Raw genomic sequence first — 122,322 nt, 5'->3', positions numbered from 1 at the left:
GAATGATTGTGTTTCTGTACCAATAGACACCCTTCTCCTAATAAATGACCCTTCTACACTCCCTGATGTTGCCCATAGAAAAAACACTGGAACACTTTACATGCCATCACATTTTCATATTTAGTTTCATGTTATCATATGTTGCTTTACATGTTGTCACATGTTATCACATTAGCTTCACATAAGATCACATTTGGCATGTTTAAATGTGAAATTCATATGGTTTTTCTGTAAGGGTGACTCTCTCCTCTGTAGTATCTGTCATTGACAGAATCACAAATGTCTCCATCTCTTACGTTGTCAGGTTACTGTCAGACAAGGCTAACGACATGTAGTGGGTGTGCGTCCCTAATGGTACCATTTTCCCTTTATAGTGCACTACTTTTGACCAGGGCCTATACTGCACTATAGGGAATAGGGTGCGATTTGGGACTTAGGTAGTGTTGTCACATCACCTTACTCATCGATACAGGCTTGGCTGCTGTCCGTCGCGGTCGCAGATGTCTTTTGCAGTGTCACTGATCCAGCAAGTGTTGTTCTCTAATGTACTCTAGCTTGTCCCGTTGAAGACCGTTCATTACTGTACCTGTGACACAGAGAAGCAGACTTGGCAAAGGGACAGGAATCAATAGACAATGCTGTTTCTGAACAAGCAACGTTTTTATTTCAACAGCAGCAACAGGCAAATCAAATCGGTTTAGAGAAAAACATCAAGCCTGGTACAGATTCTGGTCCTATCTTCACTAGTTTTCTGGGATCAATTATTTCAAGGTCCTTCCAATGTATTTCCTTGCTTTCTAGAGCACCTGGAGATGGGGTATCTTTCCCCTTTCCACACACGATGGAAAAGAAGGGAAGCATGGAATGGGATTTCAGGCATTGATTTGATTACATTTTCATCCGTAATTTGGCAGTCTGGCTTTTGACCACACTTACCCCTGCAGATAGCCGGAGCAGGGCAGGCAGGGCCCTCTCTATCTGAATGCAATTCGGCCTGAGTGAAATTGCGTCTCACACTCTCCACAGATCCATGACGAGAAATTCCGTAGGTGGATTAGTCCCGCCTTGGCCTAGCGATATTTACATTAGGGCTGGATTTCACAGCGTTTTAAAGGTGACCACCTCATCGCAGCTCAAGGTTGTGGGATGCACAGGCCAATCAACAAGGAGAGCACAGACCCTGACTGCCAGTGTGGTCTCATATCTCAAAATGTGATGGAAGGAGTCGCAGGCTGTGTGTGTGTGTGTGTGTGTGTGTGTGTGTGTGTGTGTGTGTGTGTGTGTGTGTGTGTGTGTGTGTGTGTGTGTGTGTGTGTGTGTGTGTGTGTGTGTGTGTGTGTGTGTGCGTGCATTACTGGCATTACTGGTGCATTAGCTCAGTATTTCTCAACCTTTTCATACCATAGGCATTGTAGAATACAGGTGTAGGATCTTAATTCGACCAGTTTCTCACAGCAGGAAAGTAATCCTGCAGCAACAGGCAATGTGAATTATTGTATGGATTATCATGAATGGACATTTTTGTAAGGGTTGATAAATTGTTTGTTAGGGCATATCAAATCTGAATTTTAAAGTGAATATTACAAACTTTAGAAGCCTTTTTAAACTAAGAATACACTACAAGTATGCATTTCCTGCAACAAGAGGGTGATCAAATGAAGATTGTACATCTTTTTATATCATATATATACTCATCACAACTCTTTCTCTGTCTTTCCAGAGGACCAGATCCCTCATGGGTTCCCCACCATAGACATGGGTCCCCAGCTGAAGGTGGTGGAGAAGACCAGGACAGCCACCATGCTGTGTGCTGCCAGTGGCAACCCTGACCCAGAGATCTCCTGGTTCAAAGACTTCCTCCCTGTAGATATTAACAGCAGCAACGGGCGAATAAAACAGCTCCGCTCAGGTACTGAGTCTCTGCACGGTCAACACATACTGTGCTAAAAAATTGCAGTACAAATTCTGCTGTTCTGCCACGCGTGCAATGATGTCCGAGGGGAATAAACAGTGGTCGTTGTTTGTAGGAACGTATTTGTTGTTGTAATATCACAAACGGACGTGGCAGTTTCACCGCTAAGGATTCCAGCATTAAAGATGTCAATAAGTGTTTTCTATTACATTTGACTGAATGAAGCTCCGTAATTACCTCAGCGGCTCCTCAGAGGGATACTGCTGTGTTCTGTGCCTATGGTGCCTACAACAATAGGTGCAGGCAGTCATTTATCTTAACATTATAACCAACTAGCAGGCTCACAACAACTCAGAAAGGTGGCCTGGTTCCATGCACCAATGACAACTGCTCAGAGCAAACCATTTGTCCATCCTCTATCACCTTATTTAGTAAAAGGAGCCACAACAATGCTGTCCAGCTGTGCACAGCATACCTGCAGTGATTGGCCTATTCCCTTTTCTACAGTCACTTTTGAGGGAAAACATTTCAGGGCCAACAGTTATTCCAACAGTACCTTTAGCCAATAATGTGGCTGCCAAGCTGTGAACTTGCATATCAATGTGCCATAGGCCTCCCTACAGGCAGAACAGTTTATGAAAATGTTGGAGTCTAGGTCCCTGCTCCCTAAACCCTTAGCCCCAGTGCAACCTCCAAAAGCGTTCCAGCTAGGCTTCAACTCTTGAACCCCTGGCAGAATAGAATATAATGTAGAAACTAGAGGCTTCCCCTCTGAACAGAGACACAGAGAAAGGAAAGGCTGAGAGACAGGCTATAGGATATCTCTGGTGTGTGTTGCAAATGACACCCTATTCCTTATAGTGCATTATAGGGCTCTGGTCAAAAGTAGTACACTATAAAGGAAATAGGATGCAATTTGGGACCCAATCTATATGTAGCTTTGAAGCCTGTGGAAGCTGGAGGATTTCCCCAGGCAGGCCTCAGTTGCAGGGCCTCCGGTGAAGGACAGATCCTCCCACCATGCATTATTAATATGACAGCACTGCAATTTGGTTCAATTTGGTTCATAGCGCTGGCTTGCCTTTCTCCTCACACATAGCCTGACACCCAGATGGCACCCGATTCCTTTTATACTGCACTAATTTTGACCAGAGCCCTTTGCTCCACTATATAGGGATAGGGTGCTATTTGGGAAACATCCATAGTCCCACTGCAGTCAAACACAGATGGGCATATATATTTTGTCTGTTCGTTTTTTTAAGTGCTACCGTTGGTTAATTGTCTGTCAGAGGAACCCAGTAAAATACAGCTGCACTAGTGCCATGCCATCAACTTGACATTCAAGCAATTTATTTGTTCCAATACAATTCATTATGCGCTAGTGAGATTACATTTGCTCATAAATTAGTATCCCTATTACAGGACCTTTATCCATCAAGGAATGCTAATAGCTCCATATTTCAATTTGAGACCTTTGCACTGCTGGCAAATGAAAGACAGTCTGTGTCCTTTGTATGGAATGGAGCTCAATCCCCCCTCTACTGAGGCTGTGTCCTTAATGGAGCTCAGAGCTCTATCCCCTGTCTACCAACGCTGAGTCCTTAATGGAGCTCAGAGCTCTATCCCCCATCTACTAAGGCTGAGTCCTTAATGAAGCTCAGAGCTCTATCTCCCCTCTACTAAGGCTGAGTCCTAAATGGAGCTCAGAGCTCTATCCTCCCTCTACTAAGGCTGAGTCCTTAATGGAGCTCAGAACTCTATCCCCCCTCTACTAAGGCTGAGTCCTAAATGGAGCTCAGAGCTCTATCTCCCCTCTACTAAGGCTGAGTCCTAAATGGAGCTCAGAGCTCTATCTCCCCAACTACTAAGGCTGAGTCCTAAATGGAGCTCAGAGCTCTATCCCCCCTCTACTAAGGCTGAGTCCTAAATGTAGCTCAGAGCTCTATCCCCCCTCTACTAAGGCTGAGTCCTAAATGGAGCTCAGAGCTCTATCTCCCCTCTACTAAGGCTGAGTCCTAAATGGAGCTCAGAGCTCTATCCCCCCTCTACAAAGGCTGAGTCCTAAATGGAGCTCAGAGCTCTATCTCCCCTCTACTAAGGCTGAGCCCTAAATGGAGCTCAGAGCTCTATCTCCCCTCTACTAAGGCTGAGTCCTAAATGGAGCTCAGAGCTCTATCTCCCCTCTACTAAGGCTGATTCCTAAATGGAGCTCAGAGCTCTATCTCCCCTCTACTAAGGCTGAGTCCTAAATGGAGCTCAGAGCTCTATCCCCCCTCTACTAAGGCTGAGTCCTAAATGTAGCTCAGAGCTCTATCTCCCCTCTACTAAGGCTGAGTCCTAAATGTAGCTCAGAGCTCTATCTCCCCTCTACTAAGGCTGAGTCCTCAATGGAGCTCATAACTCTATCCCCATCTACTAAGGCTGAGTCCTTTATGGAGCTCAGAGCTCTATCTCCCCTCTACTAAGGCTGAGTCCTAAATGGAGCTCAGAGCTCTATCTCCCCTCTACTAAGGCTGAGTCCTAAATGGAGCTCAGAGCTCTATCTCCCCTCTACTAAGGCTGAGTCCTAAATGGAGCTCAGAGCTCTATCACCCCTCTACTAAGGCTGAGTCCTAAATGTAGCTCAGAGCTCTATCCCCCCAACTACTAAGGCTGAGTCCTAAATGTAGCTCAGAGCTCTATCCCCCCTCTACTAAGGCTGAGTCCTAAATGTAGCTCAGAGCTCTATCCCCCCTCTACTAAGGCTGAGTCCTAAATGGAGCTCAGAGCTCTATCTCCCCTCTACTAAGGCTGAGTCCTAAATGGAGCTCAGAGCTCTATCTCCCCTCTACTAAGGCTGAGTCCTAAATGGAGCTCTGAGCTCCATCTCCCCTCTACTAAGGCTGAGTCCTAAATGGAGCTCAGAGCTCCATCTCCCCTCTACTAAGGCTGAGTCCTAAATGGAGCTCAGAGTTCTATCTCCCCTCTATTAACCTCTCTGGGATATGGGGGACACTAACGTCCCACTTGGCCAAAAGCCAGTAAAAATGCAGAGCGCCAAATTCAAATAAATTACTATAAAAATCTAACTTTCATGAAATCAAACATGCAATACACCAAATTAAAGCTACACTCGTTGTGAATCCAGCCAACATGTCAGTTTTCAAATAGGCTTTTTGGCGAAAGCAAACAATGCTATTATCTGAGTATAGCACCATAGTAAACAAAGAGAGAGAAGCATATTTCAACCCTGCAGGCGCGACAGAAAACGCAGAAATAAAAATATAATTCATGACTTACCTTTGACGAGCTTCTGTTGTTGGCACTCCAATATGTCCCATAAACATCACAAATGGTCCTTTTGTTCGATTAATTCCGTTGATATATATCCAAAATGTCCATTTATTTGGCGCATTTTGATCCAGAAAAACACTGGTTCCAACTTGTGCAACGTGACTACAAAATATCTCAAAAGTTACCTGTAAACTTAGCCAAAACATTTCAAACTACTTTTGGAATACAACTTTAGGTATTTTTTAACGTAAATAATCGATAAAATTGAAGACGGGATGATCTGTGTTCAATACAGGAGGAAAACAAACTGTAGCTAGCTTTCTGGTCACGCACCTCTACCTAACAGTACACTTCAAGTTATCCTCGTTCTGGATGGCCGTACTTCTTCATTACACAAAGGAAAAAGCCTCAACCAATTTCTAAAGACTTTTGACATCCAGTGGAAGCGGTAGGAACTGCAAGAAGGTCCCTTAGAAATCTGGAAAACCCATTGAAAGGAGAGTGACCTAAAAAAAAAAATTATCTGAATGGTTTGTCCTCAGGGTTTCGCCTGCTAAATAAGTTATGTTATACTCACAGACATGGTTCAAACAATTTTAGAAACTTCAGAGTGTTTTCTATCCAAATCTACTAATAATATGCATATCTTATCTTCTGGGGATGAGTAAATGGCAGTTGAATTTGGGTATGCTTTTCATCCAAACGTGAAAATGCTGCCCTCTATCCTAGAGAAGTTAAACATTTATAAAATATAAAATATTTCAGTTGTGTAAATTTCATTTGTTTAATTTGATGACTTTATTATTTCATTCAAGTCATCATCTCATCTCTATACGGTCTGACAAAATCACTATTTTAGTAGTTCTTCAAAGTAAATAAGGCATACTTTTATGAATACTGAATACCAACTATCAATCACTTAGCTCATGCATTTTCAGGCAGCGATATATCAGGAAGCAACTGCTCTCTATCCCTCTTGATTGCACATTCTTCTCTCTCTGTGACTGCCCCACATTAATCTAACATAGCAGGCATAAAAAAGGAACACACAGACCGGACAAGTAGGCGCGCAAAGTTAATTACCACAATTTCTGCGCTAATCTTTGCCAAATAATGGCCTGTTGGAGACTCCAACTCCCTACTACACAATTCGGGCTTGATCTGATTTATCTCTAGAGAAACTACGCAATATGAGCATTGAGCTCAAAGAAAAAAAATTGAACGAAATGGAATTCGAAGTTGAACCAGACAATTAATTGTTTAGAAACAAAAAATATCAGACATTTTGCTTAATCACTCAGCACTACCCTATTCCCTATATAGTGCACTACTTTTTTCCCGGGCCCATATGCCTCTGGTCAAAAGTAGTCTCTAGAGACTATGTTGGGAATGGAGTGCTATTTGGGAACACATGTCATTGTCTCCCGGTAATTATCGATAGGCTTGTCCAACTAGTCAGTTTGGCACCAGACAACAATACAGGCCAAACAATAAGCAAACAGACCCTCCTGCTCTGCTGGCCTAAGGATCTGATAGGGAGGAAGGAGAGGGGTGGGAGAGGAGAAGTAGTGTCTCTAGACCTGGCTGAACCTCTTTCATTTTCTGGTAAATACTCCTGGAGTAGCAGGCCATGGCTCTGTATGTGGAGCAGTCACTCAAACTCTCCTGGGTCCTCCTGACTCACCAGTGGTTGTGTCCCAAATGGCACCCTGTTCCCATTATAGTGCACTACTTTTGACCGAAGCCCTATGGTCTCTGGTCAAAAGTAGCGCACTCTAGAGGGAACAGAGTGCCATCTGGGACACAACCCAGGTGATTGGTGATTCTCTCCACTGAAGCCTGTTATAGCAGTAACATAATTAGCTGAGTTTAATATGCCACCCTTTAATTATTATGAATATGTATATGGTTAATGACGACATGATAAAATGTGTTAAATATATACAGTAGTATTATGTCCTTGCGAAGGCAGAGCATGGACTGCTTAAATCCAAGGTAACATCCTATTGCTGTGCATTAATCCCAATGTATTTCTCCAACATATAGGAAAATGAATACCTGTCTACTTTATCCAGGACAATGCGAAAACATAATAAAGCTCTATTATTTTTCACAATTTGCCTAGAATATTCTGCTCTGAAATCGGCCATGGACAAAGCCTGTGATATCCATACGGAACTAAAACCAACCTTAGCTCAGTACATGGAGGCTGTATGTCTGTCCTGGCAGGTCTCAGCGTAGACCCAGTCATCTTTAAGCTGCTGATGACCTCATCAACATGGGACACACAGCTTTTAGGGGTCTTTCCGTCCTCTCAACCTCTCCTCCACCTGTATGCTCCTGTTTAATGTGTGGATAGTGGTTTTGAGTCATTATCCAGATCATGTGTATCTGTATAGTAACCAAACCGACCCCTCCAACATTTGTCGCATATGACTAGATATGCCCAAATGACCCCGTACTAACAACTACAGGAATATGAATCACTGAATGCAACCAATTATGTGTAAGGCAAGATATGCAGCTAGTTAGGTGGTGGTGCACAACATATAATAACTGATAAACATGTATTTTACATGGGCCATTCGATACACATAGTTAAACATGTATTGTAACTGAAATAACTAGTTCAGACATATTAGAATTAATTGGTATGCTAATAAGCAGCAATATCATAAGTTAGCCTACTGTATTCAGGGCACATGTTTCTTAGTATTGCATCAGATGCTGTATGTAACCTGTGTTTCTGTTAGCCTCATTACAACCGGAAGTTGAACACCCCAGATCAGTTAGATTGTCTAGACGTAGTCTCTAGAGATGATCAGAATGCTTAAGGTACCAGTCAGAAACAGACCCATTGAGGGCCAGACCATTCAGGACTGATGGTGATGACCAGGTGTTAACACAAACAAGCAGGTGGAGAGAATAAGTAGCTTTGTGATCATAGCAGACTGACAGCTCAGTAGCACAAATAGCCAGGTGTATAGCACAAACAACCATGGGAAGGAAACAAATAACCCGACAAACACAACATTAAGAGTCAGGATTATAGCACACCTACATCTAAAACACATAGCCTCCAGGTGTGTTGTATAAACAGGCAAGTTCAGAGAAAAAGTAGTCACATGTATTAAGATAATAGGCATTCGGAACAATAGCTCTGTATGAAATAGGTGTTGGTTACAGAAAACCTACTTAGTCAGTTGCCACTCTGGTACACTCACACCACATAACAGAACACATAACAGAACACATAACATAATACATAACATAATACATAACATAATACATAACAGAACACATAACATAATACATAACAGAACACATAACATAACACATAACATAACACATAACAAAACACATAACATAATACATAACAGAACACATAACAGAACACATAACATAATACATAACATAATACATAACAGAACACATAACATAATACATAACAGAACACATAACATAATACATAACAGAACACATAACAGAACACATAACACAACACATACCATAATACGTAACATAAAACATAACATAATACATAACAGAACACATAACATAATACATAACAGAACACATAACATAATACATAACATAATACATAAGAGAACACATAACATAATACATAACATAATACATAACAGAACACATACCATAATATATAACATAATAAATAACAGAACACATAACAGAACACATAACAGAACACATAACAGAACACATAACATAATACATAACAGAATACATAACAGAACATATACCATAATATATAACATAATACATAACACATAACAGAACACATAACAGAACACATACCAGAACACATAACATAATACATAACATAATACATAAGAGAACACATAACATAATACATAACATAATACATAACAGAACACATACCATAATATATAACATAATACATAACATAACACATAACAGAACACATAACAGAACACATAACAGAACACATAACATAATACATAACAGAATACATAACAGAACACATAACATAATACATAACGTAATACATAACAGAACACATAACATAATACATAACATAATACATAACAGAATACATAACAGAATACATAACATAATACATAACAGAATACATAACAGAATACATAACAGAATACATAACAGAATACATAACAGAATACATAACATAATACATAACAGAACACATAACAGAACACATAACAGAACACATAACATAATACATAACATAATACATAACAGAATACATAACATAATACATAACAGAACACATAACATAACACATAACATAATACATAACAGAATACATAACAGAACACATAACAGAACACATAACATAATACATAACAGAATACATAACAGAATACATAACAGAATACATAACAGAACACATAACATAATACATAACATAATACATAACATAATACATAACGTAATACATAACAGAACACATAACATAATACATAACATAATACATAACATAATACATAACAGAATACATAACAGAATACATAACATAATACATAACAGAATACATAACAGAATACATAACAGAATACATAACAGAATACATAACAGAATACATAACATAATACATAACAGAACACATAACAGAACACATAACAGAACACATAACAGAACACATAACATAATACATAACATAATACATAACAGAATACATAACATAATACATAACAGAACACATAACATAACACATAACATAATACATAACAGAATACATAACAGAACACATAACAGAACACATAACATAATACATAACAGAATACATAACAGAATACATAACAGAATACATAACAGAATACATAACAGAATACATAACATAATACATAACAGAACACATAACATAATACATAACAGAACACATAACATAATACATAACAGTGTGTTATATCCAGAAATTAAAAACGTGATTTTATTATTATTTTTTCTAACATGTTGAGGGAGAAATAACTACTGGAACGCAATAATCAGGCTCTTCTTCACTCTGCTGTTTCTTCTCTTCTTCCTCTCTTTCTTTCTATCTTTTTCTCTCTCTCTCTGTCTCTCACTGTCTGTCTCTCTCTCTCTGTCTCTCTCTGTCTCTCTCTGTCTCTCTCTCTCTCTCTCTCTCTCTCTCTCTCTTTCTTTCTGTCTCTCATCTTTGTACTAATGCTTCTCTCTAATCTTATTTGCATTCAAATGACCTCACCAGGTGGTACACCAATCAGAGGTAAGAATGCTGGGTACAGAAAAAATGTCCAATCATGTCATCCTTCCTGTCCTCCTCCTCGTTCTCCTCCTCCTTTTCCTCCTCCATTCACCTCACAATGTCCCCATCTCCAGTTCTCTGTCCTTCTCGCTCTCTCGGGCTGGACTCCTTCTCTGATTCAGCACATGACCCTTTCTAAGTCTGTCTGGTCTATAGCACCTCTAAAAAACACAAACATCAAAGAAAGAATATTCTAAATCCTTACTAGACATCACATTCAAATTAAGCCCGTCTTATTATTCACCTAAGAAAATTGTTAACGTTGTAGAAAGAAAATGAGGGACCTGCTTAAAGTGTAGATTTCCAAAACATATGATTCATATTTTGAATGGCAGCTCTATCCCATGTTTAGGTGGTGATCTCTTGGCCACTCTTTCAGGTGTTATATTCCTAGACTCCCCGCGATGAGGCTGAAATGACTGTATTTGCATACCCAGCGTATGGTGGGATTGACACCTAATGTGATTAGTAGTCAGTGAAGTGTTGTAGAGGTGATCAATGCTGACCCCTGTCTGAGCACTGTCCTGAGAGGCTGTAGTCAGAGACAGGGTGAACGAATAGGTAGTAGACTGCATCATTAAAGGTTCAACTTCCCTGTAAGCCCTCCAAGGGCAGAGTGAGAGTGGAGTTCAAACCTCTTTGTTGTGGGGCTCCTAGAATCTTCATGGCTGCATCTCAAATGGCACCATATTCCTACATAGTGCCCTATTCACAAGTCACAATAGTGCACTATATAAGAAATAGGGTTCCATCTCTTTGACTGAGAAGTCATCATATACCTCTCGCAGCTTGATTAGCTTATTTTATACAAGGTAGAATAAAATAAGCTGCTCGATAAGCTGCTCAGGCAACTTGATTAGCTTTTTTTATGGCGACAGGTAGCCTTGCGGTTAAGAGCATTGGCTACCTGCCAGAGCCCTATGGGCCCTTGTCAAAAGTAGTGCACTACATGTATATAGGGAATAGGGTGTTAGAAGTGTCTAGAAGTTAAGCCGCCGGAAGGGAGAATGATAAGACCTTGGAAAGAGAACTGTACATGGAACAGGTCTCTCATTATCATTCTAACACAATTGCATTGTGATAGGGAAAGGAAATATCTTGGCGGGAAGAAAGGCTTACCTGTGTTGGGCTCAGTGTGTGTGTGTGTGTGTGTGTGTGTGTGTGTGTGTGTGTGTGTGTGTGTGTGTGTGTGTGTGTGTGTGTGTGTGTGTGTGTGTGTGTGTGTGTGTGTGTGTGTGTGTGTGTGTGTGTGTGTGTGTGTGTGTGTGTGTGTGTGAGCGTGCATGTGTGCGTGCATGCGTGTGTGCGTGCGTACGTGTGTGTGTGTGTGTGTGTGTGCCTGCGTGTGTACAAGTGGGAGTGTAGATGAGTTTGTCTACGTGACATGTGTAGCATCAGTATACACATCTCAGCCAGAATCTCCTTGGTGACTGACATAAAACATGGCGGCTGCTGGATGAAGATATATCTGGGCGCCCCTCCATCTCACCTAACTCCAGATCCACATGGATGTCACCACACCACTCTTTTTATTTCTATTTCTGAACTTGTCTGACGAAACTCATCCCATATGATGCATTTCAGGATTAACTTCTGAAATATATTCTCCCATTTCTTTTCTATCAATGTTCTGTCAGCCCATCACTGATGGCAATCTGCATGATGTGTGTCACATCATGGTCAACAGCATCACTCTACCTAACCGCCAGACACAGAGTCATATTGTCTGTCTAAACCAATCAACAATCTACTGTATATGAATAACTGTTTGTTATGTAAATAAAAATACACTGGGATGTATGCTTTGGTAAATGGTGAGAGAAAATGATCAACCGTTGTGATCACTCTGAGTGAGCAGGAATCAGGTAAGTTGTGTTGCTGATCAAGGCTTCATTTGTCTTCCGTTCTGGACAGGGGCCAAAGAGGACTATAGTAGAAATAAAGGAGCCTTTCACCTTCTAGTCTGTTTTGACTCATTTGTTTCCTCACCGTTTTAGAAATGGTTCCCGTCCTCACTGTCACCAACAGTAGTTCAGGTGATAACACCTAATCAGTGGTGAACAAAGCAGAATTGATTAGTGATTTGTGACTAGTTCATCTGTGAGGCTGAAGGCTGAAGCTTTGACAGAGTGATGAGGAGAGAGTTAAAGAACAGCAGAACTCTTAGTGATTCCCATCTCTCTGTACTGACATTGTCGTCACTCACAGAATGGCGTAGGCCCGTATTTGACTTTAGTGTTAGAAAGTGAGAAGATAAATATGTTTTCTGTTTATGAGACACCAGGTGTACAATTCCTAACCTTTAAACTACTGTACACCTTTGAATTCTTTGCTTTGCTTTTATCCTCTGTCCAGACTTACTGTAACGTCAGGATGACCTGCAGTTCCTGTTCATAACCACATATGGGTATTTCATGGAAAATACTACTGCATCATTCCTGCAGAATATAGGTCCCTTATAGGAAGCCTCATGTCCTCTGTGCTTTGGTCTCAATGTTGACAAAATATCTGTCTGTTGGATGGGCTTGTGGTCAAAACGTTGGTTGTTTTGATATACAATATACTGTACATGTATGACAAGTCGGCTCGGTTATTTCTGTTTTTGTTCAGGCAAAACAGGTGTGTGTGCGGATGGGTGAGTTTGAATTCATGTATATGTCTGAACACACATATCATCAGTATGGGTGTTTGCGTCCCAAATGGCACCCTGTTCCCTACATAGTGCACTACTTTTGACCAAGGCCCATAAGGCTCTGGTCAAAAGTAGTGCACTGTGTAGGGAGTAGGGTGCCATTTGAGACGTATACGTTGTATCCCGTTCTATCCGTCTGAGTGGACTCTGAGCCTTGACAGTCTGTCCTCTCTCTTCAGGAGCTCTCCAGATAGAGAACAGTGAAGAGTCCGACCAGGGCAAGTACGAGTGTGTGGCGGTCAACAGCGCCGGGACCCGCTACTCGGCTCCGGCTAATCTCTACGTGAGAGGTAAGTACCCTGCCTGGGTGAGCAGGTCTCTGCTAACAGTGGGCATCATCCACCCACCTATGTCTGTTCTATTCTATCACTTCCCACAGTGCTCGCTGGTCAAGTGGTAAAGGCTAGTGTAAGCTAACCCACTCCACAGCTACACAACAGTTGAGTGGGGTTAGTTTACACTCAGGGCCGGATTACCAAACGGGCATGCAGGGCTAGGGTCGGGGGCCCCCCAGATAGCATATGACAGCACAATGTGAAGAGTATAAAATGGCCTGTTTCTCTTTCATGGCAAATTGTGTTGAAATGCAGGAGGTTAGCTGGGGGGGGGGGGGGGGGGGGCTAGTCCGGTCCTGCTTACTCTAGCTGGTCAACTTACCCATTCTTCTCCACAGCGAGTCCCGTTTAACTATACAAATTCTCCACATGGATCTATTCAAATCACTACCTGACTGGCTGGAAACTGACAAGTCAACCTACTACTTCTTCACTGGAATAATAGAGCATCTGACCAGTCAACTGGTCTGTTAACCAGTCAACTGGTCTGTTAACCAGTCAACTGGTCTGTTAACCAGTCAACTGGTCTGTTAAACAGTCAACTAGTCACTAAACCAGTCAACCAACCAGTGAACCAGCAAACCATTCAGTGAAAGTCTCAGCCTAACCTGTTGATGCCTGTTGTGTGTGTTCTTGCTCTATAAATGTGTTGTCTGTTCTCTGTGGGGGGGGGGGTTATTTTTTATTTGTTTTTCATTCTCTTTTCTCCTGGGAGATTGCATACTTTTAATAACTGTCTCCTGTTATTAGTGTATTTGACCCCATTCACCTCACAGGAGTTGAAGCAGGATGTTTTGATTCTTAAGAGGTGAATGGGAGGTCAGATGTGGTTTCACCACATTGTCTTGGGTTGCATCCCAAATGCCACCATATTCCCTATACAGTGGACTACTTTTGACTAGTGTTCATAGGGCTCTGGTCAAAAGCAGTGCTCTATATAGGTAATAGGGTGCCATTTGGGACGCAAGCTTGGTGAAGTGGAGGGAGTTATTATAGGCTGGTGGTACATGTGCAGTCTTGAAGGAATACAAACAGGGTCAATAGACACCTGGATGGTTACTGTTATCCTGAGAGGAGGAAATTTCCAGATCAACAAGATATTCATTCTATGGCTGCGTCTCAAATGGAACCCTATTCCCTAAATTGTGCACTGCCCTTCTGTGTTCTTCTAGTACAAAGTGAACAGGGCTGATCAAATCAAACTGAACCTCCATGGTATTTTAGAGAGGAAGTTTTGGCAGCAAATAATTCAATTAGCCACTATTCCACCATCCAATATCAGCTTCTCATGCTTCCATGCTTCAACTCTAGTTGATTCCATATGACCTCACTTTCACATGTTTTTGACACTCCTATAGGTTTTCAACAGTGCTCATTGCAAACACTTTGAAAAAACGTCCTTAAGGACAAATAATGAAGTTATTCACACCTTATGTTACTGAGACCATTCTGATATATCAATATTGGTTGTAGATTACCATTTATCCATTTCCATACCATAAATATTTCGTCATATGTCTTAATTAGTGTCTTAATCAAGTCTTAATTCATGGCATCACATAAATTACTTTGTTCTTCAAATTAAATGTTAACTAGCTTCCAGTAGGATAATATGTTTTCCTTGCAGAGTTATAATTCTTAAGTCAATGTTATAATGTTCCCTCCATCTAACTTCTTCAGATAACTTCACTACCAAAAACGTGTAATTACTCTGACACATCTATACCACAGCAGAAAAGCAGCAGTCCTACCCTGCATTGCAGCAGATGCCTTCTGGGTAAATTGTCCCCTGATTGACCTCCGACATACAGACAGGAAACATCCTATGGATGTGGAAACCTGACATGTGTCCCATTCGCTTGAATGTTTGCTGCATTGTGGAACAGTTTGTAATGAACAACACATTTCCCCAAAACGTCCTTGTAAGTTCTTGAACAGACTTTGAGGTACGTTTTCTCCCGTTTGGTCGGTGTGGTGAGGTGTGTCTTGTAGCAATGAGTTACGTGTTTAAAGGGCAGTGGCCAGGCTGACAACATTCCCCAACCCACAACCCAATCACTCCCCGTTTTTAAACTGGCCGTTCAGTACCTTTTCCGTACAATTGAGTGTTCCAGAACGTGAAATCGTACTGTACACAGCCCTGGAAACCTCCTCATTCAGCCCGGCTCGTGAATTCCTGCAGATTATACAGGTTGAAGTTTATTTTCACGACTCTTGTCCTGGAGGCAGAACTGATCGATTTCCCTTTAAATAGGCCAGCTGCAAAGTCAGAATTGTATTTATTGTAAAAATTCATGAAAAATTTGCTTTTTGGTCTTAATTTAAGGTTACGGTTAAGCATTAGGCTTCATTGGGGTTAGCAATGTGGTTAAGGTTAGGGTTAGATTTAAAATTGTATGACTTTGTGGCTGTGCTAGCTAGTGACCACTCTGCAGAGCTGCCTTCAGAACAAGATTCATAACGACAAACGCTAACCTGCCCAGATTACATACATGACCCATTCAGTGATAAGGAAGTGATAAGAAAACTCCTATAAAAGACATATAGAGGAGATTATATCCTGCTGCGCTCCCCTTTTGATCTGGGTTACGTCCCAAATATCCCCTACACTCTACTCCCTCTATAGTGCATTACTTTTGACCAGAGGGTTTCATTTGGGACGCATACCTTAACTCGGACCACATGGCAGAGGGAGTGCAGATGCAGAGAATACACATTTAGCATTGGTCCATTTGATGAATGGCATTTAATATATGTATGAGTGTTCTGTAATCAGCCTGCACATGCCCTGTGACTGAGTAAGAGGTTGTGTAATTGGTTGCTTGCTTGTGTGTGTGTGTGTGTGTGTGTGTGTGTGTGTGTGTGTGTGTGTGTGTGTGTGTGTGTGTGTGTGTGTGTGTGTGTGTGTGTGTGTGTGTGTGTGTGTGTGTGTGTGTGTGTGTGTGTGTGTGTGTGTGTGTGTGTGTGCGCACATGCATATGTTACAATCCTGCAGTATGTGAATGTGTGCGTGCAATGTGTGTGTGAGAGCAGATTACATCTCACCCTGGAGAGAGACATTGCCTTTGAGAACGCAAATAGTATTTTTAAATGTTCCTTACACTGTGAAAAAATTCTGCATATTCTATAGGAGTATTTTTCACTGAAATCCCTCAGTCCATTATGCGTTGCCATGGATTTTTACTTTATTGTTGAATAATTTGAGAGTAAAAAACTTTATACTCTGTGCTGAAATATCACTCTACTAAACCTACAACTGAAGTCATTAAGGTCAAGACTACCAGGCTTTTTCATGTGTGTTGTTTTCTTACTCATTTCTGTATCTGTACAATGTGTTCTTGTCTGAACGGGTCTAACTTCTGTCTCTCCAGGTGTGTGCTCTACTTTACCAGGGTTGTCATTTCCCTGCACATTCTGATGCCTGAAATAGTGTGTGTGTGTGTGTGTGTGTGTGTGTGTGTGTGTGTGTGTGTGTGTGTGCGTGTGTGCGTGCGTGCGTGCGTGCGTGCGTGCGTGCGTGCGTGCGTGCGTGCGTGCGTGCGTGCGTGCGTGCGTGCGTGCGTGCGTGCGTGCGTGCGTGCGTGCGTGCGTGCGTGCGTGCGTGCGTGCGTGCGTGAAGAGGGATGGTTTTCTTCTCTCTCTTCTAAATCTGTACTTTTTCCTTTTATACTGTCTGTCTCTCTCATCTTTTTCTTTCTGATCACCGGTGTTGTTGTATCATATACACAGACTGTATATGGGAGCGTTCATTTCACAAATGCTTATCCTGCTATGAAAAAGAAGTCTACCATTGTCTGTGTGCTTTCTCATGTCTGTATGTGGTTTGCCTTAGTTTCACTCAAGGTTTCATGGGTTTTCTGAGTTTCTCTGAAACGTGTTTGTGTGTGATTTTTTTTCCTGTGTGTGTGTGTGTGTGTGTGTGTGTGTGTGTGTGTGTGTGTGTGTGTGTGTGTGTGTGTGTGTGTGTGTGTGTGTGTGTGTGTGTGTGTGTGTGTGTGTGTGTGTGTGCACGCGTTGTGTACGTGTGTGTGTGTGTATGCATTGTGTACGTGTGATTTTTTTTCCTGTGTGTGTGTGTGTGCGCGCGCGTTGTGTACGTGTGTGTGTGTGTGTGTGTGTGTGTGTGTGTGTGTGTGTGTGTGTGTGTGTGTGTGTGTGTGTGTGTGTGTGTGTGTGTGTGTGTGTGTGTGTGTGTGTGTGTGTGTGTACACATTGTGTATAGCTCCGTGGTCAGTGTTTAGCTCTGTGGTCAGTGTATAGCTCTGTGGTCAGTGTTTAGCTCTGTGGTCAGTGTTTAGCTCCGTGGTCAGTGTTTAGCTCCGTGGTCAGTGTTTAGCTCTGTGGTCAGTGTATAGCTCTGTGGTCAGTGTTTAGCTCGGTGGTCAGTGTTCAGCTCTGTGGTCAGTGTATAGCTCTGTGGTCAGTGTTCAGCTCATTGGTCAGTATATAGCTCTGTGGTCAGTGTATAGCTCTGTGGTCAGTGTATAGCTCTGTGGTCAGTGTATAGCTCTGTGGTCAGTGTTTAGCTCTGTGGTCAGTGTTTAGCTCTGTGGTCAGTGTTTAGCTCTGTGGTCAGTGTATAGCTCTGTGGTCAGTGTTTAGCTCTGTAGTCAGTGTATAGCTCTGTGGTCAGTGTTCAGCTTTGTGATCATTGTATAGCTCTGTGGTCAGTGTTTAGCTCTGTGGTCAGTGAATAGCTCTGTGGTCAGTGTATAGCTCTGTGGTCAGTGTTTAGCTCTGTGGTCAGTATTTAGCTCTGTAGTCAGTGTATAGCTCTGTGGTCAGTGTTTAGCTCTGTGGTCAGTGTATAGCTCTGTGGTCAGTGTATAGCTCTGTGGTCAGGCCATTTTGCGTGTGAGTCTCTGACTCTGAGTGTATGACTAGTTCAGAGTCAGTGACGTCAGTGATGTTTGTATTCACACCCATCCTCTCTCTGCTCTCCTCAGTGGCTCTGCTAAGAAGGAGTCAATGGGCAGAGTAAATGTGGCCTGACTTAGCTACCGGCAGGACACTGTCAGCTTTGTGTGCATAATGAAGTCTGCTTGTCAGCCAGGGAGACTCTGCCTGTGTCCCAAATGACACCCTTATTCCCTCTATAGTGCACTACTTTTGACTCTGGTCAAAACTAGTGTGATTTCTAGGAACTAGTGTTCCATTTTGGACGTAGCCCCTGACTCTGTAATTCCATCTTAATACATGATGGGAAGGGAGGGGCTTAGGGCATGAGAGTAGTCAGGAAAAGGGAGGTGTGTGTGTGTGTGTGTGTGTGTGTGTGTGTGTGTGTGTGTGTGTGTGTGTGTGTGTGTGTGTGTGTGTTTGGTTGTGTTGGGTTTATATTCATGTATGTACTGTATGAGAGATGTTGCTATGTGTGTTCTTTGGGTGTGTGTATCAATGCACTGGCTTTTGTCTCCATAGTGTTCTCTTCACTTTCTCTTTTATGGATAAGCGGAACTATTTGCCTGTTTTACTCTCTTTGTTTCTCCTTGTCTTCTTCCTCTTCTTCTTCCTCTTCCTCCTCTTTTTTATCTTCTTGTTTTTTCTTTTTCTCTTTTATGTTTATTCCTTCCATCATCATCGCACCCCGCCATCCAAAAAACAATCCAAACCTCACCAAATCCTCTCAGATCAACGAGAAGGTTGGTTTTTTTTCACTCTTCACCTTCCTGCTTCTCCTCCGGTACCCCACAGTGCACCCAGGGTCAGCGGACTGGAGCCTGGCAGCACCCACGGCATCAGGCTGGGTGCCAAGGCCCGTCCCGACCTGATGGGCCTCTCAGGAACCTACCTGCCTTTACCAACCGGAACCTCATATGTGCATCTCCTACCTTGTCCCTACCCCTCAACCATACCGCTGCTATGCTGCTTGCCTCCACCCTCAACCATCTACACTGTTATATGTCTTTGAATATGCCTGGCATGGATGGTTCTTCTCTGTTAGCTTCAGTCTGTCAAGTCTGGACCTTGTCTGTGTTCCCAAGTGATCCTCACCTCACCTGGGGTGTGTCTATTCCATCCCACCATCCGTCCAACCATGGTTGTGTACAAATTGGCACCCTAGTCCCTATATAGTGCACTACTTTTGGCCAGAACCTCATGGGGCCTGGGCCCTCACATTTCTGCTGCCCACAGGCTCTCACTAATCTAGCTGAATGCATCACTCACCTTCCGTTACCTCTCATCCATCTACATCAGCTGGTAGCATAGCTCTCCACCATACAATCTTAGAGAATACAAAAGACATAAGGATCATACATTGACTTTGCCCTATCTAAGATACTCACTCAATGCTGAATCATGAATAGGGGTTGGATGTGGATTTCTTTCTCATCTAGGGAGTAACAATAGGCTATCAGTAGAAAGCATTGCAGCCTTGGCTATATCCATTGTTTATGATATCTTGAAAATGAGGAGCGTGTGGGCTCTGAGTGATGGAACGGTCAGGTCTTGTATTATTTCGACACCAGCCGTGTGGTTTCTCATTGGCTAATGGTATTAATCCTGGGGTCATTGAACACATATAGGAATGTTGCATGAAGCTTAAGAGATCAGAACTATTTACATAAAAGTTCAAATTTCAATATTTTCCATTTTCCCAACCACCCTGGAACGCCTAACCTATTTAGGAGAGAGTGTTGTGTTATTCTGGTTAACTGGGAAAAGCCTTCAGAGTTTTCGAGTGTTTAAACGGGCTAAATCAGCTTTGATTGTTTATTTTGGAATCAGTATTCAATTTGGGCTTCCAGATTTAGTTCACAGAACAGTGAGAGCAGAGAAAAACAGGGTGACGGAGAGACTACGGCGGAGAGGAGCATCATTATTCTTTAAATGTTTTTTTTCTTTATTTGAAGGACCCAGTGTGCTTTCCCATTTTTTTTCTAGTCTGTCTTTTCAAGCTTAAAGCTGAGGTGAGGAGTTGTCTCTCTGTAGGGGAGGTAGATAAGAACCGTCTCAGCCACCCGACCCTCCTGCCAACTCATACATCAGCTAGGCACTTTCCAAAATGAAGATCCGTGCTAACAATTTACCTCCCAATAATCCCAGACAGTCTAATGCCTTTTCTCTAATAAAGCACTATATTTTGGATAGATAACCAACTCCTTCCTCTCCTTTGTATTATTCATAAATACTTACTTAGTTACTTTCATTGATAGAGAAGGAGCTGCAGGAGATGCTGTAATTTCTTTCTCTGCCTCCTCTCATTGCCAATATATTATTTTCCCAGTTCAGTTGGCTAGGAATCTCAACTCTCCATTCTATCTGCTCCAAAAAGATAACAGAAGTAGCTTTCTGCATGCTTGTAGCTTTGTCAGAAGACAATTGGTCAGAATAGAGAAATATTCAAAGTTCATGTAATGTATGATATACAATATGTTGTACTGTATACCAGTACACATTAATGCTTGCATTGTGTGTTACACATCAACTTGAGCATTATGCATTCCCATGACAAAGTGCATTCCCATGTCAAAGTTTCTGTCAGAGAGTTTCCAAAGCCATAACCCATAGTATTGAAGAGACTGTTTGGTGAGAAATGTTGGTTCTCTCTTCTATGTAAGATGTTGGTAGACCAATGCTCCTAGATCCCAGCACAGAGTATAAAGAATGGACGAGAACCTCTTGTTGGACCTGGAGCTCATCTTGTAACCAGATGACTTCTTAATGTTGTTGTTTGTTTTGTTTACTTGTTGTACAGCGGTCAGTAGAATTCCGTTTTAGTCAATACAGTGTGGTCTTGCAGTAGCTCCGCAGGCAGGCAAACTGAAGTTGAATAGTTTTACTGACATCGATTAGACAAGGACTTTGAGTTGGTCTGTAAATTACTACAGGGATAGTTGTGTAATTGTTTATTATATGACCATTTTGTGTGATCACTCAAGCATGGCATCATGATCGTAGCTGCTATATAGCTAGCTAGTAATGTGCTTGATGCTTTGTTTGCCTTGTGCCTGGGCTGCTGCATGCCTTGCTTGACAATATCTGTGTGCCAAAAATGTGTGTGCAACAACGATTGTGCTTCCACCCCCCCACACCCTCCACCCCCTACCGCCCTCAGCTCCAAATCCTTACCTTTTCTTTATCAGGACTCTGCTTCCAATCCCAAATCCTTCCTTCCCTCCCTCCTTCCTCCCCCCTCTCTCTCTGTGGCATGCCAATGAAGATAAGAGTGTGTCTGCATTATAACTGCCAGCTTCTCATGTTGCTACTGCTGATACTACTTCCTCTGATACTAAAACTGCTTCCTGTGAAACCAGTGACTAAACCCCACGGCGTTCTCCTGCTCCCTTCTACTGCGTGGAGGATGACATTAGTTCTCTTCCTCCACCACTTTCTGGTGACCTTTATCCTTTGACCTGTACCACCACCTCCATAGCCAATAATAATCGAGATAACCCCTTGTTATAACCTTTCTGAGTCACTCACTCAGTCAGCAAATCAACACTAACCATTTTGTGATCATTTTCCATATCCATGGGTAACCTCCAACCTCCTCATCCTTCTAATAATGTACACAGTGACTAATGTTGGCTTGCTCTAATTCCTCCTTCTATGCCCTGCGCTGCCCAGCATGTCACTTTGACACCTTGCAGACTTCAATCTAACACATTGGTACATTTCCTCTGAAAAGCTGTGAGTCACTCGACCATTGGCCTCAAATTGATTACAGAGGAATAGATGTACACATCTCAAAATCTCAGTGTTTTCGTGACTTGAATAAATCACACTCAGACTTTATGTAAGGTTTGGTGCATACATAGATTGTGCACATGGCACACATCCATGCATGAACACACACATACAGTGCATTGGGAAAGTATTCAGACCCCTTGACTCTTTCCACATTTTGATATGTTACAGCCTTATTTTAAAATTGATTCAATGTTTTTTTCCCTCATCAATCTACACACAATACCCCATAATGACAAAGCAAAAACAGGCTATTCTACATTTCTGCTTATGTATATAAAAAATACTGAAAAATCACATTTGCATAAATATTCAGACCCTTTGCTCAGTACTTTGTTGAAGCACCTTTGGCAGCGATTACAGCCTCGAGTCTTCTTGGTTATGACACTACAAGCTTGGTACACCTGTATTTGGGGAGTTTCTCCCATTCTTCTCTGCAGAACATCTCAAGCTCTGTCAGGTTGGATGGGGAGCATTGCTGCACAGCTATTTTCAGGTCTCTCTAAAGTTGTCAGATCGGGTTCAAGTCCGGGCTCTGGCTGGGCCACTGAAAGACATTCAGAGACTTGTCTCGAAGTCACTCCTGCTTTGTCTTGGCTGTGTGCTTAGGGTCGTTGTCCTGTTGGAAGGTGAACCTTTGCCCCAGTCTGAGGTCCTGAGCGCTCTGGAGCAGGTTTTCATCAAGGATTTCTCTTTACTTTGCTCCATTCATCTTTCCCTCGATCCTGACTAGACTCCCCGTCTCTGCCACTGAAAAACATCCCCACAGCATGAAGCTGCCAACAACATGCTTCTCCATAGGGATGGTGCCAGGTTTCCTCCAGATGTGATGCTTGGCATTCAGGCCAAAGAGTTCAACCTTGGTTTCATCAGACCAGAGAATCTTGTTTCTCATGGTCTGAGAGTCCTTTAGGTGCCTTTTGGCAAAGCAGACTGTCATGTGCCTTTTACTGAGGAGTGGCTTCCATCTGGCCACTCTACCGTAAAGGCCTGATTGGTGGAGTGCTGCAGAGAAGGTTGCCTTTCTGGAAGGTTATCCCATCTCCAGAGAGGAACTCTGGAGCTCTGTCAGAGTGACCATCGGGTTCTTGGTCACCTCCCTGACCAAGGCCCTTCTCCCCCGATCTTTCAGTTTGGCCAGGTGGCCAGCTCTAGGAAGAGTCTTGGTGGTTCCAAACTTCTTTAATTTAAGAATTATGGAGGTCACTGTGTTCTTGGGGACCTTCAATGCTGCTGAAATATTTTGCTACCCTTCCCCAGATCTGTTTCTCAACACAATCCTGTCTTGGAGCTCTATGGACAATTCCTTCGACCTCATGTCTTGATTTTTACTCTGATATGCACTGTCAACTGTGGGACCTTATATAGACAGGTGTATGCCTTTCCAAATCATACCCAATCAATTGAATTTACCACAGGTGAACTCCAATCGAGTTGTAGAAACTTATCAAGGATGATAAATGGAAACAGGATGCACTTGAGCTCAATTTCATGTCTCATAGCAAAGTGTCTGAATACTTATGTAAATTAGGGAATTTACATTTGTTATTATTAATACATTTGAAAAATTTCTAATAACCAGTTTTTGCTTTGTCATTATGGGGTATTGTGTGTAGATTGATGAGGAAAAAAATGGATTTAATCAATTTTAGAATAAGGCTGTAACATAACAAAATGTGGAAAAGGTGAAGGGGTCTAAATACTTTCTGAATGCACTGTGTGCGTACAAAATCTGAGCCTGTGCTGAGGTAAGGTAAGGTGAATACAGTAGAAGACATAGGCTTAATGAAAAAGGGATTTTGTTATGTTGTGTTAGTGTAGCACCAGGTGCTTTAGCTCCCCATAATGCACCATGGTTGGTAGTTATCTTCATGTTCCTCAGTTCTGGGGGGGGGTGGGGGGGGGGTTAGAGATGGAGGAAGAGGGGGAGTGCAAGAGGAATAGCAACCTCGCCTCACACCCCATGCAGCATTCAAGTCACATAAAACTGAGCTGTTTGTATTAGAGGAATAAAACTACCATTTTGGTCCCCTGCCAGTTTGGAGAGATGTATCTGCTGGCCAGCCAGGGCTGGTGGGCCCTAGAATAAGTACTATATTACTACTCTGCCTGCATCATTTTGCTGTGGTAAGGAAATAAGCAAGTCATTTCTTTGTCATGATGATAAACACTGTTTTTAAGAGAGTTGTGATGTGAATAATATTGCCTCTATTTTATCTTCAAACACAAAACAGAGGTCTGCTACAGAGTTCTCCTCCCGCTTCCCAAATTAAATTCTGGCTACATCGCAAAAGGCACCCTATTCCCTACATAGTGCACTACTTTTGAACAGAACCCATTGGGCTCTGGTTAAAAGTAGTGTACTATATAAGGGATAGGGTGCCATTTGGTTCGGTGTTTTGCTGCAACCTTGGATCTTTCCTGTTCAAAGAGAGATGAAAATGGGAACGTTAGTTATTTATAGGTCTCATTCTCAGACAGTATCATACTGCTGCTTACTGATGATCAAGAGTCTCAGCGCTGTCTGAAAGGGGATAGTTTTGCGGGTGTCTTAATGCGAGTTTCTGCAGATCTGTGTGTGTTGGGAGATCAATTGAGAATTGAAACGTCAAGGCCTGGTTTTGGCTGCTTGCTGTGCTTCACCTGCAGGATGATTTACAACCTCCGCTCTGTGAGGTTATAGCAACAGAAATATAGTCGTAAATATGAGATTGGCAGTAGTGGCACCCTGATACATCTAAAAGTTTTGCAACTCGACTTTTAAAAAGTTTCCTCTTTCTGAGATTTTGACCTGAGATCACTCTAAAACGTTAAACGGAATGGCCCATAACTTTGGCCTAGAGCCAGCCCTCTCCCCTCGTCTCACTACCTCTCTATCTATTTTTTATCTCTCTCTCCTCTCCTCCTCCTTCCCTTCTTCCCCCCTCTGTCGTTCCCTCTGTCCGCCACGTCACGTTCTCAGGCTCAAACTCCGTGGAAATCCGTGTTAATGTCAACCATCTGTATCACAGACCCTTATGGTTCCCTCCCGTCCTTCTTTTCTCCTCCCACCCTTCCTCCCACCCTTCCTCCCACCCTTTCTCCCAGCCGGTCCCAGCAGATAGACAATGCAGCGCTTGTATTTACAGAGAGGACGGCCTCCAACACCACCACTATGTTCTCTCTCAAGATTACTATCTCCTCTCTTGTCTCACTCATTGAATGACTCACTGAGCCCATGCAAATACTGGACATTAATTTCTCTAAGTTATTATTCACTTGGTTGTAACTAATTAACTTAAATACTGTACGTGATTGAGCCAAAGGAAGACATTATGTGTGCATAGTACAGAATCCTCTTTCAGTTTCTTTGTTCAAAGAAGTACCGCTCCCAAATTATACAACACTAGCTATACCCTGCTGTGTTTCATTTAAGTTGTCAGGCAGTGCAAAGTGAAAACGTTATTCAGTGTGAAAGCCTAAGGATCTGTCCCAAATGGTACCCTTTTCCTTATGTAGTGCACAAATTCTGAACAGGGCCCATATGGCTCTGATCAAAAGTGGTGTACTAAATAGCGAACAGGGTGCCATTTGGAATGCAGGTTAGATCTGTCATAAACCACTACATCTCTCCCTGTTTATCTGACACAGCATGTAGTTCTCCCCTTCTACCCGGTGAAAAGACTGTAAGCCACCATCTAAGCCCCTCACAGCCGGAATATTCACAATTTGCGCTTAAATGATACTTTGTGAGTCACATTTCGTGACCATTCTTAGCCTCCCATTCAAGGGGTGTGTGAGCACTTTATCTGCTATGCCATTGAGCTATGTATGTTTAATGCATACAGAGAGAGGAGCGTTGCAGCATTAAGTCAGATGTAATGAGCTGTACTTCCCAGCACTTAAGGGGATTTCTAATGCTGTATGTGAGATAACAATGTTCTATTCACTCGCACTTAGAGACAGAACGAGTGGTAGTTAGCTAGGTAACTCTGAATATGGCAGGAAGCGTTAGACTAGCAGCAGCAGTATCTATCTCCAGGTGCGTCTTAACCCACATATCAAAGCAGGAAATCCAAATGCACTCGTGAGAAATCCAGCTTTAGGCCTTAGCCTTTTTTTCCCAAAAATAACATGAAAGGGGAGGAAAGACCTGTTTCACAGTTGCGTAATAGATATATGTAGTACATGATTTGGCTGAAGTTTCCCACCCTAACTAACTATAGCAGGGTTGCCGTATGCCTCTATTGTCCCAGAGAACAGCATACAGCGACAGCCAGGCCTGACTATCAAGGTATCAGGCTATCCCAGCCGCCCATGCATTGTCCCCCATCAAACCTCCAGTTCCTTGCCCACTCACCCTCCTCTGCTCTCCACCTGCAGTGCGCCGTGTGCCACCCCGGTTCTCCATCCCGCCCACCAACCATGAGGTGATGCCGGGTGGCAGCGTGAACCTGACGTGCGTGGCAGTGGGAGCGCCCATGCCCTACGTCAAGTGGATGATGGGAGTAGAAGAGCTGACCAAGGAGGAAGAGATGCCCATTGGGAGGAACGTGTTGGAGGTCACCAACATCCTCCAGTCTGCCAACTACAGCTGTGTGGCGATATCGTCACTCGGCATGATCGAGACCACCGCACAGATCACTGTCAAAGGTGAGAGGGCTGGGAAAAGTGTTAGAGAGGTTGTTTGGTATTTTGACTGTTTGTTGTGCATGGGATGCAGTGAGTTAGCTAAGTTGGGTATCTAGAAAAGTAGCCCTCATTTAAGATCAATATGTCAACATCCAAAATGAACAGATGGATCAAGATCCAGATCAACATCCATCTGAGATATTTTAGAGTGAAGAGGAATATAAGATAGACATTTTAGGTACAGTATGTCTCTCCATGTCTTAGACTGCACTAACAAATCTTAGTAAGCTATAGCTCAAATTGTATTTTAAGTTTTGCTACAGAAGTCTTTGTTTCTCGTCTCCAGTCATCTGTCTGTACGTCTCAGAGAGAGTCTGGTAAAGGGGTCGTATTTAAATGACTAATCCCTCAGACACCAGATGACAGTGCATGCATTCATATTTTCATCAATAATTCAACATGGCTGAGATTTTTCTTTACGGAAAAACCAACGATGACAAACTACTGTAGCTCGCAAAGCATCTCGAGTTTACTTTCCCATTACAAAGTGATCGTGCTTTCAGGAAATAGGTCTACTCACTGTATCTATTATGTACATTTTTTAAATAAGGGGCTTAGCTATAGACTAATGATTCCAAATATAATTGGTAATAGACGACTTTGTTAGTTACATGTGAAATGCTTGAAAACAAAATACGTTATCATAATATCTCTCCCTTTCTCTGAGGTGAGTTGAGCAGCCATGAAATATGGAGAGAAAGTGAAGTCAGTTCATTCTCCTAGGAATTGTTATTTGCACTCACTGAAACAACACATAATATCAGTGTGAGTATTTGTGATGATTGAATACCTATTAGTCTAATCAATCGTTAATTCACTAGAGTTATTAGAGAGAATCTCAATTAGTTTTATGAAAGATGAGTTTTGAACAGAGGGAAGTCTACTTCTTCACTGCTGACTTTGAGAATGAGTGGGGTCCTATGGCAATACTAAACAAACACAATATGACTATCAAAAAGCAAATAATACTGTAAGGGAAATACATAAACACATATCCAAAAACTCCCCAAATTAGCTCATGATATCACTTACAGTGTTGCCAGATGGTGGGATATTTTCAACTGTTGGTAGAGGCTCTCTCTCCTCTAGAGACTCCTACTGATGAATAAGTATTCTGCATAAAAGGCCCTAACGTCATCTATCTTAACATCACTCAGCACTCAGAGTTATACTTTAGAGGTTTCACATTGTTCAAAGACAAATAATGCCTCCGTCCAAAATGGTACCCTATTCCTTACACAGTGCACTACTTTGGATCAGAGCCCCATGGGCCCTGGTCAGAAGTAGTGCATTATATAGGGAATAGGGTGCTATTTGAGATGGAGCCAGTAATAGCAGATGTTGAGAAAGGCGTCGGGAGTCAGGCGCTGCAGCTGTATGAGGTTGTTCTCTTGCTCTAATACCTCTCGGTTGCTAATGCCCGTCTCACGTCTGCAAGGCGAGCTGTTCTCCCTGTTTTACACTCCAACGCCTCTTACTTTAGCAGATCCATTTGGACTCTGACAGCGGTACTATCATATACAACACAAAAGTGATTTAGCATCCATTTTCAACCAAAATTGTATTACAATGATGCTCTTTCCATTTGCGATGGAAATAGGAAAACCTGGGAGAGCGTGTACATTACCATTACCGTGAGGATGTACATCTTGTGTTTCAAACTCAAACGCTATGCCAGTGTAGAACACAATAGTATTATATTATACTCTTAAATGTTATGTAATTTGTCACTTTGCAATTCCATAGAATGTCAAATAATTGAAAAACACCACAAGTAATCCTAGCACAAAACCAGCCAGATAACTTCCATTAATTTCACTCCATTTTACATTGAGTCAGTCTGCTTCAGTCTACTTTCTATTTGGGTTATTTATATCAGACTAACACCAACTATTCTTCAGTATCTTTGGACTCTTAATATTATAATTTTGTATTGATACTCCTTTACCTCACATTGAACACATTTTTCATTTTGCCAAAGGGAAGCCTCAAGCCCTGAAATTGTTTTTTTGGATCAATATATAAATGAAATGAAAATAGAAAATACACATTACTCTATTCATCTCGCTATTCAAGACTCTCAGGTTAATTGAAGGAGAAAGTTTTGCCCTAGATAGCAGAGAAGGAGAGAAAAGGCTTTCTATTCAGAGCGAGAGAGTGAGAGTGTGTTCTGAATGGTTGGTGTTTTGCCTGTGAATAGGCAGAGTGGGTGTCGCACTGGGTGAGAGACTTTGCTTTGAGAGATAATGAACATGGCTGGCTTGGCCCCTCCAGTGACAGGTGAGGGACTGAAAGAGACAGGCTTCTGAATAGTGATTGACTGATAGGATGTGAGTGCTGTCCTTCTCGCTCTTTTCACTCTTGTTGCTGCTCACAGCTCTGGGCCTGCATTAGTGAGATAGAGCACTTTCAACCTATTTAAGGCCTTTAGTTGTAGTATTCTGTTAGCAGGACTGGACGAAGGATGGTGGAATAGAAAGGAATAAAATAGAATAGAAAAGCAAGAGAATAGAGTAGAATACAATGCAATAGAATAGTATACTTTATTGTCCATTAAAACAGAAATGTATCATTTGCTGTTGTAATCTTCCATGACCTGTGTATTACTCTCCCTCCACCTGGTCTGTCTGACAGCCTTGCCCAAGCCCCCCACCTCCCTGATCGTGACGGAGACCACAGCCACCAGCGTCACCCTGACCTGGGACTCTGGGAACCCTGAGCCCGTGTCCTACTACGTCATCCAGTACCGGGCCAAGGTCTCTGACAACAGCTTCCAGGAGGTACAGTCCAATGATTCCAGTGGATCAGTGGGTTAGAGTATGGGGCTAGCAACACCAAGGCTGTGGGTTAGATTACCACATGGTTGTGATTTCAATTCCCACGTGGTTGTGGGTTCTCTTCCTGCGTAGGCCACAAATACTAAATATATGTGTCAGGGTCAATGTTGACAGTTCTGTAAGTCACTTTGGATAAAAGTCTGCTGAATTATCATATGTCATATTATCATTCTATTTTAGGTGGACGGAGTAGCCACCACGCGCTACAGCATTGGAGGCCTCAGCCCCTACTCCGAGTACGAGTTCCGCGTCATGGCGGTGAACAACATCGGGCGTGGCCCTCCCAGCAGCCTCGTGGACACCAGGACCAGTGAGCAGGCTCCATCCTCTCCACCGCTGGCTGTACAGGCTCGCATGCTCAGCGCCTCCACAATGCTGGTCCAATGGGAGCCGCCTGAGGAGCCTAATGGACAGATCAGAGGGTAAGATATTATATTAATATATAATACCCTCTGACCATGCTCTAACCCACTGAGCAATATTACTGAAGCCTTCATAAACCCTTTATAAGTCCTATATGCTTCATAAAGCATGTACACATTTCATACACCTAGGTTGATATAACATGTCCTTTCGTCTGATGCTTTATCAAATATGTGTATATTTTTTCGGTTCATTTTCTAAACCTTGTTGATGGATTGATTGATTTTCTAACCCTCTCCTCAGGTACCGGGTGTACTACAGCTCAGACCTCAGAGCCCCACTGAGTGGCTGGCAGAAACACAACACTGACGACAGCAGACTGACCACCATCTCCGGGCTGACCACTGATATCACCTACAGCCTCAGGGTGCTGGGGTTCACCTCTGTAGGGGACGGACCTCCCTCTGATGTACTGCAGGTCAAGACCCAGCAGGGAGGTGAGCGGACACTCTGAAGTAGTACACTACCTAGTACACTACCTAGGTTGTGGCATGTACAACTTATGTAGTTGGGGAGAGCCGAGTGGACACTGTTACTTATGAAGAAAGGACACTACCTAGGTGGTGAGTGTACACTGTTACTTATGAAGAAGGGACACTACCTAGGTGGTAAGTGGACACTGTTACTTATGAAGAAGGGACACTACCTAGGTGGTGAGTGTACACTGTTACTTATGAAGAAGGGACACTACCTAGGTGGTGAGTGTACACTGTAAAGTATAAAACAGGGTGCACTTTGTGTGTTAGGTCTGTTTCAGCTGCAGGCCAAGTCTCCCCAATAGAGGTTTCACTTTTCACTGAGTGAATATCCACATCCACAAGGACATTATCTACTGTGTCCTCAAAGTACAACGTAGATCATGTCTACTCCACAGTTTCCTCCTCTTCTGACACCTCTGAGAAGAAAAGTAATAAAGTGATGAAGTGCCCCAGAATAGTTTGTAGTGCAGACACGCTCATCTGAAATGGCTTCCTCTGTACTGAAGACTTACTCTAGATTTTAAAGGTATATTGTAGCCACTTGTGAAAGTGTTCTGTATATTTCTGATATTTGTGAAACCGCTGTCTCAGCGCCATAACAGAGTAAAAGCACAGCACCTGTGTCTCACAGCGTGTCTACAGACTCTACAATAGTCTATATGATTAACTTTGTACCAATTCTTTACCCGTCTGTCTAAAGTGTGCACTTCCCTTTGTGGGAAGAAAATAACTGGTGTAAGATATTCCGATGCTTTTAAATAGATGGGAAGGAGTGCATGCTTTAGGAGAATAAAGATGTAACCCCTATGTATTCTGAGAGCAGTGTTTCATCTCTCTTTCTCTCTGCCTGTAGTACCAGCCCAGCCATCTAGTTTCAACGCCGAGGCAGAGTTGGACACCCGCATCATGCTGTCGTGGCTGTGGCCTGTCCAGGACCAGATCACCAAGTATGAACTGATGTATTGGGAGGCTAACTCTGGCAACAAGGTAAATGGCTGATAATATCCTAACTGATGATACAATCCGTCTACTCCAGGAATATTGTTATCTGTCTCGAAGGACAATGGAAAATCATAGATGTTTCTGTTATCCTTTACTCTGTTTGTTGTCTTTCAGGAGTTGCAAATGCAAGCTAGGATCCAATAAGTAATTCCTACTTTGTGTACCTTTTATCTACTTTTCTCATTGTGCTTTTTGAATACTCTCTCGTGACAGGCATTACATGAATAGAGTAGCTAGCTAGCTAGTGCACACAATATTTGTTTTTGGCTCCTGGATTCCGAGACTTTTACTAACATCTCTTCTGCCTATTTTCTCCCTCAGCTTCATGTGACCTTCCCTCCAGCGGGGTCCTATGCTGTGGAGGGTCTGAAGCCAGACACCCTCTACATGTTCTCCCTGGCTGCTCGCTCTGAATTGGGCCTGGGCGTCTACACCCAACCCATCGAGGCCAGGACTGCTCAGTCCAGTAAGTACTGTACCCCAACTCCCTGACCCAAACTTACCGTTCTTTACCTCTCTTTACATGGAGCTGGACTTACTGTTGGACAATAGGGGCTGTTTTTGGTCCACACCCCAATGCCCAGACCCACATGATGGCCTTTTCTTCTTCTGCAGAGTCCAGGTGGGCAAAAGGTAGGTCATAAAGGTAGTTCATAAAGGTAGGTCATAAAGGTAGGTCATAAAGGTAGGTCATAAAGGTAGGTCATAAAGGTAGGTCATAAAGGTAGTTCATAAAGGTAGGTCATAAAGGTAGGTCATAAAGGTAGGTCATAAAGGTAGGTCATAAAGGTAGTTCATATTTTGCGGTCAGTTGTTAGTTGAATAATTGTGTTTTTCTTTATTTTGAAAGCATGCTAAAGTACGTGTCTTTGACTTCTACAGAGCTTGTGAATTGAGGCCAGAGCAGTAAGAATCTGTGAAAATGTCCTCCTCTTTTGGCGCTTACCAGATAAAGCACTGACTCTTTTACCCACTTACCACAGGAAGAAGACTGGTCATCTTTTAAAGCCTGCACCTCTAACCCACCTGATCTTAAAGGAACAATTTGAAAATAATACGCTCAGTGGTTCGTGGACATTTCACAGAGATACGCTTGTTTTTGTGAGAAGTTTTCGAAGAACAGGAATTTCGCATTAGTGTGTAAAGCGTATACTAAAATATGAAAACACTAAATATCATGTCTTAAAATATCTTTATTATTTTATGTTCTGCGGATTTGAGAAGAAACATGACAAGTTCAATGGGAAAGTGAGCCAGTCAGGTAGTTCATTCTTGCACAGCATTCATCCTAGTTGACATCATGCTGTGCAATTTTTCTTTTTTTTACCACTTTTACAGACTGAATTTAAAATGTATTAAATTTAACTTTTGTGTCACTGGCCTACACACAATACCCCATAATGTCAAAGTGGAATTATGTTTGTAGAAATGTTTACTAATTGATAAAAAATGAAAAGCTGAAAAGTCTTGAGTCAATAAATATTCAACCCCTTTGTTATGGCAAATAAGTTAAGGAGTAAAACTGTGCTTAACAAGTCACATAATAAGATGCATGGGCTCACTGTGTGTAATAATAGTGTTTAACATGATTTTTTAATGACAACCTCATATCTGTAACGCACAAATTCAATTATCTGTAAGGTCCCTCAGTCGAGCAGTGAATTTCAAACACAGATTCAACCACAAAGACCAGGGAGGTTTTCAAATGCCTCGCAAAAAAGGGCACCTATTGGTAGATGGGTAAAAAATAATTTTGAAAAGCAGACATTGAATATCCCTTCGAGCATGGTGAATTTATTAATTACACTTTGGATTGTCTATCCAAACACCCAGTCAATACAAAGATACAGGTGTCCTTCCTAACTAATTTGCCAGAGAGGAAGGAAACCGCTCAGGGATTTCATCATGAGGTAAAGACTGACTTTAAAACAGTTATAGAGTTTAATGGCTGTGATAGAAGAAAACTGAGGATAGATCAAAAACATTGTAGTATCTCCACAATACTAACCTAAATAGAGTGAAAAGAACGAATATTGTACAGAATACAAATATTCCAAAACATGCATCTTGTTTGCAATAAGGCACTAAAGTAAAACTTAATTAAATGTGGCAAAGAAATGTATTTTATTTTCTGAATCCAAAGCGTTATGTTTGGGGCAAATCCAACACAACACATCACTTAGTACCACTCTTCATATTTTCAAGCATGATGGTGGCTGCATCATGTTATGGATATGCTTGTCATCGGCAAGAACTAGTGAGTATTTTAGGATAAAAAGAAACAGAATATAGCTAAGCGCAGGCAAAATCCTGGAGGAAAACGTGGTTCAGGCTGCTTTCCAACAAACACTGGGAGACAAATTCACCTTTAACCTGAAACACAAGGCCAAATATACGCTGGAGTTGCTGTTCAAGACGCCATTGAATGTTCCTGAGTGGCCTAGTTACAGTTTTGACTTCAATTGGCTTGAAAATCTATGGCAACTCTTGATAATGGCAGTCTACCAATGATCAACAACCAACTTGACAGAGCTTGAAGAATTTTTTAAATAATAATTTACAAATATTGTACAATCCAGGTGTGCAAAGCTCTTAGAGACTCAGAAAGACACTGCCAAAGGTGATTCTAACATGTATTGACTCAGGGGTGTAAATACTTATGAAAATGAGATATTTATGTATTTCATTTTCAATAAATGTGTTATTTTTGTTATTATGGGGTATTGTGTATAGATGGGCGAGAGAAAAAATATATGTAATCTATTTTGAATGCAGGCTGCAACACAACACAATGTGGAATAAGTCAAGGGGTATGAATACTTTCTGAAGGCACTGTAAATGCCAGCAATGTGAGGAACATTCCTTGTCCCTATTTGCAGTCAGTCGATAACAAACCACTGCCCATAGGCCATTGCACATTTTGACAAATAGTATGATAAACCCAGTGCGTCACATTCTACTGAGTACTTAGATACAAAACATGCTCATTTCCATTGTGATGCAGAACCCAGCAACCTAAAACAGACTGCTGCACAGAACACACGGCTACATCATAAATGTCACCATCATTTGTTATTATAGTTTATAATGAAACATGGCACCGTACTGTACTATACATCTTTATGTATGGCCTCGGCATCCACCAACACAATCACTGTCACCTAACCGACGCTAATAACGCTGAACAGCTCCCCCTTAATCAAGTTTTTAGCGCATAACCAGACCCCTACGCCACACCTCTGCTATTGTCACTGCCTCAGCCTCCTCTCTGCTCCCCTCACAGCGCTGAGCGTGGTCTCTCCAGGAGATCTAGGGGTTGGAAGCTGAAATATTTATGACAGGTTTGCCAAAGGAATCAGAGCTTATTCTTAGCCATTTGTTTTACTTGTCAGCTGTGAATGCCTTCCTGTGTGGAAAGGGGAGAGACAATCTGTTTCCCAAATGACACCCTATTTAGTGCACTACTTCAATGGACCCTGGTCAAAATTAGTCTACTAAACAAGGAATAGGGTGCAATTTAGGATGCAGCCCAAAACACTATACAGGGCTTTGGTTCCCATAGGAACAGAGGTCCCTAAAATGAGGCCTCTCTCTCTCTCGCTCCCTGTCTCTGAAGTCAGTCTCTTATCTGCCTGCTCACTGACACACAGAGCCACTGAGTCGCCATTTCAAGAAAGGTGCTGCCACGGCAGAGTCCAGCAGGGCTGCTCTATTCCCCTTGCTTCTCCAAATCCCTTTCACAATTCTATCACTATATCTGTCCTCAATATTCTCACTCCCCCATTCACCATGTCATATGATCTGTCTGGCCCTGTATTTGTTATTTGCATTCTTTTATAGCTATATATCTCTGCTTCTCCATCTTTTTGTGTTTCTTACAACTCTGCTCCTATTTGAAACATATCTGTTCAATCTGTCTCCCACACATAGACTCTCTAACTCTCATCTACTCCCTCATGAATATACACATAAAGGTTCAGCTGAACAGCAGGGAATTACTCTGTTGCTTCCCAAATGGCACTCTGTTCCCTATATAGTGCACTACTTTTGCCCAGGGCCCATATGGAATAGGGTGTCGTTTAAGACACATGCTCTGTTTTTTCTGTCTTTATCTGTATTTGAACTCTGTTAATCACTTGGGTGTCTGTATTCTAAAGGAAGGAATGGCAAGTCAAGGATGAGCCTTTTAACACCAACCAACCAAACATGACTCATATTGAAAGTATATTGTGTCCTGCTTCCTCACTGCTCTGGCTGCCAAATCACAAGCAGGCATGTTAAAGGTTCTTTTCTACACAGTGGTGCCTCAGTATCCCTCACCTACCCACTACCTTCCCCTTGTTCGTACTGGGTTGTGATATTCTGAAACAACATTTTTCTCATATTGTGTGTTGTTGATGTGTTTATGTGTTTAGTTGTTTTTCATTTTTATTATGTGCCTGTTTTACATTTGAAGTATTTTATTTTTCTTCTGCACTGGGGAGAATTGTGAGAGACTATAAAAAAAAATAAACATCTTTAGTAAAAGCATAATCCCTATACACCTACTATATCTCATTTAGAAACTACACACCTAATTTAGCTCATTTAGAAACTACACACCTACTATAGCTCATTTAGAAACTACACACCTACTATATCTCATTTAGAAACTACACACCTACTATAGCTCATTTAGAAACTACACACCTACTATATCTCATTTAGAAACTATATACCTACTATAGCTCATTTAGAAACTACACACCTACTATAGCTCATTTAGAAACTACACACCTACTATAGTTCATTTAGAAACTACACACCTACTATATCTCATTTAGAAACTACACACCTACTATAGCTCATTTAGAAACTACACACCTACTATAGCTCATTTAGAAACTACACACCTACTATAGCTCATTTAGAAACTACACACCTACTATAGCTCATTTAGAAACTACACACCTACTATATCTCATTTAGAAACTACACACCTACTATATCTCATTTAGAAACTACACACCTACTATATCTCATTTAGAAACTACACACCTACTATATCTCATTTAGAAACTACACACCTACTATATCTCATTTAGAAACTACACACCTACTATATCTCATTTAGAAACTACACACCTACTATATCTCATTTAGAAACTACACACCTACTATATCTCATTTAGAAACTACACACCTACTATAGCTCATTTAGAAACTACACACCTCATTTAGCTCATTTAGAAACTACACACCTACTATAGCTCATTTAGAAACTACACACCTACTATAGCTCATTTAGAAACTACACACCTACTATAGCTCATTTAGAAACTACACACCTACTATAGCTCATTTAGAAACTACACACCTAATTTAGCTCATTTAGAAACTACACACCTACTATAGCTCATTTAGAAACTACACACCTACTATAGCTCATTTAGAAACTACACACCTACTATAGCTCATTTAGAAACTACACACCTACTATGTCTCATTTAGAAACTACACACCTACTATATCTCATTTAGAAACTACACACCTACTATAGCTCATTTAGAAACTACACACCTACTATAGCTCATTTAGAAACTACACACCTACTATATCTCATTTAGAAACTACACACCTACTATAGCTCATTTAGAAACTACACACCTACTATATCTCATTTAGAAACTACACACCTACTATAGCTCATTTAGAAACTACACACCTACTATAGCTCATTTAGAAACTACACACCTACTATATCTCATTTAGAAACTACACACCTACTATAGCTCATTTAGAAACTACACACCTACTATAGCTCATTTAGAAACTACACACCTACTATATCTCATTTAGAAACTACACACCTACTATAGCTCATTTAGAAACTACACACCTACTATATCTCATTTAGAAACTACACACCTACTATATCTCATTTAGAAACTACACACCTACTATATCTCATTTAGAAACTACACACCTACTATAGCTCATTTAGAAACTACACACCTACTATATCTCATTTAGAAACTACACACCTACTATAGCTCATTTAGAAACTACACACCTACTATATCTCATTTAGAAACTACACACCTACTATAGCTCATTTAGAAACTACACACCTACTATATCTCATTTAGAAACTACACACCTACTATATCTCATTTAGAAACTACACACCTACTATAGCTCATTTAGAAACTACACACCTACTATATCTCATTTAGAAACTATACACCTAATTTAGCTCATTTAGAAACTACACACCTACTATATCTCATTTAGAAACTACACACCTACTATATCTCATTTAGAAACTACACACCTACTATAGCTCATTTAGAAACTACACACCTACTATAGCTCATTTAGAAACTACACACCTACTATATCTCATTTAGAAAATACACACCTACTATATCTCATTTAGAAACTACACACCTACTATATCTCATTTAGAAACTACACACCTACTATATCTCATTTAGAAACTACACACCTACTATAGCTCATTTAGAAACTACACACCTAATTTAGCTCATTTAGAAACTACACACCTACTATATCTCATTTAGAAACTACGCACCTACTATATCTCATTTAGAAACTACACACCTACTATAGCTCATTTAGAAACTACACACCTACTATATCTCATTTAGAAACTATACACCTAATTTAGCTCATTTAGAAACTACACACCTACTATATCTCATTTAGAAACTACACACCTACTATATCTCATTTAGAAACTACACACCTACTATAGCTCATTTAGAAACTACACACCTACTATAGCTCATTTAGAAACTACACACCTAATTTAGCTCATTTAGAAACTACACACCTACTATATCTCATTTAGAAACTACACACCTACTATAGCTCATTTAGAAACTACACACCTACTATAGCTCATTTAGAAACTACACACCTACTATAGCTCATTTAGAAACTACACACCTACTATATCTCAGTTAGAAACTACACACCTACTATAGCTCATTTAGAAACTACACACCTACTATATCTCAGTTAGAAACTACACACCTACTATAGCTCATTTAGAAACTACACACCTACTATATCTCATTTAGAAACTACACACCTACTATAGCTCATTTAGAAACTACACACCTACTATATCTCCTTTAGAAACTACACGCCTACTATATCTCATTTAGAAACTACACACCTACTATATCTCATTTAGAAACTACACGCCTACTATATCTCATTTAGAAACTACACACCTACTATATCTCATTTAGAAACTACACACCTACTATATCTCATTTAGAAACTACACACCTACTATATCTCATTTAGAAACTACACACCTACTATATCTCATTTAGAAACTACACACCTACTATATCTCATTTAGAAACTACACACCTACTATATCTCATTTAGAAACTACACACTTACTATATCTCATTTAGAAACTACACACCTACTATAGCTCATTTAGAAACTACACACCTACTATATCTCATTTAGAAACTACACACCTACTATATCTCATTTAGAAACTACACACCTACTATATCTCATTTAGAAACTACACATCTACTATATCTCATTTAGAAACTACACCTACTATATCTCATTTAGAAACTACACACCTACTATATCTCATTTAGAAACTACACACCTACTATATCTCATTTAGAAACTACACACCTACTATATCTCATTTAGAAACTACACACCTACTATATCTCATTTAGAAACTACACACCTACTATAGCTCATTTAGAAACTACACACCTACTATAGCTCATTTAGAAACACATTACAGACTACCTTACACACATGACTACTCTAAAGCACATTGGTATGGAGTTACAGACTTCAGTATATGGAGCTCTTCCTCCCAGTTCAGAAGGCCTGTAGTTCATCCCAAATGGTACCCTATTCCCTTTACAGTAGTGCACTGTCAAAAGTAGTGCGCTATAGAGGGAATTGGGTGGTATTGGGGATGCACTCGTGTTCCATCCCTCTCCCATCCCTCCTGCTTGACCCCCAAACCTCCTCCATGTGTCCCCCCCCCCTTTCCTCCAGCCCCCTCAGCCCCGCCCCAGGAGGTGCACCTTCTGAGCCTCAGCTCCACCAGCATCAAGGTGAGTTGGGTGGCACCCCCTGCAGCCAGCCGCCATGGGGACATTGTCCGCTACTCTCTGGCCTACCAGGCCGCCACCGGTGAGGACCTGGAGCGCCACAAGGTGTCGGGCATCAGGGCAGATGTTTCTAGTTACATCCTGGAGGGCCTGGAGAAGTGGACGGAGTACCAGGTGTGGGTCAGGGCTCACACGGACGTAGGCCCAGGCCCAGAGAGCCCCGCGGTCAGGATCAGGACCAAGGAGGATGGTACGTCCATTGTTGGGCCCCAGACTGGGGCTTCCTTCCCTGGCGAAGCACTTCTGGCAATAACCCAGCTTGGTCCTGGGTCTCTACTACTGCTAATACTGCTACTACTGCTGATGCTGCTGTCCCCTGGCCTGTCTCTGCCTCTGTTTGGCCTCTCTGCTCCTCTCTGCTGTGGTCAGGCTGGAGATTACTTTCCTAGCACTAAACCAGCCCTACTACTGTTATTACTACTGCTACTACTACTACTACTGCCACTACGGTTACTACTACTGCTACTGTTACTACTACTACTACTGCTACTTCTACTGTTACTACTACTGTTACCACAGCTGCCACTACTGTTACTACTACTGTTACTACTACTACTACTGCTACTTCTACTGTTACTACTACTGTTACTACTACTGTTACTACTACTACTACTGCTACCTCCACTGTTACTACTAATGTTACTACTACTGTTACTGCTACTGTTACTACTACTACTACTACTACTACTACTGTTACTGCTACTGTTACTGCTACTGTTACCACTACTGCCACTAATGTTACTACTACTGTTACTGCTACTGTTACTGCTACTATTACCACTACTGGCACTACTGTTACTACTACTGTTACTACTACTGTTACTGCTACTGTTACTGCTACTGTTACCACTACTGCCACTAATGTTACTACTACTGTTACTGCTACTGTTACTGCTACTATTACCACTACTGTTACTACTACTGTTACTACTACTGTTACTACTATTGTTACTACTACTGTTACTGCTACTGTTACTGCTACTGTTACCACAACTGCCACTACTGTTACTGCTACTGTTACCACAACTGCCACTACTGTTACTGCTACTGTTACTGCTACTGTTACCACTACTGCCACTACTGTTACTGCTACTGTTACCACAACTGCCACTACTGTTACTGCTACTGTTACTGCTACTGTTACCACTACTGCCACTACTGTTACTGCTACTGTTACCACAACTGCCACTACTGTTACTGCTACTGTTACCACAGCTACCACTACTGTTACTACTACTGTTACTGCTACTGTTACTACTACTGTTACCACAACTGTCACTACTGTTACTGCTACTGTTACCACAGCTACCACTACTGTTACTACTACTGTTACTACTACTGCCACTTCTGTTACTGCTACTGTTACCGCTACTGTTACCACAACTGCCACTACTGTTACTGCTACTGTTACCATAACTGCCACTACTGTTACTGCTACTGTTACTGCTACTGTTACCACTACTGTTACTGCTACTGTTACCACAACTGCCACTACTGTTACTGCTACTGTTACTGCTACTGTTACCACTACTGCCACTACTGTTACTGCTACTGTTACCACAACTGCCACTACTGTTACTGCTACTGTTACCACAGCTACCACTACTGTTACTACTACTGTTACTACTACTGTTACTACTACTGCCACTACTGTTACTGCTACTGTTACTGCTACTGTTACCACAACTGCCACTACTGTTACTGCTACTGTTACCACAGCTACCACTACTGTTACTACTACTGTTACCACTACTGTTACTACTACTGTTACTGCTACTGTTACTACTACTGTTACCACAACTGTCACTACTGTTACTGCTACTGTTACCACAGCTACCACTACTGTTACTGCTACTGTTACTGCTACTGTTACTACTACTGTTACTGCTACTGTTACTGCTACTGTTACCACAACTGCCACTACTGTTACTGCTACTGTTACCACAACTGCCACTACTGTTACTGCTAATGTTACCACAGCTACCACTACTGTTACTACTACTGTTACTGCTACTGTTACTACTACTGTTACGACAACTGCCACTATTGTTACTACTACTGTTACTGCTACTGTTACCACAGCTACCACTACTGTTTCTACTACTGTTACCACAACTGCCACTACTGTTACTGCTACTGTTACTACTACTGTTACCACAACTGCCACTACTGTTACTACTACTGTTACCACAGCTACCACTACTGTTACTGCTACTGTTACCACAACTGCCACTATTGTTACTACTACTGTTACTGCTACTGTTACCACAACTGCCACTACTGTTACTACTACTGTTACCACAGCTACCACTACTGTTACTGCTACTGTTACCACAACTGCCACTATTGTTACTACTACTGTTACTGCTACTGTTACCACAACTGCCACTACTGTTACTGCTACTGTTACCACTACTGCCACTACTGTTACTACTACTGTTACTGCTACTGTTACTACTACTACTACTGTTCCTACTACTGTTACTACTACTACTACTGTTACTGCTACTGTTACTACTACTACTACTGTTCCTACTACTGTTACTGCTACTACTGTTACTACTACTGTCACTTCTACTGTTACTGCTACTGTTACCACAACTGCCACTATTGTTACTACTACTGTTACTGCTACTGTTACTGCTACTATTACCACAACTGCCACTACTGTTACTACTACTGTTACTGCTACTGTTACTGCTACTACTACTGTTCCTACTACTGTTACTGCTACTGTCACTTCTACTGTTACTGCTACTGTTACCACAACTGCCACTACTGTTGCTACTACTGTCACTGCTACTGTTACTGCTACTGTTACCACTACTGCCATTACTGTTACTACTACTGTTACTACTACTGCTACTTCTACTGTTACTACTACTGTTACCGCTACTGTTACTGCTACTGTTACCGCTACTGTTACTGCTACTGTTACTGCTACTGTTACTGCTACTGTTACTACTACTGTTACTACTACTGCTACTTCTACTGTTCAATCAATCAATCAATCAATTTTATTTTATATAGCCCTTCGTACATCAGATAATATCTCGAAGTGCTGTACAGAAACCCAGCCTAAAACCCCAAACAGCTAGAATGCAGGTGTAGAAGCACGGTGGCTAGGAAAAACTCCCTAGAAAGGCCAAAACCTAGGAAGAAACCTAGAGAGGAACCAGGCTATGAGGGGTGGCCAGTCCTCTTCTGGCTGTGCCGGGTGGAGATTATAACAGAACTATGCCAAGATGTTCAAAAATGTTCATAAGTGACAAGCATGGTCAAATAATAATCATGAATAATTTTCAGTTGGCTTTTCATAGCTGATCATTAAGAGTTGAAAAACAACAGGTCTGGGACAGGTGGGTGTTCCATAACCGCAGGCAGAACAGCTGAAACTGGAATAGCAGCAAGGCCAGGCGGACTGGGGACAGCAAGGAGTCACCACGGGCGGCAGTCCCGACGCATGGTCCTAGGGCCCAGGTCCTCCGAGAGAAAGAAAGAGAGAAGGAGAAAATTAGAGAGAGCCAAGATTTTCAAAATGTTCATAAATGACAAGCATGGTCAAATAATAATCAGGAATAAATCTCAGTTGGCTTTTCATAGCCGATCATTAAGAGTTGAAAACAGCAGGTCTGGGACAGGTAGGGGTTCCATAACCGCAGGCAGAAGAGTTACTACAGTTACTACTACTGTTACCGCTACTGTTACTGCTACTGTTACTGCTACTGTTACTGCTACTGTTACTACTACTGTTACTACTACTGCTACTTCTACTGTTACTACTACTGTTACCGCTACTGTTACTGCTACTGTTACCACTACTGCCACTACTGTTACTGCTACTGTTACTGCTACTGTTACCACTACTGTTACTGCTACTGTTACTACTACTGTTACTGCTACTGTTACTACTACTGTTACCACTACTGCCACTACTGTTACTGCTACTGTTACTACTACTGTTACCACTACTGCCACTACTGTTACTGCTACTGTTACCACAACTGCCCCTACTGTTACTGCTACTGTTACTGCTACTGTTACCACTACTGCCACTACTGTTACTGCTACTGTTACCACAACTGCCACTACTGTTACTGCTACTGTTACTGCTACTGTTTATGCTACCACTACTGCCACTACTGTTACTACTATGGTCACTACTACTGTTACTGTTACTACTACTGTTACTACTACTACTGCTACTGCTTCTTCTACTGTTACTACTACTGCCACTACCGTTACTACTACTGTTACTACTACTACTACTACTACTACTACTGCTGCTTCTTCTACTGTTACTACTACAGTTACTACTGATGCTACTGTTACTACTACTACTACTACTACTACTACTACTACTACTACTGCTCCTGCTGTTACTACTACAGATACTACTGCCGCTATTGTTACTACTATTGTTACTACTACTGTTACTACTACTGCTACTTCTACTGTTACTATTACTGTTACCGCTACTGCCACGGATGTTACTACTACTGACACTACTGTTTTACACTACACTACTTCTACTGTTACTACTACTGTTACCGATACTGCCACTAATGTTACTACTACTGTTACTACGACTGTTACTACTACTGTTACTACTACTACTACTACTATTGCTACTTCTACTGGTACTACTACTGTTACCACTACTGACACTACTGTTACTACTGACACTACTGCGTTCAACCCCTAGCCTTTACTACTACTTTCCCCAACGGCCTATCTCTGCCTCTCTCTGGCCAGGCAAGGCCCTCTTTCTCTGGCCACACTACTGACACTAACCCTGCACCGGGATTCTTCTACTACTACTACTGTTCTAATGCTACTACCTCCTGCTGCTCTACTCTTTCTAACGGCCTGTCTCTGCTTTTCATCCTGTTTCTGAGTGTGCTATCATTTCTCTAACCCGGCAGCGGGCTGGGCAGTCTGTGCTGTCATTTCTCTAACCCGGCAGCGGGCTGGGCAGTATGTGCTGTCATTTCTCTAACCCGGCAGCGGGCTGGGCAGTATGTGCTGTCATTTCTCTAACCCGCCAGCGGGCTGGGCAGTATGTGCTGTCTGGAGAGGAGCCTGAGTCTGACAAGCTCCATCTTCTCACATCCTGTAGATAACAGTTTTGAGGTCTGGTCTGAGGCGCTGTGGCATGCAGAGTGGCTAAATGGGCTGTGCATGGTAGGCTAGCACAAAACGATGGTCAGCTCAACAAACGAGTGAGCTGTGTTAATTACTGACATTAATAAAATTGAACGCTCTGTGTGTTTATAAATGACGTCCTAAAATTGCAGCCTATTCCCTCTGGGTCTCTGGTCAAAAGTAGTTCACTAAATAGGGAATAGGGTGTCATTTCGGACGCATGCAGAGTATACCGCCTCATAGTGTCACAGCGGCACGGCCCAGCGCCTGTGGTCTTAAGACTTAAGTCTTAAGACACTATTACAATAAATCCTTGCAAGGGGTTCCATCTGTTTTGTCAAGACTCAATCCACCACATCGTAACCTTGAGAGCAATAGGCTATTTTCCTGAGCCACTGGAGAAAATCAAAGTATCAGTGGATAAGTCCAGGAGAGGCTTAAGACCTATGGGCAGCATAGTGTGCAGGGCTGTAGAGCCTATCCCTCTTCTTGTCCTCTACACCGTGTTTCTTCGTTCTCTAGCTGTTTGTCCGTCAGCACAGTGTGTGGACCGAAGCTTTTCCTAATGTCCTCTTTTTCTCCATCCGATAAACAGTTTTTCTGCTTCTTTCTCCAGCTGTCTGTGGTGACCACAACTAACAAATGAAGATGGCCTGTGCTCTTGACATCTTCCTGCATCCCTCTCTTCCCCTCTTTCCTTCTCTTCTCACCTTCCCTCTTTCCTGCCTCCCTCTTTTTCCCTTCCGTTTTAATTATGTTAGGCTTTTCCATTGTCTGGATTAATTGTCTGGATTAATTTGATTCCCAGGTGCCTTAATTGTGTTTGAATTGTCTGCGTCTATTATTCCGAGCATGAGACCTGTCTCGGGGATCGTAATGGCTATTTGGCTTCTCTCGCTATAGTATATTTCTATTCGTTCTTCTTTTTTTTGCACTCTGGCAGAAGCTGCTCTTTTCCAGATCTACAAACAGTACATCTGGTCAGAGAGCTACATGGACATATATAGCTGGTGTAGCAGAGTTTCCTCTCTTTATCTTACTATCTCCATCTTTCTCTCTTTCTCTTTCTCTCTCTCTTCCCTTCTCTGTTTTTCTTTATGTCTCACCGGGGCAGTTAGGGCTTTCATATAAAGACTAGAAACAGCCAATAATGCCTTCGCAAGAGACAAGCAGAAGCAAAGCATTGTTTTTAGTTAAGCACGATGTTCCTCTCCCACTCAATCACATCCAATAACCTTGACTGTGTCACCTCTCTCTCTGGATCCCTCTCTCCCCATCTCCCTCTCTCTCATCCCTTTCTCTCTCCTTCTCTCTCTCTTTCTCCCTCTCTCGTTCCCTCTTTCTCCATCCCTCTATCTCCCTCTCTCTCTTTCACCCCCTCTCTCCATCTCACTCTCTATCCCTCCCTCTCTCTCCCCATCTCTCTATCTCCCATCTCTTTCCCTCCCTCTTTCTCCCTCCCTCCCTCTCTCTCTCGCTCTTGCTTAATTATCTCGATCTCTCTCTCACCCTCTGTCTCCCTCTTTCTCACTCTCCATCTCTTTCTCCCCCCCTCTCTCTGCTAAATGTTTTCTCTACACACCCACTGCATTTTTCCAACATCTGTCCATTTTCAGTGCAGCAGCATCCTCTGCTGTATCCCTCTGTGTCCTCTCTCTATCTCTCCTCCCTCTCTCTTTCCCTTCTCTTTCTCCCCCTCTCTCTCCACTTTCTCTCTCTCCCCTCTCTCCATTCACGCTCTCTGTCCCCTCTCTCTCCCCTCTCTCTCTCACCTCTCCCTCTACCTTCTCTCTCTCTCTCTCTCTCTCTCTCTGTCTCTCCATCCTCGATCTCACTCTATCACCAATGATCCCCCCACCCCCACAGCACAGCAGCACCCACAGAGCTGCCTGCCTGATTCCCTGTCCAATCACAGTGAAGTCTCATTTTCTCTGACACTGTAGTTAGGGTGCGCTGGGCCTTGAAGGCTGGGCCTCTGGCTCACAATTCATTTGTTTTAATAAACTAAAATTAAGCCAATCTCTCAGCCTATAATTATTGAGATACAGCTGTATATCCCTGATGGTGGGGTATATACAGTATAACGCTGGGCTGTCTCTCATGTCTGCTGTGTTGTGTGCTGGGAGCTACAGTTGTCTGTCTGCCTTGTCTGTACACTCTTAAAAGTAAAGGTGTCTGGAAACACATTTTGGGTTGCCACAACGGCGGAACCTTTACAGCTGAAAAAGGTTCCTCAAGGAACCCCTCTGAAAAGGGTCTTTGAGGAACCCCTGTGTAAAGGTTCAAACCATTACCTTTTTCTGATGGGAGGGGTTACATTTGAAACCTTCCTAATAATATATTGTAGAGGTGGCAGCCTATCAGATGGAAGTTGTGGCTTTTTGGAGGCTTGACTTTCAGATAGTTTTTTTTGGTCACCTGTTAGTAGAAATGTTATTCCTTTTCATCATGTTAAGTTTGTACTCCTCAAAGTAAAATGTTCTTTGAATTTCTATGGACATTACATATTTGAATATAATATTAATAATCATAACATTTCTGATTACATACAGTAATAAAGTGGTAACTATTCCAATTCAAGGAACTCATACACCTCTGTGAACCTCATTGAAGCTACTAAGCTGTCAGTGTTCAACCTTAACATGTGATGACAATACAACAGAACAAACGAACAGAAATTACTTTTACTCTTAACGGTGGCCAAAAAATAGATAGTCCCACCCCTACTAAGCCACGCCTCCACTCTGGACCCGTTGCGACATTGAACCATTAAAGGTTTCTCCAAGAACCTCTCAACTAACCAATAGTGCAAATATGAACCATTGACAAGCAATGGTTATTTGAGGAACTCCAGGGGGTCCATGTCCTCTGCCACACTGGGATAAGGGGCCCCCAACTGACTAGGACTATACATTCCCGTTCTCTTTGAGATCTTTATTAAATGACCAGCTGAATAGCTTTCCCACTGCCCTGAGCTGACAAGCACATTATATGAGCTTGATTGCCTTCACACAGTGGGATTCTGGAAAAAGTGCATTAGCAACTTCAGCCAAGTGGCATGAGTAGAGGGTACTTTCTAGAAACAAGAGAACCTGGCATGAACCCACTCCATCTCTGCAACAAGGTTTCCATGGAGACTCCATTGGAGGGAGTGGGAGTTCTTTCTCTGATGAGAATCAGACAGCCAGGGAACGATGGCGAAAGAGAGAGGGGTGGGGTGGGGGGGCAGAAGGAGGGAGAGGCTGAGAGATGGAGAGAGGGAAAGGGAGTGAGACATGAGGAAAGAGATACAGAGAGAGAGATGGATGGGAGAAAGACAATCGCTGCTGGCCGCAGTTTGAGTCCAACAGCCCAGTCCATCTGTAACATCCCCAACACTGAAATATGATAGTCTGTGTTGTTTTAAAACAATAGGGTCCATTGTGACATCGCTTTTGGTTCAGTTTGAAACCAGCAAGTACAAATTAAACCCAGCAGTTCTTTGGATTGTAACCTTTGAAGACCAAACCTCAAAGACTTCAACAGCGTCGTGTGTACAGTATGTGAGTGTATACATGCTGGGCTTCTCTGCTTATGTACCTCTTCCATTTTACACAGGCCTGGTATGCATTGTAAATGGCACTCTATTGCCTACATAGTAGACTACTTTTGACATGTAGTGAACTATATAGGGAATAGGGTATGATTTGGGATGCAGACCTGGGCTTTGTGTTTATCTGTTAATACAACAGCCATATTGACTTTTCCTCTTCTGAAGGTCAGTGTAGGCAGCAGGATTCTGCAGGATTCTGGAAGCTTGCAGATGTATTATGAGGTTAAATGGTTTCAATTAGCAGAGCTGCTGTGCGTAGTGCTGACTGGCAGATACTGAGCCATTTCTCTCCGCTGCGTGGTGTTGTGTTGCCTAGACTACTACACTAACAATCTGCTTATATCTGTACATTGATCTCTTAATACAGGCCTTTATAACCTGTACCACTTAACTTCCTTCTTCTCCTTCTTACTCTCTGCTGCTTCCTATTGGCTATCATTACCAAGCCACGCTATATCCTCTCATTTTTATTGAAGTCATATTTGTATTCATGTAAAGTTTCCCCTTGTAGCTGACCATGCATCCTGGAGGGGCTTGTAATAAGCTTGTTTCAATAGCAGCTCTGCTCTTCCTCTGCCAGGAAACATAAAGTTTGGCCACTCAACCCAGCAGTCAACGTCCCCCCTAAGGGACCACATGAGACACTTTGATCGATCTAACCTTCAAAAGTAGCTCAGCTGCGGATGAAGCTTAGATGCCATTCTGATAGAGATCCAGCTAGCTATAGAGCACTGCGTTTGGAACAGGCTTGGTTGGTCGTCTTCTATGATTCTATGGGTGCATCTAAAAGAGGATGCCATTTCGGCGCAGACTCTGTCTGTAAGGTTTTAAGCCTAGCTGTATCCCTCAGTCAGAATTGAAGCTCAACTTGTTACCTAACCTCAATTGTTACCTAAACTCTGTTACCTATTAACCTCTCTCCCCAGTGCCTGGAGCTCCTCCCAGGAAGGTGGAGGCGGATGTCCTGAACTCCACAGCTCTGAGGGTGACGTGGAAGCCCCCCCTCCAGGTGAAGCAGCATGGCCAGATCAGAGGGTACCAGGTGGTCTACTCGCGACTGGAGAACGGAGAGCCACGAGGCCAGCCCAACATCATGGATGTCTCCCTACCTGAGGCACAGGTACTGTCCCACTGCCACTCAGCTTGCTCAGTCCTACACATACTACCTGAGGCACAGGTACTGTCCCACTGCCACTCAGCTTGCTCAGTCCTACACATACTACCTGAGGCACAGGTACTGTCCCACTGCCACTCAGCTTGCTCAGTCCTACACATACTACCTGAGTCACAGGTACTGTCCCACTGCCACTCAGCTTGCTCAGTCCTACACATACTACCTGAGGCACAGGTACTGTCCCACTGCCACTCAGCTTGCTCAGTCCTACACATACTACCTGAGGCACAGGTACTGTCTGTTGCAGCTACTGGATGACACCAACTCACTCAGTACCAAACATAATGTACTGTAAATCCCAATCTCCCTCACCGTCATCTCCCTCTCCAATGTCCCAGTCAAACCTTGGTACAAATGGTATTTGCAATCTTTCTAATACTTTAACTGCAAACCAATGAATACTTAATCTGTGCTTGATTGAGCTAGCCTGCCCATTTGGTACTCCAGGAAGGCTCAAGCAAACGCTCAAAGAACCCAGGTCTCTCAAACTTTCAAAGATTCACCTCACACAGTTTTCTGTCACCCGGAATGGAGACCTGGAGGAGATGGATTTTGCTCAGTAATAACTGTTACTCTCTGTCAGTGGCAGAGAGTGGTAATCAATCACTATGATTAGTTCATTACTCCTCTTAACATGATTGAAAAGGTCCTGTTTATGTCCTGTGTGTATGTGCCTTTAAAACCCACAGTGAACAAATCCTCCCTTCTCCATTTTCTCCAGGCAGGGATGAAAATACCATAACAACTGTTTTCAGTCTCTAGCTATGCTGCTGATGAAAATGTATTGGGTGATTTTGTATTTAGATATGAATTTAGGGTTGCCTGCCTTTTATGTAATTGAGAATGTAAATTCACTGCCTTGTTATTCCAGGAAAAGGTTATTTTATATTGTTGCTTGGGTTTTTCACCATCTTGTTGTAGTAATCGTAAATTAAGAATATAAACTGCATAAACATAATCCTGATAAGGAATGCACACGCACGCACACACACACACACACACACACACACACACACACACACACACACATACACACAGACACTACCGTTCAAAAGTTTGGGGTCACTTAGAAATGTCCTTGTTTTTGAAAGAAAAGCACATTTTTTGTCCATTAAAATATCATCAAATTGATCAGAAATACAGTGTAGACATTGTTAATGTTGTAAATGACTACTGGAAATGGCAGATTTTTTATGGAATATCTACAGAGGCCCATTATCAGCAACCATCACTCCTGTGTTTCAATGGCACGTTGTGTTAGCTAATCAAAGTTTATCATTTTAAAAGGCTTATTGATCATTAGAAAACCCTTTTGCAATTATGTTAACACAGCTGAAAACTTTTGTGCTAATTAAAGAAGCAATAAAACTGGCCTTTAGACTAGTTGAGTATCTGGAGCATCAGCATTTGTGGGTTCGATTGCAGGCTCAAAATGGCTAGTTTGAGAAACAGATGCCTCACAAGTCCTCAACTGGCAGCTTCATTAAATAGTACCCACAAAACACCAGTCTCAACGTCAACAGTGAAGAGGCGACTCCGGGATGCAGAGTTGCAAGGAAAAATATATCTCAGACTGGCCAATAAAAATGAAAAATTAAGATGGGATAAAGAACACAGACACTGGACAGAGGAGCCTAGAAGGCCAGCATCCCAGAGTCGCCTCTTCACTGTTGACGTTGAGACTGGTGTTTTGTGGGTACTATTTAATGAAGTTGCCAGTTGAGGACTTGTGAGGCGTCTGTTTCTCAAACTAGACATTCTAATGTACTTGTCCTTATGCTCAGTTGTGATGGGTGCATCTAAAACTCCTCTTTATATTCTGGTTAGAGCCAGTTTGCGCTTTTCTGTGAAGGGAGTAGTACACAGCGAGTTCTTCAGTTTCTTGGCAATTTTTCATATTGAATAGCCTTTATTTCTCAGAACAAGAATAGACTGACGAGTTTCAGAAGAAAGTTATTTGTTTCTGGCCATTTTGAGCATGCAATCGAACCCACAAATTCTTATGATCCAGATACTCAACTAGTCTAAAGAAGGCCAGTTTTATTGCTTCTTTAATCAACACAACAGTTTTCAGTTGTGCTAACATAATTGCAAAAGGGTTTTCTAATGATCAATTAGCCTTTTAAAATTATAAACTTGGATTAGCTAACATAAAAAGCGACAAAAACAACAACACGGAGTTACACATAAACAAACGTACAGTCAATAACACAAAAAAATAAGAAAAAAAATATGAACATTTGGAACACATGAGTGATGGTTGCTGATAATGGGCCTCTGTACGTCTATGTAGATATTCCAAAAATCTGCAGTTTCCAGCTACAATAGTCATTTACAACATTAACAATGTCTACACTGTATTTCTGATCAATTTGATGTTATTTTAATGGACAAAAAAATAGTTTTTGTTTCAAAAACAAGGACATTTCTAAGTTACCCCAAACTTTTGAACGGTAGTGTACATACAAACTCTCTGGTTCTCTCTCTCTCTAGTTGTATTAGCAATATACTGTAGGAAGATCTCTAGTCGTTTTATAATGTTGTAGTTTTCCGTGTGAGGTACGGTAGGGAGAGGGTGTAGGTACAAGGTGTTCTCCTGGTATTAGCTTGTGGGAGCATGCCTTCCTTCTCTCTGAAGCACACAGTGTCAAACCCTCTTCCAGCTTCTCAGCTTATCAGTGGTAGCACGCCATGCCATTCTCCTCAGATAGCTGCAGGCAAGCCTAGCTGACACGGTAGGTATGGAGGTGTGATGAGATGTTCAACGAGACAATTCACTAGACAACATGTCTGATTCTGCTGCTGTTTTACAGCGGTTCGCTCAGGCAAATCTACTGTATTATCCACATCACTGGCATTGGTATTGCTGTGCTGTGAATGTGGGATACTCTGCTTGTGCACCTTAAATCTGCAGCGTGCGATTCGTACGTGGCACGACAGCTGGTCTGTTGTTTTTCTAATTGCAGACTGACCCTTTAAACACTTTTGTTTAGTTAAAAAGTTGTACCATACAGTATATAAGATAAATAATTGGTATAGCTGGGTCAAGCAGACTGTCCACTGTGCTCATGTTTCTTTTTACTTCATTGTGAAACAGAACGTGAGCTATCGCGACATCAGACTAGTTCCAACAGACTGCTGATGACCAACCATTTTCCTGTGACCTTGCTATGAGACAGCCACCTAAAGACTACTTCTCAAATCTCTGTTCCTTGATGGCTGCTTCATCTGGTCTCTGTGATGCACCACTCCTTCGACACACACACACACACACACACACACACACACACACACACACACACACACACACACACACACACACACACACACACACACACACACACACACACACACACACACACACACACACACACACACACACACACACACACACACACACACACACACACACTGCACCACTCCTTGGCCAAGCTGAAAAGTCATGTATACTTATCATGTGGTGTGAGGCCGATCGTTCTGGTCATTTCACATTGTTTTTCTCTCTCCCAGAGACGTCTCACCTCTGATTTCCTTCATGAGGTGCATTCCTGTCTTATCTGGGCAAGAAGCAGGGCTTGATAAAGGCCTCTGCCTCTTCATCCCCCTACCACATTTATGACTCACAGATACAGGCAATGACACACACACAGGAGCGAACACGCGAACACGCGAGCACACACATGGACTTCCACACACATGGACTTGCACACACATGGACTTGCACACACATGGACTTGCACACACATGGACTTGCACACACATGGACTTGCACACACATGGACTTGCACACACATGGACTTGATAGTGATGAAAGTGACTTGACTCTACACGTACAGTAGGGGAGAGTGTGGTAAGTTGAGCCAAAGGAATAAGTTGAGCCATCCTTGTTTTTAGGAAACCATACACAAAATTAATAATTTGACCAAATATTTAAGAAGAGGTCATAATTTCATGGAGTGTGTGAAGGAAGAAACCACATGGAAAAGTGGTAAGCAAGTTAGGTCCAAAAAGCTGATTTTCACCAAGTCAAATAAATGTATTGTCTTAGTGTCACGCCCTGGCCTTTGAGAGGTTTTATTCTCTACTTTGGTTAGGCCAGGGTGTGACTAGGGTGGGCATTCTAGTTTCTTCATTTCTATGTTTTCTATTTCTTTGTGTTTGGCCGGGTGTGGTTCTCAATCAGAGGCAGCTGTCTATCGTTGTCTCTGATTGAGAACCATACTTAGGTAGCTCTTTTTTCCACCTGTGTTTGTGGGAAGTTAACTTTGTTTGATGGCACATAGACTTAAGCTTCACGGTTTGTTTTGGTATTGTTTATTGTTTTGATGGCGACATCGACTATAAAAAGTATGTACGCTCACCACGCTGCACCTTGGTCCTCTCCTTTAAACAGCCGTGACACTTAGAGGTTTCGTGATGCTTGTATCTATCCCAAAGTAGATATTTTTAAGATTGTTTTATACGTCAGTTGGGATCTATTTAAGCTACTGTAATATTATGAGGTCCTAAACCTTGCATGAAAGTGCATCCTTGTAGCTGTGTGAGCTAATATAGTCAAAATGTTTGTCTTAGGGTAATTTGAGCGAATTGAAGTGTTTTCTTCCCAGGCATAATGAAAGGCATTTTTGCTGGGATATGAGGTAACAACAGGATCTGGCTTATGTTAAAAGTGTTTAAAAAAGTACAAAGTGTCTGTTACTGTAGGTGTTAAGTGTCAAAAGATGCTTAACATTATGAAAAGACAACAGATTGTGATTGTGTTGAATTGTGTTTGGGGAATAAAGATATTCATGGTTTTAAAATGGTAGTGGTAATATTTATTCAGTACAGACATTTGTAGGCGGCTTAACTTACCCTGTCCTGGCCTCAATTTACCCCTAGCCTCAATTTACCCCAAAAGTGTGCCAAGAGACCACTTTTTATGGATAAGATATGTTCTCAAAACTGCAATGTTTAAATGAATTCTGATTATTTCCAGGGATACACATTCTGAAATATATGTAGATTTCTTTGTTAGAAACAATACTATATTTCCCTTGACGGAGTAATGACTCAACTTACCCCACTCTCCCCTGTGGAGCAACACACACACGCATGCAGACAGACACACAGACACACACACACACTCCTCTCACAACTCAGACTGACCATCACACAAATTGATCGCTGATTTTAGAGAGTTTTTCCTCCTACTTTTATTCATAGATATTGGTCCGTTTTTATTTGTAATGTTTCTTATTAAATGTCTCTTGCCAAACCAGTGGAGTGTTTTCATATTAGAATCAATAAATAGTCTGCAGTAGTTTCCTTAGTCCCCTGCATTGGAATGCCACACAGACCTAAAAGGAAGGGATTCCCAAACCTTCCATAACAAAGCCATCACCTACGGAAAATGAACCTGAAGAAGAGCCCCCTAAGCAAGCTGGTCCCGGGGGTCTGTTCACAAACACAAACAGACTCCACAGAGCCCATGGGCTGTTGCTCTGATCTGCTATATACACAGACTAACAGACCCCACAGAGCCCACGGGCTGTTGCTCTGATCTGCTATATACATAGACTAACAGACCCCACAGAGCCAACGGGCTGTTGCTCTGATCTACTATATACACACACACTAACAGACCCCACAGAGCCCACGGGCTGTTGCTCTGATCTGCTATACACACACACACTAACAGACCCCACAGAGCCCACGGGCTGTTGCTCTGATCTACTATATACACACACACTAACAGACCCCACAGAGCCCACGGGCTGTTGCTCTGATCTGCTATACACACACACACTAACAGACCCCACAGAGCCCACAGGCTGTTGCTCTGATCTGCTATATACACAGACTAACAGACCCCACAGAGCCCACGGGCCGTTGCTCTGATCTGCTATACACACACACACTAACAGACCCCACAGAGCCCACGGGCTGTTGCTCTGATCTGCTATATACACAGACTAACAGACCCCACAGAGCCCACGGGCTGTTGCTCTGATCTGCTATATACACAGACTAACAGACCCCACAGAGCCCACGGGCTGTTGCTCTGATCTGCTATACACACACACACTAACAGACCCCACAGAGCCCACGGGCTGTTGCTCTGATCTGCTATATACACAGACTAACAGACCCCACAGAGCCCACGGGCTGTTGCTCTGATCTGCTATACACACAGACTAACAGACCCCACAGAGCCCACGGGCTGTTGCTCTGATCTGCTATATACACGGACTAACAGACCCCACAGAGCCCACGGGCTGTTGCTCTGATCTGCTATATACACAGACTAACAGACCCCACAGAGCCCACGGGCTGTTGCTCTGATCTGCTATACACACACACACTAACAGACCCCACAGAGCCCATTGGCTGTTGCTCTGATCTGCTATACACACACACTAACAGACCCCACAGATCCCCATGAGCTGTTGCTTGATCTGCTATACATACAGTACATATGGCCTGATTTGGTAGGGAGGAGGAGGAGGAGGAGGAGGAGGAGGAGGAGGAGGAAGGAGTAAAATAAGGGTAATTAAATAATACTTGGAGGATGAGGATCCATCTATATTAGGTTGTGTGTAGTTGGGTCTCTGTTGTATATGCATCACACACACACACACACACACACACACACACACACACACACACACACACACACACACACACACACACACACACACACACACACACACACATTGTCAGATCAGTTGGATCTCTCTCGGTCGGTCGTATATACATCACACTCTTCTCTGTGATGGATGGATTCCGTCCCTGGTGTGGTGCTGAATCACTTTCATTGGGCTGTTTTGCCAGGCTCAGGTCTTAATGCCAGAGCAGAGCTCCCCAGTCCACCACGGCCGGCTGTGCCCGTGTTTATGGCACTCACGTCCTTGTCAGCCCCATGAAAAACAGTCTCTCTGGCTCCTGCTACTGATGAAGCCTGGGAACTAAATCTGTTTGAAAGAGGCCATCACCATTCCCCTCGGTCGCTTATACAACGTTACACACCCAAGGACAGAGATTGGTCACTTTTGTTAAGATGTATTTCACTTGCTTTGGCAATGTAAACATGTGTTTCCCATGGCAATAAAGCCCTTTGAATTGAATTGAAATGAGCTTGTCGCAGAGAAACATTAGCAAAACTACAAGCTGTGATCACTATAGACATAGAGAGAGAGAACAGCATTTCAGTGAGAGAGAAACTAACACATTAGCTAGACTGTAAGCTGTCATCACTATAGGCTTAGTAGTGTGTTGTTTTTCAGTTGAAGGAAGCTTTAAAATTCCCCTAGTCGTTTTACTGTGGCTGTGGGTCATCTCTTTAGAACAGCAGGCAAGCTTGGATTACTGCTCTCTTTGTCATGCTTATGACAAAAGCCTTAATGACAGAGTAAATTCCACCATATCAAATGATTGGCCGTGGAGGTTAGAGACTCTATGGAACATAAAGGTTTAATTGCCTGCCAACTCCCTGCCCAGTGCTTTACGACGCCTTTACCGTTCATGTTTATACCTGACTCCCCTCTCTCTCCTTCTCTCTTTCTCCTTTCACTTCAATTCAAAGGGCTTTATTGGCATGGGAAAAATATTGCCAAAGCAAGTGAAATAGATAATAAACAAAAGTGAAATAAACAATCAAAAATGAACTGGAAACATTACACTCACAAAAGTTTCAAAGGAATATAGACATTTCGAATGTCATATTATGGCTATGTAGTGTTGGAACAAGGCAAAATAAATATGCAGAAATATGGGTTGTATTTACAATGATGTTTGTTCTTCACTGGTTGCCCTTTTCTTGTGGCAACAGGTCATATATCTTGCTGCTGTGATGGCACACTGTGGTATTTCACCCAATAGATATATATGGGAGTTTATCAAACTTCAGACTTATCAGACTTTTTTTCTAATTCTTTGTGGATCTGTGTAATCTGAGGGAAATATGTGTCTCTAATATGGTCATACATTTGGCAGGTGGTTAGGAAGTGCAGCTCAGTTACCACCTCATTTTGTGGTAGTGTGCACATAGTCTGTCTTCTCTTGAGAGCCAGGTCTGCCTACGGAGGCCTTTCTCAATAGCAAGGCTATGCTCACTGAGTCTGTACATAGTCACAGCTTTCCTTAATTTTGGGTCTGTCAGTGGTCAGGTATTCTGCCACTGTGTTCTCTCTGTTTAGTCCCAAATAGCATTCCAGTTTGCTCTGTCTTTTGGTAAATTATTTCCAATGTGTCAAGTAATTCTCTTTTTGTTTTCTCATTATTTGGTTGGATCTAATTGTGTTGCTGTCCTGGGGCTCTGTGGGGTGTGTTTGTGTTTGTGAACAGAGCCCCAGGACCAGCTTGCTTAGGGGACTCTTCTCCAGGTTCATGTTATGGAAGGTCTGGGAATCTGTTCCTTTTAGGTGGTTGTAGAATTGAATAGAAAGCCCTTCTTGCCTTGTCTCTCAGATCATTCACAGCTTTGTGGAAATGACATGTGGTGCTGATGTTTAGGCCGAGGTATGTATCGTTTTTTTGTGCTCTGGGTCAACGGTGTCTAGATGGAATTTGTATTTGTATTTGTGGTCTGGACCTTTTTTGGAACACAATTATTTTTGTCTCACTGAGATTTACTGTCAGGGCCCAGGACTGACAGAATCTGTGCAGAAGATCTAGGTGCTGCTGTAGGCCCTCCTTGGTTGGGGACAGAAGCACCAGATCATCAGTAAACAGTAGACATTTGACTTCAGATTCTAGTAGGGTGAGACAGGGTGCTGCAGACTGTTCTGGTGCTCTCGCCAATTACTTGATAAATATGTTGAAGAGGGTGGTGCTCAAGCTGCATCCCTGTCTCAGCCCACAGCCCTGAGGAAAGAAATGTGTGTGTTTTTTGCCAATATTAACTGCACACTTGTTGTTTGTGATTTTATATTGTCGTATGTTTTTCCCCCAACACCACTCTCCATCAATTTGTATAGCAGACCCTCATGCCAAATTGAGTCAAAAGCTTTTTTTGAAATCAACAAAGCATGAGAAGACTTTGCCTTTGTTTTGGTTTGTTTGTCAATTCAGATGTGCAGGGTGAATACGTTTTCTGTCGTACAGTAATTTGGTAAAAAGACAATTTGACATTTGCTCAGTACACTGTTTTCCCTGAGGAAATGTACGAGTCTGCTGTTAATGATAATGCAGAGGATTTTCCCAAGGTTGCTCTTAACCCATATCCCACAGTATATCCCACAGTTTTGTGGATTGGGGTGATCAGTCCTTGGTTCAAAATATTGGGGAAGATGCCAGAGCTGAAGATGATGTTAAAGTGTGTAAGTATAGCCAATTGGAATTCGTGGTTTGTATTTTGTTAAATGTAATTGGAGAATCCAGCGGGTTCTGGTAGTTTCCCCTCTTTCTCTCTCTCTCTCTCTCTCTCTCTCTCTCTCTCTCTCTCTCTCTCTCTCTCTCTCTCTCTCTCTCTCTCTCTCTCTCTCTCTCTCTCTCTCTCTCTCTCTCTCTCTCTCACTCACTCACTCACTCACTCACTCACTCACTCACTCACTCACTCACTCACTCACTCACTCACTCACTCACTCACTCACTCACTCACTCACTCACTCACTCACTCACACTCACTCACACTCTCTCACTTGCACGCACACAAACACACACACACACACACACACACACACACACACACACACACACACACACACACACACACACACGCACACACGCACACACGCACACCCACACTCTCTGTCTCTATCTCCCTCTCTTTGTCTGTCTTCCCTGTCTCGTTCTCTATCTTCTCTCTCTCTTCTCTCTTTCTCTTATTTTTGGACAACTGAAGGATTCTAAGAGGCCCCAGTGTTGATGGCTGTGAAGCGTGAGGCTTGTCTGATCAGATAAGATTGTCTTGATCTGTCAAACATGGATCTGTGTCTCCTGGAGCCCTGGAAAATGTGTGCTTCAGCAGAGACAGGTCACTGTGAGAGGGAAGGGGGAGAGGAAGAGATGGAGAGTGGAGGAGATCGAGAGAAGAAGGGAGGGAGTGGAGGAGAGAAGGAGAGAGTGAGGGAGAGATAGTGGAGGAAAAAGGGAGGGAGAGAGGAGAGAAAGAGGAGGGGAATTGGGGAGGGGGAGAGAGTCTGTCGTGGTGTGTGGGTGGTAAGGAGCGATTATCGCTAAACAAGGGCAACCTTGGTGCTTGAAGCCCACACTCTGGCATATATTTACTGCACAGAGGAGAAAAGAGGCTCTGGACTCTCTCTCTTTCTTGTTACCTTCACAGTGCACATTGTAACGTCACAAATGGCAGTACACACATTCTTCTTGTCAAATGGCTACGACTTGAATGTTGTGTATTTGTTAGTTGTTAGTGACTTCTCCACGAGTGTAGTCTGCAACAATTAATTTGAACGCTATAGTGCTTGTTAACAGTAGCACAGTTGCTTCTAAAAACTATACTGAACAAAAATGTAAACGCAACATGTAAAGTGTTGTTCCTATGTTTCATGAGCTGAAATAAAATATCCCAGAAATGTTCCAAAAGCTTATTCCTCTCAAATGTTGTGCTCAAATGTGTTTACATCCCAGTTAGTGAGCATATTTTATTTTCTAAAATAATCCATCCACCTGACAGGTGTGGCATATCAAGAAACCGATTAAACAGCAGGATCATTACACAGGTGGACCTTGTGCTGGGGACAATAAAAGGTCACTCTAAAATGTGCAGTTTTGTAACACAACACAATTCTACTGATGTCTCAAGTTTTGAGGGAGTGTGCAGTTGGTATGTCCTACTGCAGGAATGTCGACCAGAGCTGTTGCCAGATAATGTAATGTTAATTTTTGTACCATAAGCCACCTCCAACGTTGTTTTAGAGAATTTTCCAGTACGTCTAACCCGGCCTCACAACCGCAGACCATGTGTAACCACACCAGCCCAGGACCTCCACATCCGGCTTCTTCACCTGAGACCAGCCACCCGGACAGCTGATGAGTGTTTCTGTCTGTAATAAAGCCCTTTTGTGGGGAAAAACATACTCTGATTGTTGGCGCTGGCTCCCAAGTGGGTAGAGCTATGCCCTCCCAGGCCCACCCATGGCTGTGCCCCTGCCCAGACTTGTGAAATCCATAGATTAGGGCCTAATGAATTTATATCAATGGACTGATTCCCTTATATGAACTGTAACTCAGTAAAATCATTGAAATTGTTGCACGGTGCGTTTATATTTTTGTTCAGCATACAGTAGATAGTCTTCTCTCCTTCCATTTAACCCACATCCCTAAGGTATTTCCTTAATCCTGTTCAAGCAGAGCTGCCAGGCATGCTTCGATACGTTTCAGGCAGGCAGCTATGTGTGAAGCTAAATGGAGCAAGACATATATACTGCCTTCTGCCATCCACGACCATAGAGCTGTATTAAAACTGCTTGAGCGACTGACCACCCGTCACAAAACGAAATGTTCCGAAAAGGATTGGAGTTGCTACGCTGCTAAAGGACAGGTAATGGGACACTCTTCATTAAAAAGAGATGGAGAGGGAGAGAGAGGGTGAGAGGGAGAAAGAGAGAGAGGGAGAGAGAGATGTAGTGGTATCAGGCACGCTGTCGCAGTCAAGTGCCAGGCAGACAGTCATTTGATCACAGGAAATTATGAGATACATAGCATACAGGAAAAATTGATAGATATGGCAATTTTATAATGAGACGGGTTCGTGTCAGTGTGGGTGTTGTACTCACTGTGTTATAAGTGTCTGCTACTTAAAAGGATGTTTTCAGCTGCGGTCTCCACTTTCGCTGTTGGAATAGCAGGCACTAGACAGTCTACTGTCGTTTCCGTTTTAAAACAGAAAGGAGCTGTTATCCTCTAGCTGTAAGCTCATGCTGTTAGCATCAGGAGAAGGGCTCATTTATTTTGTATTCAGTGTCAGAGGCCTCTCTCTGTTTTACAAGGAATTATGAAATAAAGAAAAGTACAACGTCAAGAAAAGGGAGATTTTCAATTTATTTTGGGAGACCTTTGCACCCGATGCTTGTCTCTACTGTTGCTACAGTATGCTGAACGTTTCTCTCTGTTGCTGCTGTGGGTGAATTATAGGTTCCTCAAGCAACATCTGCCCAGATAATTCATCTTGACAAAGCATCTCTGAGGCTTTCTTCAACTGAAATAAACACCACCGTTAAATGAATAACGCTAGATAAGACTGTCTCTAGAAGTCAACAAAATACAACCTAGGCCTAAGCAAATATATATGACAAAGGAATATCTATAAATTCTTCAGTATCTATAACGAAAGCAGGCCAGTTGCTCCTTATACAGTACACAGTACATATAGTCACTCCAAGAGGAATAAGGTACTCAATGCGACTAAGTCTATACGATCCCTGCAGGAAATGAACCCATGACCTTGGAGATGAAGGACCTTTTCTAACAGTCAATGGAGTGGTCTAGTTTCTTATTAATAGAACTGTGCAGCAGGGCAGAGTAGATTATAGCTGTAGTGTTGTCCAGAGTCCTGTAGTCCAGTAGCATTGACCTTTCTGGTGTCAGTGAGTGAGTGAGTGGCTCAAGCAGTGGAGTACCCTTTGACCTGCACTGTGTGACACATACTGCATAAACACTGCTTAGTCAGAGGCTGCATCCCAAAGGGCACCATATTCCCTATATAGTGCACTACTTTTAAAATAGAGAGCCATTTGGAGTACAGCCTCAGAGTCAGACATCCACTCACAAACACACAGCCTTGAAGCTCTATGTGGTACTCTGTGTACCGGCCTTCCAGTTCTACTCACTGACTCATTTACACTGAGGTCAAACAGGCTAAAGGGCCTTTGATGTGTTCAGTTTGTCCCTCAGGGGCCACCGTCACACAGTCGTGACATCACCCAAAGAAGGATGCTGTGACTGGCAGCTACTCCAAGGCTGCAAGGTAGTATAGAGTTCAGTAGCGCACCCACACCTACACCTCACCTTCCCACCACCTCCTCCTTTAAAAACTACAGTCAAGACTCACAACACATTCTATCAAAGAGCTTTTCCACTCAATTCCACTCAACTTAAGTCAAATGCACACTATTTTCTCATGGTTCACTGTGTAATGAGAATGTGTCAACCTTTTCCCTTCACTCGTCTTCGGTTATTGACTGGTCAAGTGTTCAAGTGGTCAAGTGTGGTCAAGTGTTTTTATGGGTTGTGGAGATAATTTGTGTTGTGTGATGACATAGCCTCCAGCTAAGATATTTCTGATACACACATTTGAAGTGTTCTGTTTATGGGGAGTACTCTCAACTCCGATGTTTGCCATATCACATATCCCATCCCATCTAATATCACATCTAATATCCCATCTAATATCACATGTAAATGCCACATCTAATATCACCTCTAATATCACATATAATATCACATCTAATATCACAGATAATATTGCATGTAAATGTCACATCTCATATCACATGTAAATGTCACATATAATATCACATCTAATATCACATATAATAACACATGTAAATGTCACATCTAATATCACATCTAATATTACATCTAATATCACACATAATATCATATATAATATCACATCTAATATCACATCTAATATCACATCTAATATCACATATTATATCATATATAATATCACATCTAATATCCCATATAATATTACATCTAATATCACATCTAATATCCCATGTAATATTACATCTAATATTAGATCTAATATCACATCTAATATTACATCTAATATTACATCTACTATCACATCTAATATTACATCTGATATCACACATAAATCATATATAATATCACATCTAATATCACACATAATATCATATATAATATCACATCTAATATCACATCTAATATCACATCTAATATCCCATATAATATTACATCTAATATCACATCTAATATCACATCTAATATTAGATCTAATATCACATCTAATATCCCATGTAATATTACATCTAATATTAGATCTAATATCACATCTAATATTACATCTAATATTACATCTACTATCACATCTAATATTACATCTGATATCACATCTAATATCCCATATAATATTAGATCTAATATCACATCTAATATCCCATGTAATATTACATGTAATATTACATCTAATATCACATCTAATATCACAGATAATATCACAGATAATATAATATCACAGATAATATTGCATGTCCTAATATGCTAAGTCCTCCTGAGGATCTGCCTTTTTACTGAAGCTGCTGGGAAATGACTGACAACACAGCTCTTAGCTCCCTCTGGAGATGCCTACTGGAGAACTTTTATTTGTATTGCTTTTAAATCTTTTACATGTATTTATTTATTTATTTATTTTTTAATTTTATCCCCTTTTCTCCCCAATTTTCGTGGTATCCAATCGCTAGTAATTACTATCTTGTCTCATCGCTACAACTCCCGTACGGGCTCGGGAGAGACGAAGGTCGAAAGCCACGCGTCCTCCGAAGCACAACCCAACCAAGCCGCACTGCTTCTTAACACAGCGCGCCTCCAACCCTGAAGCCAGCCGCACCAATGTGTCGGAGGAAACACCGTGCACCTGGCCCCCTTGGTTAGCGCGCACTGCGGCCCGCCACAGGAGTCGCTGGAGCGCGATGAGACAAGGATATCCCTACCGGCCAAACCCTCCCTAACCCGGACGACGCTAGCCCAATTGTGCGTCGCCCTAACGGACCTCCCGGTCGCGGCCGGCTGCGACAGAGCCTGGGCGCGAACCCAGAGACTCTTGTGCCCTAGACCACTGCCCCACCCGGGAGGCCCCTTAAATTATTTTTTTTATCTTATTAACACTTTGTTCTAGCTAGCTATATGTGTAGGTAGCTATCAAGTAAACACAATGATATATCTAAAATGTTCTGCCATTGTAATCCTTTGGGCGGGTTTGGTAACATAATGCAGAAGTGACAGTGTAAACATTTATTTTAATTTTAATTTTTTCACATCTCATATCACATGTAAATGTCACATCTAATATCACATCTAATATCACATATAATATCACATGTAAATGTCACATCTAATATCACATCTAATATTACATCTAATATCACATCTAATCTCATATATAATATCACATCTAATATCACATCTAATATTACATGTAATATCACATCTAATATTACATCTAATATTAGATCTAATATCACATCTAATGTCACATGTAATGTCACATCTAATATCACATCTAATATTAGATCTAATATCACATCTAATATCCCATGTAATATTACATCTAATATCCCATCTAATATTACATCTAATATCACATCTAATATTACATTTAATATCCCATCTAATATTACATCTAATATCCCATCTAATATTACACCTAATATCCCATCTAATATTACATCTAATATCACATCTAATTTCACAGATAATATCACATCTAATATTACATCTAATATTACATCTAATATCCCATCTAATATCCCATCTAATATTACATCTAATATCACAGATAATATCACATCTAATATTACACCTAATATCCCATCTAATATTACATCTAATATCACATCTAATATTACATCTAATATCACATCTAATATTACATTTAATATCACATCTAATATTACACCTAATATCCCATCTAATATTACATCTAATATCACATCTAATATTACACCTAATATCCCATCTAATATTACATCTAATATCCCATCTAATATTACATCTAATATTACATCTAATATCACATCTACTATTACATCTAATATTAGATCTAATATTTCATCTAATATTACATCTAATATTAGACCTAATATCCCATCTAATATTACATCTAATATTAGATCTAATATCACATCTAATATTACATCTAATATTACATCTAATATTATACCTAATATCCCATCTAATATTACATCTAATATCACATCTAATATTACATTTAATATCATAACTAATATGACATCTAATATCACATCTAATATTACATCTAGTATCACATGTAATGCGGATTTCTGAGGATGTTGCCTGAAGTGTTTTAGGATGGCCCTTTAGTTTCTGGAATAGCTTATCCCATTCTATAGTTTTTCTTCCAAGCTACTGAGACTGCTACTAAGGAAATAGTGTGTGATCACAAAGTACAAATAGAATATATTACGATTATGGCTCGCTCTGAACTCCAGACAGAAACCTTGCTAGTGAAGAAACACATCAATTACTTTATGAAACAGAGACAGTGTAAGAGCTGTCGCTCTCCTCATCCTCAGATGAGGTGAGGAGAGAAGGATCTTCTGACCAAAATGCGGAGTCTGGGAAATATGCCATCTTTATTATAAATTACAATGATGCAGATGGCAACACGAAAACTAAACAAAACACTTTCAAACTACAAAATAACAAAACGACGTAGAACGAAAACCTGAACATAAACTTACATAACTGGAACGTAAACTCACGAACAGGCAACAGACGACATCGAAACAAAACGAACAGCCAAACAGCTCCATATGTGAAAAAACATCGATAACGACACGAAGACATCACAGGAGACAATCACCCACAAACACACAGTGATAATGCCCTACCTAAATATGACTCTTGATTAGAGGAAAATGCAAACCACCTGCCTCTAATCAAGAGCCATACCAGGCACACCGAAACCAACATAGAAACAGATAACATAGACTGCCCACCCAAAACACATGCCCTGACCATAAACACATAAAAAACAACATAAAACAGGTCAGGACTGTTACAGTACCCCCCCCTCAAGATGCGCACGCCGGGCGCACAAGCACAAAGTCCAGGGGAGGGTCCGGGTGGGCAGTTGACCACGGTGGTGGTTCCGGCTCAGGACGCTGTCCCCATACCACCATAGTCACTCCCCTCTTCTTTCTACCCCTTCTAATGCCCACCCTAACACTACCTTCCCCTAAATAAACAGCTAGCACCAGGACAAGGGGCAGCACCGGGACAAGGGGTAGCACCGGGACAAGGGGCAGCACCAGAACAAGGGGCAGCACCAGGATAAGGACCATCACTGGGACAAGGGGCAGCACCGGGACAAGGGGCAGCACCGGGACAAGGGGCAGCACCGGGACAAGGGGCAGCACCGGGACAAGGGGCAGCACCGGGACAAGGGGCAGCACCGGGACAAGGGGCAGCACCGGGACAAGGGGCAGCACCGGGACAAGGGGCAACACCGGGACAAGGGGCAGATCCCGGCTGAAGGACTCTGGCAGGTCCTGTTTGGACGGCTCTGGCAGGTCCATGCTGGCTGACGGCTCTCTACGCTCATGGCAGGCTGACGGCTCTTGACGCTCATGGCAGGCTGACGGCTCTCGACGCTCATGGCAGGCTGACGGCTCTCGACGCTCATGGCAGGCTGACGGCTCTCGACGCTCATGGCGCTCTGACGGCTCTGGCTGCTCATGGCTCACTGACGGCTCTGGCTGCTCATGGCTCACTGACGGCTCTGGCTGCTCATGGCTCTTTGACGGCTCTGGCTGCTCATGGCTCTTTGACGGCTCTGGCTGCTCATGGCTCTCTGACGGCTCTGGCTGCTCATGGCTCGCTGGCGGCTCTGGCAGATCCTGTCTGGTTGGCGGCTCTGGCAGATCCTGTCTGGTTGGCGGCTCTGGCAGATCCTGTCTGGTTGGCGGCTCTGGCAGATCCTGTCTGGTTGGCGGCTCTGGCAGATCCTGTCTGGTTGGCGGCTCTGGCAGATCCTGTCTGGCTGACGGCTCTAGCGGCTCCTGTCTGGCTGACGGCTCTAGCGGCTCCTGTCTGGCGGATGGCTCTGTAGGCTCATGGCAGACGGGCGGCTTTGCAGGCTCATGGCAGACGGGCGGCTTTGCAGGCTCATGGCAGACGGATGGCTCAGACGGCGCTGGGGAGACGGATGGCTCAGATGGCGCTGGAGAGACGGATGGCTCAGATGGCGCTGGGGAGACGGATGGCTCAGATGGCGCTGGGGAGACGGATGGCTCAGATGGCGCTGGGGAGACGGATGGCTCAGATGGCGCTGGGGAGACAGATAGCTCTGTAGGGAGGAGAAGGAGAGACAGCCTGGTGCGTGGTCTAGGCACCGGCTGCGCTGGAGAGGAGGAAACAGCAGGAGAGAGAACCCCGAGAGACAGCCTGGTACGGGGGGCTGCCACCGGAGGACTGGTACATGGAGGTGGCACCGGATATACCGGACCGTGAAGGAGGACACGTGCTCTTGAGCACCGAGCCTCCCCAACCCTACCAGGTTGAATGAACCCCGTAGCCCTGCCAATGCGGCGAGGTGGAATAGCCCGCACTGGGCTATGCAGGCGAACCGGGGACACCACCTGTAAGGCTGGTGCCATGTACACCGGCCCGAGGAGACGTACTGGAGACCAGCTACGTTGGGCCGGCTTCATGGCACCCGGCTCGATGCCCAACCTAGCCCTCCCAGTGCGGCAAGGTGGAATAGCCCGCACTGGGCTAAGCACGCGTACTGGGGACACCGTGCGCTTTACCGCATAACACGGTGTCTTACCAGTACGACGCCTTCTACCTCCACGGTAAGCACGGGGAGTTGGCTCGGGTATCCTACCCGGCTTTGCCACACTCCTCGTGTGCCCCCCCCCAAGAAATTTTTGGGTCTTACTCACGGGCTCCCAACCGCGTCGTCGCGCTGCCTCCTCATACCAGCGCCGCTCAGCCTTCGCTGCTTCCAATTCCTCCTTTGGACGGCGATATTCCCCTGGTTGAGCCCAAGGTCCTCTACCGTCCAATATCTCCTCCCAAGTCCAGAAATCCTTATTGCTCCGTCGAGCATTCCCATACCGCTTGGTCTCTGTATTTTGGTGGGTGATTCTGTAAGAGCTGTCGCTCTCCTCATCCTCAGATGAGGTGAGGAGAGAAGGATCTTCTGACCAAAATGCGGAGTCTGGGAAATATGCCATCTTTATTATAAATTACAATGATGCAGATGGCAACACGAAAACTAAACAAAACACTTTCAAACTACAAAATAACAAAACGACGTAGAACGAAAACCTGAACATAAACTTACATAACTGGAACGTAAACTCACGAACAGGCAACAGACGACATCGAAACAAAACGAACAGCCAAACAGCTCCATATGTGAAAAAACATCGATAACGACACGAAGACATCACAGGAGACAATCACCCACAAACACACAGTGATAATGCCCTACCTAAATATGACTCTTGATTAGAGGAAAATGCAAACCACCTGCCTCTAATCAAGAGCCATACCAGGCACACCGAAACCAACATAGAAACAGATAACATAGACTGCCCACCCAAAACACATGCCCTGACCATAAACACATAAAAAACAACATAAAACAGGTCAGGACTGTTACAGACAGTTTCTCAGACTGTTTATTGTCCTTAGCGTTCGCTGTGCTATGATGATGCATCTTTCCTTGATTTAGTGCATAACCTGCACTTCCAATAGGGGACTAGCACTGCGCCCCTGGTCTGCCCGCCCTGCAGCCCTTGTTTATGATAAGGCAATTTTTTAAGAAGCTAGAAAAAGGAGTGCGTCCCTTTGTCTTTTATTTTCCGTTAGTCAGCAAGGTCGTGGAGCAGAATACAAATGCCCTGTGTCTCTGAATCAATTCTTCTGTGGTACCTGCTATGTGTCGGGCGTTTGAGAGAGAGAGAGAGAGAGAGAGAGAGAGAGAGAGAGAGAGAGAGAGAGAGAGAGAGAGAGAGAGAGAGAGACCAAATAGAATCTCCATCAGCCATTACTGCCTTTACTCAGAAGAGAAATAGCCTCTACTGGCTGAGTCTGGGAGAAATGGGGAAGAATGGAGGGGGCGAGCCTAGGAGGGGGTCTGGGAGGAAGGCTGGGAGGGGGCTGTAGGGTTTAAGGGGCTCTAGCCAGCTTTATTTCAAAGGGAAGTGTGAATGAAGGGAATAGGTGGTGCAGGTACCTCACGGCAAAAAAGAAAAATGTAATCTCCAAACTGGCTGCTGAATAAGCAAAAGGGCTCTAACCTCTGAAGGTGAAATGTAATCTCAACTCACTGACAGGCACATTACATCAGCACAGGACAGCTAAACCACCAGCCAATAGCTATGAGTGTCTCTCTCTCTACTTCTCTCTGTCTCTCTGTCTCTCTCTCTGTCTCTCTCTCTCTCTGTCTTTCTCTCTCTCTGTTTCTCAGTGAGACACACACACAGACAGACACACGCACACACACACGCACACACACACACACACCGAGTTAGACTTCAGAGTTACTTCCTACACCCTATATCTCAGAGGATTTTTCTTGTTATTGCTTATCTTCCTTTTTGTGTTGGTTCATATAATCTCATCCTGGCTTGGATGTCACCCACTATTGGCCATCTGAAATATCTGAACAAAAAGCATCAATCATACCAATGGAATAACAAGGTAGTCGATTTGTGTCTCAAAACCATGCAGGCCACTTTCTAAGAATTTCTAAGAATGATGAATTTGTTTGGAACCTTTATGTTTGGTCAAGGGTTGGGATATACATATTGACATGTTTTCAGACACAGTATATGTTTGTTGGAATGATGTTGCAGGTAAGTTATCAGGATTGTCTTTTGATAATTGTATTCCCCTGATCGATAAACCCACACATCAAGTACATCAGCAGGGATGTCCCAACCAACACAGATTGCCCCTCAGGACTAGGAGCTGTGCTCCCCTGCTCACTAGGTGGCGCTGTGGAGAGCAACCACCCTCCCTCCACCCATCTACCTGTATCCATTACTGCATGTTAACCCTTTCCCTCCCCCTCTAGTTTCCTCTCCCAGTCTTCCAGTCACTAATCACCTGGAGACTGAGCATGCCACTGTTGCAGTCCCTGTAGGATGGCCTATGGCCCTTTTCTTACCTACAGAGAAAAAAAAGTTCAATCTTTTTTTTTGTTCCATCTATGCTGTTCTGTGTTTGACTTCCTCTCTCCCTCCCTCCTGTCTGCTCCCTGTCATCAGTGGAACGTTGAGGATACCATGGACTATGTGAGTAGGAGAAGTGTGTAGTGTGTGCTGGGTGCGATGCAGTTTGAAGGTCCGTGGGCCCATGGGGAGCTCTCTCTGTTCTCTCTCCCTATCCTCTCCCATTCCCTCTCTCTATCTCTCTGTCTGGGGACTAACACTCTCTCCTTCCCTTAACCTCAAGCAGTCAGACTCGTAGGAACATTTCCCTTTAGAAAGACCTAGACAGGGAACACATAGTATGTGAAATAAGCTTTTCCACCTCATCATTCTTTTCATGTAATGTAACTGTAACAGAGTGCCTCTTCTTCCTTAAAAACAGTTTTCTATGATATGAGACATAACTTATACATGACCTTAACTGAGCATTATTAACATGCTACAGTTTATACATGAACTTAACTGAGCATTATTATCATGCTACAGTTTATACATGAACTTAACTGAGCATTATTATCATGCTACAGTTTATACATGAACTTAACTGAGCATTATTATCATGCTACAGTTTATACATGACCTTAACTGCGCATTATTATCATGCTACAGTTTATACATGACCTTAACTGAGCATTATTATCATGCTACAGTTTATACATGACCTTAACTGAGCATTATTATCATGCTACAGTTTATACATGAACTTAACTGAGCATTATTATCATGCTACAGTTTATACATGAACTTAACTGAGCATTATTATCATGCTACAGTTTATACATGACCTTAACTGAGCATTATTATCATGCTACAGTTTATACATGACCTTAACTGAGCATTATTAACATGCTACAGTTTATACATGACCTTAACTGAGCATTATTATCATGCTACAGTTTATACATGACCTTAACTGCGCATTATTATCATGCTACAGTTTATACATGACCTTAACTGCGCATTATTATCATGCTACAGTTTATACATGACCTTAACTGAGCATTATTATCATGCTACAGTTTATACATGACCTTAACTGAGCATTATTATCATGCTACAGTTTATACATGACCTTAACTGAGCATTATTAACATGCTACAGTTTATACATGACCTGAACTGATCATTATTATCATGCTACAGTTTATACATGACCTTAACTGAGCATTATTATCATGCTACAGTTTATACATGACCTTAACTGAGCATTATTATCATGCTACAGTTTATACATGACCTTAACTGAGCATTATTATCATGCTACAGTTTATACATGACCTGAATTGAGCATTATTATCATGCTACAGTTGATCTCATAAGTTCTCTAGTTATATCCTAGTCCCATTAATTTCTTCTGCTCCTCTCTCCTCCCTCCTCTTTTTTACCCTAGGCCATTTTCACTACACCTCTATTTCTACTCTCTGTTTTCACTATCTACAGTATCTTTTTCTCGCTGGATCGTCTCTTTCTAGCTAGATCTTAATTTGCACATACAGATAACTGCCAAAATAAAGGAAACACTTGGGTAAATGAGGGATGCAAAGTATATTGAAAGCAGGTTCTTTCATACAGGTGTCGTTCCTGAGCAGTTCCTAAGCAATTAACATCCTATCATGCTTAGGGTTGTGTATAAAAATGCTGGGCAGGCCCAGATGCCGATTATTTTGGCTACCATGGCTATGCTCCCATAGGATGACAATGCCCCCATTCACAGGGCACGAGTGATCACTGAATGGTTTGATGAGCATGAAAATTATGTAAACCATATGCCCTGGCCATCTCAGACACCAGATCTCAACCCGATTGAACACATATGGGAGATTCTGGAGCTGCTCCTGAAACACCGTTTTCCACCACCATCAACAAAACACCAAATTATGTAATTTCTTGTGGGATAATGGTGTTGCATCCGTCCAATAGAGTTCCAGACACTTGTAGAATCTATACCAAGGCGCATTGAGCTGTTCTGGCTCGTGGTGCCCAATTCCCTATTAAGACACTTTTTGTTGGTGTTTCCTTTATTTTGGCAGTTACCTGTAGATGGTAACGCTTCTCCACCTTCACTCTCTGTCAGTCTGTCAGTCGTCAATCAGTCAGCAACCTTCTTACAGCAGGTCCTTGTCTCGTCCAACTGAACATTTCCCTCGTCACATAACAGGAACAACATTTATTTTTAGGAATTCTCATGGAAATTTCCTTGTCTCATTTTCTCCTTAAAATGCTTCTCCTTTCCTCCTTAGGCTTCTTACTTACCAAGTGTGTTGTGTGAGGAAGGTGGGTGGTACTGGGTGTGTGGAGGGTGTAGGTGTACAGCCCAGAGTGTGGAGGGTGTAGGTGTACGGCTTGAAGTGGGGGAGTGTGGAGGGTTTAGGGAGGGGAGTGTGTGAGAAATCTGGTTGGGGGTGGAGCGCAGGGGGTTCTCAGGCAGAACTGTGAGTTCTAGTCCGTGTCCCAACTGCCCCCCTATTCCATATGGTGTACTACTTTTGAATAGAGTCCTCTGGGCCCTGGTCAAAAGTAGTGCACTGTAAGGGAATAAAGTGCTATTTGGGACGCAGGCCTAGTCTGCAGCACTCCTTCAGTCACCTCTACTCTGCCTTAGCTTTGATATGAACACCGACACATTTCAATACACTTCAAGTGGGGGAACACAGCTCCACTCAACGCTGCTGTGCTTCTGAGGTTGGTGAGAGAGTCCTGCTGAAGACATGATGCATACTGCACAATGTGTGCCATACTGTGTGTGTTTGATCATGGTTTGTACATGGGGTGTGTGCGTGTGTGTGTTTGATCATGGTTTGTACATGGTGTGTGTGTGTGTGTGTGTGTGTGTGTGTGTGTGTGTGTGTGTGTGTGTGTGTGTGTGTGTGTGTGTGTGTGTGTGTGTGTGTGTGTGTGTGTGTGTGTGTGTGTGTGTGTGTGTGTGTGTGTGTGTTTGATCATGGTTTGTACATGGGGTGTGTGTGTGTTTGATCATGGTTTGTACATGGGGTGTGTGTGTGTTTGATCATGGTTTGTACATGGGGTGTGTGTGTGTTTGATCATGGTTTGTACATGGGGTGTGTGTGTGTTTGATCATGGTTTGTACATGGTGTGTGTGTGTGTGTGTGTGTGTTTGATCATGGTTTGTACATGGGGTGTGTGTGTGTGTGTTTGATCATGGTTTGTACATGGGGGGTGTGTGTGTTTGATCATGGTGTGTACATGGGGTGTGTGTGTGTGTGTGTGTGTGTGTGTGTGTGTGTGTGTGTGTGTGTGTGTGTGTGTGTGTGTGTGTGTGTGTGTGTGTGTGTGTGTGTGTGTTTGAAGCGTTACAGCTGTAAATCCTCTTTTGTTTTGGTTCGGCAGGAATAAAGGTGTCCTGATTTATACCTGTCTGTCTACCTGCCAGGTGTGGTATGGTAAAACACACACACACACACACACACACACACACACACACACACACACACACACACACACACACACACACACACACACACACACACACACACACACACACACACACGCATGGGTGTTGTGTTATAATAGTCCTGACCTGGCCTTTGCTGTGCTCTGTCAAACAGAAATCTGAAACCTTCTTGAGCCCTGACTCTCTGCTGCCACTCTTGAATGACCTGAACCACACTTCCTGGCTTTTACTAAAAAGTGGATTTACAGTTTGAGTAACAGCTGAGATGGTGTGAGTGCTGCTGAACGTCATGCTATGTTGTGATGTTGAATACTTTTTGACTCCCGCTAATTGAGTGTGCTATGAATTCCTGCTCTTTTATGTTTCTGTTGTGTTATGGAAGGTTCACACGGCCCAGTGATGCAGACTGTTGAGTTGTTGGTTTGTATGTTTCTGTTGTGTTATGGAAGGTGCACACGGCCCAGTGATGCAGACTGTTGAGTTGTTGGTTTGCTTGCCTTTCTTATTGTGTTGTTTATATATTGTTGTTGGCCAATTTACTGTTTGTTACTGTGTAAAGTGTCTGTGTGCATATGTGTGCGTGTACGTGCTCCTGTGTGTGTGTGTGTGTGTGTGTGTGTGTGTGTGTGTGTGTGTGTGTGTGTGTGTGTGTGTGTGTGTGTGTGTGTGTGTGTGTGTGTGTGTGTGTGTGTGTGTGTGTGTGTGTGTGTGTGTGTGTGTGTGTGTGTATTGGTGGATACTATCCCACTTCCTCTGAACAGAGATTCATATTCTGATACCATCCTAGAATAAACAGACAGAGGTCCCGGACTCACCTTACAGTGTCACAGGGAAACCCATCCCATCCATCCTTCACAGAAACTCCTCCTGGGACTGGGATGCTCTGCTCCCACATCATCTGTGAGAGGAAAGAGAAATGTATCAGAGTGACAAGAGAATCTGTTCCTGATGCCAGACAGGTTCAGATGTAGGTTCTTCATTTTGGCCAGTTTGCTAAAAAAGGCAAAATAATTTCCTGCAGCAACAGGAAATGTGGATTATAATTAATGGACATTTGTGTAGTGGAAATTACAACCGTCAGATGACTTTTTAAACCTCAAATACAGTACAAGTTTTAAAAATCCTACATTGCAACAGGGTCGTCAAATTAAGATCCTACATCTGAAGATCTGAAGATGTAGGATCTTAATTTGAGCCAGTTTGCTACAGCAGGAAAATGATTCTGCACAACAGGAAATGTGAATTATTATGTGTATTATAATTGACATTTTTGCAGGGGTTGATACATTTTTCGTAAGTGAAAATCAGGTCTGAAATGGTGATCGAGGTGGAGGGTTGGGGTGAGGGGTAGGCCTTCCTGGTGACTGATGTTGAGGGTTAGGGTGAGGGGTAGGCCTTCCTGGTGATCGAGGTGGAGGGTTGGGGTGAGGGGTACGCCTTCCTGGTGATCGAGATGGAGGGTTGGGGTGAGGGGTAGGCCTTCCTGGTGACTGAAGTTGAGGGTTAGGGTGAGGGGTAGGCCTTCCTGGTGATCGAGGTGGAGGGTTGGGGCGAGGGGTAGGCCTGCCTGGTGATCGAGGTGGAGGGTTGGGGTGAGGGGTAGGCCTTCCTGGTGACTGAAGTTGAGGGTTAGGGTGAGGGGTAGGCCTTCCTGGTGATCGAGGTGGAGGGTTAGGATGAGGGGTAGGCCTTCCTGGTGACTGAAGTTGAGGGTTAGGGTGAGGGGTAGGCCTTCCTGGTGATCGAGGTGGAGGGTTAGGATGAGGGGTAGGCCTTCCTGGTGATCGAGGTGGAGGGTTGGGGTGAGGGGTAGGCCTGCCTGGTGATTGAGGTGGAGGGTTAGGGTGAGGGGTAGGCCTTCCTGGTGATTGAGGTGGAGGGTTGGGGTAAGGGGTAGGCCTGCCTGGTGATCGAAGTGGAGGGTTGGGGTGACGGGTAGGCCTTCCTGGTGATTGAGGTGGAGTGGTTAGTGTTAGACCCTCCTGGTGATTGAGGTGGAGTGGTTAGTGTTAGACCCTCCTGGTGATTGAGGTGGAGTGGTTAGTGTTAGACCCTCCTGGTGATTGAGGTGGAGTGGTTAGTGTTAGGCCCTACTGGTGATTGAGGTGGAGTGGTTAGTGTTAGACCCTCCTGGTGATTGAGGTGGAGTGGTTAGTGTTAGACTCTCCTGGTGATTGAGGTGGAGTGGTTAGTGTTAGACCCTCCTGGTGATTGAGGTGGAGTGGTTAGTGTTAGACCCTCCTGGTGATTGAGGTGGAGTGGTTAGTGTTAGACCCTCCTGGTGATTGAGGTTGACTGGTTAGGTGGAGGGGACCAGAGGACTTGATCTGAAGCCTACTGGTACTGGAAGTCATGACGACTTGATTGGCTTTATTTAAACAAGCCTTGACGGAGTTCCCTTGGATGTAGAACATAATCATTCATCATGTCTTATCTACATCCTGAATGGCATCATATTCCCTATATATTGCACTGCTTTTGACCAGAGCCTTACGGGCCGTATGGGTCCTGGTCAAAAGTAGTGCGCTACATAGGGAATACGCTACATAGGGAATAAGGTGCCATTTGTGATGCTGCCCATGTCTTAATGTTAAATGTTCAATATATTCCCTCCCATGGAATCCATCCCTACATTCCCAGAGAACCAGAGCCCCCCCCCCCCCCCCCCCCCCCCACCTCGTTCACCCCCGTTTGGATTTTACAGAGAGAGAGAGATAAGAGACTGATTAATTTTTTAAATCCAATTGAAAGAGAGAAACCACTGCAGTGCCTGAAACTAAGAAGGAAAACTGTACATTTAAAATAATGAAGCTTTTAAAATAAATGTTATAGCTTCAGATGACTCATATTTCCCTCTTATCTCTAACTCTCCAACTCCCTTACTGAAAGATGGGTGGGGTTTGGGGGAGGGTTACATAAACCCTAAGTGAGCGATCTTTTCTCAAAATAGCCTACTACAGAGACCGCCAGCCTGCTCTGCTCAGCAGCATGTCTGTGATTAATTAGCAGGAAGGGAAGAGCTTTTTAATGAATGTCATGTAATAAAGATGTGAGAGGCTAGCCATGAAATCATGATGAAACATTTGTTTGGTCTCTGGGAATCAGAGCTGGCTTGTATGGCCATGCTCATTTCTGTGGTTGTTAGCTGCAGCTTCGTGGTCTGTCATCTCATCTCCTCTCCTCAGAAGACTTGGCTGAGCTCCAGGCCCCAGGCACCTACAGGCTGGGCTGAGCTCCAGGCCCCAGACACCTACAGGCTGGGCTGAGTTCCAGGCCCCAGGCACCTACAGGCTGGGCTGAGCTCCAGGCCCCAGGCACCTACAGGCTGGGCTGAGCTCCAGGCCCCAGGCAGATACAGGCTGGGCTGAGCCCCAGGCCCCAGGCAGATACAGGCTGAACTGAGCTCCAGGTCCCAGGCACCTACAGGCTGGGCTGAGCTCCAGGCCCCAGGCACCTACAGGCTGGGCTGAGCTCCAGGCCCCAGGCAGATACAGGCTGGGCTGAGCCCCAGGCACCTACAGGCTGGCCTGAGCTCCAGGCCCCAGGCAGATACAGGCTGAACTGAGCTCCAGGTCCCAGGCACCTACAGGCTGGGCTGAGCTCCAGGCCCCAGGCAGATACAGGCTGGGCTGAGCCCCAGGTACCTACAGGCTGGGCTGAGCTCCAGGCCCCGGACACCTACAGGCTGGGCTGAGCTCCAGGCCCCAGGCAGATACAGGCTGGGCTGAGCCCCAGGCACCTACAGGCTGGGCTGAGCTCCAGGCCCCAGGCACCTACAGGCTGAGCTGAGCTCCAGGCCCCAGGCACCTGCAGGCTGGGCTGAGCTCCAGGCCCCAGGCAGATACAGGCTGGGCTGAGCTCCAGGCCCCAGGCAGATACAGGCTGGGCTGAGCCCCAGGCACCTACAGGCTGGGCTGAGCTCCAGGCCCCAGGCACCTACAGGCTGAACTGAGCTCCAGGCCCCAGGCACCTGCAGGCTGGGCTGAGCTCCAGGCCCCAGGCACCTACAGGGTGGGCTGAGCTCCAGGCCCCAGGCAGATACAGGCTGGTGCCACAAGTGGCAGGCTGATGGAGGGATAAGATGGAGCGATGGAGGGATGGGGGGATGAGTCTTCCTGGGTGTTCTCAGTTGGAAACACCCCTCCTGTCTTTGACTCCCTCTCTTCAGTCTGAAGCGCATCCATCTATCCGGCCTGCGTCCCAAATTACACCCTATTGCCTTTATAGTGCACTGCTTGTATGTCGGTGTCCTTACAGCCCTGGTCAAAAGTAGTGCACTATATAGGGAATAGGATGCCATTTGGGACATACGGCTGGTCTTTACTCTCTCCCCTCCTCTCCACCGCTCTCTCGCTCATCTCATCAGCCCTGGAGGAAATGGATCCCCACTCAGTCCGAGGAGAAATAACCTCTCCAACTCTTTTATGGGCTCAAAGGAGCTCTGTCTCTTTAAGTGTCGTCATTTTAACGAGTTCCTTTTGAAATGGAGAGGAACATGTGCGAGGGTGTGCACTTTGATATAGATGTGTGTCTGTGTGTGTGTGTGCGTGAGAAAGAGAGATCTCAAGTTTTGATTTGTGTCATGTGTGTGTATTTTGTGTGGTTTGTGTTGGTGTGCTTAATGGTGTTTGCTTATTATAGCCTACACTTGACAGTTGGATACAAACTGCTTTAAAGGCTGTGGTTCTGGCCAGTCAGAGAGAGAGACCGGGAACAACTCTGAACACTTTAACTGGGGGCGTATCTTCAAAAGGGCCTGACTAGTGTACTGCTTTTGAACTGAGCCATATGGGACCTGGTCAAAAGAGAGACTCGGAGATCAAACACTGTCTTTGTGTTTTTGGGCTGTATAGCATCTATATTAAAAGAGAATGTCACTATTTTGGAACCTAATATGTATCTAATTTGAGGCTCAGCAAGTAACTCGCTGCTTAGGAACCTTCTACAACATGCCATTTACATCAAACATACATATTATGTTCCTAAATAGTGACATTCTCCTTTAATATTCCCCAGTATAAAATATCAGGAAGAATTAGGAGATCAATATTTACAAATTGACTTAGACACAGTAGTACTGAGACACGGTGGTACTGAGACACAGTAGTACTGAGACACGGTGGTACTGAGACACGGTGGTACTGAGACACGGTGGTACTGAGACACGGTAGTACTGAGACACGGTGGTACTGAGACACGGTAGTACTGAGACACGGTGGTACTGAGACACGGTAGTACTGAGACACGGTAGTACTGAGACACGGTAGTACTGAGACACGGTAGTACTGAGACACGGTAGTACTGAGACACGGTGGTACTGAGACAAGGTAGTACTGAGACACGGTAGTACTGAGACACGGTAGTACTGAGACACAGTAGTACTGAGACACGGTGGTACTGAGACACGGTGGTACTGAGACACGGTAGTACTGAGACACGGTAGTACTGAGACACGGTGGTACTGAGACACGGTAGTACTGAGACACGGTGGTACTGAGACACGGTAGTACTGAGACACGGTAGTACTGAGACACAGTAGTACTGAGACACGGTGGTACTGAGACACAGTAGTACTGAGACACGGTAGTACTGAGACACGGTAGTACTGAGACACGGTGGTACTGAGACAAGGTAGTACTGAGACACGGTAGTACTGAGACACGGTGGTACTGAGACACGGTAGTACTGAGACACGGTGGTACTGAGACACGGTGGTACTGAGACACGGTGGTACTGAGACACGGTAGTACTGAGACACAGTGGTACTGAGACACGGTAGTACTGAGACAAGGTGGTACTGAGAAACAGTAGTACTGAGACACAGTGGTACTGAGACACGGTAGTACTGAGACACGGTGGTACTGAGACAAAGTAGTACTGAGACACGGTAGTACTGAGACACAGTAGTACTGAGACACGGTGGTACTGAGACACAGGAGTACTGAGACAAGGTAGTACTGAGACACGGTGGTACTGAGACACGGTGGTACTGAGACACGGTAGTACTGAGACACAGTGGTACTGAGACACGGTAGTACTGAGACACGGTAGTACTGAGACACGGTAGTACTGAGACACGGTGGTACTGAGACACGGTGGTACTGAGACACAGTGGTACTGAGACACAGTAGTACTGAGACACGGTGGTACTGAGACACGGTGGTACTGAGACACGGTGGTACTGAGACACAGGAGTACTGAGACCCGGTAGTACTGAGACACGGTGGTACTGAGACACGGTAGTACTGAGACACAGTGGTACTGAGACACGGTAGTACTGAGACACGGTAGTACTGAGACACGGTAGTACTGAGACACGGTGGTACTGAGACACGGTGGTACTGAGACACAGTGGTACTGAGACACAGTAGTACTGAGACACGGTGGTACTGAGACACGGTGGTACTGAGACACGGTGGTACTGAGACACAGGAGTACTGAGACCCGGTAGTACTGAGACACGGTGGTACTGAGACAAAGTAGTACTGAGACACGGTAGTACTGAGACACGGTAGTACTGAGACACGGTGGTACTGAGACACGGTAGTACTGAGACACGGTGGTACTGAGACACGGTAGTACTGAGACACGGTGGTACTGAGACAAAGTAGTACTGAGACACGGTAGTACTGAGACAAGGTAGTACTGAGACACTGTAGTACTGAGACACGGTAGTACTGAGACACGGTGGTACTGAGACACGGTAGTTCTGAGACACGGTGGTACTGAGACACGGTAGTACTGAGACACGGTGGTACTGAGACACGGTAGTACTGAGACACGGTGGTACTGAGACAAAGTAGTACTGAGACACGGTAGTACTGAGACACAGTAGTACTGAGACACGGTGGTACTGAGACACAGGAGTACTGAGACACGGTAGTACTGAGACACGGTAGTACTGAGACACGGTAGTACTGAGACACGGTAGTACTGAGACACGGTAGTACTGAGACACGGTAGTACTGAGACACGGTAGTACTGAGACACGGTGGTACTGAGACAAGGTAGTACTGAGACACGGTAGTACTGAGATACAGTAGTACTGAGACACGGTAGTACTGAGACACGGTGGTACTGAGACACGGTAGTACTGAGACACGGTAGTACTGAGACACGGTGGTACTGAGACAAGGTAGTACTGAGACACGGTAGTACTGAGACACAGTAGTACTGAGACACAGTAGTACTGAGACAAGGTAGTACTGAGACACGGTGGTACTGAGACACAGGAGTACTGAGACACAGTGGTACTGAGACACGGTAGTACTGAGACACGGTAGTACTGAGACACGGTAGTACTGAGACACGGTAGTACTGAGACACGGTGGTACTGAGACACGGTAGTACTGAGACACGGTAGTACTGAGACACGGTGGTACTGAGACACAGTAGTACTGAGACACGGTGGTACTGAGACACGGTAGTACTGAGACACGGTAGTACTGAGACACGGTGGTACTGAGACAAGTTAGTACTGAGACACGGTAGTACTGAGACACGGTGGTACTGAGACACAGTAATACTGAGACACGGTGGTACTGAGACAAGTTAGTACTGAGACACGGTAGTACTGAGACACGGTGGTACTGAGACACAGTAATACTGAGACACGGTGGTACTGAGACACAGTAATACTGAGACACGGTGGTACTGAGACACAGTAATACTGAGACAGGTAGTACTGAGACACGGTAGTACTGAAACACAGTAGTACTGAGACACTGTACTGAGACACAGTAGTACTGAAACACAGTCCTGAGACACAGTAGTACTGAGACACAGTACTGAGACACGGTAGTACTGAGACACGGTAGTACTGAGACACGGTAGTACTGAGACACAGAACTGAAACACGGTAGTACTGAGACACAGTAGTACTGAGACACAGTACTGAGACACGGTAGTACTGAGACACAGTAGTACTGAGACACAGTACTGAGACACGGTAGTACTGAGACACAGTAGTACTGAGACACAGTACTGAGACACGGTAAAATGAGTGAATACTATCCAACTCTGAAATGTCTGTTTTTGACAACAGCACCTTACCTTTTTACTTTTTTATTCACACAGACAATATTTATTTTATTTATTTCAAAAACCTTGTTTGGGGCAAGTTGTAAAATACAGCAATGATTCAACCATCAGACAACCAAATTTATGCACATGAGGGACACAGACACACAGTAACTAATATTGGATATTCAGTTCTTATTTGTGTAGAACACGTACAGGGAGCATCTTGAGGCAGCAGATCTTGAGGATAGATAATCTTGAGGACAGATAATCTTGAGGACAGATCATCTTGAGGACAGATCATCTTGAGGATAGATCATCTTGAGGACAGATCATCTTGAGGACAGATCATCTTGAGGACAGATCACCTTGAGGACAGATCATCTTGAGGACAGATCATCTTGAGGACAGATCATCTTGAGGACAGATCATCTTGAGGACAGATCTTGTTGAGGACAGATCTTGTTGGGGACAGATCTTGTTGGGGACCGATCTTGTTGAGGATCATCTTGAGGACAGATCTTGTTGAGGATCATCTTGAGGACAGATCTTGTTGAGGACAGATCTTGTTGGGGACAGATATTGTTGAGGACAGATCTTGTTGAGGACAGATCTTGTTGAGGACAGATCTTGTTGAGGACAGATCTTGTTGGGGACAGATATTGTTGAGAACAGATATTGTTAGGGACAGATCTTGTTGAGGACAGATATTGTTGTGGACAGATATTGTTGAGGACAGATCTTGTTGAAGACAGATCTTGTTGAGGACAGATCTTGTTGGGGACAGATATTGTTGGGGACAGATCTTGTTGGGGACAGATTTTGTTGAGGATCATCTTGAGGACAGATCTTGTTGAGGATCATCTTGAGGACAGATCATCTTGAGGACAGATATTGTTGAGGACAGATATTGTTGAGGACAGATATTGTTGAGGACAGATCTTGTTGAGGACAGATCTTGTTGGGGACAGATATTGTTGAGGACAGATATTGTTGAGGACAGATCTTGTTGAGAACAGATATTGTTAGGGACAGATCTTGTTGAGGACAGATATTGTTGTGGACAGATATTGTTGAGGACAGATCTTGTTGAAGACAGATCTTGTTGAGGACAGATCTTGTTGGGGACAGATATTGTTGGGGACAGATCTTGTTGGGGACAGATCTTGTTGAGGATCATCTTGAGGACAGATCTTGTTGAGGACAGATCTTGTTGAGGACAGATCTTGTTGAGGACAGATCTTGTTGAGGACAGATATTGTTGAGGACAGATCTTGTTGGGGACAGATATTGTTTAGGACAGATCTTGTTGAGAACAGATATTGTTAGGGACAGATCTTGTTGAGAACAGATATTGTTAGGGACAGATCTTGTTGGGGACAGATCTTGTTGAGGACAGATATTGTTGAGGACAGATCTTGTTGAGGACAGATATTGTTGTGGACAGATCTTGTTGAGGACAGATCTTGTTGAGGACAGATCTTGTTGAGGACAGATCTTGTTGAGGACAGATCTTGTTGAGGACAGATCTTGTTGAGGACAGATATTGTTGAGGACAGATATTGTTGAGGACAGATCTTGTTGAGGACAGATATTGTTGAGGACAGATCTTGTTAAGGACAGATCTTGTTGAGGACAGATCTTGTTGAGGACAGATCTTGTTGAGGACAGATATTGTTGAGGACAGATCTTGTTGAGGACAGATCTTGTTGCGAACAGATATTGTTGAGGACAGATCTTGTTGAGGACAGATCTTGTTGAGGACAGATATTGTTGAGGACAGATCTTGTTGAGGACAGATCTTTTTGAGGACAGATCTTGTTGAGGACAGATCTTGTTGAGGACAGATATTGTTGGGGACAGATATTGTTGGGGACAGATCTTGTTGAGGACAGATCTTGTTGAGGACAGATATTGTTGAGGACAGATATTGTTGAGGACAGATATTGTTGGGGACAGATATTGTTGGGGACAGATATTGTTGGGGACAGATCTTGTTGAGGACAGATCTTGTTGAGGACAGATCTTGATGGGGACAGATATTGTTGACGACAGATTTTGTTGGGGACATATCTTGATGGGGACAGATATTGTTTGGGACAGATATTGTTTGGGACAGATATTGTTGTGGACAGATATTGTTGAGGACAGATATTGTTTAGGACAGATATTGTTGGGGACAGATATTGTTGAGGACAGAGCTTGTTGAGGGCAGATCTTTTACCCTCTCCTTTTCTCAGAAAGAACTTCAATGCCTTGGGAGTGTTTAAAATGCTACACTGATGTATGGAATGTGTGTGTGTGTGTGTGTGTGTGTGTGTGTGTGTGTGTGTGTGTGTGTGTGTGTGTGTGTGTGTGTGTGTGTGTGTGTGTGTGTGTGTGTGTTCTTGAGTGCCTAACCCTCCCGAAGTGGACTCAACACAGTACAGTGGGTGAAGGCTGGGCAATTGTGTTAGCCGTCATCATAGCATTAGCCTGACCCAGGCTGTTTAAACTTTTCTCTCCCCTAGGAGGCTGTTATAACAGGCCTGCTCCCTGAGACCACCTACTCTGTCACCGTGGCAGCCTACACCACCAAGGGGGACGGGGCACGCAGTAAGGCCAAGGTGGTCACCACCACTGGAGCAGGTGTGTACAGCTACACACACGCACATGCAAGCACACACATGCATGTGCAGACACACACACACACACACACAAACTGCGCTGACCAGCTGGCAATTGTCTTTACTGACATTTTCAACCTCTCCCTGACCCAGTCTGTAATACCTACATGTTTCAAGCAGGCCACCATAGTCCCTGTGCCCAAGAACGCCAAGGTAAACTGTTTAAATGACTTTCACCCCATAGCACTCACATCTGTAGCCATGAAATGCTTTGAAAGGCTGGTCATGGCTCACAACAACATCATCTCAGACACCCTGTATCTACTCCAATTCCATACCTCCCCAACAAATCCTTATTAGCCGCAATCTTTATTGCAGTCAACACTGCCCTCGCCCTCCTGGACAAGAGGAACACCTATGTGAGTATGCTGATCATTGACTACAGCTCAGCGTTCAACACCATAGTGCCCTTCAAGCCCATCACTAAGCTAAGGACCCTGGGACTGAACACAGAAATTACAGTGGTAGGCCTGATCACCAACGGTAATGAGGCAGCCTATAGGGAGGAGGTCAGAGACCTGGCAGTGGGGTGTCAGGACAACAACCTCTCCCTCAACGTCAGTAAGACAATGTAGGAAATCGTGAACTACAGGAAACAGAGGGCCGAGCATGCCTCAATTCACATTGACGGGTCTGTAGTGGAGCGGGTCGAGTTCCTCAGTGTCCACATCAATAAGGATCTATCCTGGTCCACACACACCAACACAGTCGTGAAGAGGGCACAACAACGTCTCTTCCCCCTCAGGAGGCTGAAAAGATTTGGCATGGGCTCTCAGATCCTCAAAAAGTTTTACAGCTGCACAATTGAGACCATCTTGACTGGCTAAGTCACTGCATGGTATGTATGGCAACTACTTGGCATTTGACCGCAAGGCGCTAGAGGGTAGTGCGTACGGCCTAGTACATCACTGGGGCTGAGCTCCCTGCGATCCAGGACCTCTATACCAAGCGGTGTCAGAGCGAGGCCCTAAACATTTTCGAAGTCTCCAGCCAACCAAGTCATAGATTGTTTTCTATCTTACTGCACAGCAAGCGGTACCGATGCAGTCTGGAACCAACAGGACCCTGAACAGCTCCTACCCCCAAGCCTGCTAAATAGATAGTCCGGGTAGATATTTGGTTCGCTATTTAACTGTCTGCATTGACCCTTTTCGAATTAACTTTTTTGACTCATCACATATGCTGCTGCTACTGTTTATGATCTATCTTGTTGCCTAGTCACATCCTAGTTATATGTACATACTGTATATATATATATATATATATATATATACACATTTGAAGTCGGAAGTTTGCATACACTTAGGTTGGAGTCATTAAAACTCGGTTTTCAACCCCTCCACACATTTCTTGTTAACAAACTATAGTTTTGACAAGTTGGTTAGGACATCTACTTTGTGCATGACACAAGTCATTTTTCCAACAATTGTTTACAGACAGATTATTTCACTTATAATTCACTGTGTCACAATTCCAGTGGGTCAGAAGTTTACATACACTATGTTGACTGTGCCTTCAAACAGCTTGGAAAATTCCAGAAAATGATGTCATGGCTTTAGAAGCTTCTGATAGGCTAATTTACATCATTTGAGTCAATTGGAGGTGTACCTGTGGATGTATTTCAAGGCCAACTTTTAAACTCAGTGCCTCTTTGCTTGACATCATGGGAAAATGAAAAGAAATCAGCCAAGACCTCAGAAAAAAATGATAGACCTCCACAAGTCTGGTTCATCCTTGGGAGCAATTTCCAAACGCCTGAAGGTACCATGTTCATCTGTACCATGTTCATCTGTTCATCTGTACAAGTACACAAGTATAAACACCATGGGACCACGCAGCCATCATACCGCTCAGGAAGGAGACGCGTTCTGTGTCCTAGAGATTAACGTACTTTGGTGTGAAAAGTGCAAATCAATCCCAGAACAACAGCGAAGGACCTTGTGAAGATGCTGGAAGAAACAGGTACAATTGTATCTGTATCCACAGTAAAACAAGTCTTATATCGACATAATCTGGAAAGCCCCTCAGCAAGGAAGAAGCCACTGCTCCAAAACCGCCATAAAAAAGCCAGACTACGGTTTGCAACTGCACATGGGGACAAATATCGTACTTTTTGGAGAAATGTCCTCTGGTCTGATGAAACAAAAATAGAACTGTTTGGCCATAATGATCATTGTTATGTTTGGAGGAAAACAGGGGGAAGCTTGCAAGCCAAAGAACACCATCCCAACCGTGAAGCACGGGTGTGGCGGCATCATGTTGTGGGGGTGCTTTGCTGCAGGAGGGACTGGTGCACTTCACAAAATAGATGGCATAATGAGGAAGAAAAAGTATGTGGATATATTGAAGCAACATCTCAAGGTCGCAAATGCGTCTTCCAAATGAACAATGACCCCAAGCATACTTCCAAAGTGGCAAAATGGCTTAAGGACAACAAAGTCAAGGTATTGGACTGGCCATCACAAAGCGCTGACCTCAATCCTATAGAACATGTGTGGGCAGAACTAAAAAAGCGTGTGTGAGCAAGGAGGCCTACCTGACCCAGTTACACCAGCTGTGTCAGGAGGAGTGGGCCAAAATTCACCCAACTTATTGTGGGAAGCTTATGGAAGGCTACCCAAAACGTTTGACCCAAGTTAAACAATTCAAAGGCAATGATATCAAATACTAATTGAGTGTATGTCAACTTTTGACCCACTGGGAATGTGATGAAAGAAATAAAAGCTGAAATAAATCATTATATTATTCTGACATTTCACATTCTTAAAATAAAGTGGTGATCATCACTGACCGGAAACAGGGAATTTTTACTGGGATTAAATGTCAGGAATTGTGAAAAACTGAGTTGAAATGTATTTGGCTAAGGTGTATGTACACTTCCGTCTTCTATCTACGTAAATTACCATTTACCCCTGCACATCGACTCTGTCATTGTCCACTGTATATAGCCAAGTTATCGTTACTCATTGTTTATTTATTAATGAAGGCAGCTACAGCTTCCTAGTGTGACAGTGACAGGGCTGTGTAAGTTATGGCCTGTGAGGGTTTTAATTTTTTAGAGAGAGCATGGGAAGTTGAGTTCATAGAAAGTTGAGAAGAAGTAGTCCCGGTGAGTTTCCGTGATAACGTCACTGCAGTCAAAACTACATACTGAACAGTAGTACTGTAGTACTGTATGACTACACACTATGGCTGTCTCTATGACTACACACGATGGCTGCCTCCATGACTACACACTATGGCTGTCTCCATGACTACACATTATGGCTGCCTCCATGACTACACACTATGGCTGTCTCCATGACTACACACTATAGATTCATCCATGACTACACACTATGGCTGTCTCTATGACTACACACTATGGCTGTCTCCATGACTACACACTATGGCTGCCTCCATGACTACACACTATGGCTGTCTCTATGACTACACACTATGGCTGTCTCCATGACTACACACTATGGCTGCCTCCATGACTACACACTATGGCTGTCTCTATGACTTCACACTATGGCTGTCTCCATGACTACACACTATGGCTGTCTCCATGACTACACACTATGACTGTCTCCATGACTACACACTATGGCTGTCTCCATGACTACACACAATGGCTGCCTCCCAAATGGTACCCTATTCCTCATGTAGTTCACTAATGTTGACCCATAATACTCTGGTTAAAAGTAGTGCACTATATACAGTAGGGCAGGGATGGGCAACTATGATGGGGGACACAAAAAAACGAAACTCATCATGTGGGGCCGCAGTTGCTTTGGGTCTGCGTACCCACAGAAAATAATATATATATTTTCTTAGTTTTAAAGTTAATTTCCTGCAATTCTGCACATTTTGCCATGGGGCATAGAGAAAATGTTGCCGTTTTAAAGCAAGTTTGCTGCAATACTACGCATGTTACCATGGGGCAGAAAGAAAGATTTGCAATTTTAGAACTCATTTCATGCAGTTCTACTAATTTTGCCATCGGGCAAAGAGAAACACATGCAGTTTTACAACTCATTTCATGCAATTCTACACCTAAACAGTTTGCCATAGGGGGAGGTAAATGTTTGCAGTTTTTAATATGATAACTGATGATCAATGGGCCCACCCCGGGCGGTAATTCCACCATGCTTACTACAAGTTTAGATATTTGGCTACTAGACTCATTTACCAATATGGGGAAAAAATGCTGACATGGGCTAATTGAGGGACTGCTGATGCACAACCACATTTCAAAACTGCTCCTTGTGTATTCTATTATTCTAACTCTCAACAGGAAGTTGAGACCCAGACTAAGTTTTTTTGTTTGTTGTTGTTGTGAAATTGGTCCGCAGTCCTACAAAAGGGCGATATAGGGAATAAGAGGCCATTTCGGACACAGAAATCAGCAGGTCCTTATAGTTTACTGGTCCCCCATGGTCTTAATGGTTAGAGTAACAGCAGTAATTGTCCAGTATATTTACATTTTACAGTGGTAACTTATGGTAGTACTGAATAATACTGTAGTGGTAGTAATAATTTAAGTGTTCTGTGTCATTAATAAATGTGTCCTTTGTCATTATTAAGTGTGTTCTATGTCATTATTAAGTGTGTTCAAAGTCATTATTAAGTGTGTTCTATGTCATTATTAAGTGTGTTCTATGTCATTAAGTGTGTTCTATGTCATTATTAAGCGTGTTCTGTGTCATTATTAAGTGTGTTCTGTGTCATTATTAAGTGTGTTCTGTGTCATTATTTAGTGTGTTCTGTGTCATTATTTAGTGTGTTCTGTGTCATTATTTAGTGTCTTCTGTGTCATTATTAAGTGTGTCCTGTGTCATTATTAAGTGTGTTGTATGCCATTATTATGTGTGTTGTATGTCATTATTTAGTGTGTTCTATGTCATCATTAAGTGTGTTCCTTATCAAATCGAATGTATTTATATAGCCCTTCGTACATCAGCTGATATCTCAAAGTGCTGTACAGAAACCCAGCCTAAAACCCCAAATAGCAAGCAATGCAGGTGTAAAAGCACGGTGGCTAGGAAAATCTCCCTAGAAAGGCCAAAACCTAGGAAGAAACCTAGAGAGGAACCAGGCTATGAGGGGTGGCCAGTCCTCTTCTGGCTATGCCGGGTAGAGATTATAACAGAACATGGCCAAGATGTTCAAATGTTCATAAATGACCAACATGGTCAATTAATAATAATCACAGTAGTTGTCGAGGGTGCAGCAGGTCAGCACCTCAGGAGTAAATGTCAGTTGGCTTTTCATAGCCGATCATTAAGAGTATCTCTACCGCTCCTGCGGTCTCTAGAGAGTTGAAAACAGCAGTTCTGGGACAGGTAGCACGTCCGGTGAACAGGTCAGGGTTCCATAGCCGCAGGCAGAACAGTTGAAACTGGAGCAGCAGCACGGCCAGGTGAACTGGGGACAGCAAGGAGTCATCATGACAGGTAGTCCTGACGCATGGTCCTAGGGCTCAGGTCCTCCGAGAGAGAGAAAGAAAGAGAGAGAGAGAATTAGAGAGAGCATACTTAAATTCACACAGGACACGGGATAAGACAGGAGATGTACTCCAGATATAACAAACTGACCCTAGCCCCCCGACACATAAACTACTGCAGCATAAATACTGAAGGCTGAGACAGGAGGGGTCAGGAGACACTGTGGCCCAATCCGATGATACCCCCGGACAGGGCCAAACATGAAGGATATAACCCCACCCACTTTGCCAAAGCACAACCCCCAAACCACTAGAGGGATAACTTCAACCACCAACTTACCATCCTGAGACAAGGCCGAGTATAGCCCACAAAGATCTCCGCCACGGCACAAACCAAGGGGGGGCACCAACCCAGACAGGAAGATCACGTCAGTGACTCAACCCACTCAAGTGACGCACCCTTCCTAGGGACGGCATGAAAGAGCACCAGTAAGCCAGTGACTCAGCCCCTGTAATAGGGTTAGAGGCAGAGAATCCCAGTGGAGAGAGGGGAACCAGCCAGGCAGAGACAGCAAGGGCGGTTCATTGCTCCAGAGCCTTTCCGTTCACCTTCACACTCCTGGGCCAGACTACACTCAATCATATGACCCACTGAAGAGATAAGTCTTCAGTAAAGACTTAAAGGTTGAGACCGAGTCTGCGTCTCTCACATGGGTAGGCAGACCATTCCATAAAAATGGAGATCTATAGGAGAAAGCCCTGCCTCCAGCTGTTTGCTTAGAAATTCTAGGGACAATTAGAAGGCCTGCGTCTTGTGACCGTAGCGTACGTGTAGGTATGTACGGCAGAACCAACTCGGAAAGATAGGTAGGAGCAAGCCCATGTAACGCTTTGTAGGTTAACAGTAAAACCTTGAAATCAGCCCTTGCCTTAACAGGAAGCCAGTGTAGGGAGGCTAGCACTAGAGTAATATGATAAAATTTGGGGTTTCTAGTCAGGATTCTAGCAGCCGTATTTAGCACTAACTGAAGTTCATTTAGTGCTTTATCCGGGTAGCCGGAAAGTAGAGCATTGCAGTAGTCTAACCTAGAAGTAACAAAAGCATGGATTAATTTTTCTGCATCAGTTTTGGACAGAAAATTTCTGATTTTTGCAATGTTACGTAAATGGAAAAAAGCTGTCCTTGAAACAGTCTTGATATGTTCGTCAAAAGAGAGATCAGGTTCCAGAGTAACGCCGAGGTCCTTCACAGTTTTATTTGAGACGACTTTACAACCATCAAGATTAATTGTCAGATTCAACAGAAGATCTCTTTGTTTCTTGGGACCTAGAACAAGCATCTCTGTTTTGTCCGAGTTTAAAAGTAGAACGTTTTCAGCCATCCACTTCCTTATGTCTGAAACACAGGCTTCTAGCGAGGGCAATTTTGGGGCTTCACCATGTTTCCTTGAAATGTGCAGCTGTGTGTCATCCGCATAGCAGTGAAAGTTAACATTATGTTTTCGAATGACATCCCCAAGAGGTAAAAGATATAGTGAAAACAATAGTGGTCCTAAAAAGGAACCTTGAGGAACACCGAAATGTACAGTTGATTTGTCAGAGGACAAACCATTCACAGAGACAAACTGATATCTTTCCGACAGATAAGATCTAAACCAGGCCAGAACTTGTCCGTGTAGACCAATTTGGGTTTCCAATCTCTCCAAAGGAATGTGGTGATCGATGGTATCAAAGGCAGCACTAAGGTCTAGTAGCACGAGGACAGATGCAGAGCCTCGGTCTGACGCCATTAAAAGGTCATTTACCACCTTCACAAGTGCAGTCTCAGTGCTATGATGGGGTCTAAAACCAGACTGAAGCATTTCATATACATTGTTTGTCTTCAGGAAGGCAGTGAGTTGCTGCGCAACAGCTTTTTCAAAATGTTTTGAGAGGAATGGAAGATTCGATATAGGCCGATAGTTTTTTATATTTTCTGCCTCAATGTTTGGTTTTTTCAAGAGAGGCTTTATTACTGCCACTTTTAGTGAGTTTGGTACACATCCGGTGGATAGAGAGCCGTTTATTATGTTCAACATAGAAGGGCCAAGCACATGAAGCTTCTCTTTCAGTAGTTTAGTTGGAATAGGGTCCAGTATGCAGCTTGAAGATTTGGAGGCCATGATTATTTTCATCATTGTGTCAAGAGATATAGTACTAAAACACTTAAGTGTCTCTCTTGATCCTAGGTCCTGGCAGAGTTGTGCAGACTCAGGACAGCTGAGCTTTGGAGGAATACGCAGATTTAAAGAGGAGTCCGTAATTTGCTTTCTCATGATCATGATCTTTTCCTCAAAGAAGTTCATGAATTTATTACTGCTGAAGTGAAAGCCATCCTCACTTGGGGAATGCTGCTTTTTAGTTAGCTTTGCGACAGTATCAAAAATACATTTTGGATTGTTCTTATTTTCCTCAATTAAGTTGGAAAAATAGGATGATCGAGCAGCAGTGAGGGCTCTTCGATACTGCACGGTACTGTCTTTCCAAGCTAGTCGGAAGACTTCCAGTTTGGTTTGGCGCCATTTCCGTTCCAATTTTCTGGAAGCTTGCTTCAGAGCTCGGGTATTTTCTGTATATTTTCTGTATATCATTATGCTAATGATCCTAATCCCTCTCTCTGCCCATTAGTCCCAGGCAGGCCCACTATGATGATCAGTACCACCATTGGTAACACAGCCCTCATCCAGTGGCAACCACCGAAGGAGATGGTGGGAGAGCATGTTGGCTACCAGCTTCAGTACAAACGTATGGAGGAGGAGTCGTTCACTGTAAAGGACTTCAAGAAGACAGATGACCACTTCACCGTCACCGGCCTGCACAAGGGCGCCACGTACGTCTTCAAGCTCTGCGCCAAGAACCGGGCGGGCACCGGCGAGGAGTACGTGAAGGAGATTACGACTCCGGACGATGTGCCCAGTAGTTACCCCCAGAACCTGAGTGTCGTTGGCCTGACCACGACTACTACCAAGCTAGCCTGGGAGCCTCCGGCGCTGGCTGAGAGGAACGGGAGGATCGTCCAGTACGTGGTGGTGTACAGAGATATCAACAGCCAACAGAACAATACCAATAGGTATTATTAAGATTATTCACTTTTTCCAGTCCCCTGTACAGTCCCCTGCCCTTTATAAAGTCTCAATGTTTTTTGTTGTATTTTATGTTCTGTAAGGAGTTCTGACGACACAAACACAATAAAATGCTTATTCTTATTAAAACACTAAAATCGATCTTATTGTTTCTATCTCAACAGCACGATAGAGACCCAGATGACCATCATGGGGCTGCAGCCTGATACCACCTATGACATCAGGGTCAGGGCTTTCACCAGCAAGGGAGCCGGACCCAACAGTCCTAGTATTCAGAGTAGGACCATGTCTACCTCCATGCCTGGTGAGTACTCACACACATACTCTGTTGTACCCCCATTGCTTGAGTACACACATTATGCACCAGGGATCATTGCATGTAAGCCCAAAGGTCGGGGGAACCGACACACGCGCGCGCGCACACGCATCCAGATAGGGCATGATCGTGTCTACCTCCATGCCTCGTGAGCTCTGCTGATCTCAATAAATAGTCTCACAGAGGTGCAGACACACCAGACCCACATGCACAGATCCATGAAAACATACTCATTCACTCACACACACACACACACACACACACACACACACACACACACACACGCACACACGCACACACGCACACACGCACACACGCTCACATACATCTCACAAACACACACACACACACACACACACACACATACATCCAGTCTCTCTGGCACAGACAGATCAGATGTTATGTGAGAGGAACATATGCGTAGCAGTGTGTGTGTGAAAGCTGGTGGCAACTAGACTAGATTGGCAGAACCAGTCCAGCGTAACCAGTACAGCACAGAGGAGGTTGGTGGCAGCTTAATTGGTGAGGACGGGCTCATGGTAATGGCTGGAGTGGAATGACTGGAATGGTATCAAAGCCATTCGGCCAATTCTGGCCATTATTATGAGCCGTCCTCCCCTCAGCAGCCTCCTGTGGTACAGCAGTACCAGTACAGCAGTACCAGGGAACACTCCTTACATGTTATTAGGGTACATCAATACATGTTTATCCCCCTGCTGCTAGCTATTTATAGTCAAGCTTCACAGTGCCAGTTAGCACCTTCATACTACTGTGTGTGTGTGTATGTCTGTTTGTGTGCTTGTGCGTGTGCTTGTGCGTGTGCTTGTGCTCGTGCGTGTGCTCGTGCGTGTGCTCGTGCGTGTGCTCGTGCGTGTGTGTGTCTATAGTTGAATGTAGAGTAAAGCTCATGGGAGTAACCTTGGTGTTAAAGTGTAAATGCAATAACATCCCTTAATATGACCATTAAAAAGTACAGGTCAGAGAACTTGGACTTTTCTAAAATAGAGAGATGTTTCATAAGCTGTTAGTCAGCTATCTATCTTAAACCCTGTCTGCTACTACTGTCTACTACTATTAATGTGTGTACTCAAGCACTGATCTTCCAGGATGCTCTAGGGTTCCCCTAGCTGTCATTATATAGGAAGTACAGATGACGTTGCTCTTTTATAATTCATCCTCTGTGTGTCCCCTCTCTCCCCCTTTCTCCCTCCTCCAACTCCCCCAGAGTTCACCAAAAACTTTGGTGTGAAAGCTGTGATGAAGACCTCTGTCCTGCTGACTTGGGAAGTGCCAGAAACCTACAAGTCTCAAGTGCCTTTCAAGGTAAGTCAGGAAGAACATCTACAACCTGACAGGAGTCATTGTCTCACATCAGATAGCGGAACTTTCATCTGTGCTGATTGTTGAGGGAGCAGTGGCAAAATTACCGTTCCATGGACATAAGGTGCTGTAGGATATGGACATAAGGTGCTGTAGGATATGGACATAAGGTGCTGTAGGATATGGACATAAGGTGCTGTAGGATATGAACATAAGGTGCTGTAGGATATGGACATAAGGTGCTATAGGATATGGACATAAGGTGCTGTAGGATATGAACATAAGGTGCTGTAGGATATGGACATAAGGTGCTATAGGATATGGACATAAGGTGCTGTAGGATATGGACATAAGGTGCTATAGGATATGGACATAAGGTGCTGTAGGATATGGACATAAGGTGCTGTAGGATATGGACATAAGGTGCTGTAGGATATGGACATAAGGTGCTGTAGGATATGGACATAAGGTGCTGTAGGATATGGACATAAGGTGCTGTAGGATATGAACATAAGGTGCTGTAGGATATGAACATAAGGTGCTGTAGGATATGGACATAAGGTGCTGTAGGATATGGACATAAGGTGCTGTAGGATATGGACATATGGTGCTGTAGAATATGAACATAAGGTGCTGTAGGATATGGACATAAGGTGCTGTAGGATATGGACATAAGGTGCTGTAGGATATGGACATAAGGTGCTGTAGGATATGGACATAAGGTGCTGTAGGATATGGACATAAGGTGCTATAGGATATGAACATAAGGTGCTGTAGGATATGGACATAATGTGCTGTAGGATATGAACATAAGGTGCTGTAGGATATGGGCATAAGGTGCTGTAGGATATGTACATATGGTGCTGTAGGATATGAACATAAGGTGCTGTAGGATATGGACAAAAGGTGCTATAGGATATGGACATAAGGTGCTGTAGGATATGGACATAAGGTGCTATAGGATATGGACATAAAGTGCTGTAGGATATGGACATATGGTGCTGTAGGATATGAACATAAGGTGCTATAGGATATGGACATAAGTTGCTGTAGGATATGGACATACGGTGCTTTAGGATATGAACATACGGTGCTGTAGGATATGGACATAAGGTGCTGTAGGATATGGACATAAGGTGCTGTAGGATATGGACATAAGGTGCTGTAGGATATGGACATAAGGTGCTGTAGGATATGGACATAAGGTGCTGTAGGATATGGACATAAGGTGCTGTAGGATATGGACATACGGTGCTTTAGGATTTGAACATACGGTGCTGTAGGATATGGACATAAGGTGCTGTAGGATATGGACATAAGGTGCTGTAGGATATGAACATAAGGTGCTGTAGGATATGAACATAAGGTGCTGTAGGATACGGACATAAGGTGCTATAGGATATGGACATAAGGTGCTGTAGGATATGGACATAAGGTGCTGTAGGATATGGACATAAGGTGCTGTAGGATATGAACATAAGGTGCTGTAGGATATGGGCATAAGGTGCTGTAGGATATGGACATATGGTGCTGTAGGATATGAACATATGGTTCTGTAGGATATGGACATAAGGTGCTGTAGGATATGGACATAAGGTGCTGTAGGATATGAACATAAGGTGCTGTAGGATATGAACCTAAGGTGCTGTAGGATATGGACATAAGGTGCTGTAGGATATGGACATGAGGTGCTTTAGGATATGAACATATGGTGTTGTAGGATATGGACATAAGGTGCTGTAGGATATGGACATAATGTGCTGTAGGATATGGACATAAGGTGCTGTAGGATATGGACATAAGGTGCTGTAGGATATGGACATATGGTGCTTTAGGATATGGACATATGGTGCTGTAGGATATGGACATAAGGTGCTGTAGGATATGGACATAAGGTGCTGTAGGATATGAACATAAGGTGCTGTAGGATATGAACATAAGGTGCTGTAGGATTTGGACATAAGGTGCTGTAGGATATGGACATAAGGTGCTGTAGGATATGAACATAAGGTGCTGTAGGATATGAACATAAGGTGCTGTAGGATATGAACATAAGGTGCTGTAGGATATGGACATAAGGTGCTGTAGGATATGGACATAAGGTGCTGTAGGATATGGACATAAGGTGCTGTAGGATATGGACATAAGGTGCTGTAGGATATGAACATAAGGTGCTGTAGGATATGAACATAAGGTGCTGTAGGATATGGACATAAGGTGCTGTAGGATATGGACATAAGGTGCTGTAGGATATGAACATAAGGTGCTGTAGGATATGGACATGAGGTGCTTTAGGATATGAACATATGGTGCTGTAGGATATGAACATAAGGTGCTGTAGGATATGGACATAAGGTGCTGTAGGATATGGACATAAGGTGCTGTAGGATATGAACATAATGTGCTGTAGGATATGGACATACGGTGCTTTAGGATATGAACATATGGTGCTGTAGGATATGTTCATATGGTGCTGTAGGATATGAACATAAGGTGCTGTAGGATATGGGCATAAGGTGCTGTAGGATATGTACATATGGTGCTGTAGGATATGAACATAAGGTGCTGTAGGATATGGACAAAAGGTGCTATAGGATATGGACATAAGGTGCTGTAGGATATGGATATAAGGTGCTGTAGGATATGGACATAAGGTGCTGTAGGATATGCACATAAGGTGCTGTAGGATATGGACATACGGTGCTTTAGGATATGAACATATGGTGCTGTATGATATGGACATAAGGTGCTGTAGGATATGGACATAAGGTGCTGTAGGATATGGACATAAGGTGCTGTAGGATATGAACATAAGGTGCTGTAGGATATGGACATAAGGTGCTGTAGGATATGGACAAAAGGTGCTATAGGATATGGACATAAGGTGCTGTAGGATATGGACATATGGTGCTGTAGGATATGGATATAAGGTGCTATAGGATATGGACATAAGGTGCTGTAGGATATGGACATAAGGTGCTGTAGGATATGGACATAAGGTGCTGTAGGATATGGACATAAGGTGCTGTAGGATATGAACATAAGGTGCTGTAGGATATGGACATAAGGTGCTGTAGGATATGGACATACGGTGCTTTAGGATATGAACATACGGTGCTGTAGGATATGGACATAAGGTGCTGTAGGATATGGACATAAGGTGCTGTAGGATATGAACATAAGGTGCTGTAGGATATGAACATAAGGTGCTGTAGGATATGAACATAAGGTGCTGTAGGATATGAACATAAGGTGCTGTAGGATATGGACATAAGGTGCTGTAGGATATGGACATGAGGTGCTTTAGGATATGAACATATGGTGCTGTAGGATATGGACATAAGGTGCTGTAGGATATGGACATAAGGTGCTGTAGGATATGGACATAAGGTGCTGTAGGATATGGACATACGGTGCTTTAGGATATGAACATATGGTGCTGTAGGATATGTTCATATGGTGCTGTAGGATATGAACATAAGGTGCTGTAGGATATGGGCATAAGGTGCTGTAGGATATGTACATATGGTGCTGTAGGATATGAACATAAGGTGCTGTAGGATATGGACAAAAGGTGCTATAGGATATGGACATAAGGTGCTGTAGGATATGGACATAAGGTGCTATAGGATATGGACATAAAGTGCTGTAGGATATAGACATATGGTGCTGTAGGATATGAACATAAGGTGCTGTAGGATATGGACATAAGGTGCTGTAGGATACGGACATAAGGTGCTATAGGATATGGACATAAGGTGCTGTAGGATATGGACATAAGGTGCTGTAGGATATGGACATAAGGTGCTGTAGGATATGGACATATGGTGCTGTAGGATATGAACATATGGTGCTGTAGGATATGGACATAAGGTGCTGTAGGATATGGACATAAGGTGCTGTAGGATATGGACATAAGGTGCTGTAGGATATGGACATGAGGTGCTTTAGGATATGAACATATGGTGTTGTAGGATATGGACATAAGGTGCTGTAGAATATGGACATAATGTGCTGTAGGATATGGACATAAGGTGCTGTAGGATATGGACATAAGGTGCTGTAGGATATGGACATACGGTGCTTTAGGATATGAACATATGGTGCTGTAGGATATGGACATAAGGTGCTGTAGGATATGGACATAAGGTGCTGTAGGATATGGACATAAGGTGCTGTAGGATATGAACATAAGGTGCTGTAGGATATAAACATAAGGTGCTGTAGGATTTGGACATAAGGTGCTGTAGGATATGGACATAAGGTGCTGTAGGATATGGACATAAGGTGCTGTAGGATATGAACATAAGGTGCTGTAGGATATGGACATAAGGTGCTGTAGGATATGGACATACGGTGCTTTAGGATTTGAACATACGGTGCTGTAGGATATGAACATAAGGTGCTGTAGGATATGAACATAAGGTGCTGTAGGATATGGACATAAGGTTCTATAGGATATGGACATAAGGTGCTGTAGGATATGGACATAAGGTGCTGTAGGATATGAACATAAGGTGCTGTAGGATATGAACATAAGGTGCTGTACGATATGAACATAAGGTGCTGTAGGATATGAACATAAGGTGCTGTAGGATAGGGACATAAGGTGCTGTAGGATATGGACATAAGGTGCTGTAGGATAGGGACATAAGGTGCTGTAGGATATGAACATAAGGTGCTGTAGGATATGGACATAAGGTGCTGTAGGATATGGACATAAGGTGCTGTAGGATAGGGACATAAGGTGCTATAGGATATGAACATAAGGTGCTGAAGGATATGAACATAAGGTGCTGTAGGATATGGACATAAGGTGCTATAGGATATGAACATAAGGTGCTGTAGGATATGGACATAAGGTGCTGTAGGATATGGACATAAGGTGCTGTAGGATAGGGACATAAGGTGCTGTAGGATATGAACATAAGGTGCTGTAGGATATGGACATAAGGTGCTGTAGGATATGGACATAAGGTGCTGTAGGATAGGGACATAAGGTGCTATAGGATATGAACATAAGGTGCTGAAGGATATGAACATAAGGTGCTGTAGGATATGGAGATAAGGTGCTGTAGGATATGGACATAAGGTGCTATAGGATATGGACATAAGGTGCTGTAGGATATGAACATAAGGTGCTGTAGGATATGAACATAAGGTGCTGTAGGATATGGACATAAGGTGCTGTAGGATATGGACACAAGGTGCTGTAGGATATGGACATATGGTGCTGTAGAATATGAACATAAGGTGCTGTAGGAAATGGAAATAAGGTGCTGTAGGATATGGACATAAGGTGCTGTAGGATGTGGACATAAGGTGCTGTAGGATATGGACATAAGGTGCTGTAGGATATGAACATAAGGTGCTGTAGGATATGGACATAAGGTGCTGTAGGATATGGACATAAGTTGCTGTAGAATATGAACATAAGGTGCTGTAGGATATGTACATAAGGTGCTGTAGGATATGGACATAAGGTGCTGTAGGATATGGACATAAGGTGCTATAGGATATGGACATAAGGTGCTGTAGGATATGGACATAAGGTGCTATAGGATATGAACATAAGGTGCTATAGGATATGGACATACGGTGCTGTAGAATATGGACATAAGGTGCTGTAGGATATGGACATAAGGTGCTATAGGATATGGACATAAGGTGCTATAGGATATGGACATAAGGTGCTGTAGGATATGGACATAAGGTGCTGTAGGATATGGACATAAGGTGCTGTCGGATATGAACATAAGGTGCTGTAGGATATGAAAATAAGGTGCTGTAGGATATGGACATAAGGTGCTATAGGATATGAACATAAGGTGCTGTAGGATAGGGACATAAGGTGCTGTAGGATATGGACATAAGGTGCTGTAGGATAGGGACATAAGGTGCTGTAGGATTTGAACATAAGGTGCTGTAGGATATGGACATAAGGTGCTGTAGGATATGGACATAAGGTGCTGTAGGATAGGGACATAAGGTGCTATAGGATATGAACATAAGGTGCTGAAGGATATGAACATAAGGTGCTGTAGGATATGGAGATAAGGTGCTGTAGGATATGGACATAAGGTGCTGTAGGATATGGACATAAGGTGCTGTAGGATATGAACATAAGGTGCTGTAGGATATGAACATAAGGTGCTGTAGGATATGGACATAAGGTGCTGTAGGATATGGACACAAGGTGCTGTAGGATATGGACATATGGTGCTGTAGAATATGAACATAAGGTGCTGTAGGAAATGGAAATAAGGTGCTGTAGGATATGGACATAAGGTGCTGTAGGATGTGGACATAAGGTGCTGTAGGATATGGACATAAGGTGCTGTGGGATATGAACATAAGGTGCTGTAGGATAGGGACATAAGGTGCTGTAGGATATGGACATAAGGTGCTGTAGGATAGGGACATAAGGTGCTGTAGGATATGAACATAAGGTGCTGTAGGATATGGACATAAGGTGCTGTAGGATATGGACATAAGGTGCTGTAGGATAGGGACATAAGGTGCTATAGGATATGAACATAAGGTGCTGAAGGATATGAACATAAGGTGCTGTAGGATATGGACATAAGGTGCTATAGGATATGAACATAAGGTGCTGTAGGATAGGGACATAAGGTGCTGTAGGATATGGACATAAGGTGCTGTAGGATAGGGACATAAGGTGCTGTAGGATATGAACATAAGGTGCTGTAGGATATGGACATAAGGTGCTGTAGGATATGGACATAACGTGCTGTAGGATAGGGACATAAGGTGCTGTAGGATATGAACATAAGGTGCTGAAGGATATGAACATAAGGTGCTGTAGGATATGGAGATAAGGTGCTGTAGGATATGGACATAAGGTGCTATAGGATATGGACATAAGGTGCTGTAGGATATGAACATAAGGTGCTGTAGGATATGAACATAAGGTGCTGTAGGATATGGACATAAGGTGCTGTAGGATATGGACACAAGGTGCTGTAGGATATGGACATATGGTGCTGTAGAATATGAACATAAGGTGCTGTAGGAAATGGAAATAAGGTGCTGTAGGATATGGACATAAGGTGCTGTAGGATGTGGACATAAGGTGCTGTAGGATATGGACATAAGGTGCTGTAGGATATGAACATAAGGTGCTGTAGGATATGGACATAAGGTGCTGTAGGATATGGACATAAGTTGCTGTAGAATATGAACATAAGGTGCTGTAGGATATGTACATAAGGTGCTGTAGGATATGGACATAAGGTGCTGTAGGATATGGACATAAGGTGCTATAGGATATGGACATAAGGTGCTGTAGGATATGGACATAAGGTGCTATAGGATATGAACATAAGGTGCTATAGGATATGGACATACGGTGCTGTAGAATATGGACATAAGGTGCTGTAGGATATGGACATAAGGTGCTGTAGGATATGGACATAAGGTGCTATAGGATATGGACATAAGGTGCTTTAGGATATGGACATAAGGTGCTGTAGGATATGGACATAAGGTGCTGTAGGATATGAACATAAGGTGCTGTAGGATATGAACATAAGGTGCTGTAGGATATGGACATAAGGTGCTATAGGATATGAACATAAGGTGCTGTAGGATAGGGACATAAGGTGCTGTAGGATATGGACATAAGGTGCTGTAGGATAGGGACATAAGGTGCTGTAGGATATGAACATAAGGTGCTGTAGGATATGGACATAAGGTGCTGTAGGATATGGACATAAGGTGCTGTAGGATAGGGACATAAGGTGCTATAGGATATGAACATAAGGTGCTGAAGGATATGAACATAAGGTGCTGTAGGATATGGAGATAAGGTGCTGTAGGATATGGAGATAAGGTGCTATAGGATATGGACATAAGGTGCTGTAGGATATGAACATAAGGTGCTGTAGGATATGAACATAAGGTGCTGTAGGATATGGACATAAGGTGCTGTAGGATATGGACACAAGGTGCTGTAGGATATGGACATATGGTGCTGTAGAATATGAACATAAGGTGCTGTAGAAAATGGAAATAAGGTGCTGTAGAATATGGACATAAGGTGCTGTAGGATGTGGACATAAGGTGCTGTAGGATATGGACATAAGGTGCTGTAGGATATGAACATAAGGTGCTGTAGGATATGGACATAAGGTGCTGTAGGATATGGACATAAGTTGCTGTAGAATATGAACATAATGTGCTGTAGTATATATGGATATATGGTGCTTTAGGATATGAACATAAGGTGCTGTAGGATTTGGACATATGGTGCTGTAGGATATGAACATAAGGTGCTATAGCATATGGACATAAAGTGCTGTAGGATATAGACATATGGTGCTGTAGGATATGAACATAAGGTGCTGTAGGATATGGACATAAGGTGCTGTAGGATACGGACATAAGGTGCTATAGGATATGGACATAAGGTGCTGTAGGATATGGACATAAGGTGCTGTAGGATATGGACATAAGGTGCTGTAGGATATGGACATATGGTGCTGTAGGATATGAACATATGGTGCTGTAGGATATGGACATAAGGTGCTGTAGGATATGGACATAAGGTGCTGTAGGATATGGACATAAGGTGCTGTAGGATATGGACATAAGGTGCTTTAGGATATGGACATAAGGTGCTGTAGGATATGGACATAAGGTGCTGTAGGATATGAACATAAGGTGCTGTAGGATATGAACATAAGGTGCTGTAGGATATGGACATAAGGTGCTATAGGATATGAACATAAGGTGCTGTAGGATAGGGACATAAGGTGCTGTAGGATATGGACATAAGGTGCTGTAGGATAGGGACATAAGGTGCTGTAGGATATGAACATAAGGTGCTGTAGGATATGGACATAAGGTGCTGTAGGATATGGACATAAGGTGCTGTAGGATAGGGACATAAGGTGCTATAGGATATGAACATAAGGTGCTGAAGGATATGAACATAAGGTGCTGTAGGATATGGAGATAAGGTGCTGTAGGATATGGACATAAGGTGCTATAGGATATGGACATAAGGTGCTGTAGGATATGAACATAAGGTGCTGTAGGATATGAACATAAGGTGCTGTAGGATATGGACATAAGGTGCTGTAGGATATGGACACAAGGTGCTGTAGGATATGGACATATGGTGCTGTAGAATATGAACATAAGGTGCTGTAGGAAATGGAAATAAGGTGCTGTAGGATATGGACATAAGGTGCTGTAGGATGTGGACATAAGGTGCTGTAGGATATGGACATAAGGTGCTGTAGGATATGAACATAAGGTGCTGTAGGATATGGACATAAGGTGCTGTAGGATATGGACATAAGTTGCTGTAGAATATGAACATATTGTGCTGTAGTATATATGGATATATGGTGCTTTAGGATATGGACATAAGGTGCTGTAGGATATGGACATAAGGTGCTATAGGATATGAACATAAGGTGCTGTAGGATATGGACATAAGGTGCTGTAGGATATGGTCATAAGATGCTGTAGGATATGGACATAAGGTGCTGTAGGATATGAACATAAGGTGCTGTAGGATTTGGACATATGGTGCTATAGGATATGAACATAAGGTGCTATAGGATATGGACATAAAGTGCTGTAGGATATAGACATATGGTGCTGTAGGATATGAACATAAGGTGCTGTAGGATATGGACATAAGGTGCTGTAGGATACGGACATAAGGTGCTATAGGATATGTACATAAGGTGCTGTAGGATATGGACATAAGGTGCTGTAGGATATGGACGTAAGGTGCTGTAGGATATGGACATATGGTGCTGTAGGATATGAACATACGGTGCTGTAGGATATGGACATAAGGTGCTGTAGGATATGGACATAAGGTGCTGTAGGATATGGACATAAGGTGCTGTAGGATATGGACATGAGGTGCTTTAGGATATGAACATATGGTGTTGTAGGATATGGACATAAGGTGCTGTAGAATATGGACATAATGTGCTGTAGGATATGGACATAAGGTGCTGTAGGATATGGACATAAGGTGCTGTAGGATATGGACATACGGTGCTTTAGGATATGAACATATGGTGCTGTAGGATATGGACATAAGGTGCTGTAGGATATGGACATAAGGTGCTGTAGGATATGGACATAAGGTGCTGTAGGATATGAACATAAGGTGCTGTAGGATATAAACATAAGGTGCTGTAGGATTTGGACATAAGGTGCTGTAGGATATGGACATAAGGTGCTGTAGGATATGGACATAAGGTGCTGTAGGATATGAACATAAGGTGCTGTAGGATATGGACATAAGGTGCTGTAGGATATGGACATACGGTGCTTTAGGATTTGAACATATGGTGCTGTAGAATATGAACGTAAGGTGCTGTAGGATATGAACATAAGGTGCTGTAGGATATGGACATAAGGTGCTATAGGATATGGACATAAGGTGCTGTAGGATATGGACATACGGTGCTGTAGGATATGGACATAAGGTGCTGTAGGATATGAACATAAGGTGCTGTAGGATATGAACATAAGGTGCTGTAGGATATGAACATAAGGTGCTGTAGGATAGGGACATAAGGTGCTGTAGGATATGGACATAAGGTGCTGTAGGATATGGACATAAGGTGCTGTAGGATATGAACATAAGGTGCTGTAGGATATGGACATAAGGTGCTGTAGGATATGGACATAAGGTGCTGTAGGATAGGGACATAAGGGGCTATAGGATATGAACATAAGGTGCTGAAGGATATGAACATAAGGTGCTGTAGGATATGGACATAAGGTGCTATAGGATATGAACATAAGGTGCTGTAGGATAGGGACATAAGGTGCTGTAGGATATGGACATAAGGTGCTGTAGGATAGGGACATAAGGTGCTGTAGGATATGAACATAAGGTGCTGTAGGATATGGACATAAGGTGCTGTAGGATATGGACATAAGGTGCTGTAGGATAGGGACATAAGGTGCTATAGGATATGAACATAAGGTGCTGAAGGATATGAACATAAGGTGCTGTAGGATATGGAGATAAGGTGCTGTAGAATATGGACATAAGGTGCAATAGGATATGGACATAAGGTGCTGTAGGATATGAACATAAGGTGCTGTAGGATATGAACATAAGGTGCTGTAGGATATGGACATAAGGTGCTGTAGGATATGGACACAAGGTGCTGTAGGATATGGACATATGGTGCTGTAGAATATGAACATATTGTGCTGTAGTATATATGGATATATGGTGCTTTAGGATATGGACATAAGGTGCTGTAGGATATGGACATAAGGTGCTATAGGATATGAACATAAGGTGCTGTAGGATATGGACATAAGGTGCTGTAGGATATGGTCATAAGATGCTGTAGGATATGGACATAAGGTGCTGTAGGATATGAACATAAGGTGCTGTAGGATTTGGACATATGGTGCTGTAGGATATGAACATAAGGTGCTATAGGATATGGACATAAAGTGCTGTAGGATATAGACATATGGTGCTGTAGGATATGAACATAAGGTGCTGTAGGATATGGACATAAGGTGCTGTAGGATACGGACATAAGGTGCTATAGGATATGGACATAAGGTGCTGTAGGATATGGACATAAGGTGCTGTAGGATATGGACATAAGGTGCTGTAGGATATGGACATATGGTGCTGTAGGATATGAACATATGGTGCTGTAGGATATGGACATAAGGTGCTGTAGGATATGGACATAAGGTGCTGTAGGATATGGACATAAGGTGCTGTAGGATATGGACATGAGGTGCTTTAGGATATGAACATATGGTGTTGTAGGATATGGACATAAGGTGCTGTAGAATATGGACATAATGTGCTGTAGGATATGGACATAAGGTGCTGAAGGATATGGACATAAGGTGCTGTAGGATATGGACATACGGTGCTTTAGGATATGAACATATGGTGCTGTAGGATATGGACATAAGGTGCTGTAGGATATGGACATAAGGTGCTGTAGGATATGGACATAAGGTGCTGTAGGATATGAACATAAGGTGCTGTAGGATATAAACATAAGGTGCTGTAGGATTTGGACATAAGGTGCTGTAGGATATGGACATAAGGTGCTGTAGGATATGGACATAAGGTGCTGTAGGATATGAACATAAGGTGCTGTAGGATATGGACATAAGGTGCTGTAGGATATGGACATACGGTGCTTTAGGATTTGAACATATGGTGCTGTAGAATATGAACGTAAGGTGCTGTAGGATATGAACATAAGGTGCTGTAGGATATGGACATAAGGTGCTATAGGATATGGACATAAGGTGCTGTAGGATATGGACATAAGGTGCTGTAGGATATGGACATAAGGTGCTGTAGGATATGAACATAAGGTGCTGTAGGATATGAACATAAGGTGCTGTAGGATATGAACATAAGGTGCTGTAGGATAGGGACATAAGGTGCTGTAGGATATGGACATAAGGTGCTGTAGGATATGGACATAAGGTGCTGTAGGATATGAACATAAGGTGCTGTAGGATATGGACATAAGGTGCTGTAGGATATGGACATAAGGTGCTGTAGGATAGGGACATAAGGTGCTATAGGATATGAACATAAGGTGCTGAAGGATATGAACATAAGGTGCTGTAGGATATGGACATAAGGTGCTATAGGATATGAACATAAGGTGCTGTAGGATAGGGACATAAGGTGCTGTAGGATATGGACATAAGGTGCTGTAGGATAGGGACATAAGGTGCTGTAGGATATGAACATAAGGTGCTGTAGGATATGGACATAAGGTGCTGTAGGATATGGACATAAGGTGCTGTAGGATAGGGACATAAGGTGCTATAGGATATGAACATAAGGTGCTGAAGGATATGAACATAAGGTGCTGTAGGATATGGAGATAAGGTGCTGTAGGATATGGACATAAGGTGCAATAGGATATGGACATAAGGTGCTGTAGGATATGAACATAAGGTGCTGTAGGATATGAACATAAGGTGCTGTAGGATATGGACATAAGGTGCTGTAGGATATGGACACAAGGTGCTGTAGGATATGGACATATGGTGCTGTAGAATATGAACATAAGGTGCTGTAGGAAATGGAAATAAGGTGCTGTAGGATATGGACATAAGGTGCTCTAGGATGTGGACATAAGGTGCTGTAGGATATGGACATAAGGTGCTGTAGGATATGAACATAAGGTGCTGTAGGATATGGACATAAGGTGCTGTAGGATATGGACATAAGTTGCTGTAGAATATGAACATAAGGTGCTGTAGGATATGTACATAAGGTGCTGTAGGATATGGACATAAGGTGCTGTAGGATATGAACATAAGGTGCTATAGGATATGGACATAAGGTGCTGTAGGATATGGACATAAGGTGCTATAGGATATGAACATAAGGTGCTATAGGATATGGACATACGGTGCTGTAGAATATGGACATAAGGTGCTGTAGGATATGGACATAAGGTGCTGTAGGATATGGACATAAGGTGCTGTAGGATATGGACATAAGGTGCTGTAGGATATGGACATAAGGTGCTGTAGGATATGGACATAAGGTGCTGTAGGATATGAACATAAGGTGCTGTAGGATATGAACATAAGGTGCTGTAGGATATGGACATAAGGTGCTATAGGATATGAACATAAGGTGCTGTAGGATAGGGACATAAGGTGCTGTAGGATATGGACATAAGGTGCTGTAGGATAGGGACATAAGGTGCTGTAGGATATGAACATAAGGTGCTGTAGGATATGGACATAAGGTGCTGTAGGATATGGACATAAGGTGCTGTAGGATAGGGACATAAGGTGCTATAGGATATGAACATAAGGTGCTGAAGGATATGAACATAAGGTGCTGTAGGATATGGAGATAAGGTGCTGTAGGATATGGACATAAGGTGCTATAGGATATGGACATAAGGTGCTGTAGGATATGAACATAAGGTGCTGTAGGATATGAACATAAGGTGCTGTAGGATATGGACATAAGGTGCTGTAGGATATGGACACAAGGTGCTGTAGGATATGGACACAAGGTGCTGTAGGATATGGACATATGGTGCTGTAGGATAGGGACATAAGGTGCTGTAGGATATGAACATAAGGTGCTGTAGGATATGGACATAAGGTGCTGTAGGATATGGACATAAGGTGCTGTAGGATAGGGACATAAGGTGCTATAGGATATGAACATAAGGTGCTGAAGGATATGAACATAAGGTGCTGTAGGATATGGACATAAGGTGCTGTAGGATAGGGACATAAGGTGCTGTAGGATATGGACATAAGGTGCTGTAGGATAGGGACATAAGGTGCTGTAGGATATGAACATAAGGTGCTGTAGGATATGGACATAAGGTGCTGTAGGATATGGACATAAGGTGCTGTAGGATAGGGACATAAGGTGCTATAGGATATGAACATAAGGTGCTGAAGGATATGAACATAAGGTGCTGTAGGATATGAACATAAGGTGCTGTAGGATAGGGACATAAGGTGCTGTAGGATATGGACATAAGGTGCTGTAGGATAGGGACATAAGGTGCTGTAGGATATGAACATAAGGTGCTGTAGGATATGGACATAAGGTGCTGTAGGATATGGACATAAGGTGCTGTAGGATAGGGACATAAGGTGCTATAGGGTATGAACATAAGGTGCTGAAGGATATGAACATAAGGTGCTGTAGGATATGGAGATAAGGTGCTGTAGGATATGGACATGAGGTGCTATAGGATATGGACATAAGGTGCTGTAGGATATGAACATAAGGTGCTGTAGGATATGAACATAAGGTGCTGTAGGATATGGACATAAGGTGCTGTAGGATATGGACACAAGGTGCTGTAGGATATGGACATATGGTGCTGTAGAATATGAACATAAGGTGCTGTAGGAAATGGAAATAAGGTGCTGTAGGATATGGACATAAGGTGCTGTAGGATGTGGACATAAGGTGCTGTAGGATATGGACATAAGGTGCTGTAGGATATGAACATAAGGTGCTGTAGGATATGGACATAAGGTGCTGTAGGATATGGACATAAGTTGCTGTAGAATATGAACATAAGGTGCTGTAGGATATGTACATAAGGTGCTGTAGGATATGGACATAAGGTGCTGTAGGATATGGACATAAGGTGCTATAGGATATGGACATAAGGTGCTGTAGGATATGGACATAAGGTGCTATAGGATATGAACATAAGGTGCTATAGGATATGGGCATACGGTGCTGTAGAATATGGACATAAGGTGCTGTAGGATATGGACATAAGGTGCTGTAGGATATGGACATAAGGTGCTATAGGATATGGACATAAGGTGCTGTAGGATATGGACATAAGGTGCTGTAGGATATGGACATAAGGTGCTGTAGGATATGGACATAAGGTGCTGTAGGATATGAACATAAGGTGCTGTAGGATATGGACATAAGGTGCTATAGGATATGAACATAAGGTGCTGTAGGATAGGGACATAAGGTGCTGTAGGATATGGACATAATGTGCTGTAGGATAGGGACATAAGGTGCTGTAGGATATGAACATAAGGTGCTGTAGGATATGGACATAAGGTGCTGTAGGATATGGACATAAGGTGCTGTAGGATAGGGACATAAGGTGCTATAGGATATGAACATAAGGTGCTGAAGGATATGAACATAAGGTGCTGTAGGATATGGAGATAAGGTGCTGTAGGATATGGACATAAGGTGCTATAGGATATGGACATAAGGTGCTGTAGGATATGAACATAAGGTGCTGTAGGATATGGAGATAAGGTGCTGTAGGATATGGACATAAGGTGCTATAGGATATGGACATAAGATGCTGTAGGATATGAACATAAGGTGCTGTAGGATATGGACATAAGGTGCTGTAGGATATGGACATAAGGTGCTGTAGGATAGGGACATAAGGTGCTATAGGATATGAACATAAGGTGCTGAAGGATATGAACATAAGGTGCTGTAGGATATGGAGATAAGGTGCTGTAGGATATGGACATAAGGTGCTATAGGATATGGACATAAGGTGCTGTAGGATATGAACATAAGGTGCTGTAGGATATGAACATAAGGTGCTGTAGGATATGGACATAAGGTGCTGTAGGATATGGACACAAGGTGCTGTAGGATATGGACATATGGTGCTGTAGAATATGAACATAAGGTGCTGTAGGAAATGGAAATAAGGTGCTGTAGGATATGGACATAAGGTGCTGTAGGATGTGGACATAAGGTGCTGTAGGATATGGACATAAGGTGCTGTAGGATATGAACATAAGGTGCTGTAGGATATGGACATAAGGTGCTGTAGGATATGGACATAAGTTGCTGTAGAATATGAACATAAGGTGCTGTAGTATATATGGATATATGGTGCTTTAGGATATGGACATAAGGTGCTGTAGGATATGGACATAAGGTGCTATAGGATATGAACATAAGGTGCTGTAGGATATGGACATAAGGTGCTGTAGGATATGGTCATAAGATGCTGTAGGATATGGACATAAGGTGCTGTAGGATATGAACATAAGGTGCTGTAGGATTTGGACATATGGTGCTGTAGGATATGAACATAAGCTGCTGTAGGATATGAACATAAGGTGCTGTAGGATATGGACATAAGGTGCTGTAGGATATGGACATAAGGGTCTATAGGATATGAACATAAGGTGCTGTAGAATATGGACATAAGGTGCTGTAGGATACGGACATAAGGTGCATTAGGATATGGACATAAGGTGCTGTAGGATATGGACATAAGGTGCTATAGGATATGGACATAAGGTGCTGTAGGATTTGAACATAAGGTGCTGTAGGATATGGACATAAGGTGCTGTAGGATATGGGCATAAGGTGCTGTAGGATATGAACATATGGTGCTGTAGGATATGAACATAAGGTGCTGTAGGATATGGGCATAAGGTGCTGTAGGATATGTACATATGGTGCTGTAGGATATGAACATAAGGTGCTGTAGGATATGGACAAAAGGTGCTATAGGATATGGACATAAAGTGCTGTAGAATATGGACATACGGTGCTTCAGGATTTGAACATATGGTGCTGTAGGATATGGACATATGGTGCTGTAGGATATGGACATAAGGTGCTGTAGGATATGGACATAAGGTGCTGTAGGATAGGGACATAAGGTGCTGTAGGATATGAACATAAGGTGCTGTAGGATACGGACATAAGGTGCTGTAGGATTTGGACATAAGGTGCTGTAGGATATGGACATAAGGTGCTGTAGGATATGAACATAAGGTGCTGTAGGATATGGGCATAAGGTGCTGTAGGATATGGACATATGGTGCTGTAGGATATGAACATAAGGTGCTGTAGGATATGGGCATAAGGTGCTGTAGGATATGTACATATGGTGCTGTAGGATATGAACATAAGGTGCTGTAGGATATGGACAAAAGGTGCTATAGGATATGGACATAAGGTGCTGTAGGATATGGACATAAGGTGCTATAGGATATGGACATAAAGTGCTGTAGGATATGGACATATGGTGCTGTAGGATATGAACATAAGGTGCTGTAGGATATGGACATAAGTTGCTGTAGGATATGGACATACGGTGCTTTAGGATATGAACATATGGTGCTGTAGGATATGGACATAAGGTGCTGTAGGATATGGACATAAGGTGCTGTAGGATATGGACATAAGGTGCTGTAGGATATGGACATAAGGTGCTGTAGGATATGAACATAAGGTGCTGTAGGATATGGACATAAGGTGCTGTAGGATATGGACATACGGTGCTTTAGGATATGAACATATGGTGCTGTAGGATATGGACATAAGGTGCTGTAGGATATGGACATAAGGTGCTGTAGGATATGAACATAAGGTGCTGTAGGATATGAACATAAGGTGCTGTAGGATACGGACATAAGGTGCTATAGGATATGGACATAAGGTGCTGTAGGATATGGACATAAGGTGCTGTAGGATATGGACATAAGGTGCTGTAGGATATGAACATAAGGTGCTGTAGGATATGGACATAAGGTGCTGTAGGATATGGACATATGGTGCTGTAGGATATGAACATATGGTGCTGTAGGATATGGACATAAGGTGCTGTAGGATATGGACATAAGGTGCTGTAGGATATGGACATAAGGTGCTGTAGGATATGGACATAAGGTGCTGTAGGATATGAACATAAGGTGCTGTAGAATATGGACATAAGGTGCTGTAGGATATGGACATGAGGTGCTTTAGGATATGAACATATGGTGTTGTAGGATATGGACATAAGGTGCTGTAGGATATGGACATAATGTGCTGTAGGATATGGACATAAGGTGCTGTAGGATATTGACATAAGGTGCTGTAGGATATGGACATACGGTGCTTTAGGATATGAACATAAGGTGCTGTAGGAAATGGAAATAAGGTGCTGTAGGATATGGACATAAGGTGCTGTAGGATGTGGACATAAGGTGCTGTAGGATATGGACATAAGGTGCTGTAGGATATGAACATAAGGTGCTGTAGGATATGGACATAAGGTGCTGTAGGATATGGACATAAGTTGCTGTAGAATATGAACATAATGTGCTGTAGTATATATGGATATATGGTGCTTTAGGATATGGACATAAGGTGCTGTAGGATATGGACATAAGGTGCTATAGGATATGAACATAAGGTGCTGTAGGATATGGACATAAGGTGCTGTAGGATATGGTCATAAGATGCTGTAGGATATGGACATAAGGTGCTGTAGGATATGAACATAAGGTGCTGTAGGATTTGGACATATGGTGCTGTAGGATATGAACATAAGCTGCTGTAGGATATGAACATAAGGTGCTGTAGGATATGGACATAAGGTGCTGTAGGATATGGACATAAGGTGCTATAGGATATGAACATAAGGTGCTGTAGGATATGGACATAAGGTGCTGTAGGATATGGTCATAAGATGCTGTAGGATATGGACATAAGGTGCTGTAGGATATGAACATAAGGTGCTGTAGGATTTGGACATATGGTGCTGTAGGATATGAACATAAGCTGCTGTAGGATATGAACATAAGGTGCTGTAGGATATGGACATAAGGTGCTGTAGGATATGGACATAAGGGTCTATAGGATATGAACATAAGGTGCTGTAGAATATGGACATAAGGTGCTGTAGGATACGGACATAAGGTGCATTAGGATATGGACATAAGGTGCTGTAGGATATGGACATAAGGTGCTATAGGATATGGACATAAGGTGCTGTAGGATTTGAACATAAGGTGCTGTAGGATATGGACATAAGGTGCTGTAGGATATGGGCATAAGGTGCTGTAGGATATGAACATATGGTGCTGTAGGATATGAACATGAGGTGCTGTAGGATATGGGCATAAGGTGCTGTAGGATATGTACATATGGTGCTGTAGGATATGAACATAAGGTGCTGTAGGATATGGACAAAAGGTGCTATAGGATATGGACATAAAGTGCTGTAGAATATGGACATACGGTGCTTCAGGATTTGAACATATGGTGCTGTAGGATATGGACATATGGTGCTGTAGGATATGGACATAAGGTGCTGTAGGATATGGACATAAGGTGCTGTAGGATATGAACATAAGGTGCTGTAGGATACGGACATAAGGTGCTATAGGATACGGACATAAGGTGCTGTAGGATTTGGACATAAGGTGCTGTAGGATATGGACATAAGGTGCTGTAGGATATGAACATAAGGTGCTGTAGGATATGGGCATAAGGTGCTGTAGGATATGGACATATGGTGCTGTAGGATATGAACATAAGGTGCTGTAGGATATGGGCATAAGGTGCTGTAGGATATGTACATATGGTGCTGTAGGATATGAACATAAGGTGCTGTAGGATATGGACAAAAGGTGCTATAGGATATGGACATAAGGTGCTGTAGGATATGGACATAAGGTGCTATAGGATATGGACATAAAGTGCTGTAGGATATGGACATATGGTGCTGTAGGATATGAACATAAGGTGCTGTAGGATATGGACATAAGTTGCTGTAGGATATGGACATACGGTGCTTTAGGATATGAACATATGGTGCTGTAGGATATGGACATAAGGTGCTGTAGGATATGGACATAAGGTGCTGTAGGATATGGACATAAGGTGCTGTAGGATATGGACATAAGGTGCTGTAGGATATGAACATAAGGTGCTGTAGGATATGGACATAAGGTGCTGTAGGATATGGACATACGGTGCTTTAGGATATGAACATATGGTGCTGTAGGATATGGACATAAGGTGCTGTAGGATATGGACATAAGGTGCTGTAGGATATGAACATAAGGTGCTGTAGGATATGAACATAAGGTGCTGTAGGATACGGACATAAGGTGCTATAGGATACGGACATAAGGTGCTGTAGGATATGGACATAAGGTGCTGTAGGATATGGACATAAGGTGCTGTAGGATATGAACATAAGGTGCTGTAGGATATGGACATAAGGTGCTGTAGGATATGGACATATGGTGCTGTAGGATATGAACATATGGTGCTGTAGGATATGGACATAAGGTGCTGTAGGATATGGACATAAGGTGCTGTAGGATATGGACATAAGGTGCTGTAGGATATGGACATAAGGTGCTGTAGGATATGAACATAAGGTGCTGTAGAATATGGACATAAGGTGCTGTAGGATATGGACATGAGGTGCTTTAGGATATGAACATATGGTGTTGTAGGATATGGACATAAGGTGCTGTAGGATATGGACATAATGTGCTGTAGGATATGGACATAAGGTGCTGTAGGATATTGACATAAGGTGCTGTAGGATATGGACATACGGTGCTTTAGGATATGAACATATGGTGCTGTAGGATATGGACATAAGGTGCTGTAGGATATGGACATAAGGTGCTGTAGGATATGAACATAAGGTGCTGTAGGATATGAACATAAGGTGCTGTAGGATATGGACATAAGGTGCTGTAGGATATGGACATAAGGTGCTGTAGGATATGAACATAAGGTGCTGTAGGATATGAACATAAGGTGCTGTAGGATATGGACATAAGGTGCTGTAGGATATGGACATACGGTGCTTTAGGATTTGAACATATGGTGCTGTAGGATATGAACATAAGGTGCTGTAGGATATGAACGTAAGGTGCTGTAGGATATGTACATATGGTGCTGTAGGATATGAACATAAGGTGCTGTAGGATATGGACATAAGGTGCTATAGGATATGGACACAAAGTGCTGTAGGATATGGGCATATGGTGCTGTAGGATATGGATATAAGGTGCTATAGGATATGGACATAAGGTGCTATAGGATATGGACATAAGGTGCTGTAGGATATGGACATAAGGTGCTGTAGGATATGGGCATAAGGTGCTGTAGGATATGTACATATGGTGCTGTAGGATATGAACATAAGGTGCTGTAGGATATGGACATAAGGTGCTATAGGATATGGACACAAAGTGCTGTAGGATATGGACATATGGTGCTGTAGGATATGGATATAAGGTGCTATAGGATATGGACATAAGGTGCTGTAGGATATGGACATAAGGTGCTGTAGGATATGGACATAAGGTGCTGTAGGATATGGACATAAGGTGCTGTAGGATATGAACATAAGGTGCTGTAGGATATGAATATAAGGTGCTGTAGGATATGGACATACGGTGCTTTAGGATATGAACATATGGTGCTGTAGGATATGGACATAAGGTGCTGTAGGATATGGACACAAGGTGCTGTAGGATATGGACACAAGGTGCTGTAGGATATGAACATAAGGTGCTGTAGGATATGAACATAAGGTGCTGTAGGATATGGACATAAGGTGCTGTAGGATATGGACATAAGGTGCTTTAGGATATGAACATATGGTGCTGTAGGATATGGACATAAGGTGCTGTAGAATATGGACATAAGGTGCTGTAGGATATGGACATAAGGTGCTGTAGGATATGCACATAAGGTGCTGTAGGATATGGACATACGGTGCTTTAGGATATGAACATATGGTGCTGTATGATATGGACATAAGGTGCTGTAGGATATGGACATAAGGTGCTGTAGGATATGAACATAAGGTGCTGTAGGATATGAACATAAGGTGCTGTAGGATATGGACATAAGGTGCTGTAGGATATGGACAAAAGGTGCTATAGGATATGGACATAAGGTGCTGTAGGATATGGACATAAGGTGCTATAGGATATGGACATAAAGTGCTGTAGGATATGGACATATGGTGCTGTAGGATATGGATATAAGGTGCTATAGGATATGGACATAAGGTGCTGTAGGATATGGACATAAGGTGCTGTAGGATATGGACATAAGGTGCTGTAGGATATGGACATAAGGTGCTGTAGGATATGAACATAAGGTGCTGTAGGATATGGACATAAGGTGCTGTAGGATATGGACATACGGTGCTTTAGGATATGAACATACGGTGCTGTAGGATATGGACATAAGGTGCTGTAGGATATGGACATAAGGTGCTGTAGGATATGAACATAAGGTGCTGTAAGATATGAACATAAGGTGCTGTAGGATATGAACATAAGGTGCTGTAGGATATGAACATAAGGTGCTGTTGGATATGGACATGAGGTGCTGTAGGATATGGACATAAGGTGCTATAGGATATGGACATAAGGTGCTGTAGGATATGAACATAAGGTGCTGTAGGATATGAACATAAGGTGCTGTAGGATATGGACATAAGGTGCTGTAGGATATGGACACAAGGTGCTGTAGGATATGGACATATGGTGCTGTAGAATATGAACATAAGGTGCTGTAGGAAATGGAAATAAGGTGCTGTAGGAAATGGAAATAAGGTGCTGTAGGATATGGACATAAGGTGCTGTAGGATGTGGACATAAGGTGCTGTAGGATATGGACATAAGGTGCTGTAGGATATGAACATAAGGTGCTGTAGGATATGGACATAAGGTGCTGTAGGATATGGACATAAGTTGCTGTAGAATATGAACATAAGGTGCTGTAGGATATGGACATAAGGTGCTGTAGGATATGGACATAAGGTGCTGTAGGATATGGACATAAGGTGCTATAGGATATGGACATAAGGTGCTGTAGGATATGGACATAAGGTGCTATAGGATATGAACATAAGGTGCTATAGGATATGGACATACGGTGCTGTAGAATATGGACATAAGGTGCTGTAGGATATGGACATAAGGTGCTGTAGGATATGGACATAAGGTGCTATAGGATATGGACATAAGGTGCTGTAGGATATGGACATAAGGTGCTGTAGGATATGGACATAAGGTGCTGTAGGATATGAACATAAGGTGCTGTAGGATATGAACATAAGGTGCTGTAGGATATGGACATAAGGTGCTATAGGATATGAACATAAGGTGCTGTAGGATAGGGACATAAGGTGCTGTAGGATATGGACATAAGGTGCTGTAGGATAGGGACATAAGGTGCTGTAGGATATGAACATAAGGTGCTGTAGGATATGGACATAAGGTGCTGTAGGATATGGACATAAGGTGCTGTAGGATAGGGACATAAGGTGCTATAGGATATGAACATAAGGTGCTGAAGGATATGAACATAAGGTGCTGTAGGATATGGAGATAAGGTGCTGTAGGATATGGACATAAGGTGCTATAGGATATGGACATAAGGTGCTGTAGGATATGAACATAAGGTGCTGTAGAATATGAACATAAGGTGCTGTAGGATATGGACATAAGGTGCTGTAGGATATGGACACAAGGTGCTGTAGGATATGGACATATGGTGCTGTAGAATATGAACATTAGGTGCTGTAGGAAATGGAAATAAGGTGCTGTAGGATATGGACATAAGGTGCTGTAGGATGTGGACATAAGGTGCTGTAGGATATGGACATAAGGTGCTGTAGGATATGAACATAAGGTGCTGTAGGATATGGACATAAGGTGCTGTAGGATATGGACATAAGTTGCTGTAGAATATGAACATAATGTGCTGTAGGATATGGATATATGATGCTTTAGGATATGGACATAAGGTGCTGTAGGATATGGACATAAGGTGCTATAGGATATGAACATAAGGTGCTGTAGGATATGGACATAAGGTGCTGTAGGATATGGTCATAAGATGCTGTAGGATATGGACATAAGGTGCTGTAGGATATGAACATAAGGTGCTGTAGGATTTGGACATATGGTGCTGTAGGATATGAACATAAGCTGCTGTAGGATATGAACATAAGGTGCTGTAGGATATGGACATAAGGTGCTGTAGGATATGGACATAAGGGTCTATAGGATATGAACATAAGGTGCTGTAGAATATGGACATAAGGTGCTGTAGGATACGGACATAAGGTGCATTAGGATATGGACATAAGGTGCTGTAGGATATGGACATAAGGTGCTATAGGATATGGACATAAGGTGCTGTAGGATATGAACATAAGGTGCTGTAGGATATGGACATAAGGTGCTGTAGGATATGGGCATAAGGTGCTGTAGGATATGAACATATGGTGCTGTAGGATATGAACAAAAGGTGCTGTAGGATATGGGCATAAGGTGCTGTAGGATATGTACATATGGTGCTGTAGGATATGAACATAAGGTGCTGTATGATATGGACAAAAGGTGCTATAGGATATGGACATAAGGTGCTGTAGAATATGGACATACGGTGCTTCAGGATTTGAACATATGGTGCTGTAGGATATGGACATATGGTGCTGTAGGATATGGACATAAGGTGCTGTAGGATATGGACATAAGGTGCTGTAGGATATGAACATAAGGTGCTGTAGGATATGAACATAAGGTGCTGTAGGATACGGACATAAGGTGCTATAGGATATGGACATAAGGTGCTGTAGGATATGGACATAAGGTGCTGTAGGATATGGACATAAGGTGCTGTAGGATATGAACATAAGGTGCTGTAGGATATGGGCATAAGGTGCTGTAGGATATGTTCATATGGTGCTGTAGGATATGAACATAAGGTGCTGTAGGATATGGGCATAAGGTGCTGTAGGATATGTACATATGGTGCTGTAGGATATGAACATAAGGTGCTGTAGGATATGGACAAAAGGTGCTATAGGATATGGACATAAGGTGCTGTAGGATATGGACATAAGGTGCTATAGGATATGGACATAAAGTGCTGTAGGATATGGACATATGGTGCTGTAGGATATGAACATAAGGTGCTGTAGGATATGGACATAAGTTGCTGTAGGATATGGACATACGGTGCTTTAGGATATGAACATATGGTGCTGTAGGATATGGACATAAGGTGCTGTAGGATATGGACATAAGGTGCTGTAGGATATGGACATAAGGTGCTGTAGGATATGGACATAAGGTGCTGTAGGATATGAACATAAGGTGCTGTAGGATATGGACATAAGGTGCTGTAGGATATGGACATACGGTGCTTTAGGATATGAACATATGGTGCTGTAGGATATGGACATAAGGTGCTGTAGGATATGGACATAAGGTGCTGTAGGATATGAACATAAGGTGCTGTAGGATATGAACATAAGGTGCTGTAGGATACGGACATAAGGTGCTATAGGATATGGACATAAGGTGCTGTAGGATATGGACATAAGGTGCTGTAGGATATGGACATAAGGTGCTGTAGGATATGAACATAAGGTGCTGTAGGATATGGGCATAAGGTGCTGTAGGATATGGACATATGGTGCTGTAGGATATGAACATATGGTGCTGTAGGATATGGACATAAGGTGCTGTAGGATATGGACATAAGGTGCTGTAGGATATGGACATAAGGTGCTGTAGGATATGAACATAAGGTGCTGTAGGATATGAACATAAGGTGCTGTAGGATATGGACATAAGGTGCTGTAGGATATGGACATGAGGTGCTTTAGGATATGAACATATGGTGTTGTAGGATATGGACATAAGGTGCTGTAGGATATGGACATAATGTGCTGTAGGGTATGGACATAAGGTGCTGTAGGATATTGACATAAGGTGCTGTAGGATATGGACATACGGTGCTGTAGGATATGAACATATGGTGCTGTAGGATATGGACATAAGGTGCTGTAGGATATGGACATAAGGTGCTGTAGGATATGAACATAAGGTGCTGTAGGATATGAACATAAGGTGCTGTAGGATATGGACATAAGGTGCTGTAGGATATGGACATAAGGTGCTGTAGGATATGAACATAAGGTGCTGTAGGATATGAACATAAGGTGCTGTAGGATATGGACATAAGGTGCTGTAGGATATGGACATACGGTGCTTTAGGATTTGAACATATGGTGCTGTAGGATATGAACATAAGGTGCTGTAGGATATGGACATAAGGTGCTGTAGGATATGTACATATGGTGCTGTAGGATATGAACATAAGGTGCTGTAGGATATGGACATAAGGTGCTATAGGATATGGACACAAAGTGCTGTAGGATATGGACATATGGTGCTGTAGGATATGGATATAAGGTGCTATAGGATATGGACATAAGGTGCTATAGGATATGGACATAAGGTGCTGTAGGATATGGACATAAGGTGCTGTAGGATATGGGCATAAGGTGCTGTAGGATATGTACATATGGTGCTGTAGGATATGAACATAAGGTGCTGTAGGATATGGACATAAGGTGCTATAGGATATGGACACAAAGTGCTGTAGGATATGGACATATGGTGCTGTAGGATATGGATATAAGGTGCTATAGGATATGGACATAAGGTGCTGTAGGATATGGACATAAGGTGCTGTAGGATATGGACATAAGGTGCTGTAGGATATGGACATAAGGTGCTGTAGGATATGGACATAAGGTGCTGTAGGATATGGACATAAGGTGCTGTAGGATATGAACATAAGGTGCTGTAGGATATGAATATAAGGTGCTGTAGGATATGGACATACGGTGCTTTAGGATATGAACATATGGTGCTGTAGGATATGGACATAAGGTGCTGTAGGATATGGACACAAGGTGCTGTAGGATATGAACATAAGGTGCTGTAGGATATGAACATAAGGTGATGTAGGATATGGACATAAGGTGCTGTAGGATATGGACATAAGGTGCTTTAGGATATGAACATATGGTGCTGTAGGATATGGACATAAGGTGCTGTAGAATATGGACATAAGGTGCTGTAGGATATGGACATAAGGTGCTGTAGGATATGCACATAAGGTGCTGTAGGATATGGACATACGGTGCTTTAGGATATGAACATATGGTGCTGTATGATATGGACATAAGGTGCTGTAGGATATGGACATAAGGTGCTGTAGGATATAAACATAAGGTGCTGTAGGATATGAACATAAGGTGCTGTAGGATATGGACATAAAGTGCTGTAGGATATGGACAAAAGGTGGTATAGGATATGGACATAAGGTGCTGTAGGATATGGACATATGGTGCTGTAGGATACTGATATAAG

The 122,322-nt window shown here is 43.0% G+C and overlaps 1 protein-coding gene across 5 annotated transcripts; it reads left to right on the top strand.

The window, feature by feature from the left end:
* Positions 1-1,565: 1,565 nt before the first annotated feature.
* Positions 1,566-95,079, top strand: LOC129845914 (receptor-type tyrosine-protein phosphatase F-like). Of its 5 annotated transcripts, XM_055913852.1 has the most exons (17): positions 1,566-1,909; positions 10,395-10,412; positions 13,323-13,433; positions 19,106-19,117; positions 26,529-26,798; positions 29,472-29,617; positions 29,855-30,096; positions 30,341-30,534; positions 31,430-31,563; positions 31,900-32,044; positions 39,634-39,939; positions 49,413-49,606; positions 70,594-70,620; positions 84,477-84,594; positions 92,728-93,169; positions 93,347-93,486; positions 94,724-95,079. In XM_055913852.1, the coding sequence occupies exons 1-17, from the start codon at positions 1,756-1,758 to the stop codon at positions 94,903-94,905; spliced, it is 2,835 nt and encodes a 944-aa protein (XP_055769827.1). In that variant the 5' UTR covers positions 1,566-1,755; the 3' UTR covers positions 94,906-95,079. The 5 variants fall into 5 exon arrangements, with proteins under 5 accessions (XP_055769827.1, XP_055769829.1, XP_055769830.1 ...); XM_055913854.1 differs by lacking the exon at positions 10,395-10,412 and having other exon boundaries at positions 1,567-1,909; XM_055913855.1 differs by lacking the exon at positions 70,594-70,620 and having other exon boundaries at positions 1,567-1,909.
* The last annotated feature ends 27,243 nt before the right edge of the window (positions 95,080-122,322 follow it).

Source organism: Salvelinus fontinalis, unplaced genomic scaffold, assembly GCF_029448725.1.
Source record: "Salvelinus fontinalis isolate EN_2023a unplaced genomic scaffold, ASM2944872v1 scaffold_0402, whole genome shotgun sequence".
In the NCBI taxonomy this organism is placed as follows: domain Eukaryota; kingdom Metazoa; phylum Chordata; class Actinopteri; order Salmoniformes; family Salmonidae; genus Salvelinus; species Salvelinus fontinalis.
Note: the sequence above shows the minus strand (reverse complement) of the source record. Positions and strands in the feature narration are given on the sequence as shown.

Coding starts and splice junctions, on each gene's coding strand:
- LOC129845914 (XM_055913852.1), top strand. CDS start 1,756: ATGGGTCCCCAGCTGAAGGTGGTGGAGAAGACCAGGACAGCCACCATG. Junction 49,607..70,593: donor TCTCCCTACCTGAGGCACAG/GTACTGTCCCAC, acceptor CCCTGTCATCAG/TGGAACGTTGAGGATACCAT. Junction 84,595..92,727: donor GGTCACCACCACTGGAGCAG/GTGTGTACAGCT, acceptor TCTGCCCATTAG/TCCCAGGCAGGCCCACTATG.